Below are 142993 nucleotides of genomic sequence, written 5' to 3' on the forward strand. Positions count from 1 at the left end.
AGCTTTAAAATTTCCCTACTTTCATATCTCAGCAAAAATTTCACATATGTAAGTTATAGCAAAAAGAATTTCAGATCACAATACAGCGGTTACAACTTGAATGATATCACAAATATCATGTACATCCATAAGTGAAAGTTGGATCATGTCAGGATTAGATCAGAGTAAGTGAAATTTTTAGTAATAAACCCCCTGAAACGCATGCTGAAGAATTTATTCTCTAATCATCTTCTCCATATTAGTAACATAACAAGAAATCTCATCCTAAGCCTAAGATAGTCACAAACGATTATAAAGAATCGCATTGGGTTAATAGCCCAAAAAACCATGACCGTTACACTTTTTTCTGATTCTAGCACGACCTTTCGGAAATTGCCAAAAAAAACATGACCTTTCATTTTAGCCTCAAATCTAGCACGACCTTAAATTTTCTGTCAATTTTAACGGTAGTGCCACGTGTCGTCACGTTATTGGATGAGTGGGTCCCACTTATTTTTATTTAATAAAAAAATTTCTGAAAATTAAAAAACAAAGGGAGGGGTTGGCAAAGGCCCAAAGGAGGGGGCCCATCGGTGACGACCCCTGCTATCATAGCCGACACTCATCCAATAGCGTGACGACATGTGGCACTACCATTTAAAATTGATGGAAAATTTAAAACCATGCTAGATTTGAGACTAAAATGAAAGGTCGTGCTATTCTGGACAATTATTGAAAGGTCGTGCTAGAATCAGAAAAAAAACTGTAAAGGTCGTGTTTTTTTTTAGCTATTAAACTAATCGCATTCGATCAACTCTACATCATCAGGTAGACTTATTCACCTACATCTTCAAGAAACTAAACATATTACCACATGGCAATCCTATGAAAGGAGGAAAGCAACAAGGTCTCCAATATTAGCCGAAGCCACTCAGCACAATCCATTGTACCTCTTTAAGGGTGGGATATCTTCCATATACAGGAGACATCATCAACAAAGATCTCCTATATACTGTGTATATGAAAAGAGTGTCTACCAAAAGCAAACACTCATACACATGGATGTTTATATGAACTTGAAAATAGGTTGAAAATAATTCACCTTATAATTGTACCAGCTTCTAATTTCCCAATTAGAAGTTAGAACAAGTTTTCAAAATTTCCAAAAAATAGAAAAGTCATACACCAGTCCTCCATGTTTCTTATTATCTTAAATAATAAGCTCCCCAGATCAGCAGACCAAGGAAAAGTTAGTTTACCTTGAAAATGTACATTGACTGAATGATCACTGGCTTCTTGTAGCCTAGTGACAGGAGCAAGCCACAAAATTTCTCCGAGCATGAGAATGTTTTGAACACAGGGTCATGTTCATGTAGAGCTGCAAGAGCATAACCCCAAATGTGAGTAACTAAATCTTAAACAACATAAAGGTGCAGTTAAGTTTACATTAAATTTCCCACTTGTGTGCTTTTTAATGAAGAGGAGTGTAGGGACCACCTCTTTTTCAGTTGCAGGTACTCAAGGCAGATTTAGCAGAGTATTTTGCAGCTAATGGGGACCAGTAGGCAGGTAGACTGGTTTTTTGAGTTAAACTGGGCAGTTAGGAAGTTTCGTGGCAAAGCTATTATAGTGAAGATTGCTAAGATAGCATGGAATGCCCACATCTATTATATTTGGAAAGCTCGGAATGATAAGATCTTCTCTAATATCATGCCATTCCAAGAAAAAACTTTTGTTTCTCATTAAGAATGCTGCCAAAAGCAGACTGCTGGGAATGCCGAATTTGCAGCATTGAGGATTGTTTGATGTTTGGGGAGCTTCACAAGTTCTTTGAGGCCTGCGTGGTCTCTTTTTTTTGGCCTGTGTGTCATAGCGGGGTGGGTTAATATGTCGGCTTGTGTGCGTTTCTTTCTTCAGTCTTCTGAGCTGTTGGACTTATTGTTTTGCTGAGGCTTGTGTGGTTTAGTAGTGTTGGGTAGACTAGGCCCAGTCCAGTTATGTCTTTGAAGTATTTCGGTCAATAAAGAGCAAAGCTTTCGGATCGAAAAAAATTTAACATATGTACTGGAAATACAAATTTTGGAGCAAATGCTATCAAAGCATACCATGGCCAACTTTGTTAATGGACAGCTGCTTCGGTTGCTTCAAATTACCATCCTCCCCAAATGCTTTCTCTGCCAAAATTGAAACATTACTCGTCTACGCACTCGGTGATTACATTGAGACCAAAAAATACAACACATCAGGAGAAACATTGCCTGAGATTCACAAAGTACTTAGGAAATTATCAGAAAAGCCATGGACTATTGAATGCTTTCGGATAAGAAAAGAGCCTTGAAGTATCCATTCACAATTATCCATTCCGACATTAGTCGACCAGCTTAACTAGATTCATAATTTCCCGGACAAGATCTGCTCTATCTCAACAAAAGAAATGGCAATCATAATAACAGGGACAAGAAGCATATTAAGACAGCCACCAGAAACATGTTTGACTCAACAAACACTTGAATAATTCAGTAACATAAATTGACACAAACAGCAGAGAACCAAAGGAAAGTCGAGTCAACTACTCAGTAGGTACCCTCAAAGAAGAATGAAATGTTCTCGGCGCTATCGTAGAAATAGTTATCAGTGTGCTGCTTCTGCAAACAAAAATGATATCTTTTAACGACATAAGAAAAGTGTATGTTTCAAGAACGATGAAATAGAGTTCACCGTTCCAGATCAGACGGGAGTTGTCACGGGCGTAGGGACAAACAACCTGGTTCTTGGTGGAGAAAATTGAGGCGGTGGAGCAGTCGAAGCCATCGAGCAACTGATCCATCCTCCTCATCATCGCGTCAATCTCTTCGCGACCCGCGAATGATTCGATTACGAGGTAACCTGCGAGGGCGGAAGCCGGTTTGACTTTCAGTTCAACCGAAAGATTTAAGTGGCGAAGAGACAACTCTGTTTCATCGTTTCTCTCTTCTGTCTTTTGGAGAAGAGGAGTTACCCTGAGAGTTGAAGAAGTTGAGCTGGTCGGAGTTGAGGTTTTCGACGACGCCCATGGCTTAGCCGAATCGAAGGTTTCGAGAGAGAGATTAGTCTCCGATAGCAATGCCAATTCGACCAGCGGCTCCCCCTTCTTCTGCCTCTCGTGCCGAATCCATATCTATATATATATATATATATATATAGAAGGAAAAAGACAAAAATCCCTTGTGGGTTAGACATAGAGTTACGGCATTAATTTTTTTTATTTTCAGTCATCAATCTTTAACTTTTTGATCATTTTGATCCTCAATCTTTTTATTTTATCATTCATATCTTCAAATTTTCACTTTATTTCATTTTAATTCTATAACGAAAAATCAAAAGGATGGACGTTCGGGGCCGCCATCGAGGGCGCCGGCACCCACAAAAGACGTCGGCGACCTCGGTGGATAGGTTGGGATCACCAGTTCGAATCGACTGGGGACCCCGAGTCTAAGTCCCCAATCGATTCGAGGTTGGGGCCGCCAATCAGCGACCCCGACCCCTCCACCGAGGGTGCCGACGTCCTCTATGGATGTCAGCGCCCTCGGTGGAGGGGTCAGGGTCGTCGATTGGCTGCCCCAACCCCCTCCCCCTTCGATTTTTCGTTATAGAATTAAAATGAAACAAAATGGAAAGTTGAGGATATGAATGATAAAAAAAAGATTTAGGATCAAAATGATTAAAAAGTTAAAAATTGAGGACTGAAAATGAAAAACAAATTAATATCGTAACCCCCTATGTCTAACGAAGCAAATCACAGGGGGCTAATTGTCCCAAACAAAATAACATTGTGCGATTTGTCCAGACCTCAAATCACAAGGAGAGTTTTTGTCTTTTTCCAATATATATATAAATGTTATATTATATACTATATGTTATTATATGTTTTTTTTTCTTTTTATGTCTGAAAGTTGAGCTATTTCTATTGATGGCGGGGGAGTACGATTCGAATCTCGTAATCCCGCGATTGTGATTATTTCCGTTTATTTTATTATATTTTAATAAATTTATTTTATTTATTATATATTCTATTCGACTTTCGATGAATAAAAATACGAAAGCATTAAGTGCGATGTCGGGGAGAGTATGTGATTCATTTTTGTTTATTTTTATCATATTTTTATAAATTTTCTATTATATTTTAATAAATTTATTTTATTCATAATATATTTTATTCGAATTTTGATAAATAAAATGGCAAATTACACACAAAAAACCTAAATTTTGTAAAACCTCTCGGTTTTGTCCTAAATTTTGTTTGTAACAAAACAAATCATAAGTTTTTTAAATGGTCTAAAAAATGATATCCATTATAAATTTCGTCAATTTTGCATCCGTAGATTGTTAACTTCAGACATAAATTAATAAACAAATAAGATTAGTTAAATAAAAAAATTCAAATTTTCAAAAAAGTCTCAATTTCATCATAAATTTGATATATAATGAAAATAACCGTATGGTTTATCAGATGATGTGTAAATTTTGTGGGTCCCATAAAGTCTACGTAGGCAAATAGACGGCAAACTTAACAAAATGGTAACGGGAGGTCAAATCTGAGACGATTATCAAAACATGTGGTTTTTTTGTTATAAAACAAAATTTATGACAAAATTGAAATGTTTTACAAAATTTAGGTTTTTTGTGTAATTTACCCTAAATAAAAAAGGAAAAAATTAAGTGTATTCACATTGCTATTTTTGCAAATTAAATATTTCATTTTAATATATAAAATTATAAATTTTCTTCTAAAATTTGTTTTATAAAGTAATGCAATAATATATATGTTAATAATATAATAAAATATAATATAGTAAGTAAATTTTTATTATATTATAATAAATTTATTTTACTTATACTATATTCTATTCGACTTTCGATGAATAAAAATACGAAATGAATGAGTGCGTCCACATTATTACTTCGTTCTATTGTGCTAATTAAGTATTTTATTTTTAGCACATAAAATTATAAATTTTCTTCTAAAATTTTTATATGAAATAATGGAATAATATATACATTACTTAATGATGAAGTAAATAATAATATATGAGTAAATAATATTAATATATAGGCTCACTTTTTCTCTAAATTTTACCTACAAAATAATAAACTTTAGTTAACTTTGTCACATTTACTTATTTCATAGTTAGGTAATGTATGGATTTAAAAAAAATTATTTGTTTTTTAAAATTGCTTATCATTTTTTTGAAAAAAGAATTTTTTAAATTTAATTCATCACTTGGATTTTTTTTTCTTCTTTGAACTTTATAAGAATTCTTCTGAGTAAATTGAATCATCTTCTCCCTTTATTTTCTTAATAATTTCTATTGTTAACTTCCTTAAATCCGAACTATTATGGGTTTATTAAATTTCAAAAATTATTATTAATCAACATATAAAATTAAATATTTTTAACAATAATGAAAAATAAGATGATGGTGCCGGTGCGTAGCACCGAGTACATACTAGTATATACATGATAGTTCAACTATTTCATGCGATGTCGGAGAGAGTACAATTCGAAATTCGTATTCTCGCAATTATGATTCATTTTCATAAATTTATTAATATATTTTAATAAATTTATTTCAATTGTTATATATTATATTCGACTTATGATTAATGAAAAATGAAAACATAAGTGCGCTTACATTTCAATTTCTTTTTATTATATTTTTATTTTTAGTTATAAAATTATAAATTTTCTTGAAATTTTTAGATAAAATAATGCAATAATACATGCATTACTTAATAATGAAATAAATAATAAAATTATAAAATAATATAATAATAAATTTATTTTACTTATAATATATTTTATTTGATTTTCGATGAATAAAGAACGAAAGAAATAAGTGCATTCACATTGCAAATTTTTTTATTGGTCAAATTATTATTTTTTTAGTATATAAAAAATTATACCTTCTTCTTCTAAATTTTTTTATATAAAATAATGTAATAATATATGCACTACTTAATGACGAAGTAAATAATAATATTACAATATAATATAATATATACATTTACTTAACTATGAAGTATATAATATTAGTATGTCCGTTTTTCTCTAAATTTTACCATATAAAATAATAAACTATAGTTAATTCGTCACATTTACTTAGTTTATAATTAAGTTATGTGTGGATTTTAAATTATTTAGTCTGCTTTTTAAAATTATTGATCATTTTTTGAAAAGAATTTTCAGAATTTAATTCGTTACTTCTTGAATTTTGTCGTCTTTGAATTTTTTAAGAATTTTTCTAACTGAATTATCTTCTTTGTTTATTGTCATAATAATTTTTATCGTTAAGTCCCTTAAATTCTTTACCAACAGTCTGGGGTGATGAAATGTCCATACTGGTGGACATCCGAGCGATTGTCTTAGCCGATATCAACGAAAAAAGAATGTGAGTGGATGCACAATAATAGGACACTACTGCAGCAAAAGCAAAAACGATGGAGTATGATTCAAGCTCAGGCATGAGGTGGAACTGCAAGGAAGCAGGAGGTGGATTAAGCATATCTCATCATTTTCTTGAAAGTTATGTTGTATCTATTTGCATAATTTACCGACTTATTCGAGCTTCCTCTATATAGGTGAATATAGAAAGAGAATTCAATTCGTTCGATTATCTTCTTTCATGTGTTTGCTGATATGATCCAGCTAGAGGACCCTTCACACGGGCATGTGGAAGCATTCCAGGATGACGGGGTATGGCATGAAGTCGAGTATTGGGACATGCACGTACTAGCTGGACTAAGAAAAAGAGCACGAGCCAAGCGAATCGAACTAGCCATGCAAAGGATGTTATTGCATGTCCAAGGAGGAGTAGTCAAGCTCCTGGGTGGGCTGCATGTGGAATTAGAAGCCACGACCGTTCATATCCTAGAAATCTATTTAGAAGATGATCCAAGTTTAAAGGGCTGAATTCAATTGCTTTTCAATTACTTCGGCCTATTTCATTTTGGGCTCATTACACTTTGGATTTATTTTTGTTAAGCCCATTAGCCCATTTAGGTTATCAGCTAGTATCTCTCTATATATAGGCATGTGGCCTCCCTAGAAAAGATAGATCAGTTTTCATTCAATTTTGGTGAGAGAGGTTTTCTCTGAACTGTTCTGCAGCAACTTCGACGATATTGCAAGTGTGATAACTTGTGATTCCCGACATTTATAATATTGGTTTCTAGCTCCTTATAGCTAGCGGGTCAATATTCCATATTATAATATTGGTTTCTGGCTCTCAATATTCTCTATCCTTGAAACCTTCATTGGACGATCCCGGGTTTGATCTCATTCTATTGTTGTTGGGTCTCGCGGCAGGTTCGTCGAGGTTCGCATCATTTTGCACTCTGTCAATTTTGCGGGGTACAAAGAAGTTATTGATCCCAACTCGAAGATAAAGGATGATGCATTCAACTTGGTGGTAGAAAAAGATAGACCCGATCGTGTATAGAGGAAGGCACATCCTTCTTGAAGCATGGGCATAATATAATTGCCTTCAGCCATCTCTTCCGCGAAATATAACTTAGGGATGAAGTTCTAAATTCTGCATTCGAAGATGGAGAGTATTCTCTCAAGTGTGATCATGCATCAATAACGTTGAATGAGAACGAATCAAAGGCATTCTTTTCCTTTTTTAGGTATGACTAAAATTTCTAATAATATCGCGCCTTTTGTTTTCTCTAAGCACCTCTTCTTTCTTAATTTCCCATGTCCAATAAATTTCTAATTTTGTGAACTTAAGATGAAGATGTTATTCTCGTTATTATCTATAAAATTTCGTTTTGAAACTACTATGAGTTTATTAAATTTCAAAAATTGTTATTAGTCAGCTTATAAGATTATAGTGCCTGCATTGCCCATGGGTATTGTCCTATTATTGTGCATATAATTATGTTAAATTTAGCATTAATATGTAATTTTAGCACCAGAACCTTCAAACCAGCAAAGTTATGTGATTTGCTTGAAACTACTGGTCGGTTGAGAGGGACTGGAGAAATGGACGTTTAGGAAATGGTTGCATCTTTTCTACAAGACATTTCTACTAAATGCCTTCCGTTCCCGTCAAACTCAGTCGATATAGCTCATTGCTCTAGATGCCTTACTTTGATTAACACCCTAAGCTTTCTGGCATTTCCTGTATGATTCATGAAAATGACCCATATAATGTTGTCAATGGATCATTCTACAGCTTAGGATTTCATTCTCAGTTTCGGCATTTTTAAACTCTAGAAAATTTCTTCAGAATGACTTACTGATGTGAACATTTCCATGATGGTAACGATCAAGAAGTATTAAGCTTCCTTTACGGCTTTCTTTTTTGGAAACACGAAGTGAGATTTTGTTCATAGAATCTAAGCTGAGACTCTATTCTCAGTTTCTGCAACGCGGGAAAACTATCTTAGTGTACCACTTATCCGATAAGAAAACTATCTTATTGTCGTGAAGAAGGCCCTTGAATTTTTTTTACCGTCTATGCTACAAATTTATAATGAGGAAAGACGAATCTATATCTTTGATATATGTTTCTTCCCGGTGGAATATACCTTATAGAGTTAATCCGTGTTCTTCGTCCTGGGGGATTCTGGGTGCTCTCTGCCGCCTGTGAACTATCAACGTTGATGGCGGGGGTGGAACACGACCATTGAGGAGCAGAAATCCGACTATGAGAACTTCCAAAAACTCCTCACTTTGATGTGCTTCAAACTCTACAACAAAAAGGGCGATATTGCTGTATGGCAGAAATTGTTGCCTGCGCTCGGGACGGATAAGGTACAGAACGTGATGGCATGAATACGGTCTACGGAGGGTTTGCAGCGGCTGTGATCGACGATCCAATTTGGGTCATGAATGTCATCTCTTCATATGATGCAATGCAGAGTCTCTGGTCTATGACCGTGGACTGATCGTGACTTACCATGACTGGTGATTATTTTTATTATACTGATGTGCTTACATGCATGAGCAAAAAGATTTTTCGTTCGATCAATTTGTAATTAATCTGAAGTTTCCTTACAAAATTTTGGTAGGTGAGAGGCTTTCTCGACGTATCCTCGGACATACGACCTTCTTCCCCTTGATGCTCTCTGTTCACGGCCGAGAGCCACAGGTACGACATTCCACTTTGCTTTCTCAATTTTTTTATGTTGAATTACTGGAGATATTTGCCTGGACCTATTTTGTATAAAACAAACAGAAAAAATGAGTCGTGGCTATTGATCATGGTTGGTCAAGCACAATTAATTATCATGGGATGTGATTGAACGGGTCTAAAGATAACTTTTAAGGTAAATCACGTCATACATCATGGTTTCTAAAATAGTTTCACCACACGTCATATTTTTCAAAAAATTTTACGACAATCACAATTTTTTTTAAAATTTTCACCGCACATCATATCGTTAATTTCCCATCCAAAATGAATTGAATGATAATGTTACGATATTTTCATGGACAATTTTGTACGGAAGAAAACATGAGAGACTAAAACAGAATAAAATGAAATGAAAAAAAAAAAAAAACAGAGAGAGGAAGGGGATGATTGGGTTTTGGGGGTGGGTGGGTGGGGCGGGGCGGGCTGGAGCCGATCACGTAACCTGGGGTTGCCAGCTGATTTAGAGCCCGAGGGATCCCCCAGATGCGACCTTTCTTCCCGATCGGCCCCTTCCTTTTGATCCTAAGACTCGATTAATGGGTTAATTATCCTTAATATTCGTGACACGTATCAATATAAATGATTATCCATTTTTAATCGATTTACACTCAAAAGTACAATTATTAATCCAATTAAGTCAAATGATTGGCTTTAATCACGTTTAAAAAACCTCGGATCCTAATGACCCACCCTCAAGGTCACAAAGACACTCTTATTGTATCTAAATACCCTTCGCCCGTGTAATTAAGTAAAATATACATAATTATTACAAGTTAACATGTCAATTTCACGGTCTGACCGATTTGATTCGATTAATCACATAAAAATTCAGTCATACACTCAATTGTGACCACTTTTACTTAATCAAGCCTAAGGACACTCAATTAGACTCATCGGACTCCAATGCCGGAACACAATTAAGTCAATTTCACCTAAATTGGTCTAATTACTCATAATTAGACTCTAATTAAGCGAAATCGAACTCAATTGGACCCTAATCTACTCGGGCCCCTACACATCCTTCATACATTCATGAGCTGCATACATCAATTGAAGCACCAATTAAAAGTAATTGGCCACAATTAGGCCTTATTACATAAGGGGAATTAATAATCAACAGAACTAACACCTAATTAAGCCTAATCGCCCCCTAAATCAATCAATCGGATCTCGGATCAATTCTAGAAAAAAATTCCATCATGCTTAAGAGGTCAATTTTGAGCTAATTAAGGTCAATTAAACCTAATTAAGCAAGATTCCAAACAATAGGGAGCTAATTACACCTAAATAGGCCTAATCAAGCAACAAATCATCAAAATGGCTCATCTAAGCCTATTTTACAGAAAATTACAGAATGTTACAAAGCCCGATTTCATGCTAATTTTGCCTAATTAAGCTAATTCAAACCTAATTACTCATAGCCAAATTCGTGGTTAAACCAATTAGACACGATTTAAGCCTAATTAGATTCAATTGACCCCAAATTAGCCCAAATCACCACACGACCAGAAATGCTATCATGAGTAAGTAAGCACGATTTAACCTGATTAGAACCTAATTAGCACATGCACAAGCTAATTACAACTAATTACATCTAATTACACACAAATCAACTCAATTAACACCAAATCAAGTCCAATTAACATGTAATTAGTCTTTTCCCGAGTATAATCAAGAATAATTGGCCAAGTTTGATCCTAATTAAGCATGATACTACCCAATTAATCATAATTAGGTTCTGAGTCACACAAATTAGCAACCTATTAGTCTAATCTACATGTAACTATCCTAATTCAGCACAAAATGATCAAGATGGGAGCTAAAGAGCTCCCTCCCGGTTCTGGACAAAGGCAAAAGTCATCTATCTCACCTTAGTTCGACACGATTCGGACTCACGAGCTCAGAATCGATGGAAATCACTATCAAGCTCACCAAATCCTACTATATATGTAAGAACTTAGGTGTATTTAGTGATTTATAGGGTTATTTTGGCAGAACCTCAGCACATGAAGTTGGTCAAAAGTCCATAATTCTAAAAATAACCCTCTATTTATAAGGAAAGGGGAGTCAGATGTCGTTTTGCAAATATCACGGTTCTGGGATGAAAATGCAATTTGATTTCGAATTTTTGAGAGCTCTAAACTGATCCAGCTGTCCAAAACTATCCGTTTGGACAATTGACCCACCAGCGGGGTTAGTACCCAAGCTTTCGTATAGGGATGCCGGAGCAAACCACGCCCCTATCCTAAATTTCCATCTTGATGGGAGCTCACTCGAAACATTTGAACTGAGCTAGTTTGGTCAAACAAAAATAAAGTTTCTACCCTCAAACTTACCAAAACATTTTCATTCTTTTCGGGCTTTTAAATCACGTTTGAGTGGAGAAAAATTACCATAAAAAATCATCGGGTTTAGAAGACACTTCTTAACTAGGAACCACCCCGACATGAATATTTTCGCTGCGTGAGAATATCGATTTCTCCGTCTCGAATCCTTGTCCTCTTAGATAAAATATATAAATCAAAGGGTTTTAATCGGAGAAAATTTATTATGCCTTTTTACGTGAAAATACGAGCAATTCAGTTTTAAAAGAAAGTCTCCAGAGAGTTAAGCATCGTGTTTCAAAATTTGTTTCACACGCGTGTCCCTGGAGACAGAAATATTGCCGATTAATTCGTACAATTTTGAAAACATGCACGGATGATTAAAATTAAGCATTTAGCACTCGAGGACTGATCTATTTATTCTTGATAGTTCGTCTTCTTACGGACTAATCCTCAAGTGTTGTGTCGGTTCTCTGATTTGATGTGCTCCTAGAACGATAATCTTAACTCGAGTCGAAATGAGGTGCTTACAACTTGACCCTATACGAGAGCCCATAATGTTTCATCGCTAATTTCCTCTGTCGAATTAAATATCCACAAAAGGACAACATTTCAATTTTTTTTTTTGCTAACTCGAGGTGTCCAGGCTTCGCCCGACTAATTCCCGGGGCTCTATGAACCCCTGGCGGCACACGGAGCGGGTAATCACGCCAAAGGCGCTCCGGAGGCCCCAAGGGGATTCGAACTCGGGATCGGGTGCAAACTTAGGCACACCTTAACCGCTAGGCCAAACCCCTTAGGGTTACAACATTTCAATTCTTACGATTGCATAGGCTTGGAAATATACATCAATCTGATTTGAGTTTGATGTAATGACCGTGTACTTGCCACTTGCTCGAACTACTTGATGGAATTATCCTTAATATTCTGCCATTCTTGATGTTGAGGAATGTTCAAACTAGCGGTGAATGTACTACATTTTCAAATAGGGTCAAATTGGTTATATTAAAACCATACGTCATAAGGTTTTGTCCATATGTATATATATTTGTTAAGGGTCCTTACTCAAGGTATGACTTAACCTCTTGATAATTGAGTAACACCATCAAGTGTGTGACTTGAAACTTCACATCATTCAAGTATCTCTTATCACTAGTTCTCGAATGACGTCACGGTCAATTAAAAACCCCATACATTGGAGGTGAAGTACTGGATGCACAACCATCATCATTACGAGGAAATGCATGACCCCCCTTTATCACCGCCACCCAGCTTTCAATGTTATGGGTTTGTGACAGTAGCACCAAGATATGTTGTCCTTAGAGTATGAATGTCAGCTGGGAAATAATATAAGCGGAAATTAACTGTCTCCATGCTTAAATATGTCACGCATATTGGCCCATCAACACAAGCTTTTTGCTTAATGGTCCACTTCAATTTGCCAAGATACCTCTTGAATGGATACATCCACCTGAATTGAACTAGTCATCTGTTTCGTGCCCCATCTAATCAATGTACTGGCAAATGCTTCATACAATTGAAAAATGCCGGAGGAAAGATTCTTTCCAACTTGCATAATATTATGGGAATGTTCCGCACCATCACGTCCAAGGTTTCGTGCCTTAAGGTCGTAGAACACAAATCTTTGAAAAACTTGATGATCTCCGACAGGGGTTTCCATGTATGATCGTGCAGGTCCCTAAATGAGGTAGGCAATAACTATTCCATGAAGACGTAACAATCATGACTCTTTCACCCGAGAAAGTACATTGATCGAGATCAATAGATCTTGCTATATTGGATGAATATCCATCCGGCGTTTCGAGGTTGCTCGCCCAATCAACAAATCTTGCGTTTCTGATCATATGAGAACATATACTTCCTTCAACTAGACGTAGTTCGGGACGGTTACATGTGATCTGCAAGTCCATTCGGCATTGATGGTGTCTTTGGTATTACCCTTGACGTCCATGACGATATTGAAAATGTTATCGAAGACGTTCTTCTCAAAATACATGACATCTAAGTTATGGCAAATTAAGTGATCCTTCCAGTATGGTAACGCCCCAAAGATGCTCTGCTTAATAAAATTGTGATTCTTTCGATAATCATCCTCCTTAACATACATTTCTTCTTATGTCACTTTCTTCACGTTATAGGTAACCATGTCAAATATTCATTGACCATCTACTACCGGTGGCAAGTTTTCTTGCTCAATCCTCCCTACCTTGAAATTCCTTTTATCCTTCATGTATTAATGGTCTTGTGGCAAGAACATTTTGTGTCAATCGAATAAACTATTCTTACGACCATATTTAAGTATGAATAATTTGTTATAGCTCATACAACGCGGACATGCCAATTTCCCTATAGTCATCCAACCCGACTACATACCATAAGCGGGGAAATCGATTATAGTACACATCAAAGTAGCCCTCATGTTGAAATTCCGCCTCATCGAAGCATCATAAGTTGTAATCTAGATATGCCACAGCTCTTTCAGCTCATCAATAAGTGGCTGCAAGTACACATCTATCATTATCTTTGAATTTTTGGGCCCAGGTATGATACATGTCATAAACAAATGCTCTGACATCATGCATAATTCCATAGGCAAGTTGTACGAAACAATAACAACAAGTCATCACGAGTAAGCCTTCTTCCCTCTTTCATAAGGCTCGAGCCCATCTGAACATAATTCGAGCCAAACATTACGAGAGTTAGATTTGAAATCTGAATGCACCTCGTCAAAGTGCTTCCAAGATCTCCATAGGATAGATGACACATTACATTTTTAGGGCGTCGATTCTCGTAGTGCCATCTCATATTACTTGCTAAGATCAGACAAGCATAAAGCCTTTTCAATCTCGGGATGAGAGGCAAGTAGTGAAAGTTCTTCATTGCCAAACCTTCATTTTGCCTTTAGCATCATAACGTTGTTTGTACCTCTCATCACCACAGAATTTACACCTAATAGAAGTAGAATATTCCTTATAGTACAACATGCAATCTTTTAGACAACAATCAAAAGTTACTGTGCTTTATCCAAGAGTTGATATTAACTTCTACGCCTCGTAAAAGTTCTTAGGAATGTCATCGTTTATCGGAAAATGATTGTGTATCATGGCCAAAAGCTCATTTATTGCACCTTGGGCCACATTGTAATCATATTTGACGCTCAGTAATCTAGAAGCAAAATTTAATGCGGAGTTATTTTCCTTCGGATTTTGCTTCTCAACAACCTGATGAAATGAAGGGAGCTTTCTCCACATTCTGTGAATCCCTCAGTAAACCCAACAAGAGAAAATCTTCTGCTGCAAATTGTTAAATTTGGAATGCTGCTGTTCTTCATTTCTAAGAGTGATATGATCTGTACAGATGTAGTTGAGATAGGGGAGACCAGTGTCCTGGGTTCGAATTTTGACTCTGCAACAATACCCGCGAAGCCCTATACCTTTGAGGCTAATTTGTGGGTGACAATGAAATTGTTCCAAGTGCTTGTTTTTTCCTTGCATAAAGTTCATGGACCCACCGCTTTCTTCTTCTGTAATGTGGTAATATATGAACCCATGATGTTCGTATTTGCCAATATGTCCTACCGAGAGTTGCATAATGGAACAGAGACTGATAAGAGGAGCAAAGGTATTTCAAGCCATAGAATTCTGATGAGGTTGAAATTTCACATCCAATGATGACATTGTTGTCGATGCCACTATAACAGCGACACTGTTATTCAACATTGAGAATTAAGAATTATCCTCGAACAAGAGGTTGAAGCTTAGATAGAATAACCCGAGTTACTGGTCTGCCAATTGCTTCATTACGAGACAGCATATCGCCCATCAATTGCCCCAACTCAAGGGAGACTGTAAAACTTGGACAAATACTCCAAAGCTTCAGAGTTATTGTCACAGACCTTCCACAGTGATTCAACTTCTCCTTCGAAGACAGTACCCCAACTCTTGCAATCAACGAGAAAGTCCAGCAGCTTTGAGTAGAAAGAGTCGTAGTTCATCAACAGGAACGGAACCGGAAGCTCAGAACCTATCCTCTCCAGCTGAATTAGAGCCATAATTTCAAACATCTCATCTAACGTTCCTATTCCACCAGGGAGAGCAACTACTGCAGTTCTGTCAGAGTTGCTCTTCCTAACTGCAGCGTCCACTAACCCGTGCTTCCGTGCAGAGAAAAACCTGCAAGTTCCATCAAGTTTAGAAGGCTTAATTCTTTCCAGAATTTTCTGAAAACATATTTTCTGTTTCTGATCCTCTGGCTCTTCAGAATCTGTGTAATTCTCTGTGAGAGAATAGGCTCCTCGTTATCCATCATCTTTCTATTAAATCTACAATGCAATGCACTTTCAGCGGAATTTTCTGACTTCCAGGTAAATGAAAATAGAAAGTTTACCTGCAAGTCAGATAAGATTCGGAAGCTAGGTAAGGGTGATGATTCGAGGTCGTCCATTCACTGGCTTCTTTACCTATCTTAAATCCACCAACTGGCTTTCCTGCCTCCAAAGCACCCTTTGTGGCAGCATCCATGAGTCCAGGACCAGCCCCCGACCATGAAGTACAATCCAAAAGTTTGGCAATCTGTTGAATTTCGATAAACAAAGGAAGAGCTCATAAGTATGGAAAACCATTGATCGCAATAAAAAGAATATCAGGTAACATCCTCGTCTATCATTTGGTTCTGGCCTGTAAGAGTGGAGGAAGAGGCTCAGTTAGGAGTTAAGGGGCAACTCCACCTTGGACTCAGCACACTTTACGCAATTTGATTGATCTAGGCATTGGATTCGAACCATGTGATAATATCTTCATGAGAATCAGTTACCAGAAAATCCCCAAAGGAAAAAAAAGAAAAAAATTTACTTGCTCCCACTGGAAACAAGGAGTGGAAGTCTGGAAGGTTGCACTTGCCTCTTGGGCCAACTCGAACACCCGTGAATAATGCAAGTGATCTGGTCCCATCCTGGAGGAACCTAAGTAAACAACTCCCCTTCCGAGATTATTGATGAGGTCATAACATTGCCGCATCTCCTTCCTGACCTTTCAACAAACAAAACTGTCTCTGAGCATCCAAGGAAATCTAAAATAAATTTGCGAAGTAAATGACAAGCAGGAATGATCTCATACGATTTTATATGTTAAGATAACCAACAGATGCATCTGGACTGTAATATACACCCAAAGAATTACTAGCATTGCAGTTCTGGCTTATTCTGAAGGAAATTTGGTTTTCAACCAACTCATATTATTAGAGAACAGCGGCCAAGACAAATGAATCCTCTTAGCAGGAACTGCATGAAGAACATGGAGAATGCCATTGTTATCATCCACAAGATGGCACACATCCATATTTCTTCAACGTACTAGATAGAGATGCTATTTATCAACTTTTTGGGACATACAATATATCTGAATGTTGATCTAGTCCACTTCATTTCCAGAAGTTTGGGACTGAAAATAATATGATGAGCAGTTGGACTCACATTGTCCTGATTCCATGACATTCAGTGCTTATTTCATCTGGCAAGTTCATATTGGGTGCATAGAGTTCAAATTCGAACATAGAGTTCATGTTCTACCGAAGGTATCGATATTGAACCACATGTAAGTACTCAAATCGAATTATATAAATAAGACCTTTGCATTTCTACAAAAATGGGGTTTGAACATATTTCAAAGTGGCCTTTTCCTCATGAGCATTAGAACACTCGACAGAAGCAGCAATAGAAGTAATCACCCGATAATCATCATTCTTCGAACAGAATACTCTCATTCCCATTACCTCATTTGGGCTCTTCCTCTCCTCAAAATCAGCAGGCTCACACCTGCAGACCACAGTCCTGCTCCGCGGGCAGGTCTCACTCTTCAAGAAGCTGAAACCCACATCACGCCTCTGTAAACTAGGTGACCTCTGAAGCTCGTAACCTCCATTGAGATTCCTCCCGAGCAACGCATGGGAGCCCAACGGGCAAATCAAAGAACCCATAGCTCGAGCGTTGTCAAAGGGCTGCAACAGAACTATGCTTCTCCAGCAAGGTCGGTTCAGCTGCTAAGCGAACAACAAAAAGGAGCAGACTTTGCCGTCAATGTCGGAAGCTTCGATTATTCCAGTGGACAAGTTGCGGACTTCCAGCGATAAAGGGCATTGGGTTCCGATTCCTTCGATGCCATCGCCGAGCTCCGGAACCCGGAGGACTCTTTTTTTCGGGAACCCGGAGGACTCGGACGTAAATATAAAGAGAAGGTGGGGACTTTTTGGTGATTTTACATCAGAAACTGGGCCTATCGCGGAGCCCAAGCCCCGTTGGTATATATGATATATATATTTACATGATAAAAAGATGGGATAATTACACTGGTGGTCCAAAAAGTTTCACTAATGTATCAAGTTGGTCCAAAAAGTTTTTTTTATTATTTGATGGTACAAAATGTTTCAAAATAGTAACATGATAGTACAAACCGTCATCTCGCCATTGACATGAGTGGACCTTTAAGTTAATTAATGAAATATTTTGTACCATTATATTACATCTGTAAAACATTTTGAACCATTAAGTGACAACTTCAAAAGAGTTTGAATTATCATGTAACGTTCCACCAACTCCTAAAAACATATCAGAGCCACGTTTCGGCCACGTCAGCTTCGTTTGACGGTGTCAATGGTGAAATAACGGTTTGTACTATCATGTTACACTTTTGAAACATTTTGTACCATCAAGTAGCAAAAAAAACGTTTTGGACCAACTTGATACATTGGTGAAACTTTTTGGACCACCAGTGTAATTATCCTTAAAAAGATATACGATTAAAACTGTCGCCTCCGTACCAAAAGATAGTACAGCGTAATGGCGCACGTTCTCCTCTGTTGACTTATAGATTGTAAGTTCGATATGATTGCAGTGTCAGGTTTTGCAATGGGGGTAGTGTTCCGGCTGATATCTGCTTCGATGGCTCCGCAGGTATCTCCCGTGATTCTACGCACAAGAGGCGGGCCACTGGAGGCAAGAAGAAAGCCTGGAGGAAGAAGTGACAGCAAGAACCCTAATTTCTTCTCTGTAGTATGTCTGCCCACATTCTGTTCTGCTCAGTTGCTGTGATTGGGACTTGGTGGGAATTAATAGAAATCGGCTTTTGTTGTAATATTTTCATATTTCAATGGAATTTCTCTTCTCTCCCTAATAATCACATAATTCAACACATTAGTTTCTAAAGGGAAGCAATTTTCGTTCATAAAATTGGTGGAGAATCCATTCTAATGTCTAAAATTATTTTCAACTTAAGTATCCTACAAATTTGTTGAAGAGTTCACAAAATAGATTTTAGAAATAATCCCGTGCAATGCATTCGGAAGCTCATATGGTACTATGAGGAACTTAAGATAATGATGTCCGAAAGGATTAATATAAGTAAATAATAATGATAATGATCACTGTAAAGCTTCAAAATATCTATAGGTCGCGTGGTAATCTTTTGTCAATTTATATTTCCACTTATTGATAAATATTTGTATCTCTCATTTTATACAAATGAGAGCTTGAGCTGCCCCCTATGGTCTATCTTTTGCGCATTTATGAAACCATGAGGTGTTTCTTTTTTCATCTATTTCCTTTCATATAACCATGAGGTGTTCTTTTTTAATCTGCTTCGTATTTAATATCTATCTCCATGAAACTTGCAGTTTGAAGGTGGCCAAATTCTAACCCCATCATTTTGCTTAAGTCTTTACAAAAAAATTACTGCAATTTTCCTTAGTCCAGAAGACAGTTCTGCAGTTTACAATCGACTCTTTCCCCTATATATATATATATATATATATAGAGACACGGATCACATTTCAGTTCTATGGTTCTTTGTTCGTCACCTCATACTTGCACTGCTCGGCAAGATTCTCTAAACAATTTTCATCAGTTTGTCCTTATTTCTTTACTGTCTTACAGGTGATGTTCTTACACCATGTTATTAACTGACTGTCTCGAAGTTTAATATGTTCTTTACTAAAGTTCTAATTTGCAGGTTCAACTGTTTGGGTTTCTGCCATCACGTTAACATGGAAGTTTCTTAAAACAGTAAGTTCTATTCCACGTTAACAAATGTGTGTTTTTCATATCCATCTTACGTTGTAGAGTGTTGTAGATTGTTTTTACTTCTACTCTTTAACGACAATATGATTAATTCAATTCTTAAATTTATTATCATTTTCGACTCATTTTGGTCAGAAAATTGATCGAAGCGGACGCAATGCAAATTTTTAAAGGTCGAAGTCGAACCATTAATGTTACCAAGTAGAATTAGATGTAGGAATATGGAAGACATGATGCTTGGACCAACCAAACTCATCTATTTCTGATGTCATTTTTTTCCTACTCAGAAGAATCTTCCATGGCGGCAAATCTGCTTCGAATAGCAACCGACGAAGCAGAGAACCAACTGGAGCTCTCTCTCCGACAAGCCTTCACCCTTCTGGAACACAACCTCCAGCCGCCCGCCCTTCCCCCTCACGATCCCCACTCCAGATGAATACCAGGCCCTCAATCGCGCAATCCTTTATGGGATTTTGACGGAACCCCATCACGCCAAACCTCACATTAAGCACTTACACGCCGTCGTCTCCGACGGGTACGCCTTCTTCGTAAACCTCCTCGTTCGGGTAGCCAATGAATTGCTCGAGAAGCTCGTCGATTCGGCCAGGAATCAACTCCTGCGGGTCACCGGGGAGATGGTCTTCCGCCTTCGGGTTTGACAGGCTTCTGGTGGATTTACCGAGGCAAATCGTGGGGACTTCAGTGATGGTAATTTATGGCTGTTTTTCGATCTGGTGACTATTTCTGAGCAAATGGGACTGTTTGCTGGAGGAAGAGCCCATGGTCTTGACCGGTGGGTTGTATGTGTTCTTGCGGTTGTTAGCTGATCACTATCGGGTCACGAGTCGTAACGCCAAGTTAGAAGCTTTAGCGAGGTTAGAGACCGAGTTTTGCGTAAAGATGTTGAGGGAGCAGTTTCATTTGTGCTTGAAGGTTGGGAGGGATGTTGTTAGACTGCTGTAGGATTTGATTCATCTGCCCGAGTTCCGAGCCGTGTGGAAAGATTTGGTCTTGAATCCCAGTGTGTTTGAAACCTCAGGATTCTCGAGCATTGCACAGTTGTAATTCCACTTGGACTTTGAGCTGATACTTTCTGCTTCAGATTCCTCCCTTGATGGAGACTCACCTGCGATTCTTGCTCACCCTGGTGAAGCTCAGGGTTCAGAAGAGGCACCAGGCATGGTTTGCTAGCAAGTACTTGTTTAGCCCCAACAGGGAGACTCTTATATGCGATAGTGTACGCTTCATATGTTGTGGGCACTACCCGACTAAGGAAATCATTCAGTCGGACGTCATACCGAGGTGGGCTGTTATAGGCTGGCTCCTTAAGTCTTGCCGGAAAAATTATGTTGAAGCCAATGCGAAGCTGGCGTTGTTCTATGATTGGCTCTTCTTCAATGAAAGAGCTGATGAAGTCATGAATATTGAGCCTGCCATGTTACTGATGGTACATTCCGTGCCCAAGTACGTTGAAATCACGAATTCCCTGCTCGAGTTTCTGTTTCTTCTTGTTGACAGCTGTGATATGGAACATAAAGAAATGATCACGAGAGGGGTTTTATCATCTTTCAGCAACCTTGTAAGAAAAGGGGTGGTGATTCATAGCCTTGATGTTTTGACATGCTCTGGAGTAATATTTCCTCCCCTGAGGGAGAGGCTTGACAGGTATATAAGCTCGGATTCCTAGAGTTACGGCCAAGTCGCATTTCAAATCAATGCTTGCCTGCTCTGAAATTTCTTGATTCATCCTGCATTGGAACCCCCGCTCCATCACTTAATCAGCAGCCCACGGGCGTCCAACCATCTCAAATTTGAAGTATTGATTCTGTTGCACATCCTAGAACTCGTATTGATGATATAGGGAGACTTATTCAGAATCTCGGCGAGGCAATCAAGAAATCAAATGAAGTGGTCAGTGGAATAGTTAATAAAGAATAAGAGTGTTTATCAAAATGAGTGATCATTGTTAATAGAAAAGGTACGGGACCCCCATAGTGGCGCTTTTATTAAATTTTTCAGATGTAGTCTCACTTCCCTCTTCTAATAATATTTTTTTCTTTTATTGATTAAGAGTTATTGGATTTATTTCTTTTCTGATTTTTGGTAAGATTGTTGCCAACTTGATTGTCATTGGCAGTGGTATTCTGGCTAGATCATTTGTCCAAGCTTATCGATAGGCGCTGGCCAGTAAGTCTTGTATGGAGTTATCTCCATGCAAAGGCATTAAATAACTGTTAGTCATTTGTGCCAACATTTTATTTCACTGACAAAAACAAAATTTGGTTTGGACCTTCTTTTTGTTAGGATTCGTATTTTCTTATCCATGTCAATTGCAAGTTACTAGTTTATTATTGTGAACACAGAGTAGAATCACGAGAGGTTCAATAGAATTCAATTCAGAATGATCATGGGCAGCTTACCGGTCTTGTACAGTCTTCCATAGCTAATATAGTGTCTAGTGATTAGGACTAGCCGGCGCGATAATTTTGTCTTATGGGCTTTTCTGAGTATCAGGTTGGATTTATCACAACATTATCTGTGCTCCGTGAGAGTTGTGCTGCAGCATCTATTAGTCTCGTGGATAATTAGCATAATGTAATCATTTCCTTGGAGGCAACATTTTCATGATCTCAATTGCAAACATGGTAAGACCCAAGTTTGATTGTGCTGCGTTTCTGTTAATTCTTGCGTATTAGATTTTTTTGTTCACAAGCTACCTCTGAAATCTTTAATGAGGACTAGCTCTGTTTTTTTTTCTTTGTGCAAGCGTACTAGCTTTGATTATTATGCGTGTTTCAACATGCCGCTTCACCTGATGCCCATGACTTCACTTTTAATGGATGCTTCCTATGGGCTGGGCGTAGTTTTTTATATGCGCTTAAAGTCAAGAGTATCTTAAACAAGCTGTCTTGTTTCACCAACCATATGATGTGTCTTGTTTTACAGAAATATGACTGGACGTATCCTTGTTTTAGCTGCACATATGACTCAGTGACTTAGGTTAGTGTTTACAATCTGAAGTGGTCATTTATTTTGGTTCTAGATGCCTCAAAATCTGGCACTGCACAGGAAGCAATGCAGAACACTATCTGTAGAGCAAACGAGGCCATGACAGAGCAAGAGGCTAGGCAGATTCTTTTGTGTTTCAGAGGAGACTGCTTGCGGAGAGATACTGGTATGGCAACCGTGCCTCTTTTCCTTCTCCAAGTTGCTATTTTGATGAGCTGCCTCTTTATGTTCTGCTAGGTACTACTGTCACCCGTCTTACCCTCCCTTTCCCGTCTACATGTTTCTATCACCCTAGTTTAGATTCGGGCACTCAGGGAATTGGATTAGAGGCACGAGCGGGGACGGCTTGCGAAATATTGTTTGGTCCCTCAGGGGACATGAGCAAAGACCCTGGTTCTCCTGTGGTGTTTCATACCCCCACTTCCCTAAGTCTATGCTTAAGAATGGGTTAAAACACGAAAAATAGATTAACTTCCAACCTGGTATAATCCGAACATGGGAAAACAGGCGGGACAGAAAATGAGGTCTTAGGTTTATGATAAAAACACTTCCGTCATAATCTGTTAAGTTCTCAATGTCGCAATACAGAATAACTTAAAGTAAACTCACACATTCGGGGCTTGACAACAGACATCATGTCTGTCAAGTCCTTTGTAAACAAAATCACATGCTAAGTACCTTCCCTAGGACAGGCTATGGCCGATTTTCATCACACACATCGTTTTTGTTTATGTCTGTTTAGGACAAAGACATGTCTGCTGAGTAAGCCCGACTTATAATCTGATAATCACGTAAACATGGCAATCAATTCATACCACTTATATGTTTTTATCTGTTTTTAACAGTTTTTGTCTATTTTGTGACGGTTCAAGCTCGAACCTATAATATATGGTTTACACGGGTCTAATGCTCAAACCATCGATCACGGGATCCAACGCTCGCACACCGACTGCGTGCAACTGGAGTGCTATATGAGGTCTAGTCTCGAGTCACCATTTCGACCCTAGTAGAATCCAAGCGGGAGATGACTCGAGTCGGAGTGGGCGAAACGAGGCTAGACAATCCCGGGAGCTCTAATGATCCCGCAGATAACTTGAGGATTGTTCGGTCTCCTTGGACCCGCTTGTCCGGTCGGACCTGACCCCTAGCTCACATGAGTTTGTGTCATATTAATTTCGATTTCGGTCTTTCCAAGCATTATGGTGAGCATGAGCGAAATATTGGCCAAACGCAAAACGACTGTGATCTTGTTGATGTAATTTGTATTTATTATTAGAGAGTACATTTTGAGGCATTTACTTGTATATTCATTTATGTAACGATCCCAATCAAAAAGCGTGAGGTCTGAAAGTCGAAATCGATCGAGCCGGTTTATGAGTCCTTGAGACAAGCGGGACCGCACGAGTCACGGGCCCAGTTCACGAGGTAAACTAGCCATCATGGTCTAGTTAGTTAAGACCCGAGGACTGTTGATCAATCCCCTGACCCCGAGGATCCGCTCCTCTTTCGATTTCTTAGTTCGCATCGATCACTTCCACGAATTTACGATGTCAAATCGGATGAGACAAGCGCAACCTAATAAAGCGGTAAATTAATTAAAAATGGTAAATTTTAGACAAATTACTAATAGGGTGTACGGGATATAGATCCACACGTAATAGAACCATCGAATCTAGAGCTCCTGATTCCGCAGATCATATGCCTTTGCAAACTAGGTGTATTTATTATCCCTAAACTCGAGTAACTTATCGGTCCTCGATCTTCAAGTCGTAAATAGGTAGTGGTCATTCCTCACGCGTGCCCGTCAGGCATCCTTAGAAAGGTGGACACTTCCAAGTCGTGCGTTCAACACGTACGCATGCGGGCTCTGACGAGACGAAATTCGGATCCACACAGCGTCGGTGGACCAAATCGGGGTGTTGATAGCGACTACAAGTGTATTTACCTGTGATGGGATGGCAATGACATGGATATGTGATATTGGAATCAGGATTTGGTATATTTCTCCACTGGTCGACTTGGATTTTGATCCATATGACATTTTTTCTCTTTGTATTTTAGTGATGATTTATTTTTAATTGAAAAATCATGTGAATCAATTTCTCTGAGTATATCTTACGTTAGGAACTGCTCGCAAGTATCCTTTTTTTTTTTGTTTTTCCGGTTACAAATTGCAATGATATACTTAATAGAAAACTGGCTTGTTTGAGTTTGCTTCACGCGAGTCGCAGCGTCGAGACTTGTTTCACCCAATGCAGAGGAGGCTCTGTTATGTCAAATTTGCTGTTCGTCTGCCATGGATGATGCTGAGGAAACCTCGAGGCTAGAACTCCGTTCGACCTTGGTGGGTGCTTCCTTTGCCTCAATCAAATTCGCCGAGGCCATTGTTGAAAGGGCAGTAGCAGAGTATCCACGGATGCGGCAGCGATGGCAGAATAGAAAGCAAATGCTACTAATACTACCCGTATTTTCCCAGGACTAACTTATTTTTCGATTCATTAAGTATATTCTGCCTAATATTTGCTGTATTTTTCGGATTGTACATAACATTCTATTTGCTGCGATGGGCTAAGTGCAGGGAGTCACCAGTCTTTTCGATATATTCTATAGTAAAATTAGCGATCACTTTCTGATTTTTTTTTTATAATTACTGTCCAACGGTAAAAAAAAAAATGATAGTAGAGAGAACTTATTCCTCCATAATACAACCAGAAATACTGGGATTAATGGAAGCAAAAGCAAGAAACTCTTGGTCTCCTTCCAAGGCCCTCATCTCCTCTTCATCCAAAATCAACCACACTTCCGCTCCTCCCTTCGAAGCGCTTTCTACGAAGTAGGCTCCATTTATAATCGTTCCGAGGTCCATGCAACCGGGGCTCACCCAGCCCGGCTTTCCCCAGCCAAAGTCCACCTCATACGAGCTCAGCTTGCACCAATCGCTAAATGCATAATAACTCGGCGCACATTTTCCGTATAATCGCCCAGCCTCTTCCAACCACTTTGAAATTACTGAAACTCCTTCATCCCCTTGCATTCTCTCCAGGTAACGACTATCGATCTTCGAGAGAGACTTCCTTAACAATTCAACCAGTTTCGCCTCTGATGCAGCATCAGCAGCTTGATCATCAACATGCGCGTATGCCTTCCAGAAGATGTTCCCGATCGAGTGCTCTGGCAACACTGGATCCATTCGGCTCCTGAGGTTCACGGCGTGGGAAATCAACGATGACGGCTTCGACGTGGCCCCTGACTTCACCTTTCCTGCTTGCACGAGATGTTTCCACATGAAGGCAGAGAGGGCCTCGATAGCAGTCGGGTTCGGGACGCTCGAGCTAGAGGCTCGGGCTTTTAGTTTCGACATGGAACTGGGATCGAACACATAGCGTCCGGCACGGCCTTTTGAACCGTTCACGAAGAGCAACCAATTGGATGCGTGATTAGGAAGCATTGATCTTGGTGGGAAGAGCAAGGAAGCTTCTCTATAGTAATGTGATGGAGGTTGTTTGGTATAACATCCGTTACATATGGAAGCCCATCGTTTCGCAAAGGCTCCTATCAGAGTGCCATCTGCTAGCTTGTGAAGTAGAGACACACAGATGGCAATTCCCCCACATGAAAATACATTGACCTGATTATACAGCCAGAACCAGATTTAGCCCGTGGACAGATCGTAATCGAACAATAAGGTTAATGGCAGAAATATCAATAATTTTTTTTTATCTTACTATATCAATTATATCCACATCACCTGAACAGCAACTTGAACGGCTTCCTCTACAGGTACAGTGCTAATGGTAGGGACAGGGCGGAATTTGCCCAAGGCTTCCAAATCGGGTATACTTAGGAACTCTGCAAGATGGCAGTCGACTCGAGCCTCGGAATATAATGCCCCTTCATCGTTACATTCTACGTGAAGATTGCCTCGGATTCTCCCGGCGAGCGGATAGAAGTGACTCAGCGTTTGCGAAAGTGATTGCCTCATCTTGGAAGAGATTGTTGGGGTATATCGATTGCCAGGAGAATTACTCAAGTCGTAATAGAAGATGATCGACGAGTAATATACTGGAGGCATGAGTTGGTCTATGAGTGAGAGGTCAAATTTTTTTAGATGGGCAGGCGTAGGTGAAGATGGTTTAACAATTTCTCTCGAAGTAAGTTCTACTTCAACCATCGTCACCAAACCTTCCGACCAAAAGAAATTTACCAGTATGGCGCTCTTGAACGCAAAGGCGCTCACTTGCTTTAGCTAGAGAGACAAAGAGAAGCTAAATGTTCTTGAGAACAAGAACAAAAGGCTTGGCCTTCGACTCCGGAGAGATTCAGCGTTTTGCAAACTCGACCTGCAGTTCGTAGTATATCAACCGCAGACTCGTCATTGAAGAAATCCTCGTCTTGATATATTTTTTTTTTTATGAAGAATCAAGCACTGCCATAACCTGGAAATGGATGAAATATATGAAACTCAATCGAAATCATCAGCTCGTAAAGTAAATTTATACTCAATACCTAGCCTGTTGGAAGAGTCCTGTGCTGTATCACCATTAATGCTGTAACCAGGAAGCTCCGGGTTGAAACTTCTTTCCCCATGTAGGCTTTAAATATCGAACTCAGCAAGGAATCTCAGCATGTATTGCTTGAAATGATGCTTTGGCAGTCGACGACAAATGTACTTTGACTGTTGAAAACGCGATCAAGGTGATTATATATATATATATATATATGTATACACGTTGGATTAATTTTAGGGGATCCAATCGCGGATGATGAATTTGTCATGTTGACAAAAATTATCCGAGTAGGAAGACTATATATGTATATAGCTGCAAATATTAAATTGCAATTTGAATGAAACCCGACGAAGGTGTTAGCTCCGAGAAGGTATAGCGTGTAAATGATATATTATGTGGCATTGTATCATAGACACTAAAAAATCTTATTGTCAATAATAGATTTTTTTTTGATATTTTTATAAATGAAGAGGAATTGATGAACCTTTATTATGACATTGCCACGTGGAGATTCTGTTCAAGATGTGGCCTAAGCGCCTCTTGCGAGGTGATTATATTGATCATATAAAAGTTGGCCAAGGCCCTCATATTTTTATCCATATATATATAAGATTTGGCACGCCACCAAAATCGATCCTGCATATATACATAAGATGATAATTTGGCTCGAGGTGTAGTTGGCGGTGTTAGATTTCCAATACGCCTATAACTAGTGGGTTCTGTCTAATTTTAATTTCAAGCAAGGAAACATAAAATCTCAATCTACAACATTAATTTTTAAATGAAAAGACACACGCCCTTTTCAAATACGAGTTTTTTGTAAAGAGATTATGGGATGCAAATAGTCGCATGAATCCAATCGCAACCGCTTTTTTGTATTTGACTAATGCGTCTACTACGATCATGGTCGTGCTTGTGGTCCCTGGAAGCCGGCTTCTCATTCGGTCCTCCGAGAGCCTTCTCAATGGAGATATTGCAACAAAGTAGCAGCTTGTGTGAAGAAACTAAAGGATAAACCGAAATTTTGAGGAGTGGAACTTAGAAGTTGCAGAAGATGGAGATAGTCGATACGAGGCATAATGAGCTGCGACATTACGAAAGAAAACCACACATACGTCAATCTCATTCTCTTCTAGAGCTGAATTATAGGCAAAACGGACTTATCAGATAAGTTTTGATCTTAGTTGATGAATTAATAGAATGAGCTCACGAGAAAATACATACATGTGTATATGTATCATATATGATTTTCTACAACTAAAGTATTACAAAAAATTAGACTTAATCTAATTAATCATCCGCTCCTCAAGCTGTGCCGACTCGTACGCATAATGTCACTAATACTTGACTCGGTAGTAGTCAGTTCAATACCCGAGACCAAATCCGTCAAGCTACGTGGTAAACTGTCAAAATAGCCCCTGAAAAATCAAAATACCACCGGTTTCGTCCCTCCAAAAATTTTGCCACCATTTCGACTTTATATTTTGCCATTCCGTCATACAAACTGGTCCCCCCATCAGCTCCTTACACGCAATCGGTTATGGCCGTCCTACGTGAAGCTGATATGGCTCACGGCGCTCGTGTCTAACCCGAAATTAGAAAATGACACCATTCACTCCATGCAATCCAACGCCGTTGGCTTCACACGGAGTCAAGTGCACGCGAATTGGGAAAAGCCCCAATTGTTGCAACTATCAAATCCCTAAATCACAAGATCAGAGCTCATAATACTGAAGATTGAGGTTCTCTCTGAACCCTAACGTCTATTCCCCCTCTTCTCTTTGATTTCCCCTTCTTCTCAAATTCCCCATGCTCTTTGTAAAGCTACCCTCTTAAGAACAGGAATTGATACTTTGTCAATATCCATCCCCTCCCATATATCAATTTATCCACCCACATGATGAAAAACTAGTTGATCACTTATTTATCAGATAAGAATGCAAGTCCTTTAAAATAATATCCTAAAAAACCGGCCTCACAGTTCAAAAACCAACAATAAACAAAACAAAAGTTCTACCAAAAAAAAAACAAAAGTGAGCATTAAACTAATCAATCAAACGAATTGTGCGGTTTAAACAAACGCAAGTAGGGAACCACAACCAAGGACCCCTAAGCCATAAGCTAATGGGTGCAAACTACGATTTATTTATTTTTATTAAATATATATCTAGATAATCTACAACTTCATGAAAATATTAGTCATTGCAAATAAGTAGGTATATTAAAAGCACATCACACAACTGAATATATTAAAATAACTTACAATTGCCATATTCGAGATAAAGATCTCTCTTTCTCTATATATATATATTTATATTGGGATGGCCCCAATTTTTACTTGTCTTATTAGAGAGGGTGAAAAACGAAAATAGGTTCAATTTAAATTTTATGCCACAGTATTTTTTAAACACCAATTGAACTAAAGTGAAAAAGTATTTCAATATATAGTACCTTCATAGAATGACAAATGTTAGGTCAAAATGGCGGCAAAATTTTTGGAGGAATTAAAGCTGTTAATTTTTCAGGGATTATATTGATAGTTTACTATTGCAAACTACAATTCTTCTATTTATGCAACCCAACCACCATCCGTGAATTAAACGAGGTAGAAGGTGCGGGGTGCCTACATGGGCAACCTCATCTTTAAAATGGTGGCTAGGGTCCAGATGCAAAGCTCAATGTAAGATATGGGGGTTTTGGAAATTAACAAAAAATGCAAGAACCCTTTGGTATTTTGTAAGTTTTGTTGAAGCAAAAAGGGTGGAGATGATCTCCACAGCAAATAAGAGGGAAAAAAAAAAGAACCAAAAATAATTTTATCCAAAGATCGATGGGTTATTGCTCTCTCTCCTCCCTTATCCCCTTTTCCTCTTTGCCATTTTTCGTTACATTTCGGCTTGATTTGAGAGTGTTGCGGATAATATAAAATGCTGAAATATAATTACTAAAAAATAATTATTAATTTCAGAATATGTTAAAAGTGTTTGGAAAGTAATAATTTGAAACTGTTAAAATTATAATCAATATTTATAACAAAAAATAAGTGAAAACAATTTTCATGAATACTTATTAACATGCTAGAAAACATCATATTTTCAACCACTAAAAATTTGGTTTGAAAATAAAATCAAAAGCCCATAACTCCAAAAAATTTCGAGTCGAATTGGGTAGAAAACATTGGCCACTCAAAAACCCGATTAGAAATATGGTTGGATATGTCATTTGATTTATGGTCTTCGGTTGCGTATTGGGGCCTATAAACACAACTCTCCAAGATCCAACTCGAACTTAAATTTCATATATTTAATAAATTAAAAACAAATAAAATTAAATTTAAAACTCATATCCAGAAAACTCTCCTATCGCTATGCCCAAATTTCACAATTCGACGCCTCTGCTTTGTTCTCTGCTCACTCTCTGCTCTCTCACGATTTTGAATTAATATACTAAGCACTGCTTCTGTCTAAAAATCAGTAAAAGAAAAAAAATATTATTCAACTACCGCCGCATACATCCTTTTGTTTTCTGAAATTTGTTTTCTCCAAATAAATGGAGTGTAATGCAGTGACACATGCATCATCTATTAAACTAGAGATTTCCGATTCAATTCTCATTAACCCATATCTTTTCATTAGATTTTCAATTTCCTTATGTCAAATCCATGCACACACACCCCCACAAAAAAAGAAGTTATCATTTCCTGTTTGGTGTTCTTAGATTGTTTGATTTTCCGAATTTGGGCAGAATTTTAACTCCCCCATCCCCTTTAGAGCTAACTTTTCCGATTAAAGAAGTCCCAAATTCTCGTTTCCTTGTCCTTGTTAATTCCATGAAATTGAAATGCACCAAAGTCGTGTGCCAAAATTATTTCATTTTTATAATATTTTTCGTTATTATTCCTCAAATTGTTAGGGCATGTTTGGTTCGCGAGAATCGATCAGGAACGGATTAACTATTCCGCACGGAATAGGTAATCCGACGTTTGGTTCACGTGAGTGTGGAATAGCTATTCCGGATCGGGAGATCTATCTGGCTTATATACGGAATTCGCGTGCCTCCCAAGGATGTCCGGATTGGGCATTCAACATCCGGAATTAGCGTGAAAAACCAAAAATGCCCTCAACTTTCTTGAGTTATTACAACGAAATGCATCGAGCTTTTCTTCCTCAGAAACCCTCGACGAACTGCCGCCCGTCCTCAACGAACCTCCGCACGAGCCACCACACGAACCCATGGCTCGCAGCCCCAGCCCTTCAAACCCTTCCATTGCTGAGATCGGGACCCGAGTTTCCAGAGCCAACTCCCCGTAGCGATCTTCAATGGATCCGCAAAAATGGGCAAGACATAACCGCCTGAAAAGAGCTCATCTGCATGAACGAGCGTAAGAGGAGCCTGTGATGTTGGGAAATCGAACTTGAAATCATGGGAGCTTGATCTCTGGTAGAATCTTTTGGATGGAGGTAACCTCGGGTCCATCTCGATGAAGGAAGCTTCATCGGCCGATTCAAACGAGGCTCCGAGGGAGCTGTCGAGGCCTTCCTGAGATGGCTTGAGGTTCACTAACCAGTTGTACGAGAAGCTCTTCGCGAGCCCTAGATGGCTTGGGAGCCAGAGCCAACTCCCCGTAGCGATCGAGACCGATGGGCACTATTCATCTTCTTCAACGAAGAAGATGAACAGTGATCGGTTTTATAGTTGGGGGTATATATGTCTTTTAATTTTATTTATGATCTATTCCCGATTTTCACTATTTTTCTATTTCGTCCAACCAAACAAAGTGAATTTCATCAGAATTTATATTCTATTCCCCGTCTTTTCTATTCCTTATCTATTTTATTTCCTGTCTATTCTATTCTAGCGAACCAAACGTGGCCTTAGTGTTTTCACATAATGAGATAAAGCTAAGGTATGTGATACAATCATTTTAAAATGATTCTACCAGATGTTTTAGTAAATTTCGTCAAATTACAATAAAATATCTCGATATGAAATAAACTATCGACATTTTTTCTCGATTATGGGACATTAAAAAAAAAAAGAATTCCCGAGCTTTTGTTTCGTTTCACGGTTTGAGGACATTTTTTCTTTGTTTCTCTGTTCTTTAATTTCCGTGAAATTCCCAGGCATTTATTTCGTTTAAAACAGGTACGGCATATCCACTTGGTTGATCCTATATCATTGCGAAGGTTTTCATGCTCGTCCGGACAATTGTTGCGCTTGGCTGTTTCTAGCATGTGATGGTGACTAGTATTGTATTTGTCTGTGATACAATGGCAATGACATGGATGTGTGATTGCTATATAGGATTCAGGATTTGTTTGGTATATTCTTCCACTGGCTGACTTGGATTTTGATCCATATGGCATCTTGTCTCTGTCTTTTTATTTTACTGATGACGATTTTTATTCTTTTTATTTTACTGAGGCAATTTCTCGGAGTATATATTACGTTGGAACTGCTCGCGAGTACTTACTTTTTCTTTTTCTTTTTTTTCGGGGCTGCAACTCGCGATGATATACATAGAAATTTGACTTGCTTGAGTTTGCTTTCACGCAAGCGGTACCATCAAGACTCCGGTTTCACCTAATCCAAAGGAGGCTCTGTTAGGAGAGATTTGTTGTTCAACTGCCATCAATGAGGATAAGAATGTTAGTGATATGCCCTAGAGTCAGTTTATGTATTTGGATAATTCTTTTTATGGCAATGGAGTTTATTTTATTATTCCTATGTTGTCTATGTTTATTAGAATAAAGTCCTTAAAATATTTTGAATATTTCATTCACAAAGAGTTAAGAGTATGAGTAATGGAGTAATTCGCTAATAATATTTTTAAACTATTCGCAATCGGGGGAGACTTAAGTAGGCAATTATCTCTCCGAATAGATTGTCATCTCTCTTTGTATCCATGATTGGTATGAAGATGGAGTAGTGAGTCTCATGCTATCTGACAACTGTTGTCATGACAAATATGTAATTGCTCATACGATAAGTAGTCAAACGTGACGTTCAGATAATATTCATATGGTAATTTACTAATGTCAATGATCATTATCTAGACCGTATTAGTGTATATAGTCCTTAGACCTGAGATGGAATGCTATCTCATGTATGGGTAATTAGGACTTTATACTACTGATATACTTGTGCTTAGTATGAGTATTCGATAGATGGTGGTCCTATTAGTTAAACTTACAGGTATGTGTCTGATCAAGACGGAATTCACTAACTTGATTAAATAGGGAAAATGTCCTATGGATGTGAGTTTTATTCTGGATTGAGAAATTCTCAGCCGAGGTAGATAGACTTAAATAGAAAAGAGTTTCTGTTTAAGGTCTACAGATCTAAGAATGAAACCAAAAAATTCATATGGTCAGTTAAAGGGTCTGACATTTATCGTAGCTCTGACTAGATTGGGATCTTATAGTGAAGAGACTTAGTGCATGGTGTATACGGTCACAAGTTCATTAGAATGTTTTAATTATATATTCGTCGCCATTTGTATTGTCATTAGGCGTCACTCATGAACTTTAGGAGTTGAGGGCATTTTGGAAATTGTGCTTTTAAGAGTTTCTGATAATGTCAAATGAGTTGACATTATAATCTTATTGCCATTTGGTGATGAACCTAGTTAGTCACACACATTGAGCGTGTTTAAGCCGATAAAATAATTGCTTATAATTAAGGAAGTTAATTGAGAATTAATTATTGAATGAGGCTTGCAATGTGATTGCAAGGATGTTAGCACATCTTGAAGCCGAATTCAATATCACAGTTAAATCTAATTAAGGAAATACGAGAGTTTCTTTATTTGGAGAGTTTTTACAAATAAATTGTCTATTAATGAAAATTTGTGTCAATGACAAGATTGGATCTTTCTTTCTTACTTGAAGGGCAAGTCAGCAGATGACAAAGGACTAATTTGTGATTAATTAATATAGATCAATTAATAATTGTAATTAGATCCCTATAGTGAATCTAAGAATCTATATGTAGATACGGTGTCTTACGATTAATCCTAAGTGTGTCCTTTGTTCTCAAGACCCGAAAAAGTGAGAGAAAGAGAGAAGAGATGTTCGGCCGAGTGTGGTTGAGCCGCACCACTGCCCTATCCTATCGGAGGCCATATCTCTAGCGGTGAATCAACAATTCGAAATACTTTGCGTATTCTTGCAAAACCAGAGTTTATATATACATCAAGGGAATCCGTTTGGGAAGTAAGAAGCCCCTTTGACATCTCTCATCTGCCCCGGCCTTGGTTCAGTGAATCGGAGTTGTCTAAGACATCCTTGTAGCGGTTTCTCTTTCGTGACGATTCCGTTTGAGTTTGGTGGCCCAATTTGGAGTGGACAGATCGAGAGGAGGCTATACTTAGCGGTAACACGTTCTTGTGGACGAGGTGAGACTAGACAATAGGACGGTTCCATTAATCGATTGAAACAAACCGAATCAAACAACAGTAAGTACAAAAGTAGTAACTTTATTTGTGGATTCATTATATATCGTTGTTTATTGTTAGAAGGTGGTTTTACATGTCAAGATTTGATCATGAGTTTTGTTTAAAATGAGCATGTGATAAAAATTTGATTTTTACCGATTTTAAAGTTTCTGCTGCGCACGTGCTCAGTTTTCTAACAGAGAAGACCTCGCTTCTCAAGACAAGAACTCCAGTGGGGGCTCCGTGGATGCTTCCTTTGCCTCGGCAAAGATCATGGGAGGCCATCGTCCGGGGTGGGGGGGGGGGGGGGGGCGCAGTGGCTGTATATTAGTGGAAGGGCGACGATGGTAGGATAGAAAGCCATAGGTGAGGACTAAGGAGTACTAGTGAAAGGCGATAGTAGGAGAGAGAGAAAATGTTAATAACATTAGGATTTTTTCTCGTATGATTTTGGGTAAATTACACCAAATTAGGATTTTTTTCTCGTATGATTTTGGGTAAATTACACCAAAAAATATAAATTTTCAATTTTATCTCAATTTTATTACGAGTTTTCACTTTTGACATAAAAAATCTCAACTTTTTAATTCGGTCTCAAATCTTGCACGTCGTCTATCGACTGTTACGGATTCTGTCTAATTACTTATGTGGAGTATAACGGCGTCATGTAGACCCCATTCCCGCCAATGAAAACGAGACACCTGTAGTATTATCTTTCTAAAATTGAAAAAATAAACCCTATATTTTTTTATTTTTTCAAATTTGCCATATTCCTCATCTCCCTTCTCAGCCCATTATCTCTTATGCAACTATTTCTCTCTCTCTCCTCCTCCTTCCTTCTCCCATGTCAACTCCTCTCCACCGGCACAACTCCACCACCGCCGTCTCTCCATTGCCATCAATGTTGGGTCTTCGATTTTGCCGTAGATGGCGTTGCCCAGTCCCATGTCTTCGCTTTTGCTGTCGATGGCTTTCTCCATCACCGTCAAGAAGTGTTGCATTGCTACATAAGAGGCCATACATAAAGTGAATGAGGGGATTTCAGGGGAAACCACTCGGCCGTAGCTTAGTTTACTGAATTTGTTATTATTTTCCTTAAACCTCCCTCCAGGAAGTGCAAGGACCCCCAATACCTCATTGGTTTTGTCCCCATCTTGGCACTGCTCCTGAATTGTGTTTGTAGTTGTTTACTTATTGCTAGTTGTGATGGTTTTTAATGAGGATGATAGCTGCAAATGTCGTGTTGTTAAATTTCTCATTGGACATGCTTCATGATTCGAATTCCGACATTGACGATGATGGAGAGACCGTGGTGAAGGAGTCGTGCCGGTGGAGGGAGGCTGACAGGGGAGAAGGAAGAGGGAGGAGAGAAGAGATACTTGGCAGAGGAGGGAACAAAGTAGGGCAAATTTGTAAAAACAAAAAATATAGGGTTTGTATTTTATTTTAGAAAGATAATTAGTACATGTGTCTCATTTTCAGTGGCGGGAATTGACGCAGTTATGCCCCATGTAAGTAATTAGACGGAAACCGTAACAACCGATAGACAGCGTGCCAGTTTTGAGACTAAATAAAAAAATTAGGATTTTTTATATTAAAAGTGAAAGCTTGTGTTAAATTTGAGACAAAAGTAAAAATTTGTATTTTTTTGTGTGATTTATCCTATGATTTTTTCTTCTTTTTTTTTCGAATTGATTTCATATTTTTTCTATAATGCAATTATCTTATATTGATATACTTTCTAAGCCATCGAATGCTTATTCATTTTTCTTCCGATACTTACAATATGACGATTCGAAAAATGATGGTGTAATAGATGTAAGATAATATTGTACTTTTTCCCCACTAACTTTAGGTTTTTCTATTTTAGTCCACCTTTTCTTTTGCTCGTTTTCTTTGAGTAGCTTTTCTTACTAATATATGTTTTAGTTTTTTTTTTCATTTCCTTTCTATGTCTTTAGCCACTTTTCTGTTTTTATTATGGATAAATTGCATTGATGGTTCAAAAATTTTTATAAATGTTTCAATATGGTACAAAAAGTTTTTTTTGCTACTTGATAGTACAAAATGTTTCGAAATTGTTTCAGTATAGTACAAACTGTCATATTGCTATTGACGTTGTCAAGCCGTCTTTTGCAAGATCTATAAATTTTGCACCATCATGTAACTTACGTAAAATATTTTGTACTATTAAGTTACAAATTCAAAACATTTTGCACCATCATATAACGTCCCACAAAAATCGGTTTACACCATCAGCGTCGGTTTGATGGCGTCAATGGCGAGAGGACGGTTTGTACTATACTGAAACAACTTTGAAACATTTTGTACTATCAAGTAGCAAAAAAAACTTTGTATACCATATTGAAACATTTGTAAAACTTTTTGGACCACTAGTACAATTTATCCTTTTAATCTTATACTCAAATTTTGGTCTTCAACTGTAATTGCTGTTTCAATTTTTTTTAATTCTCTCTCTCTCTCTCTCTCTCTCTCTTTCCTATCCCTACGGGCTCCTGAAGGGTCGGATTCTAGTGGGAAAGCCTCCAAGGGGGTCTCCTTTCAGATTCAAGTCTCCTCCCGATCACGATCCTACAAGAGAAATATTAGAAAATCAAGTATGTAGTGTTTATAGGGGGAATGTAGGTGATTTTCAACTCTTTCTCAACTCATGAGGAGGAGTCAAAAGTCCTTTATGCTGAAAATTCACCATCTATTTATAGGAAAAGAGGGGTAATGGTCATTTTTACAATTTTTTGAAACTATTAGGGGATAAAAGGTTATTTTTTGTACTGGAAATACGTGCAGATGCTGGCTAGCTAGGTGACTTGCGTGGTTAGTAACCATGCAGCGCTGATGGTACTCACACGCTCCTTTCTTAGCTTTTTTCGAAAAACACAATTGAGTTTGATTGAGTCCAGTTTGAATTAGTTCTAAATGACCATTTTCCATGTATTTCCTATTGTAAATCGATTTAAAAGCGTTTTTAAGTTCGGGGAAATATTTTTCTCTTGAAAATTTGTTTGAAAATATTTTTAAAATATGAAAAATTAAATTTTGTCATATCCCTTTTGCCCCCTTGTCCTAGAAAATGGAATAAAAATTGTATGATTTTACTTTCTTCAAAAATTTTGAATGGTGACTCATTGCTTGTGTTCTCGACTGATTTCTTGGCCGAGCTAGGCTAAAGCGTGTTGCTGACAGCTATCCCTCTTCAAGTGGACGTCCGTAGGGTGGTGGTTCGAAGACAAGAAATGCCCGTTTTGAAATGCGTCTTAGTCCTCTCGCTTTCTGTCCATGTTGTCAGCTAATTTCTTTTCTCCTCGCTCCTTTGCTTTTTTTTTTCTTCTTGTTCTTCTCCTTTTCTTTTTTACAAGAGAATGAAATGTAATTGTCTTTTGTCAACTCCTTAGCCTCTATGCTGGGGTGTTGCGGTTTTGCCAATCTTGTGCCTCTATGCTCGGAAATTTCGACTTCTTCTTACAAACATCATGATGAATCTCTATCAACCTACTAGCCCTTATGCTTGGTAACTTTATATCTTCATTGATCGACGTATGTGCTTTGTGAAGATAAATTCATGGCTGCCCATTAGCCTTCTATGCATGATAACTATAGGTCTTCATTGGTACCACTAGTACGGTGGTCTAATGATTAAATCCCAAGCGTTTCACTTGAATATCACGAGTTCGAACCTCACTGATGACGTAAAGCTCGCCATTATGTGGGTGTATTATTGGATGGCGGTGACTGACCCATAATGCTTGATCCAGTGAGCCTTGGATTTAAATCACTAGTGTGTTGGTGTGGCTGCGATGACCAAGTTGGGCTAAGTCTCAACGAACTATAATGAAAGTGAACATTCCGTGGCGGTCAAGTTCCCTTAGTTGGGGCAGCCACAACGAGCTAATAACTCGACCTAGCCTTTTTATTCAGCAAAAAAAAAATACAGGTCTTCATTAGTCAATTTCCGTGCCCCCACGCTCGGATGTTGAAAAACATTGTGATGAATTTCTGATAGCCCATTAGCCCCAATGCCTAGTAATTGCAGACCTTTGCATGGTGATAAATTTCTGCCAGCCCACAAGCCTTTATGCCTAGTAACTAGAGATCCTCATCGGTAAATTTTCGTGCCCCTATGCTCAGAAGTTGAGATTTTTTCAGTAATGAATTTCTGACAGCCCACTAGCCCCTATACTTAGTAACTACAGATCTTTATATGGTGATGAATTTTCGCCAGCCCATGAGCCTCAACGCTTAGTAACTAGAAATCTTCGCCGATCAACTTTCGCGACCCTATGCTAAGAAGTTGAGGTTTTTTCAAGTGACGAATTTTTGACAGCCCACTAGCCCCTATAACTGGTAACTGCAGATCTTCACATGGTGATGAATTCCCACAGGCCCACTGGCCCCTCCTTGGGGCATTTCGAAAAATTTTGCCTGTCTAGGGATTTTTCCCTTCTTGGGGGATTTTGAAAAAATTTTGCCCCACTTGGGGAACTTTTGGAAAATTTTGGTCTGTGGGGGGACTGTGTGTCTGGAAAGTTGAAAGATGCCGGCTTTGGCTAGCGGAACTCCCATGCCTAGGGGTGATCGGCTCCGAGTACCCTGTATTTTTCACGATACCCGGACCCTACCCTGTAAGGGATATGTTCCAAGATTTTGGAACCGAACCCTACCATGTTGAATCTTGGAACCGAAACCTACCCGGAACCTGTATTATACCACAGGTTCCGTGTACCCTATTAGAACCTGTAAATTTTTTTCTCTGTCTAAATAAAATCGAAAATGTTAAATATATAATCAGTAATCACGCCAAATAGAATATCAACAAAAATTTAGATTAATCCACAAAAAAAAATATGTCTCATCAATCCATCGACAAAATTAAACATTCATAATACGATCTCACACAACAAAGTGCCTATGTTTTGATTCATTAGAAAAGACAGTAACTTTACTCTTTCATCTTTTTTTTTTTAATAAATAATCGGTTCCGGGTACCCTGTAGGTAGGAACCGGAACATGAATCGATTTTCACCGGATCCCGATTTTAATATCCGGAACCTACCATATTTTCAATACGAACTATTCGGACCCTACCATAATGCGTAAGTTCCGACCGGTTTCGAGTATATCCAGTACCCCGTGTACATCCCTACCCATGCCTGGTCGTTTTATTGCGGCTTGGGAAACCAGTAGAGAAAGAATACATTAGCTGGAAATGTATAAACTGCTAATTGTGACAGTATCTAAGGGAACATGGAGTTCGAAAAATTGTCCTATATGGATTTACAGGTGGTACTGGACGCCGGGATGACTCTCGGTAGGCCTCGTTTCAAATTGTTTTCTCAAAAGAGGTGTGTTTTCTTATGTCACTTAAAAAGGCACTCGAAAGTTTCATTGACAAAACTGGGAACCTCAAAATCATACCCCAGATGGACTTTCCTTCGATTTTATTGTTGTTTTGGATTATATTTCAACTATTTCTATCAAATTTAATAAATTAATTTTCATAAATTTAATTTACAAAGAACTAACTAAAAATAGAATCTTTGGACGCCAGTGCCGGTGTCTAGAATGATGGAGGACAATGTAAAGAGATCGAGACAATGTGAACCACCTCTTGCTAGCCTTTTTGAGTACGATATATACAGTCATATTCATATTCATATTCATATAAACACTAATATTTAGTCTATGAAATATTTGTTGTTAACTAAAAGTAAATGACCTACAAGTACAAGCACCCGTTAGAAGTGTCCTGCGACCTAAAACTAGTCAGAGGTCCGATCACGGAAAATTTGTACTGTGAACGGCAACGTAGGCGACGGCGGCGGCGGCGGCAGCAGCAGCAGCGCCACTGACGAGCGCGGCCAGTCTCCGTCCTCGTCCACTTCTCCTCCGGCGTGTCCTCCCACTCTGCTCGAATTGAGCCTTCTCTTCTCTCTGAGGGAGGACGACGACAGAGCCTTCGAATTCAAATTCTCTCAGTCTCCGTCTGCAAGCAATTCAAAGTACATCCACACAAATTCTCTCGCGGTCTTTCTTCCATTTCATTGCTTCCATTTTGATGTTCGACCCCGTCTAATTGATGAATGCGAGGCCTCTGCTCACGTTTGTACACTGTTGATGCAGCGGATGATGTCCGACTCAAGAGCGCTGGTGGTTCTGGATGACAACCAAGTCCCCAAGGATGAAGCGCCTAACGGGGGCCAGTCCGCCGAAGAGTTGATACTCTACGGCTCTAAGGTCCGCATTTCTTTCCCTCTCGGACTAGGGTTTCCTTTTATTGTTGATATTCGTGAACAGAAGCACCGCGGCATACATAAAAATCGGGTTGAATTCGTGCATGTGTGTATATCTCTGTAGAAACTTCAAGATGATCTAGAGTCGCTGGGCCTGAGAATCAAGCAGCACGAGGAGAACATAAGGTCCCTCAAGGCTCAGAAATCCAAACTAGATGATGCTATTCTCGATAAGCAAGGTACATTTGGCTTAATCTCCCATGCCGGGTGCTTTGTGTGAAATTGCTTCTCTCTCTTTCTCGAGTAGCAAAAGATTGAGGATTTGACTGAGTTTTTATCTCAGTTCTATTGGGCAACTATCATTCTCGAGCCGAATCTAAGATTTCAGATGGTGGCGTTTTCCAACCTCCGAGTGAGGACGGCACAGTTGACCAGGTTCTTCGCCATGAAAAACCGGCTGCTGGCCTTATATGCCAGCTGGAGGCCGAGGAAGTAGGCGAACCTTGTCATCGAGTGATGGTCAAGGATGTGCTCGGGGTTGTTGCTGCTCTAGGCAAAGTTGTGGATGCTACCCTTGGCAGGTACTTTCAGTTCTTAATAAGAAAATTTGACCTATACATTCAGTTACTTAAGCAGATCACTTCTGATTCTAAAAAGTTCACATCATTGTTAATGCCTGTCCCTTCTCGTAGTGGAAGCACATTTTATCATTCTTTTTCCCTTGATGGTCAGCTGATTTGGTCCTAAAGTGGCTAAGCCACATATTGGAACATTGTTATTCTTTTTATTACTGTGTGAAAGATGAGATGTAAGTTTATGTACGACACCTCTCAAAAGAAGGTAACCTTCTTCGGTTTCTTAGCATTATAGTTTCTGTTGATATACATTAGGAATGCAAAGCAATGTTTCAATTTCACCTTCTTATTTTTTGTAGCTTTCTTGCGGAGTATTTGGGGGCAGATACCATGCTGGCAGTCGTTTGCAAGACTTATGAAGGTGTCAAGGCTCTGGAAACTTATGATAGTGAAGGATGTATAGATAAAAGTTCTGGTCTTCATGGGCTTGGAGCTTCTGTTGGAAGGCCCATAAATGGAAGATTTATGGTGATCTGCTTGGAGAACTTAAGGCAAGGTTCCGTTGGGTGGAACATTGCCCTGTAGTTGAATTTCAGAGTTCTTATTTTCAGCATTTCCTAATTGCGTTCTGTGTCTTTTTTCAGACCATACACTGGAGACTTTGTATATGATGACCCGCAAAGAAAACTTAATCTTTTGAAGCCGCGGCTACCTGATGGGCAGTGCCCGGCTGGTTTCCTTGGTTTTGCTGTAAATATGATCGAAATGGAAGCAACCCATTTGCAATACTTGACAGAATATGGCCATGGCCTTCGGGAGACTTTGTTCTATCATCTTTTCCGCCGGACTCAAGTTTATAAAACAAGGGCAGAGATGATGAACGCTCTCCCTTTTATAAATGATGGAGCTATTTCCTTAGATGGTGGGGTGATTAGGGGTCCTGGTGTGTATCCCCTCGGTGCCCAGTAAGTTAATATTGCTGCCTATGAATATAGTACACTTCAATTTATGATATATTGATGACAGAGATGATGGGCAACTTATATTACTGAGAATGGATGGCCCTTCAGTTGATGATATATCGAGGGCAAGATGAGCAACTTATATTGCTGTAAATGGGATAAGTTAATAATTATTATTATAATAATAAAAAAGAAGCAAGTTGTCTTAGAAAATTATTTTTGGGAGAACATTTGCAATCATGATTATATTTATGTTTCGATTCGTTTAGGCATGATATTTAGGTGGAAAAACTAGGTGTTTTATTGTATATCAGATACATGAGTACTGATGACAGGCTGTTATTGGGAAAAACAAGTTTCTCCTTGTAGCAAGAGCCATGAGCCGTAAGAAATGACATTTCTTGTACAAATTTCTGGATATTTATGCTTTTCAGTCTTTCAGATTGTGCACAACTTTTAGTATCAGATTGTTGCATCTGTTCTTTGGGTTCTTTCATATCATTGGAGTTGGTGTGCCTTTTCTCTCAGGCATATGCAGGACTCCTCGTGCCTTGATTTTCTAATAGGTTGATGTTTAAATTACAATTTTAAAATTCTGTGTTTAACATGTATATAATCTGTTGTTTTATCTATGCCTAGGGAAGATGTGCCTGTGCGGTTTTCAATTGCCTCCGGCTCTAAATATCCTGTCCACTACTACGAAACGGAGAAAGAGATGAAGGACTTGAAATGGAAAAGAGAGAAACTCCTAGAAGATGTACAAAGAGAAAGGCAACTTTTAGATCATGCAAAGCTGCATTTTGAGCGGAAGAAACAAGAATTTGTCAAGTTCCTGGCCCACAGCTCTACTTATGCTGCTGCTCAGGTATGACGGATCCATCGCCAACATTATTAGACAGGAAAAATATGTAAAATCTGTTTCTTCATTGATGAAGTGGTAACGAATTGAGAAAATTTCTTTGTGATCCGTGTTTGTTGTTGAAGTCTTTATTATTACTTGCTAGTCCATGACTCTTCATGGTTTGTTATTGAGTTTGTTCTATGGTAAGAGCGAAAAAGGAGGTTTTTCACTGTTTTCTTCAGAAGGATGTTATTCACCATTGAGCATAAAATAGTAGCAGAATCGTTGATTCGACTCTTTGGAGGTTATTAGAACGTTCTTTAGTTGTTTGTTATTGATGTCATATGGTACAAAACAGGCAAAGAGTTTCCTATTATGAAAAAAAAGGTGTCAATACTCTTTTTTTTTTTTTTTTTTTTTAGGGTTGGTCGCAATACAGGATGTTCCATTTTATTGGGCTGGGGAGCAAAAATTGCTCAATTGCACCAACCCTGATCTTGCATAACATTCCCATTTTATGTTTCTAGTCTAGACTCTTATGAGCAAATAAAGGTCAATCCTGAAAGGTCAATTGCTGCTCTATTTTTATTGGCGAGCGTAATAAAGACTTGGTGAATCTGAGTTAAATTGAAAGTAGTTGGGAAGTTGTTGAAAATGAGAATCACTTTTGACTCATGAGTTAATGCTTGGGCGAAGTTTATATGTCAAATTTGGCTACTTTCAATTTGAAGAGGAAGTTCTTTTTCCTATGGTAAAGTAGAATTTCTAGAGTCATATTTTACTAACCATGTTAAAGGCTTATCCAATTTAAGGGGGAAGAAAGACTTTTAAAAAAGTTTGGTTTTGAGGTTTGTCAAAGGAGCTTCCATGTGAAGCCATGTCACAACTTTACGATTATGTCATCTGAACTTTCAATATGGTCGTTCTGAAGATTTTGCGAAAGACTCCTCAAGTTCTAGCTTATAGATATGGTTGTATATATATGTGGATCCTTCTCTTTAAAGAAGATAAATACGAGTGTAGAGTTGAACTTTCTTATATATTAATCAATTTACTGCATTTGCCATGAGAAAGTACAACTCGGATGTTTTGAGTCAAATACCTCATGTAAGAACTGGTATGGATCTAGACTGAGTATTGCACGGAGTTTAACTCCTCTATGAGAATGTTAGGCCCAATTGGATGAGATTTTCTGGCTCTAATCACCAGAATTTGAATTGTTCTCTCTTAAGAGACAACATGATCTGCAGATTTATAGAAGAGGATGCTGATCATACTATTCTGTGAAGGTTTAAAATGTCTTCCCTATCTTTATATTGCCTGTTTCACGTATGTAAACCGCCATTGGTTACAAATTAGATTATTATGCATTCATACTTCATCTGGGAACGTATCTGAAAACTTTCTTGCTATAATATGTATCTTCTTGCCCTGACAAGGACTTGAGGGAAGAGATGTCAGGTTTTCTGCATGAACCACTGTGTGCAAAAACTATTCTGACGTGTTCATTGTTTTTACTTATCGAGCAAATTTGATATGTTATTTTCTTCTTGCAGCAACAAGTTCAGATGGGAAGAGATCCGTTAACCCCAAGGTGTTCTCCTGCTCCAAATAATGGTACTTAAAACCAACCAGAGGCCAAGACTGCAATCAGTTTCTCAGTTTGGTAAGTCGACCTAGGGTTTCAGCAGCAATGTTTTTTGGGCCCGCTGATAGATAACTTTATAACTAGTGATATCCGATGCTCCGCTAAATGTGTATTCTGGGGACTTTCCTGTTGGTTGGCTTATCAGTGGGGGGGCATTGTACGCGGATAGCTACAAATAGTTTGGAGCCAGTCTCTGTTGGACCAAAAACACATCACCCTGTTTATTCTCTTGTTCCCTTTTCGGCACGTCGTGGGGAGATAAATGCACCTTAATATCGATGTAAAACCTTCAATAGAATTAGCGGTTTAATTTTTCACTTAATTTTTTTGGGAGTAACTTCTCTTTTCCTGCATCAGTTAGATCAAACATAGCTTTCATGTTGACAAGTATAAGCCCTCAATTGGTTTTCTCACCAAGGACAACGAATTGTTCTTGTGGGTGGATTTTCACTTCTCCGGTCATTAACTCTGCAGAGGTACGAATGGGCCAAAGCAATGTTTCCGCACTGTCAAGTAAGGATAAATGGTGGTGGTATCATTTGAAGGTGCCTGAGAAGTTGATATGGCAATTGTGAACTGATTATCTATTTGGGTGGACCTTATTCATTACCATGTTTGAAAGGACTTGGTGCTTTTGGTTTTCGCCAGTGAAATCATTGATTTTATTTGGAGCATCGTTTCTTTATAAATTATTATCATATTCTCTGCATCCTTTGTTGTCTAGGAAGTTTATGGATAAATTGTCCAATGGTTGATTGATCGATCAACTAATAAGAAATGCGAAAATATGCAAGCTTGCTTGCAATGCCATTATGAGAGACATCTGAACTTTAATGAATCGGAGTAAGTTGGTAGTGGTGAACCATGTTTATTGGAGAGGAAATAAGGGTACAGATTGGCTAGCGAATTATTCGTTATCTTTTCTTGTATTTAGAGACTTAGCAATGCCCATTTGAGCTCAATCTTGTTCTTTTACGGGATATTTTACGGGTCTCTATGCCTTGTCATTGTATTGGACAAGCACTTCGTGCAAGAAAACCGTTTCCGAGAAACAAGTGAAGGATGATGCTATCACCGTTGTCTAAAAAAACAACCGTCATGATTGTGTTCATTTTAGTCATTAGATTTTACTTGGTAACATTACATGTGTCCATATTTATGTAACATAAAGATTCCCTACCAATACTTTTCCTTTTATAGTTTTGACCACGAATCTATTGGACAACGCTCGGCCTCGCCCAAAACAAGTTAAACCCGGCTCAAAATTAAATCGGAGAGAACCAATTAGTTCAATAAATAAAGTAATATTTCATACTTTTCGAATTAAAAAAGAAAAAGAAAAGAAAAACATATAAATGATTGAGTCGAGCGATGTGATCAAACCAAGACGCTTGGAGAAAACGGTAGAACATAAAAATCAAACAAACTCAGTTCATAAGAACCATTTCAATTGCCAATTAAAACATCTCTCTGACTCTTTAACAAAGAACAGGACAATTAAACAGTGAAAGGACGAAAAGAATATCATCATAGAAAGAATTGAAAGAATATCCCAACAAAGGCGGACCGATATTTGTATGACAAATGAAATCCTACTCTCTACATACAAAAATAAAAGAATTACAACAATTAATCATGGGGGGAGCGGGCAGGTGGAAAGCTCTGGTAGGAGCATCAGAGCCTGCGGGAGAAAAAAGGAGCCGGAGGTGGGAGGCCTGGGCGTGGAGCAGCCGTCCGAGGAGCTGTCGTAGGAGGCACAGATGGGAAGGGCAGGCATCCAAGGGGGCGGAGAGGAGTTGAGTCGGAGTCAAAACTGGTCACACCGGTCAGAGGTGGGACGCAGGCGGGGGGGCAGCAAACAGGTTGATCGATCAATTCGAGGATTAGGCTATTGACTACGTTTGATTCGCTGAAATGGAATTGATATATAATAAAATAAACATGAATTAAAATAAACATGAAATAGAATAGAAATTCTGATTAAATTCATTTTGTTTAGTTGGACAGAATAAAAAAAATGATGAAAATCGAGAATATATCATAAACAAAATAAAAGAGACATATATACCCTCAAATATTAAAAAAATATATTGAATTAAAAAAAAGAAATTCACTGTTCATCTTCTTCGTTGAACAGTGCCCACACATCCTATGGCTACGGGGAGCTAGCTCTGGCTTTAGAGCCACGCTCCCAAGCCATCTAGGGCTCGTGAGCCTCACGGTGGGTTTGCGTTGGGCTTGCGAACCTAGCCCGGGGGTCGCGAGCCCACGATCTCGACGAATCCAAGCTTGGGAGCTTGGGTTCGCAGAGAGAGAAACTCTTTCTGAATCAGCAATGGAAGCTAGGGTTTGAAGGGCTGGGGCGCTGCCTCTCCACCTCGGGTGTTGAAAGCATCGGTGACAAGGGGTTGCTGGATCTGCAGGAGGTGGAGAAGGTGCTAAGCGATGTCAAGGCAGATGACGTGGGGGTTGCAAGCCATGGGTTCGTGCGGTGGTTCGTGCTTTGGTTCGTTGAGACCCCTGGCTTGCAAGCCATGGGTTCGTGCGGTGGCTCGTGCGGACGTTCGTCGAGGACGGGCGACGGTGCGACTACGATGGAGCGGCGACGGAAATCGAGAGTTTCTGCTGGAAGAAAAGCTCGATGGCATTACGTTGTAATAACTCAAGAAAGTTGAGGGAGTTTTTGATTTTTCACACTAATTCCGGATGTTGAATGTCCATTCCGGACATTCATGGGAGGCATGCGAATTTTGTATGCAAGCCAGATAGATCCCCCAACCCGGATTAGCTATTTCGCATTCTCATGAACTAAATGTCGGAATGAGCATTCCGTACGAAAAATGTATTTTATTTCTTGCTATTTCCTGCGAACCAAACATGCCCTTAGGATTATGTTTTTAATTTTTATATTTATTTTTGGGTGAATTTTTAATTTTTAATGTTGACTGTGATGATTTGCCCCGATTGTGTTGCATTGAGTTTTTTTTAGCCATTACTTTTTTATTTTTTATTGGCCAAGTTTTAGTCTTTATTTAATCGATTAATTGTTGCTATTTTTTTTTCAATTTTCAAAACCATAATTGTTTTTCGTAAAATTTTTGTGCACTAAGTCAGTCGGTTTTGTCTGAAAATGTTATGACTCGAAGATTGATTAATTATCGTGTTCCCCATTATCGTCAAAAAGATGTGTGATAAAAAATATAAAAAATAAAAATATGAGCCGGTGAATCTTCATGTTATAAATATATGAACATGTGTCCGATTCAGATTTTATCTATTAAAATCTAACGATTGAAATAAAAAACAATCGTAGTAGTTGTTTTTGTTAATCAACCGTTATAGAATCTCCAATAAAATATTATGGTATATTACACTAATAGCTCCTAGGATAAGCTGACATACTTTTGAATGATTTATAAAAGAAACTTATTAGAAACTTCCTCAGTATTTATAAATATAAAAATTTCCAACGGAATCTTGTGAATATAGAAGTTTTCTCCTTTTTTTTTGGTAAATATAGAAGTTTTCTTTTCTTTTCTTTTTCCCCAGTGTCCCTGGAAAGTTTTCTTTAATATATATTATATACCACCGAAAAATTTCCTATAATATATATCTGTATGCGTATGCTATAGTCAATTGTTATCAAGGGATCTTCAGAAAACTAGCCGTTACTTAGAAACTCTCCCCTCGACGCTCCTCTCTCTCTCTCTCTCCCCCTTTCTTTCTTTCTCTCCCCTTTCTTTCTTCTTCTTCTTCTTCTTCGGCGTCACTCAGCTCTGTCTCTCTCTCTCTCTCTCTCTCTCTCTCTGTCAGTTGCAAATCATCTGAATCCGAAGAGATGTTCACGGATGGCTTGGACGAGACTGCAATCAACTGGGTCAAGCAGGTACAATTCACTGATGCACTCTTTTACTTTGGCAACTCCTCGATGAAGATCAAGAACTGATCAGGAGCTGAGAGTTTCATGTGACGGTGCTTCCGCTCCCCATTGGCTCACCAAGCTCCTACTTTTTTTTCTCTCATTGAACATCTTGCAGGGATCGGGAGCACAGGAACCCCGAGTTCGATCCCCTCTTGCGGAGAAATTGACCGATGACCCACACCAGTTCCCAAGATCCCCTCTCGGATACAGCCCCAGCAGCTTCATGTCCGCTCGCGTTTTGCCTCCGTTGAGATTCCGCTCGGGCCTGCTCACGCCTCACAGCCTAGTCGATGAGGATGAGTACGGGAATGACTCTGAGAGCGTGGCCTCGGTACCCGATGACACGGACATGGACTGCAGCTACAGTGAAGGAGAAGAAGAGGAAGATTCTCTCCAGAAGCCGACCGGATACAACATGCTCGGTGATATGCCTGGGAGGACCTCAAAGTCTGCTGCTGGGACTCTGAACAGAGGACTGGGCATGGAGAATCTCAGGGTCGAGGTGCCAAAGGAAATGCGAAGATTCACAACAGGGGGCGATTTCGCGCTCAAGAAATGTCAATCGAATAAGCTACCTTCCGGGCCCGTAAGCGTCCACACGGTCTGGGATCGAGTCCTTCCACGCAATATGGGAGTAAGGATATATATGATTTTATTTCGTCAAACGGGGATCCAAAGATACAAATTTTCCTCCTCTTGGGTCTTCAAATTGCAGCAATCAAGGCACATATGTTATGTCTAGCTGTACTTTAAGGTGTTCTTCTGATTGGGTTCCAATGTTTTTGAATGGCGCGTTGGTTTTACCCCATGAAGATGGAAACCTGAACTTGTTCCCTGATAACTAGCATAGCAAGTGATTCTCGATTATGATGGCTTCGTCAGGTTACCGGGAGAGATGAATTGGACCTAGGGACTCCCAGTGCGCCACCTATCATGGATGTTAGGAATGACGAGGATAGCCTTGGAACTGAAATCGAGCAGGAGAAACAATGCAGGAGTTCTGAAAGAACCAGCTACGAGCCTTCTGCGTCGAGAAAGTCAGTGAGTTTTGAAGATGGGGTCAAGTGTTCAACAATTGAATCACTGGGAGATGCCGAGACTGGAGAAAGGTATCATGTCTACATAAAATCTGAAAACTCAGGATTTATGTAGCCTTTCTGCTCTTTTCTGCATGTGGACATGCTAACTAAACTCACTCTCTATAACGAGATGCAGGATAAGCAAAATAGATAATGCTGAAAAGGAAGTAGAGGTCCCTCACTGCCAAACCAACTCCCTGGATCATTCTCCTTATTATACTACCAGGTGAGAGTTTCCTCGAGGTCTGTTGATATTGTGTGGTGATCAAACAAACCAAGTCTGTCATGAGATTTTCAGTTTTCTTGAGTAAAATTTGATTATTTTCCTTACTTCTCCCAACCGCTCAGTTTTAACTCTGTCTTGGTTCTGCCCCTACTGCACTTTTCTCCCTTTTACAAGATCACGGTCACTTCCTTTGTTCAATCCAATTCAAATGTGATTGTTTTCTGAAATATTCTTTTTGCCCAGTTAAGATTGAGCATGCCAGTCCGTGTTGCTTATTTTGTGATGGCCTTTCCTTTTGTTTTCCTGCAGCAGTCAATATGCTTGGCAAACGCTCATAGCCTATGATGCATGTATTCGCTTATGCCTACATGCATGGGCAAGGGGCTGCACAGAAGCACCCGAGTTTCTTCGTGATGAATGCCTGATCCTCCGCAATGCCTTTGGGTAGGTAACTCTTTTGGATTTATGCTGGCTAAACCTCAATCTAATAAGTTATTTCTGTTGTGTCTCAAATTGCATTGCAACTTCTTCAATATTGGAAGTGTTTCCTTTTTTCATCTTTAAATAAATTTATGTAGGCTGCAGAAGTTTTTGTTGCATCCACGGAATGTAAAGCCAAGAGAAGGGAAAGCCACTAAGAGTACGGAATCTTGCCCTCTAAAAACAAAGAAGGTCGTTGGAAAGATAAGAGTGGAAGGTATGAATTTCATTTTTCAGCTGCCGCAACACTTACGAAATGTTTGTCGTGAATATATGAGGTTCAGCTAATGTCAGATAGACAAATAAAAGGTTCTCACTTCAAGGTGTGATGGAGTCTAAATTTTGTTTGCTACAGATCTTCAAATTTAAAACTATGTTATGTAGGTATAATTATGTATGTAGATTAACATGTAATTTTTGCAAGTACAGTCAGGAGACTTCGAGTAGTTCCAAGGAGGAAGCTGAAAAACACATTTTCCCAGCGAAGTGCAATGTATATGCAACTTGGAGCAGAGTACATTAGACATGTGTCTTCAGCCATGAAAACTGGCTTAAGTTCCTTGAAAGTAGCCACACCCATTGTGACACCTCAAGGTTTGTTTCACATATAAAATAAATCTTTTTTTCTCCCTTTCTTCCTGGTTGTATATGTGAAAATAAGATTGTTCCAGTGCTTGTATTGACTTTATATTGTATGTGCTCAAAGGAGTACATGGACAACCAATGGATTAAGTGAATTGTCAGTGTAGATGATTGGGTTTTCATATGTGACACTTGTATAATTGTGCAGTATTCGTGAAAAAGATGTGATGCAAGCTGTTTGATCAAGCAATTCCTACATTTTCGCCATTATTGAGTGTCTAAATTATTTTTTCTCCTCCTCTTTTTAGAGCCACTTTTATGTCTATTTCAACTAAAGAGTACTGCAGAAGATCCTCAAGTCGAGACTAGTTCTGCAATCTGCTTGCACCCTGGATGTGGTGATTATCATGTATTGTAAGTTGCTGTTTCTTCTTTGAACTATATAAGATCTTTTATATATGAAATTAAATTGTTATGCTGAATCAATATTAACCTTCCATCTTTACTTCATGGGCTCTATGGTTTGTGGATTTTAGTTTCCCAGAGAGTCAGGGGGATGCACTTCTGGTGGAAGTCCAAGATAAAAATAAATCAATTCAGGGTCGAGCTACAATTGCAATTTCTTCATTGACTGACAATCCTGTATGTATCTATATGCATATTCAATGAAGATGTTACATGTATTTTTTTCCATTCAATTGTTAACATAAAATTGATCAATGATGCCTGCAGAATGACAAAATACGGTGGTGGCCAATATATCATGATGATAATGAATGTGTAGGGAAGATTCAACTTTGTATCACTACTGCAATTACATCAGATGAAAACCATAACATAAAGGTTCGTATTTCTTGGAGTTCTCTTAACAAATATTGCAACTCAGTTGTTGACTGTATGTTCGTCTTTTATCTTTTTTCCCATAGACAGTCTTTTATCTTTTTATTCAGTCATTGCAGTTCACTATTATGGGTGAAATAACTGGGTCAAGTCAAAGGGTCCAATTTACTGCTGCCAATATGATGGCAATTTAAGTTATGGCATTGTATCTCTAAATTTTCAGGTTTGGATTTACTTGTTACGAGTCTGAGGTAATTGTTAGCATAGCTTCTGGAGCTGTTAAGCTTTGTGATCATATGTACAATAGGGGATCAACGGGCCCAACTTAATTTGAATTTATACAAAACACATAATGTTGTAAATTTACTGAAAAAGCATCTGGACTCATTCCGTATTTGGTTTTTTTAACATCCAGACCAAGAAGGTTCCAGTTTCCTGTTGGCCATTCTAGCCTGATTGAAGCTTCTGCTAGTAGTTCTATTATTTACTAGTGTTGTGGCAGTTGAATGTGGCAGAAAGTGATTGCAGTGTCATGTGTAATGTCATTCACCGACTACAATGCCAAGATTAGAGTAAGAGACACAGGACTTATGTAGAACCTACTGATGTAGAACCTGCTTTTGATGAGAAGAGGGATATTTGAAGAAGTATAAGCTGTATACTTGCTGTAGAATAATTTGAAAGAATTACGTGCATTAAGAATGATCACCTACCATTTTGCTAAGATAAGATAGATAACGCAACGACAAGGAATTATCTTAGATAGGAAGAACTGGGAAAAATTGAAGTGACAGTGATGTGAGGAACTTCAAACACATTGCTGGAGCATCTTGAAGAAGATGATAATTCCTTTTCTCCTCTTGACATATGTTCTCTATACTAGGAAGTTAAGCTGAGGTACATGAGAAAAATACCCAGGATGTTGCTTTCTTAGAATTGAATATGCATAGTTGCCCTTTTAATTACAACAGAGTCAGAAAGTTGCTGCAGGAAATTTCTATTTATTGCAGTATGTTGTACTTACAGGAATTTCACTTAAATTTAAATTCTTAATGTGCTACAGAGTGGACCGGTTGTCGAAACTTTGGCTTATGATTTACTGCTGGATGCTGCCTTGCGGGCACAGCATTTTCATTCTCGAAACTTGCGGTTGCATGGACACTGGAAGTGGTTGTTGGCAGAATTCGCAAATTACTATGAAGTTTCAGATTCGTATACTAAGCTAAGGTGACAATTCACTTTAGAAAGATTATATTATGCTCTCTTATTTTAGATTGTAGCTATTATAGGAATTATTCTTGTACAAGAGAGAACAATAGCAAAAACAAATGTAAGAGTCTTCTTTGCTAAGTTTCTGCCTTTCTTCCTGTAGATATCTTTCGCAAGTGATGAATGTGGCAATTCCAACAAAGGACTGCTTGGAGCTTGTGAACGAGTTACTTATACCAATTTTAAAGGCTAAAAGTGAGAAAAGTCTAACAAGACAGGAGGTATGCATTTTCAAAGTATGCTATATATTCAAGCATCAGAAAACACGTCATAAATGATTTGAAGCTCATAAATTTTATATTCTTGCCTTATTGCAGAAATGCATCCTCTTAGATTGTGAAACCCAAATAGAGAGCCTCTTAGCTAGTGTTTTTGAGAACTACAAATCACTTGATGAAAGCTCAGCAACAGGGCTGTCATCATTGTTAGGACCAATTCAAGACTATGCAGCACCAGCTCTAGCTCCTGCTGTTCAAGTGTTTACCATTCTTCACGACATACTTGCTCCAGATGCACAAACTATGTTGCGAAACTACTTGCAGGTTAGATCAGTTGATTTCTTTCCATATTGCAGATGATTGCAATAAAGCTTATTCAGAAGAGAAATGATCCCGAGAGCTGAAACTAGTTAGAGAAGTCACGTTGTAAATGCATGTTAAGCACATGGTAGCATTCCTTTTTGAGTGAAAACCTGCTTTTACATGTGCAGACTAAATAGAAAAACTAGCAGAAATAGAAAAAGTTTAGGGAAAAGCTACAAACTATTTATTTTTGAGTACTTGAGCGACTTGTTTTTGTTTAAGCATCCATTTACCTGGAGATTAAGTTGGTATAATCTTTGTTATGTATAAATCCAAACAGGCATCAGTTGCCTACCTGTATCTTTCAAAGTCCCACTAGATTGTCAGTCTTTCTCTTCACCTATGAACAGAGAGCAGCGAAGAAAAGGTGCAGGAAGCATATGTTGGAGACAGATGAATTCTTATCGAGCAACTCAGAAAGTTTTCATGGGGATCAGATAACCATGTCCACTGCATATCTAAAGATGAGGAATCTTTGCATCAATCTAAGCAATGAAATTCAAGCAGACATCGAGATTCACAATCAAGACATACTTCCAAGGTACCGCTATTTTTCTTCAACTGATGAATATTTAAATGCTTTCCAAGCCATTAAGAGCTTCATCTGTGAGAAAAAGTTGCTTTCATGTCCTCTGAAATACTTTCCTTTGGCTGCTTGTGGTTATAATACAAAAACAATGTTTGTAACAGGAGCGTCAACTAGGACGTGCTTTCTTTGACTTGGGCTCTAGATTTCATACTTTGAATATACTCCTTGATTCATCTTTTCATCAATCACCTAATTCAACGAAGCGCAATATATACCTTTTTCTGTAAAGTTTCTAACGTTTCTGCTCATGTCCAGTTCAATTGACCTATCAAACATCACAGCTACTGTATACAGCACTGAGCTGTGTGGCAGGCTTCGAGCTTTTCTTGCGGCATGGCCACCTTCCAGCCCGCTTCCACATGTAAACGAACTCTTAAAGGCAACTGCAGATTTTGAGAGAGATCTTGCCTCCTGGAATATCAGGTTTGCCAAAATAAACCTTTACTTTTTTTTTTTTATCAGTTTCTTCTTTTCTTTACTTTCCAAAAATCTAGTTTCTGTACATTGTTTTTCACTCTAGAAAACGGAAATTAAGTGGGAAAAGATTAGTTGGGATCATTCTTTACTCGATGTGTTAGTTTCATAAAATGTATTGAAAATCTTGCACCCTTTTCTTGATTGATTTAATCTTTCAAAATTGAATCCTCTTTTTCAAGATAATATTTCGTTTTCTTTTTCAGGTTTGTATCTTATCTTTACTTTGTTTAGCATTTTTATGTCATTATCCCTTAGCATAATGAACACTTAAGGAATTACTTATTGCACAAACTGAATAATTCTAATATGGACTTCTTTTACAATATTATCTAGACTGAAACCACATTACAAGCTATAGAATATAAAATCTTTCATATTTTGATCTCCTCTTTCATTGTATCAGGTTGGCATAGTACACGCTATCTATCTAACAATTGTGGAAAATATTGTGTCAATTTCAACACTATAGTGGCACATTTGATACAAGGAAATGGAAACAGTTCTATATGGAATCATATGAGAATCTTACTAAATCCTACTTGGCATCATTTTATATGAAAATCCATACTCTTTACCAGCTCCAGACTAAGTTTTGAATTTACCTTTCATAAAGCTAGTTTGAGCACCTGTTATATTTCTCCTAACCTGTTCCTTCTGCCGAACTTCAGCCAAGTGGAGGATGGGGTTGACTCAAGGAATCTGTTTGATTGCTATATATTGGTGTGGGTACAGGATATGCAACTTAATTTGCTGGATCTCTGCAAATCAGAAAAGGTAATCCTTCTCACTGATTCGGAATACTATGATCCTTCCATCAATCAGTTTGCTTCAATTCAATACTACTCTCTATGCAGGTGCCTTATTCTGGAATGGTGGCAAATCATCTGACCTCACCATTTGCTGAGGAGTTATATGAGAAATTGAAGAGTTCTCTTATGGAGTATGAAGTGGTCATAAATCATTGGCCCCAGTACACGCTTATTTTGGAAAATGTAAGTTCCAGTTTTGAATTTCTTGTCGAAAAGAATTGTTGAAATTCTTTTTTCGTCCAAGTATTTTAGGCGAAGATCCAAACTGGAACTCGCAGAGGCGTACTTTATCTTATTTCATAACGTCTGAAGTTCTTCGTTTGGACATAGGCTGTGGCAGATGTGGAACGTGCAATTATAAAATCACTGGAGAAGCAATACAATGATATTTTGGATCCATTGAAAGACAGCATTCCTAAGAGGCTCAATATGCAAGTCCAAAAGCTGACGAGAAGACAATCAGCAGCTGTGTACTCAGTTCCTGGTCAAGTAAGTCCAGCTTATCAAGCCTCCTCATAGCTCCAGTTGAAGATTCTGCTAATAAAAATTCGACCCAATTAATCCATCAATGTTTGATTTTCCTGCTGACAGTTGGGTACCTTCCTATGCACTATCAAGAGAATACTTGATGTCCTTCACTGTAAATTGGAGGACATTTTGAAGTGTTGGGCATCCTACTTACCTGTAACCGGAGATAAGAAATCTCTTTTTGGGGAACAAATGAATGGAATCAATGTTCTTCTTCGAACGAAGTACAAAACGTACTTGCAAGCCACTGTAGCAAAGCTTGTCGGCAATGTAAGTTCCATCCAGAATTGCTTTTCTAATATGCTGCCACGAAAGATTCCTTTGGGAAGACTAAACATAGCACTCGCAATCCTTTGACAGTTGGTGTGCCTTTTGCAATTGGCAAGTATGACTGCCTCAGTAAAAGGAATTTTACATAAACCATGTTTAGCAACGAGAAGAACAGTTTAAATCTACTAAAGAAAAAGAATAATCTGAGTTGACTAATTCTCACTGTTGTGCACATTTTTCGCCGGATGAAAATTATGAAACTAATAGGCAATGTCTTGCAGCTGCAAGCTAATCGGCTCACGCGACTTAAGAAGATACTGGAGGAAACAAAAGAAGAGGATGGGGAGGCTGAGGTACGTGAAAGGATGCAACACCTGACATTGCAGCTGGTTGACTCCATCTCGAACTTGCATGAGGTCTTTTCAAGCCAAATATTTGTGGCTATTTGCCGTGGATTGTGGGACCGGATGGGTCAGGTCAGTTGAGTGAAACATTTTAATTTAGAGAAAACACTTTTGCCTGACTCTCATATACTGAAATCTGTGATGATCTTTGTTAGATTGTTCTCAAGTTCCTTGAAGGTAGAAAAGAAAACCGAGTACGGTATAATGGATCTTACTATGCTCTCGGGGTAAGTAACTTCTGCTGACATCTTTTTTATACCACGGTCTGTGCCTTCCCATATTTGTTGTTGTCTCCAACATCACTGAAATTTTGGCTGCGGTCCATTTACGAGAGTTTCTGTCATGACAAGCAAATTTAACTGGCAAGAAATAATCTACTAAGGAGCCTTTTGAACACTCTCTGCTAACTCTGTCCTCTAAATCTATTCCTTTCCTTTCTATTCCACAGATATTGGATGATACATTTGCCTCTCAAATGCAACGGCTACAAGGAAATGCACTGCAAGAGAAGGACCTTGAGCCGCCTAGGTCGGTGATCGAAGCTCGATCAATTCTCAGCAGAGACACAGCGAATGCTAATGACCCGTCAACCTTCTTCTATGTTTAGTCTGCCCTTATTCCATCTTCTGGGGGGCCATATTCTTTGTTCATACACATACACACACACACACGCAATTATATTATGTATGATCATGTTATAATCATATATTCGTTTCATCATTGCCCATGTATAATTTAGCAGAGGCATACAGTGTAAAAGGGTCATCTATCATTTGTTCCAGTTCTTGTGAAGCAGCAGCACTATTATTGTATATCATTGGTGCCGTGTAATAAGCTTGTTCAGTTTTTCCCCACCTTTCTTGGATCATGCATGTTTCAATGTTAGATGATTCAATGTCGCTCATTCAAGAGCAAGTGGGAAGATCTGAAACAAGGATGGGCACCCTTAAGCGGAAACTTCAGTTTCTACAGCTTATCAATACCAGATGGAACTATTTTTTGTATATTTCATCTATATGCCAGTGCTCCGAAAAAGTGCCTGTTGTGTACTAATCTAAAGGTTCTCGATTCGATTGTAATGGTTTTGAATATAAAGGTTCCTGATTCGATTGTAATGGTTTTGAATATAGTAAGTTGTTCATATTTTATTTATGTCCTATGCTAAAACGAGTGCCCATCGTGTACTTACTAATCGAGATGTTCTTGCTTTGATTCCATTTCGAATGTATTAAGGGTGCGTTTGGTTGAACTAAATAACTGACAATGCGGATGCCCATGAGAATCCACACTGCCACTCATCTGGCAATTCAAATTCCCACCCAACTGGGAATCTCAATTTTTTTTTTTAAAACAAAATTGCCATGTTACCCTAGCTCTACATTTACCTCACGTATCACCAGCTCCTTGGCGTGGGCGACTCCTCCCTCCTGGGGCTGAATTATGGGGTAGCTTGTGTTAAAAGTTGATATCTGTAGTGGGGAAGAGGAAGTGAAAGCATGGAGTAGTCGATTTAGATATGTAATCGAGCTTATGAATTAATCGATATGCCGTATGCAGGGCCAATTTTCTTCCTTATAGGAGATTTCTTGGTTGTGAGAGCTTATAAAGGTCCCTTGATAATATGAAGCTTCCTCCTCTCGGTGTTCTGTTTTGGACAATATCGAGATGATGCAATCTACAATCAGTTGTCTGGCAGCAATTACAAGAGATGCCGTTGATAGAGACAGTTGAATTGGAGTAGTCTTTTTCTCCTCGACTGCATCCTTGGATCTCATGATTTGGTCATTCTCTGATGTAAACCAATCTCCCTCAAATCTGACCTTCCAGGTTTATCAACGAACTTGGGCATTAATATGCTATTAATCTGACCTCGTATGCTCTTGGGGATTAATATGCTATTATGGTATTATGTTTTTGACTAATCTGTGTCATCGGAGCATATAATAATAGCTTTTAGCTGACATGGAATTTGACAAACTGTGTCATTGGAGCATATAATAATAGTTTTAGCTGACGTGAAATTTGATAATGAAGTCCATGTTATAAGATGGACGAGCAGGCAGACAACAAATTAACCAAAAAAAAAAAAGACTTGGTGGCAAAATGAACAAAGACGACAAAGGTTTGGACGAGCTTGAAGGTTAGAAGAGGTGTTTTGGTGAATATACACTAATTTTCCGATAATCTTCTTTTTTGTACCAAACAAAACTAATGTGGATTACTGCAAGATTTCCAACCTATACCAAACATGACAATGCAGCGTTTCCAGTAATTTAAAAAATAAGAATCTATCTTTTTGGGAAGCTGGATTTCCAATAATCTTAAATGGTAATATACGAAACGCACACTAAGCATGTATTCGATAACACAAAATAAGTGCTGAATTTAATTATTTAATACTTAATGAAATTAAGCTTGTTTGATAGACGCTAAAAAAATGACTTGACTTAGTAGACTTAAATGAAAATGATATGGTCATTCTCTCTTTTTTTTTTTTTCACTGATTCGCTCAGTGGGGTCTTTTTCACATTTATCACACCGATGACCTCAGACTTTTTCTTTGTTTTCAAACCAATCCACCCCTCGAAACCCAAACCCCGATAGAGAGAGAAAGGGGAGAGGCGACTAGTGACCCCCCACCGACACACCTTGCCGCCATCGATTCCGAGCGGTGGTGGTTCACCAATTGTCGGCCACCACTCGAGCAAGGTGACCTGGGTCCTGTGACCTCGATGGAAGGGTGGTGGCCATCTATTGGGCCACCACCATCGGGATTTTTCCATATCTCCTCCCTCTCTCTCTCTCCGGAGAGAGGGACGAGCTCGCCGGCGACCTCATCTATGGCAGTGGTGGCCAGCGAATGAGCCACCACCGCCTCCTACTCTCAGATCAAATCAACAATCTGATCTTCTTTTATAATTTTAAAAAATAGAAGGGGGTAAAGGTACAAATAAACAAAATATTGAATTCCTAAATAATATACTATCAAAAGGAACTTTAATTTTTGGCTACTTATTTTACCAAATAATCTTGATTCAACCACATTAAGTGTTTGAAATTTCTATACTTAATTTTAAATGCTGAAATTTTAAGTTCAAACAAAGATATGTTAAGGCGGTGTTTGATAAATTAAGTGTTAAAAAATTAAGCATTTAAGTAGTTAAGGGAAGAAATGAGGAATGAATAAGAATGAAAAAAGTTTTGTGAGAAATAAATAACACCAATAAATGAAGAATAACTTATTTCATTAAATCAATTTTTTTTACTTATTTCCTTAAGTGATTTTTTGCTTATTTAATGATTAAGTAATTTAGATCCTTATCTTTCATATTTCCCTCTTTCTTACGTTCATTTTCTCATATAATTGGGACTAACTTTTAAAAACCGTTGAAACACACCCACCCGAATTCTTTCTTATTCTTTCAGGTCGAGCTTCTTTCTAAATTTACCGCTCAAATTCATAAACTGATTCCGTACATGAGTTACTAGCCGTGCCACCTCATTGAATTAGTTTCACGTTTAGAGTAGAGAAATAGCTTTGGGCTGGGATTGAGCAGACGTACCTACCAGTAAATAATCCTTCGTTCATTTCCATCTTCAATCCGACTCTCACGTAGATGAGTAGATTTGGGGATGCATAGACTTCAGCAATTGGCAGAACCGAAAATGATGGACAACACCAAATCACTTCTAAACTCGGACCAATATCATCAAAAGGCAGGGCAGCACAAATTACCGACACATTCTAATTTCAGGGCTCCATTGAAATAATATGAACGACTAAAGAATGATGAAAAAGTGCTTACGTACACATATTGCAATCAACGAGGAAGCTATCCGATGTAAGATCCTATAACACAAAGCTAAAGAAAGAAGAGACCAATTCTCTTAGAATTAACATTCCTTATCAAGTAAAGCTACGGCCATTTCGATTCACAGAAGAATGACGATTAAAACTCGTCATTTGGCTTCTCAAACTGTTTTGCACTTATCGAGTAGGCAGCCTGCTAAGTTCCTTTTCCTTGTTGGATCTGCTGAAGCAGGGAAGCTGCTAGCTGAAGCGTTGCCTGAAGCCGTTTCTGAGGATCGTTGTCTCCTTCTTGGACTCCTGAGCTCGGGACCTGTTGGTTTCCCTGAGGGGCCCCTGTCTGAAGCTCTGCTGGAACAGCAGCAGCAGCAACAGGAGGAGCAACAGCAGAGAAATTTGACTGCTGCTGAGGATGATATGGTTGGACTTCGGAACTCGCCTTAATATTCAAGAAATTATAACCCTCAGGGGCACTGAACGGCTTCTCGGGCTGACTTTGATTCCCCATCAGAGCGTTTTGAGCATTTGGGGATTGCCTCTGCTGCCCAATGAGAGATGATGCCAATTGCACGAGAAGCTCCGGATTAGGGATCGATGAAATACCCGAGGCTTTCATCTCCTGAAGAGCATTGATGCCGTTACTCGATGAAGGAAAATCAAATGGTGCATTATTTCTTGGTGCAGCAATCGAGCTTGGGAGATAGTGCGAAGACAAGCTTTGTCCAACAACAGGTTTTAAAGATGCCCCCACATCGCCTGCCGGATAAGGTAGGCTCTCTCGGCTTGATCTCAGTAGCTCAGGATGGTCATGTCGCTCTCTAACTTCATCGGGCCAGTTAAGAGACCCAACTTTTGAGGCGAGAGGATTCTCTAGCCTTAAAACAACACCAGAGATGCTCAGATTACCTGGTGATGAAGAATCGATAAGAAATTTTCCAAAGACATTTCACAGGTAACCTCATGAATCAGAAATTGTAATTTCGATCAAATTTTACAGTACAGTTTTATCTACCCTAATTTTGGTTCCTTCATTGTGCTCGAATAAAGAATAACAATAATTGGACAGGATAGAAGACCAATCTTCGTGCAAAAATCTGTTCTACCTTCCAGCAGTGTGGTTTATATGCATCAGCTAGTTGTCACATTACCTGGTACTTTCAGGACCTTCTGAGAGAAGTCCGAGGGCGGTACAAGGAACATGGTAGTCCGATCGTCTAATTTAGCAACAGCAGCCCGCTGCTTCTCCTCAAGGTAGTGCATGAACTCATTGTAGAACCCAATGTCAGCATCAGATCCTGGGACGAAGAAAATGACCCAGGCACCTGCCGCCTGGTAATAGTGCTTCGATAGCATATCGAGACTCGTTCGAGCTGTGCAATCCAAGAACTCGGGCCTGTATCACAATATATAAAAACCATGCAACTTAAGGTGATTGCAAGATTGCTCTAGTGAACAGTTAGGCAACCCAAAAGAGTAAATGAATTTCACGCCATTAGCATGCACAGCATCTGAACCAGACTGGTCATGAACCAGTCGACGCATGAATATATCGATACCACAAAAGCTCTGGTAAATGAGAACCAACAGTCCAATCAAGTCTGAAGGGTAAACCAGCGAGTCATTTCCTACCAGTTCTTATGCATTATGATCCATGCTTAAGAGCTGGATGGGTATTATGGCTGGTTGAAGGTCAAACTGGCATTTCTCATCTGATTCTAGTAGCTAATAATAAAAGGAAAAAAACAGTCAACTTAAAATGAGATGGTAAAGTCAAAACTTCATATATAAACGGTAGGAAGATAGTGCTTTTTATCAGAATAAAACTTCAGTTGACCAGGCTCTCAGCCAACACCCTGATCCAGTAACGAGAAATGCTTTAGAAAACATAATGGCCTAACCAAAAATTGATTATTGCAACAGATTCCTTTCCTCAAAGATATTCGAAAACTTACAGCACCATGTCTAGCGATTTGCCCACAGGAAAGCAGCGAGCGCGACAGATTGGATTTCCTCCCTTTGCTATGGTCCCTTCCCATTTCCACTCTTTCTGTGATGTTGCATTCGATTCTGTTGTCACTCTTTTCCTCTCTATCGAAATGGATTGCTCTTGACCTGAGCCAACATGGACATGATCATAATACGCTCTCAGATGATCGCTCCTTTCTCCATGAGACGCAACCAAGTTCGACCGCCTATCAGGCATCTCCTGGTACCTTAGATGATGACTGGGTTTATTAGTGTTTCGATCGAATCGCTCAGGTTGGACAAAGTCGGAAGTTACTTGAGGGAGAGCTTGTCTCTCATGTTTCAGGTCAGCATAGTCATACTCTAATAGGTCATTGTCAGGATGGAAAGCACTTGTCCTCTGTCTCTTTGCACCAGGGAAAAGGTCAGTTTCTTCGGGCAGATCCCATGGGTCGAAATCAGGACCCTTCTGATAAGAATGAGGGAAGTTGCCCCTTTTCTCTCTCACTGGAGTACCATGATATTCATACACATTTGGTGAGAATCCAACCTCGGACATTTCTTCAGTAAACCTCCTCTGATCATATCCAAACAAACGATCAGCACTGCTTCTCGAAACACCCCTCCGATTTGTTGTATAGATATCAGGGTCTTCTGCTTCCAATTTTGAAATGAAACGAGGAGATCTCATGCCACCAAAGTCATGAATACCTGACTTGAATCGGGGAGATAGAGAAGCAGCCACAGAGCTCTTCCCACCACTGGATCCTCCTCCTCCCGATTCGCTCCTAGCGAAACAAATGTGCACTCGGGGATTCCCAAACAGTTTTCCCTGCAGAGTTTCCTTTGCCCTGCACGCTGAAATCAAGTCCCTGAAGCGAACAAAGGCATAAGTTCGACCAGGAAATGCAGTGATCTTATCAATCTCGCCATATGGAGAGAAGGCTTTCCGAAGAATTGTCTCATCCACCTTCAGCTGAGCTGGAAAGCCTATCCATAGTACCTCACTTGGTTCGGATTCTGAGGATTTATCAGCAATCTTGGATTTCTCGGGATGATATCGGTCAGCACCACCGTGGCGAAATTTGGATGAGTCCTTCTGAGAGAAGGATAATGCCCTTTCAGAGCTTCGTTGTGGGTCACGGTGCTCTAGATGTTCCTCATCACGTGATGCGGCCGGTGACTTGTCCTGCAGCCATGATACCAAGAAGTAGCAAAAGCAATTAAGTTGGAACAGTATACTTATCAGAAGATGAAAAAATGGAGGATAAAGAACAATCTGAAGAAAATTTGCAGGATACAGGAAAGTAATCATTCAGTCTCTATCTTTTTCCCAGGGAATAATCAAATCCTAATAAAAAGAAATTCCAACCACAGAAAGTTGGGTATATGGATCTTAGTCGGTGCCTAATCAACAAATCATACATAATCAATGAAGCAAAACATTTAAATAAGAAGAAACAAAGCCATAAAATCAAAGCAGAGATTTCTATGACTTTTAAGCATAAAAAATAAAAGCCAACGCACAGTACTGCCACAAAATTGGTGCAGCACCTTAACATCATCTACTAAAGCTATACAGAAATTCAGTTGATCACGCATATCAGTAAAATCATTTAATTCACCAAGTAGGTCTAAATTTACTTGCATCTTGTTTTGATCAATAAAAGTTATGGAGGGGTGGGGGGTCATGGAGAGGTTATTGACTCCCCATAACTTTTGTTTGGATAAGCTCAATCAAAGGGTGAGGTTAGGGTGTAAGAATGTTGGAAAAGATCGTGACCCTTGATTTTATTTTATTTTTAATATTATTTTAATAGTTGATCTTAATAACCCTCCATAACACCCCTATTTGGTGGAACTGTGGAATTAAAGGTTACGAAGGGTTATGGTGGAATTTGTTATCCTTAAACCTCCCCCTCTTAAAATTTTCAAAAGCCTAACATGGATTATTAATAACCCTCCATATCCAACCCCTTCATAACCCTCCATAACCTTTAATCCAAACAAGCTTCTGTTTGGATTGAGGAATTGTGAGGGATAGGGAGGTGGAGAAGGGGCAGGGAGGGATGGTGAGGGGTGGAATAATTTAACCCAACATGGGCGGGTTAACTTATCCCACCCCTCTCCATCCAATTCTTATTCTTCCTATCCAAACATGGGATATTTTATCCCTCTCTTCCCTTCCTCCCCCTTCCCCTCCCCTCCCCTCCTTATCCAAACAACCCGGTGATAAAGTGATTCACCGCTTGATTGAAGTTTTCGTATTTCCACACACCATCTTCATAGATGAGGTGCCAAGCAGACCTATATCCACGTACAGATTATTAAAAAGGAAAAAGGAGAACAACAAAAAGTGGGGTCTCCACAGTGCAGTATATAAAACATATGTAAGACTCTCTCCAACCCCTCGATGAAATCCATAAATGCCCTAAACAATCCACCTCAAATAGATGTTCAGCAGCCTCTCACTTCCGACATGATCCCAATCCTTCGGCGTTGTCAATATTTAACTGTTCGTTAGTGATGCCTTAATAATCTGCTTTTCAATTAAAAAGGAACGCCTAAAACCATAATTCAAGCATTTTAATTCTAATTATGCTTTCCCACCCTTCACTGGAATCTGCAGTCCCAATGGGTTCCTTGATTCACTTCTTCTGTAGGCCCTCCTTTGGATATTAGACTAACTCGAATAGCCTCTTCATGATGCACATCCAAAGAACTTCCTGACCGTATAAATCACTTTCCTAGCTTGTAAAGCACCCATTCAGACATCCTCTCTTCTGTTAAATTTTCTGAGTCATGTAATTACTGAAAAAGAACAAGATAAACTAAAAATTGAGCCGTGATAGATGTCATTTGGGATGATCCTGAAAGGCAGATAGTGCCAAGGTGCTAATGGCATATATCAGTTCCTATCTACGAAAATCCCAAGCAACCGATCAAGAATTTGTAGAACATCAAAATCAAACCAGTCATGTTTAGAACTAGATATTTTACGGAGTTAGGAAAGAAAACTTCAAGATTTAACTTTAAGTAAATGAAAGGCTTTTCCCAGTTGAATGATCCTAATAGGTCTGGGAAAAGGCAGCATTGTACAAGACAACATTTTGTAAGGAAAGACAATTTTCCTCTTAAATATGCGCTCTAGTAATAACAGAAGATGCACAATTTCTATATGATCCTCAAAATTCAACATTTCTTATTTTAGAATAAAATGTGCATGCACTATGTAATACAAATTAGTGTGATGAAAGGTTTTCAGGGATGGATACACCCCAACCTTCGGAATGCACATTTCTGGCTTCAAGTGAAAACAACTCAATCCTACATTTCTTATCCAAACTCAACCCTACATTTCTGGCTTCAACTGAAAACGACCGACCCTATTTCAACCATTGGAATGCCAGTGAAAGAAAAACTCTCAATCATTAGACCATCCCTTCCCAGTCATGAATAAAGAAAATTTTCACTTTCTTCCAAAGATTGGCACTCTCAAAATCCTCCATCATCATCATCATGCCATGCTATCCCACAGCACCAGAGCCTTAGTCCATTCTTCTTTGTGCACTAAAACTTCTGATGTGTAATTTTATTTAAATGATGATCCAAATATGTTTGGACATCTACTCAATATTTGAGAATGTGCATGTACTATGTATACATATTAGTGTGATGAAAGTGTTTCAGGGACGGATACAGCTCAAGAAGAGACTTGTGCACTCCTATAATAAAAGTGAGCTTTTCTACATAAGCCATTCTACAGTAAGCTTCATAGTTCATGCCTCATTCATCAAAACTAATCATATGAATGCCAATAATTCACTCATCTGCAGATCTATCATTGAGAAAATCTTGTCACAGAGTGCCACAAATGAAGTCAGCCTACAGCAGCTGCAAGTGGATGCAAAATTTTACTCCCATCTTGCATATAAAGAGCAACTCTATCATATAATCCACAAGTAGAGGTCATCACAAATCTGAAATTTCAATTCACTCACTCTTACAATCGTTCACAAAATAAAATCTATAGACACTCAGCAATGTTTATGGAGAATAATTGCATCTCCATGAAGTGTATCCTGAATAAGCAAAAAGCACATCAACGAAACCAGGTAATTTATCCCACACCTGGGTTGCCTTTTCCTCTGCAGAATAGATGTTGCATAAATCCCACCAAAGATTGAATACTCAATCACACCTTTTGGTCATTGAATTCAGCGTAACAACCAGCGTCAGAACCCTCTCATTTGCAAACAGTACTCACAAGCTGTCCTACGTGTTTAAAACTAAAGAGGCATCACATTTCAGCAAGATTTCACAAGAAGCAGCAGAATGAGCAGCCAGGTAATGACTGCTAGGCCTAGGACATCTATCTTTTAGCAAAACAAAAGCAACACTCTAGCGGTCATGTGACTTGTCAACGAGATTACTTCTTCTAATTGTACTTATCACAACGGTGAAACAGAAGGCAACAGCATGGAGGTTGTGCCTGACAAACTATTATGCAAAAAAGAAATGTCAGTATAACAGGCCTCAAATAAGCAACGCTGGTATTGTTGTTGCTTAATTAATACTCAGTAATTTGACTGTTGGAACTAGTAAAATATAAATTTTACAAGAATTAACAGCAGAGATTGGACTCCCTATGACATCAGTTTGCACTACCACCACCTCTGGTTTATTCTTTCATAATAATTAATGAGGATGGAGTGTGGCATTGACTCTTTCCCAGAGGTCTTAACAACTCAAATGGTGAAATTCTGGCCAAAAGATCTGAACAGAGCATTATCTTCTGTTGAAAAGAGACAACGGAGTTACACGGTGGCACTTACTACCAGCATGTTGTTCCAATGAATTACCAGCGAGTGCCCTCAACCTTCATTTGTTATAGGTGTCATGGCTAAGGAGAAGAGGTTAAAGCTTTTGAAATTGTTGGGCACTTGATTTGCTGCTTTGAGGAGAAACAAGAACATGTGAAAAATGCCTGTGTCATGAACTTCAGGTCCTTAATCGACTACATTCCAGTTATGGTGAATTTTAGTCTGTAACTTTTGAGATCTAGGAGGAAGCTTTCCACGCAAGCAACAGTTTCTTTATAAAGATTGGGAGTTTCACAAATTATCTTTTGTTACTGCCTCAAAGAACAAATTTCACTTTAATGTCACGTGAACATGTGATTCTGCACTGAAGAATCACGTGTTTGACATATTGATATGATGCCAGCAAAGACTTGTTTGTGGATAAATGAGACTTATTTCATTGACAGTTTGAGAAATTCGTCATCTCTAACTTTAACTTGCATCTCACAAGTTCACTTTGATGGACATTCCCATTTCTTATGATGTAAGGTGTTCAAAGAACTATCACTTCTCAGTTCTCATCAAATTTCTATTACTATCTCAACTTTCTTTTTGAACTGAACTAGTTGAATAAAAGAGTGAGCAGATACAATGAGAGTTTGCAACATCAGGTCCCCACCATCATCATTTGCATTACAATATTCGGCAAACATTTAGTCTCATTAATTAATAATAGTCCATGATATGCTTATGTTATGTACGAGTGGCTTTGATCAGCCATTTCACTTTGTAATCATGCCTAAGTCTATTTGTTTAATGATATCCTTTATTTGAAAGCAGCATTCCCTTAACATCTTCGAATTGGAAAGTGGGGAATCATCTAAGCAATGCTGGTCTCATGTTTCCGGTTGCACTTCATTGAAATCTGCTTTCATTACATTTGCTATCATTTTTATTGATAACTACCATGAAACCTCATCTTTTCGGAAAGATGCACAGTTGAATATTTCTGGCCCAAGAGGAAAAATATGCTTACAATTTAGGAAAGAGCAAGAAATCAGAAGAAATCCCTTCTATTAGAAATGCCAGTATTTAACCCGTCTAAGAATTTGGAGAAGAGGACTGCAAAGACGAGCAAAGATATTGCTTGTAGGTTGGGGTACACCTAGTCAATCTTGTCTGTTTTTCATTTTGTCTTCCAGGTTACTGAGGTTTAATGCTTTGGAGAATGGCCTGTAAGCTCTGGGTTGCTTTTTGCTTCATTATTCCGGATGTTGTTTCACCGGTTTAATTAATATAAGAGTGCAACCCTTGTTAATCTGAAATACTGACAGTCAAATACTATATTTTTCTGATGGAAATAAATTCAGTTTTCTCCCATCAATTCCAGTTAATTTGAGCTGATATATCAGTGTTTCACTTTCCTTCTCTTCAGGCTGCTTCATGAAATGCATCGGTATGCTCTAGATGCGAGCAATGATTTGCCTTTTGCTTCCAAATGGTAAAATGCATCATGTTGAATTGCTGATGGAGTTCTGCAGCTATTGAAAGTTCAATCTGATTCAACTTTTTTCCTCACTATTAAAATTATAAATGTGAAATTTTCTCGTGGCCAGAATGCTGCAAGACTGGGTCTTAAAGATATGTCCTTTCAAAATGACCATGAGATTATATTGCAATAAATGATGTGTTTAATCTGCAGCAAGTTTCCATTATTTAACAACTTGCAGCAGCTTTTTGTTTGTTTATGATCAAAGCAGGTAGTGTAGACACCCATACAAGTACGTCACTTCTGAAATAGGCCCTTCATAATGAATGCAACCTTTGCAAGTGTCTGTTGCAGCTGTAATCATAAGTATATTCAACTTATTAAGGAAGTATATCACAGGAACTTGGGAGTTTGTCTGTAGTTTTGTTATCATAAGGTAACATTTGGTGAAATTGCTTGACTGAATGGTATAAATTTGTAAGTTATACGTGCTTAGAGCCCCGAATATATGCACAATGAATGGAAGCTGCAAGATTTTCTCGACTGTATGCGGTCAAGAATTTCCCAATGTATAGAAACCTCAAAGGGCGAATTAAGATGCTAATTACATTTGCAGTTTGAAATCAATGATTCACTCAAACATTACGAAAGAGACTTAAACCTTCAAATATTGTTTTCATAAATCAATTGGGTGGAAGAAGAAGAACGAACATATAACACATAGTTATATAAACATATTATATCTGCATAAGAATGGGAGCAAAAGAGCAGCTGAAGGAGTAACAAAGGGTCGGGGATAAGACTGACCACCTTTGTAAACTCAACCCTAAGCGGGTTGCCGGCAACAGCAAAACCATCGAGCGCTTCCATGGCAGAGACAGCTTCATCAGTGCTTCCCAGGTCAATAAACGCATAGCTTCGACCCGGCAGGAAAGCAATCCTTTTGATATCCCCAAAGCGTGAGAAAAGACGAGTGAGGTCTACGTCGGTAATGCCGTGGGGCAAATTCCCGACCCAGAGATGCCTTGACGCGGGCGGCATCAAATCGCTTTACAGTAGTAATAATCCTGTGAGATTTTAACCTTCAATTGTTGGCAATCCCTCCCCTGTCCCCCTCCTCTTCAACCAATTATCTACAAAGCAAAGCAGTCCCAAACAGGTCAAAACGGAAACATGGTTCCAAAATTCAACCATTCCTTTCCAGAACACGAGAACCTTTAATGAAGAGCCAAATGAACAATTCAAGAGATACCACTATCTATCACGGCTATGGCGATCAAACATCGCTTCGAACTGTAAGGAAGCAAACGAATAGCTAAATAGAGAGATAGACAGTGAGAACTAACCATGCGCTCACGAGGGAAGCAGCTTCGCCGAATTGCAGCGCAGAGAGAGAGAGAGAGAGAGAGAGACGGGTATGGAGACGAATGGAAGACACTGTGTAGTATGGGAACTGAAGAATCAGCCACTCCCATGGATGGCCACACCTTTCTAGGGTTTGCATCACGGGAAGATTCAGAGATTTTATTTTGCTGATCTCTTTCTGCTTTGGATTTGGCATGACGATGACGTGCCCTTTTTTATTTTAATTTTCAAAAAAAGAACCTCTTTTTCTCCTTTTTCAAATTCTAGCTCAATGTTTCAACGATTACACGATAAAGCACGACCCATAAATTTAGTTGCATTTTAGCACGTTATCATTTCTCTCATCTACTTTAATAGTAATAATGGCTGATATGAACTTAATAGCGTCACCTAGCACAATATAATTGGAGGAGTGAATCTCACAGTATTTTATTTAATAAAAAGTTATTTTTGAAAATTAAAAATAAAATAAAAAGGGAGAGTTAGAAAATATTCAATTGATTGGAGGGGCGTGGCCACCACCACCGGCCCCTCCCACCTTTTCCACCAATCAATTGAATGTTTTCTTCCGTACTTTTTATTTTTCACTTTTTTAACTTTCATAATAATTTGTTTACCTTTAAATTCATGTCAAAATAATAGACGGAAGAAATAAATGTGCTGGAAGCGCAACTAAATCGATTGGTTGTACTTTTATGCGTAATTTTTGAAACATCGTCCTAAAATTACAAAAAGAAGCAAAGGTCGTGTTTTTTTGTAATTTTTTTTTTTACTTTCTTTATTATAAATCGAGTAAGAGTAAGAAAGTTGGACGTCAGATTAGAGAAAATTCTATAATAGTCCTAAAAAAGGTAAATCATGCATGAGAACCAATGATTTTAAATTGTTTTCAAATATATCCCAATTTTTTTATTTTTGTGACTCCAAAAAAATGAAAGATTTCATTTCGGTTCAGATCTATTCCATCGTCTCTAATTCGTTACTTTTCCTGACTTATGATGATACGATGTATAAAATGTTATTTACAAAATTTTCAAATACTAAATTTTAGAAAAACAAAAGATAAGATAAAGAGAAAAGGTGAAGGGAGAACAACAAAGGGAGTCGGGGCACTGCCAGCCAATCCTCACTGACTAGGATAGCTAAAGGCCTCAGAAGCTGACGGCGACCTCAGCCGATTGGGTGGTTGCCGATGTCAGTGTTCCCACCCCCTCTATCGTTCTCCCACTTTGTAGTCTGCAGTTCTGCATATAGTTTCTTTGATGGGGCACAAACATAGACCACCCTTAGCTAAGGTCATTGAGGGCCTTAGAGGTTGTCTGTGACCTCAACCTGTAGAGAATAGGGCAGCGACAAGTGAACACCTCCTCATCAAACTTTGTCTTATCACTTTCTCTCTATTGTTTAAGGTTATCGGCAGGGAATTGGTCACCGCCTACCACCCGATTGGTTTGAGATTGCCCAAGGTCTCAAAAGCCACCGACGACCACAATAGTAAGGTTGTGATAGGTGGTTGGCAGGTGCCCCACCCTAGATCGATTTTTCTTTCTAAGGAAATTACAAAAGAAACAAAGGAAAGAGGACGACGTGGTGGCACCTACTGTAGCCCATCTCCTAATCTGAAGAGGCCACTGACAGCTTTGAGACCTCCAATGACATCATTTACGAGTCAGGTCGAGGCGGCAAAGGCGCATTCACTCCCTTACCTTTCTCAACTTTATAATAGGAAGAATATTATGATAAAGGAGGTGTACATCAATCACAAATACCGTCGCCTAGAAACCAAGATGTTACAGGTTGAGTTCTTGCCAATAAAACTAGTTATGCCTCTTTATTTATATTTATAATTAAATTATTTTACTAAACACATGAACCTCCTTTGTAATTAAAAAAAAAAGAAAAAGAAAGAGATATATCATATCTAGTCCCAGCTCGGTATGAGGTCCAAGACAACATCTAAGGACGGACAAAGCTGCAAACAAGGGCTAGCCCACTTCCACGAAAACATAGACTTGTTCATCATTAAGGGTTGTTTGAATCAATCAATTACTGAGCAGAACCAAGTTGAGTATAGTCAAGCTCAAGCTTCGATCACATTAAAAAAAGTCCAGTCCCGAGTTCACTCATGGGTTTAGTCGAGTACTAAATTCAACGCATATTGTTGAGAGCCAATAAAGAAGCAATCTAGAACCAGGCAATTAAGAGAAAATCCTTGGTTTATATATCCGCTGTGTACCCATCTAATAGATTAAGTTTTTAGATTGGAGATATGTTCAACCTGTATAGATTCATTAAAAGTTCATTACATATGTTCAGCTTGCGATTTCACTCATATCGTATTAAAAAAAACTAGGATTAGGAAATTTAAAATATCAAAGTACCAAGATTTATGAGATTAAATTGACAAAGAAAATAATTAAGGAAGAGAAGGAGAATATGTAATATTATTAATTTGGGAAAAAGACAAAAATCTCCATTGTGGTTTGGGGTCGGGACAAATTGCACAATATTCTTTTGTTTGGAACAATTAGCCCCCATGTGGTTTGCTCCGTTAGATATAAGGGGTTACGACGTTAATTTTTTTTTCATTTTCAGTTCTCAATCTTTAGCTTTTTAATCATTTTGGTCCTAAATCTTTTTCTTTTATCATTCCTATTCTCAACTTTTTATTTTGTTTCATTTTAGTCCTATAAAGAAAAATTGAAGGGGGAAAGGGGGAGGGGCCACTAATCGACGACCTTGACCCCTTTTCCGAGGGCGTCGGCACCCACAGAGGATGCCAGCGACCTCGGTGGAGGGGTCGGGGACCCCGAGTTGAAGTCCTCGGTCGAGTAGGGGTCGGGGCCGCCAATCGGCGACCCCAACCCCTCCACCGAGGTCGCTGACGTCCTCTATGGGTGTGGGCGCCCTCGATGGACGGGTCGAGAACGCCGATTGGCAGCCCCGACCCCCTCCCCCTTCGATTTTTCTTTATATGACTAAAATTAAACAAAATGAAAAGTTGATGATATGAATGATAAAAGAAAAGGATTTAGGACCAAAATGATTAAAAAGTCAAAGATTGAGGACTGAAAATGGAAAAAATTTAACGCCGTAACCCCTTATGTCTAGCGGAACAAACCACATGAGGGCTAATTGTCCCAATCAAGTGAATATGTTGCAATTTGTCCCGACTCCAAATCACAATGAGAGTTTGATATTTTCCCTATTAATTTCCTTGACTGAGCAAGTGTCACAATTCTCGCCCCATTGAGTATAACAATTGTTGCGTTGATCAAGTGTCAGCACTCCATTTTGGGTCACAAATTCCAAAAAAAATCACAGTATCAGCAATGATTCAGGTCACGACTTGAGCATCGTCACAGAAAACGGCTCAACAGAGCAAGAAATCACTATTCATCCTCAAGTTGGCAAAATCAAGCAGATGACATGTACACACGACAGAAGGACTCCAGGGGTCATCAAAAGGCAGCAGAGTGACTAGAGAGCTCAACAACATCCAAAATCAGCATTTTCAGTAGACCATATGGACAATCATATTTTTCGATAGTTCGCTCGTCCATCAGAAGATAGCCAATATTGGACTTCAAAAATCCACATCAATCCCAAACAGATGAAAAGTGTCTTCAAACGCATTTCGCAAATCATCTACTTTATACAGAACAACTTTCTGTATACAGACAATTTTTCAGTGAAAGTCCAAAAATGCCGGTTTCTTAGAGAAAAATTAATTCCAAATATCATATGCGGCCATCCCCCACAAGCATACAGAGCATGAACAGAGCTTCAGATTATCTTTTGGAAGCCATACAGACACCCCGAATGACTTCCGAGTGACAAAACGAGCATACCCTTCTTCGGAAGAGCATAACCAGAGACTGGTCTGATGGAATAACGGCAAACGAAGTTGACCCCGTATTGCCCTGAAAACTTCAGCGAACATATGCAATTGGGCAAAACAGACAGCAAAAACCTTTTCAGTTTGTCGAGTAACCTCCGAGAAGCATAAAAAGCCATTTCCAGTGGAAATCCATATTTGGAGGTCCTTTTTAGGAAACTTGGCGCCGGATGCCTACCTTACACAATGATAGCCTTCCCAAGACTCGATGTGGAATCGTCGAAATGAATCACACAACTCATCTAGACTCCCGAACAGTGCTTTTAGGGTCTCATATGCACTTTTCATGTCTTTAGAGGTCCAATCTCAACAAACAGAGATCACAGTGATCTCCGGATCGCCCAAGCAACTAAGAAAGCAATCTGAGAAAATCCAGTTTGGGCCTCCTAGGACATCTCCGACTCCACATTTGCATTACCGGCTTAATGGTCAGCTGTTCACGTTATTTGACAATTTATGTCAAAATGACCGACGTGAGATGCAGATACAAGATATGCTGTTAGAAGTGGTTAACTTCGCTCTGAATGCTTAAAATAAGCAAAATCGTTGCTCGGAAGATCATTCCAACCCAAAACAAGCAAGCAAGCTCTCGGGTTTGCCTTGAAAAGAGGTACTCGAGACTTAGCTTGCATCCTTCGGGTTAAAAATAGTCCTCTTGGTCAGATTCAAGTTGGTTCCTGAGTTTATTTCACTTTTCCCACGTGCATGAAGTCGGTATTGTGCGATTTCACAAATAACATGTTTGTGCGTGTTTGCATGTTTAAACATGTTATTAAATAATTGCAATACCGCCTTTTGTCAAATATGTGATATTTAACATGTTTGATGTTTGAGCATGCGAGAAACGATTCAAAACAACACGGGAAAACCTCGTGGAACCTAATACCGGCCATGAGTCCTCTCTTTCTCCAAAGAGAAGTGGCCGAGAGTCTCATGGTGTTATTCGGGTTCCATGAGGCTTCATCTTCCCTTTTTAAGTCCGTTCTCGGATTTCGTACAATTTGCAAGTTCCTTTACATCGAAAACCTCACATGAAATGCCTTTAAAAAGAATATGCATGGATTCGAATATTGATGACTTATTTGGGTTCATTCAGTTATGAGGGTATTTTGGTTATTTGACCAAATTATCCTCGTTTTTTGTGAAACCATCTCGATCGTCGAATCACGAACGGGTTAATCGAGATGCTCACACGGTTAATTCATTCAATTTTAAACAACTTTGCATGAATTGGACATTAATCTGTAACTCGCGTCGACGAATTATAAAACGGTGTTAATACCCTTTTCAAAATATGCATACTTCCAAACCCAAGACATGTAATATGATGTAACATGGACGTCTAGAAGAAACTTGTGTGCTTCGACTTGAGTTCACCTGATTTCAGGTAATTCAGGTCGGAATACAAAAGTTCATTTTAAATCACTTCCGGATAGATTGACCAAATCTTTGGCTTTCACGGGGTTCTCATATAACCCTCAAAAGATCCAAGGAATTGGTCGACGTCGGTTACAGGTCAAGGCGGCCCGTATTACATTGTTTCCCTTTTTTGAAAACAAATTTTCAAGTTAAGGGCAAGAACGTCATTTTGTGATTTGGCGACATTCTAGGGTTAGTATGACAGAAACACGACGGTATCGGAATCGGAACGAGATACCTGTTCAGATGCAGGTTCATCTGCATAGCCCCTTCTTATTCCCACTGATGAGTTTCTATCATCCTAGCATAGTTTAGAGTGCTAGTCGGGTATTCTGTATCAAAACATAATTGCCTAACTAATTTTTTCACTCGATCCAACCAAACACTAGAAATGGTTAGGTGGAACTCTAGGTTCCAAATCTAGAGTCAAAACACAAGTTTGGATGAGTTCAGTGTAACTTAAGTGTCACAACACCAAATCACTGTAATAACAATCCACACACACGAGACTTGACTACGGACATCCGATATGTCAGGTTCACAAATCAAAGCCGGATGCTAAAATTTTAGTGCACATTTGTTTATTTAGAGTAGGGTTTACATGCCAAAATTCCCCAGATTAACAACTTGTTAAACACATACATTCGGTGAATACAAACACATTGTCTGTTATTCACATGCTGCGTGTTACCTTTCTACACTTGTTTGTCATGCAGGTCGAGCCCGACGCCTAGGACGAATAGCAATGGGGTTTAATGCCCTAATCATCGCTCACAGGATCCAACGCCCTATTCAGTGAGAGCGTATTCGAATTTCAGTTTTCGGTTCTTCCTTAAACTCACTGTGAGTTAGAGCAGAATAATAACCGAATGCGAGTCGACTGAGATTCAACGACTTGTAATTTATAATTTCTTTTATTATTTTGAGAGCACATTGTAAGGATTTTATATTATACATTCATTATGTAAGAGTCTCAGTTGGCGAGCAAACGGTCCGAGAGTCGAATAATTCGAATCGGTTTCGTGCTTGCCCAAAGGAAAGTAAATCCAAGATCTCGCGGTTCCGATCCACGCAAGAATTCAAACATCATAGTTTGATGAACTGTAACGCATGATTGTGGATCTATTCCCCGATATACGGGTTTACTTCTCTCTCGGCTTCACAATCGATATCGTTTAATTCACCGAATTTCCGGTGTCAAAACGTGAGAACCTTACATAACTTAATTCATGCAGTAAATAATTAAAACATGCAAGCTTAGCAAACTAGAGTACCGAAAGGGCGTGCGGGATATAGGCTCGCACGTAACGTGAACCCCCGAACTCGGACTTTCCGGTTTCGCACGGATCAATACCTAGCAAAACTAGGAGTTCCATACCCTTAAACCTGGGTAACTTATCCGCTCTCGACCCTTGGATCGTAAAATGATAAGTGGCGACTCCTTCTCACGCGTGTCTGTCACGCATCCCCGAGAAGGTGGACAATCCCAAGCCGCGAGATCCAAAAGCGCGCAATGCGAGCCCCGACGAGAGTCTACATTCGGGTCCGTACAACTTGGCGACTCCACTGGGAACATCACTTAGTGGGTTCAAGCTCGATCCCGTTCGTTTGCTTGCATGTTTATTTATCGCTTTTCGCACATTTATTTTACGCACATTTACTTTTTACACTTGCATTGCATCACCCTAACGGGTCTAAGTACCAAACGCCTGAAATCCCACGGGCGCCGTATTAGGAAGCTAGGTTAGTCAGAGGTTCCGAGTAAGGGAACAGATTGAGTCGGCTCAGCCACCAAACCGACCTCCAAAGATCCTCGCTCGATTTCAATGATTTCACACCCTTGAATCGGAGCCCCCGTCCCTAGTTAGTGGTTCTCCCAGTAGAACATTGAAACCATGCATAAACATGGACCGACATGTTGGACCAAAACAACCTTCATGCCGTCAACCGACCCAAAAGTTGAGTCTTTGAGTCAGCCTGTAGTTTTCTGTTAGGTGGGCCTTTTGTTGTTTTCACCAAAAAAGTGTTGTACAATGTAAAGAACCCGTGTTATAGTTTACTTTCCTGCACCTGTATGCATGTTTTTCAAACAAACTAGGACATTACATCAGTTCGTTTATAAACATTAAACCGTCATCTTTTCCATTTAGGTAAGAATGGACCGCTTGCATCCCTGTCTTAGGCTCGATGTCATCATCACACCAGCCGCAGACATTACTCGTCTTTGGAACACATTCCGCCTGGTTGACCATTTATTCCTCCGGCTCATCATAGGAGACTTGCCACTACTTACCGATTCTCCCATCGACTGGACCCTGCTCAGAACTGCTATCAGTTTTTGGGACACTAAGCGGGTCGTATTTAGCTTTCAGGGGACAAAGTTAGCTCCTACAGTAGAGGAATACGCGGCACTCATTCAGTGCCCATGTTGACTCGCGATATCGTGGTGCCCAACTAGTTTGCCACGATACAGAGTAGACTTGCCATCCTTTTAGGTTTTCGCGACGAAGAAATTCGTCGTGAGCTTCAACATGGATGGGAGCATAGCGTTAGGACTGCATGGCTCATAGACTTCATACATGTCCGTTCTCTCAATGCTACGGGAGAATCATATCAACGTGACGCCTGTCACGGGTTCCTCTTGCTTATCTTCGGGACCATCATGTTCCCGTACACGTCGAACCTTATAGACGGGGCACTTGCCCAAGTCATCCTATACGGACCCGAATGTGGACTCTTGTCGGAGCCCGCATTGCGCGCTTTTGGATCGCGCGGCTTGGGAGTGTCCACCTTCCCCTGGGGACGCGTGACGGACACGCGTGAGAGAAGGAGTTGCCACTTATCATTTTACGACCCGAATGTCGAGGGCGGATAAGTTACCCGGGTCTAGGGGTATGAAACACCTAGTTTGTCGTTAAGGCATTGGTCTGTGCGGAACCGGAAAATCCGTGTTCGGGGGTTCATGTTACGTGCGGGCCTATATCCCGCACGCCCTTTCGGTACTCTGGTTTGCTAGGCTTGCATGTTTTATGATTTACCGCATGAATTAAGCTGCACTCGGCTCGCACGTTTTGACACCGAAAATTCGGTGAACTAAACGATGTCGGTTGAGAAGCCGAGAGAGAATTAAACCCTTATGTCGGGGAGTTGGTTCACAATCTTGCGTTACAGTTCATCTAACCATGGAGGTTGAATCCCTGTGTGAACCAAAAACGCGAGTTCTTGGGCTTACTTTCCTTTGGGCAAGCATTAAACCGATTCGATTAATTCGATTCTCGGACCGTTCGCTCACCGACTGGAATTCTTACAGAACAAAATGTACAAAATAAAAGTCCTTACAATGCTCTCGAAAACAATAAATACAAATTACAAATGGCCGAATTCCAATCGACTCGCGTTCGGTTATTATTCCACTCTAACTCACCGTGAGTTTAGGGAAAAGACCGAAGAACTGAAATTCAATGGACGCGCTCACTGAATAGGGCGTTGGACCCTGTGACTGTTGATTGGGGCGTTGGACCCTGTGATCGATAATTAGGGTGTTGAACCCTAATATTATTCGGTCTAGGGATCAGGCTCGACCCGTATGGCAAACAGGTGCGGAAAGATAACACGCAACATGTTAATAACAGACAAGGTGTTTGTTATTATCGAGTGTACGTGTTTTAACAAGTTGTTAATCCGGGGTATTTTGGCATGCAAATCCTACCCTAGACAAACAAGCACGTGCCAATGTTTTAGTATTCGGCTTTGTTTTGAGAACTTGACAAAGAGAGTCAAATCTCATGTGTGTGGATTGCTTTTACAGTTGTTCTGTATTGTGACACTGAATTTCCACTGAATTAGCCAAACTCGTGTTTTGACTCTAGATTTGGAATCTAGAATTCCTCCTAACCATTATCTAGTGTTTGGTTAGGTCGAGTGAAAGGTTAATCAGCATTTTGCATGTTTTCTAACAGAGATAACCGTTCTAGTTACCCGAGTCTATGTTAGGATGACAGAAACTCATCAGTTAGATAAGAAAAGGCTATGCAGATGAACCTGCACCTGAATAGGTAGCCCGTTCTTATCCCGTACTGTAGTGTTTCTGTCATGCTAACCTTAAGGGTGTCGCTGAATTGTGAAAAGACGATTTTGCCCTTTATTTGAAAATTGTTTTCAGAAAAGGGGAAACATCGCAGTGCGGGTCACCTCGGCCTGTAGCTGGTGTCAACCAATTCCCTGGATCGTCCAGGGTTGTGCAAGAACCCCGAAAAAGCCAAAGAACAGGTCGATCTGCCCGGAAGTGATCTAAAAGGATCTTCTGTATCCTGACCTAAGTTACCTGGAATCAGGTAAACTCAAGTTAAGACACATAAGGCATTTTCAGACGTCCATGCTACATCGGACCGCGCTTTTCGGGTTTTGAAATTGATAAGTTTGAAAAGGGCACCAACGTCATTTGACAACTCATCGACGCGAGTTATCAGTTAATGGCCAATTCGTGTAAACCTTATCAGTGTGAAGTGGGTTTAGTCATGTGAGCGTCCCGATTAACCTGTTTGTGGAATTAATGCTTAAGGGTTGTGCCGAATGCATTAATTGTGAAAACGATCGCGACTCGAAGATCAAGATGATTCCATAAGGATCGAGGATAATTTGGTCCAATGACCGAAACTACCCTTGTAACCGAATGGACCCGAATGAGTCATCGATACCCGAATCCATGCATGCTTTGTTTTGAAAAGACATTTTCATGCGATATTACGATGATAATGTAAATTGCAAATTACACGAAAGCCGAGAACGGACTCAAAACGGGAAGAGGAAGCCTCATGCAACCCGTAGGAGTCTAAGAGACTCTCGGTTATTTCTCCTTGGAGATAGCCAAGAGGTCCCATGGCCCGAATGGGGTTCCACAAGATTTCCCCGTCTTGTTTCGAATCATTTCTCGCATGCTTAAACGACAAACATTATAAATGACACGATTAAACGAAAGTCGGTATTGCCATGATTTGAATAACGCATTCGAACATGGAAACATGCACAAACAAGTTATTTAAGGAATCGATAAAACAATACCGACTTCATGCATGTGAGAAAACACGAGAAAACTCGGGAATCAAGCTTGGATCGGGCTAAGAAGGCCGATCTTAACCCGAGGAAAGCAAGCCAAGCCTCGGTCACCTCTTCTTGAGGCAAACTCGAGAGCTCTTTTGCTTATTTCGGGTCGGGAAGGTCTTCCGAGGGTCGATTCAAACGTTTCCCGATATGCTAACATGTTATATGATGATGAACATGCATAATATAACAAGAAAGTGTATAAAACTTAAGTATTGCAAGTTAAACATGCATAAAACGCCATATTACTCCATAGCCATGCAAATAATGTAAAGAGCCCTAACTCCTCTAAGTCAAGAGTGATTTACCTAGCCTCGGGATACGAGGAAAGAGTCGGGGAAGTGTTCGAGAGTCGGGTGACTCGGTTGAACGCTTGGAAGAGTGCTCGGGTGCAAGGGCATGCACGTTCGGGGAGCTAGGTGCAAAGGGGGATGCGGCTGGAGTGCACGGGAGGCGCGCAGGCGCGCAGCTGGCGTGTGCGGGCGCACGGGGCGCGCGGCTGGAAGCGCGGGCGTGCGGGTGTGCGCGAGGGTGCGCTGCTGTGCGCGCGTGTGCGCGGCTGGACGCGTGAGCGTGCCGCTACGGGTGCACTGTTCACCCGAGAGCACAATCTTCGCCCGAAATGAGGAAATCAACCTGAAATGATGAGCAAATGACTTCAAACCAAAAATCTAAGTTCATGAATGAACTCCTTGGGTCCAAAACATGTGGTCCATGGAGTTTGAGAAGTTTTGAACTTAAGTCGGGATGATGAACATCGGCTTCCGACTTAAGAAACTCAAAGCTTTCTTCGGGTTTGCTTCGGTTTTTCTCTCTTGGTTTTGAAGTGTTGAAGCTTGCTGGTTCTTGAGTGTTCTTGGCTATGGAGTTTGAGAGGATTTCTTGAAGGAGAAAGGTTGGAGAGAGTGTGTAAGAGGAGAAGTCCTTATCTTAATCACTTCTGGGCCATTTATAGGCAAAGCTAATGACACAATTAGCAAAAGCAAGTGCTCTTAACCCCCATGCTTAGCAAATTTCGGTTTGATTAAGAAAATATCAAGCCTCATCCTCTTCCATTGCATTAATGAAGAAGAGATAAGCATTGATGAGCATTGATGAAGATGGAGTGTTGTCTTCAAATTGTAGGCTTGATATTTTCCTAAGAGGATGCAAGTTGCATGGAGAAAATAACAAGGAGATGAGGATGAATGTGGACCATGCAATCTTGATGAAGAAGAGCCAAGAAGCTTTGATGAGCATCGAGTGTTGTCTTCAACCTCTCCCAAGATATTTTGGCTAAGAGAGGGCAAGTTGGCTTCTTGCATTGAAGAGGAAGAAGAAGCTTCTAGAGCATAGGGTGACTCATCTTGGGTAGCCCGTGGGTCCCACGACCGAAGAGGAGAAATCGGGAAAAAGCTCGGGTCTCGATTGATCGCGCATTCGAGGCTCGTGGTTCGAACCGAATGTTGAATTATCGATATACGCGAGGAAACGGGTTTAAAGAGTCCGAGATTGGCATTTTCCGTGAGAAATTGCCAAATGTCTGTATGAGGCTCGGAAGCCGATTTTGCTCCTTTTATGCATTCAGAGCGAGGTTGCCCACTTCTGACAGCATATTTTGTATCTGCATTCCACGTCGGTCATTTTGACATAAATTGTCAAATTACGTGGGCACTTGACCCTTAAGCCGGTAATGCAAAATATGGAGCCGGAGATGTCCTAGGAGGCCAAAACTGGATTTCTCAGATTGCTTTCTGAGTTTCTTGGGCGATCCGGAGATCACTGTGATCTCTGTTTGCCGAGATTGGGCCTATAAGGATATGAAAAGTGCATCTGAGACCCTTAAAGCACTGCTCGGGGGTCTAGACGAGTTGTGTGATTCATTCCGACGACTCCACATTGAGCCTTGAGAAGGCTAGCATTGTGTAACGTAAGCATTCGGCATCAAGTTTCCCCAAAGAGGACCTCCGGATATGGATCTTCACTGAAAATGGCCTTTTGTGCTCCTCGGAGGTTACTCGGGAAACCGTGAAGGGTTTTGCTGTCTGTTTTGCCCAATTGCGAATGTCCGCTGGAGTTTTCAGGGCAATGTAGTGTGAACTTCGTTTGCCGTAATTCTATCAGACCAGTCTCCGATTACGCTCTTCCGAAGAAGGGTATGCCCGTTTTGTCGCTCCGAAGTCATTTAGGGTGTTTGTATGGCTTCCAAAAGACAATCTGAAGCTCTGCACGTGCTCTATATGATTGTGGGGCGTGGCCGCATCTGATATTTGGAATTAACTTTTCTCCGAGAAACCGGCATTTTTGGACTTCCACTGAAAAGTTGTCTGTATACAGAAAGTTGTTCTGTATAGAGCAGATGATCTGCAAAATGCCTTTGGGGACACTTTTCATCTGTTTGGCATTGGAGTGGATTTTTGGAGTCCAATATTGGCTATCTTCCGATGATCGAGCGAACTATCGAAAATAGAACTGTCCGTGTGATATACTGAAAATGCCGGTTTTGGATATTGCTGAGCTTTCTAGTCACTCTGTTGCTCCTTGATGACCCCTGGAGTCCTTCTGTCATATGCATGTGTCATCTGCTTGATTTTGCTGACTTGAGAATGGATAGTGATTTTCTGCTCTGTTAAGTCGTTTTTCTGTATTCTGCTCAAGTTGCGGCTTGGATCACTGCTGATGATGTAATTTGAATTGGTGAGCCAAAATGGGGTGCTGACACATCCCCTAAGTGGTAGGAGGCCATAGTTATGTGGAAGCCGTCTTGGCTGAGACCATTCGGTCTCTTGACTATGTACGAGAGGTTCGACGTGGTAGAATGGGAGGAGCTCCGCATCTTCTACAGATTTGGCTTCTCGCGCACATTAGGCCGTTCTGCTCATCTCACCCTTTTTTCCTACATCACCGACAAGCGTTCACTCGTCACTCGTCTACTTCAAGTATTTCAGCCTTCCGACCGTGATTACACCGATTGGAAGCAGTTCATGGAAGGTCTCACCCCGACACAGTTTCTGTGGGCTGCTTGTTGGAATCCCGGCGGCTCCTTGACCATTGGATGTCCTTCGGTCATAGGGCTCCCTTTGATTAGTCATTTAGGGAGCACACTTGTCTTTTCAGCCCGAGTCATCAGACAACTCGATGGCCTACAGGATATTCCTATAGAGGTGGATCACACTCCATACTGCTTCATGTAGGCAAACACGACAGCTTCACTTCCGGACAAGTTTCTACGAGTTAGAGAAGTTCGAAGCTTGTAGGGCACACACATTGTGCAGGAGCTTTACTTCCCAAAGCACCCCACTGACGACGAGCGAGCTTTCTCAGCTACCGCATCATACGTGGCACAGTTCCATCCGCAGGGACTCACACATGTTCGTCGACTTCGTACGTTACGGAGCTGACCAAAGAGAGCTTTACAGGGAGTTAGCTCAGACTCATGCACGCATAGCGAACCAAGACGGGGAGATAGCGCGTTTGAGCACTATGCTGGACCGAGCGCGAGCGAAAGCACACAAGGTCTCCCATCATTAGGTTTAGTTTGTTAGAGCTTTGCCCCGCACAGGACCCGCATAGCACTCACTCGGCTATGGGATGTAATAGTGTCGGGTTACTGTTTATGTTCCTTATTTCTAAAACAGACAATCTTTGTAAATTATGGAAATGTAAATCGAATTGATGTAATGACATTAGTGCTTTCAAAGCCATGCATTTCATTCATTCCACTTAATCATTTACATTTTGAAAATTTGTCAACATACAGCAATTGTGCTCACACACTTGTAAATACAGGTACTAACAACTGGCGTCACATCGATATCCAACTCGTGCACGCGTAAGGATGGCAGAAGATCAATAACCCACCACCATTCACGAGCAGGATACTCCGCCAATGCCGACACATTCTCAAACACCATTGACGCAAGCTATATCATCTCCAATACCCGCGGACATATCCACGGCGCATTCAGGCGTCCCTATCGGACATCCTCCTGCAGTGACACAGATGGCGTCCAACTTTGTGGATCCCGCACGTTTTACCACGCTCGAGGGGATGGTGAACTAGTTGGCGACCAATATGGCCACCAACATGACAGAGCTCATGGCTATGCTCAGAGATCAAAACCGGGCTTCGTCGAGCCACACTTCGCTTCCGGAGCACAGGCCAATTATCGATCTGAACCTAGCAGTCCCTCCAACCTTTGCTTCGGAGGTTGAAGACGCATCATTCTCGGCAATGGCATATGTGTCGGCAATCCATCTGGTCAGTGATCTTCTACCACCACCACCTGCTCCTACAGCAGTTCCATTACCACCAACAGCTTTCTTATCCGCGGATTCAACTATGCATGCATTACCACCGCTAGCTATGCCAGCCCATCCTCCGATTTACACTGTCCCGCCACCAACAGTCCCTCTAGTGATAAGCGCTCAGGCTCCTGTTTCCACCATGGACCACTTTCCTTTCCAAGCTCCACAACCCCAAATAAGATTCTCTTACCCAGCTCCACCACCTCTAAACATTCCTCCTACTGAACCGGGCATGCCTACTCAGGCAGCCCCTCCAGCTCCACTGATAAACTTTCTCCCAGAAAACAGAGACGGAACAGGAGAGGAGAATGAAGAAAATGGAGGAGACCATCAGAGCTCTCCAAGCGGGCAGTACCTGTTTTGATTACAGTGACAATGACTGGAATCTCTTCTCGGGCATGCGGCTGCCCCCTAAAATCAAGATTCCAGACTTCAAGAGGTACGACGGGACCAGAGACCCTCGACATCATCTTCGCCACTATCAAAGCAAAATGCTCCCATACTGGGAATACGAGGAATTCGCCATTTAGCCTTTCCAAGACAGCCTTACGAGATCAGCACTAGATTGGTTTATGACCCTGAAAGCCGGCGATGTCTCTACATGGACAGATCTTTCCCAGAAGTACCTCGACCAATATCGATTCTGTGCAGAGACACCCCCTACTCTTCTCGATCTCAGTATGACGAAGATGAGAGAAGATCATAATTTTCAAGCATATGCAACAGAGTGGAGAGGAAAAGCGGCGAAATACATTCTTCCAATCACTGAGCGACAGCAAGTTCAGCTGTTTCACTCCACGCTCAGGGGCGCATACTACTCACATCTTCTGGTTCATACCTCCTCTTTCTCGGACCTGATCGAGGCAGGAAAGAAGCTTGACATGGGGGTTAAGCTAGGGAGAATTGAAGGCCCATCGAGGAAGAACGACGGAGAAACATCGAAGAAGCAGATTGCCGGAACCTCCAAGAAAGGCAAGGATGCAACTGTTGGCGCCGTCAATTTCGAACACCAAGCTTCGCAGCCGATTTCGGTGGACTACACCTCTGCATTGCAGACTCATCCCGTGCATTATGTGCAGCCCTACCAAGTGCCGTAGGCTTTTCCAACCCCGCCAACTGTTATCCAGTCGCAACCTCCGCAACAGTATGCTCCTGCTCAAGTTCAGCAAGGTAGAGCCCCGGCTTCGAGATCTCCTCAGCCAACTCAATGAGCTCTTGCTCCTAAAGCACAACAGGGTGGCGCCGCTCAACCTCGTCAGTGCAAGTAGTATACGCCTCTACTAGCCCCTCCCTCTCACATATTCCGGCAACTCCTTGTTGGGAATAAGATCAAGACAGAGGCGCCTAGTCCGAACTTTGACCCAACGGTGCAGAATTAAAATCTGCGCTGTGAATTTCATCAGGGTGCTCCTGGTCACACTGAACATTACTGGAGGCTTTGGGACAAAATACAGGAGATGATAAACACGAAGCAGATCTCCTTCAACGAGGTGAAACCGCTGAACATGCATGCGAATCCTCTTCCCGATCACGGATCAGGTTCGGGGCCTTCTGTCAACATGATTAGCATAGTTGCTATTAGAGATGATGATGATCTGCAAGAGATTCCAATTCCATTCATCATCGACTATCCTCCAGCGGAGGTTGCATTTACATCTGCCCCGTTTGTCATCAAGGTTCCTGCAAAGGAGCCATATCAGGACCGCCGAGTTCCCTGGGATTACGGGGGTAAAGTTGCTAACATGGAGCAAGAAATGAGCGCGATGGGCATCATGGCACTTAGGACGGTTTTATCAAGGCCCAGAGCTTGCGAACAAAGGGAAGGCCCCTGCTGCTGCATTCTCAACCATTCCAGAAACCCCGCTATTTCCTTTGAAGAAGGTCACCAAGCAAGAAGCTGAAACTTTCATGAAGGTGATCAAAGCAAGCGAGTACAAGGTCGTTCAGTAAATGGGCAAGTGACCAACCCATATCTTGCTACTTGCCTTCCTTTTGAGCTCAGGGCCGCATCTTGACGCTCAACTGAAAGTTCTCACTGCTACATAAGTCCCGAAAGATACTGCACCAGATAGGATCGAGAAGACTGTTAATTCCATCTTCTTGAATCAGATCTCCTTTGCGGACGACGAGTTGCCATCTGAAGGACAGGGACACTTACGAGCATTGCACATAGTCTGCAAGTGCAATAATCACGTCGTTGGTCGAGTCATGATCGACAACGGCTTTGCTCTCAATGTTTGCCCCGTCTCCACGTTGAAACAGATGAACGTGGATATGAGCCGCATTCGTGCAAGCAAGACCACTGTTCGAGCCTTTGACGGCTCTAGGAGAGAAGTGAATGGAGAAATCGATCTCCTAATCAACGTGGGTCCTTGCTCATTCTCTGTCACCTTCCAAATCCTTAAGATACCCAATGCTTTCAGCCTCCTGCTCGGGAGACCATGGATTCACGCCGCTAGCGCTGTTCCTTCATCACTGCATCAGAAGCTAAAGTTCTTTGTCGAAGGCAAGCTCATCACTATCAACGACGAGGAAGATTATGCAGTTTACAAGGAGACAGCTGTCCCCTACATCAGCATTGGAGAATATCAGAATCTTCCCTTTCACTCCTTCGACACAATCTTCATGATCCGAGATTACGAAGAAGTCGGTCCTTCCCAAGTCCATCTCATGATTGGAAAAGTTCTATTGAATAATGATTACGTCCCCGGAACTGGACTCGGGGCACGGGCACAAGGAATCCTTCGACCTATTGAGGTAGAGGAGTATCGCAATAAGAGGGGACTCGGTTTTCACCCCTCCTGTCAGGAGATCGTGCAGGCCCGTCGTGGAAAACATCTCCACCGTCTTGCTGCACATTACGGAAAGCTCTCCAAGGGCATTCCGGTTCCATCGCTATCGCACTTTTTCCCTACACCACCACTGATCATGGGTGGCACTTCTGACAGCCCATCCACTGAATCGTATGACTCCTCTTCGGATGCAATTGAAGCGTTTTTGGCTTTGCCAGCCATATATGCCGTCACTGAGGAGACATCTTTCGAGGTTCATATCCGCCATGCACGGGAGGATGAGGAGCTTACTAACTGGACCGCAGTCCCACTCTACTTGGCCATGGTCGCCAATGTGCAAGACAGTCTTTGTATATAATGCTACCTGCATGTCGGCAACGCCATAAGCCACATGACAGAAGAAGGGTTTTTGTTATTGTGCGCACCCGAATTTTATCTCGTCGGGGCACGCATGCGCGAAGCCTATGCAACGCGACTTGGGGGTGTCCACCTTCTCGGGGACGCGCGACGGACACGCGTGAGAAGGAGTCGCCACTTACTGTTTACGACCCATAGGTCGAGGGCCGTTGAGTCGCCCGGGTCTAGGGGTACGGGGTACACCTAAATGCTAAAGCAATGGTCATGCAGAATCGAAAATTCCGAATTCGGGGGTTCTATTACGTGCGGGCCTATATCATGCACGTCCTTTCGGTACTCTAGTTTGCTAGGCTTGCCGTTTCGTTTATTTACCGCGTGATTTAGGGTTGCGCTTGACTCGCCCGTTTTGACACCGTAAAGTCGATGAATTGATCAAGTTGGGCCAAGAATCCGAAGGATGAGTAGGCTTGTGCGTCAAGGAATCAGTTCACTATCTTATCGTTACAGTTCATTGAACCGTGATGGTCGATTCCCCGCGTGAACCGAGACCACGATTATTCGAGCTTACTCATCCCTTGGTGACGATAGACCGACTTAACCGACTCGACACTCGGACCTCTCGCTCGCCGATCGGGGATCCTTACAAGTGAATGAGTGAATATACAAATAAAATTCTCATAATGTTCTCACGAATGATTACAAAGTATAACTGAATAAGTAAATGGATCCCGATCGGTTTGCATTGGGTCAATATTCCGCTCCGGCTCACCGTGTGTTTTGAATAACCGATAAATAAATTAAGGCAACGCGGGCTCAAGGAGCCGGGGGTCGGGTCCAATCGAACCGACGGTTTGCAGAAGAACTGATTAGTTCCCACTGTAACCATTGGACCGATCGAGCTCCCGGGTGATATCTAAACACGTTTCACTCATCCAATCCAAATTGCCTTCCACATAGGCCATGTTTGGAGTATGATGGTGAATCGAGGCTAAATCTCATTCCGCACTCGGGTTGAGCGCGCTCAGTGAGTTAGGAGGCGTTGGACCTCGTGTTCGGTGGTTTGAGGCGTTGGACCCCGTGTATTACGTAACCTATAGGTTCGGACCCGAATCGCAACAAATTAGTAAAAGACAATGGAAAACAGAAGAAAACTGATAAAACTGATGAAAGACAGGTAATAACTGACATGCACTGATGACTACAGACAAATGTTGTATTAGGTCGAGTATACGTGATTTAATCGGTTATTAGCCGGGGTTGATTGGCAAACAGTGTGTCTAGCCTAGGCAAACATAAATGGTGAACTAGAATATGGTTCTAAGCCAATTACATGGGTGGGTTTGTTTTACAGCTTTTATTCGGTTAAGCGTTACTGCAGTTTCACCGAATTAACCAAAGCTCGTGTTTTGACTCTAGATTGGAATCTAATATTCCACCTATCAATTATCTAATGTTTGCTTAGGTCGAGTGCACGATTAATCCGGTTCTTCGTGTTTTGTAACTGAAATGAAATGTCCACCACCGAATCTACGATAGGAAGATACAAACACCGAAAGTGAACGGAATGGGCCGTGCAAATGAGACTTGTACCCGAACGGGTTGCCCTTTTCGTTCATAGATCGAGGTGTTTCCAACTCCCTAACGCCTAGGATATCGGTGAATCTCGGAATGACGATTATGCCCTTGGATAATAAAACGTGTGAAGTTCGTGTGCAAATTGAAGATCGTGCGACACGAAGAAGTCTAGGGAGGACTCGCGTGTCCCGACTCGAGCCGCCTCAAATCGGGCCCGGACTAGAGTCGTAGCACGCGAGTACTCGCTAGACGTCGATTCTATTCGTGTTACACGTCTTGGTGTTTCGAAATTGTGGGCTTTTTAAGGAAAAGGGCATTCCCGCCATTACGTGAACCATCGATCCGTTTATGAATTAATAATCATTTTGCCCAATTGTTTAGTCCGAGTGATTTAATTAACCGAATGTTACGTCCCGTTTCCCCGTTTGTGAGACTTTTCGATAATTATCGTTCCGCATCATGGTTACGACTCCGAGGGGTAATTATCCGGATCTAACATGCCTAATACATAATTTGAATTCATTCATCAACTAAAAGGGAATATAACCACGAACAATTCCAAAAGCCGGTTTCAAAGTGGTAATAGAAACCTACCATCACTCGAAGGGAGTCTCAAAGCTTTCGGCCAACCCCTAAGGATAGTCGACCGAATGCTCTTTGACCCACTACGAGTGTCGATGAGTTTCCGTATCAATTTTAACCGACCCTTGCGTACAACATGTAACATGCACGTGAAAATAGCATGCGTTTCATTAAATCAACACTAATGCGGTCCCGATCTACACAAATAAGCATGTGAGACGCTCAAAATAGCACGTTCAAGGGATCAACGAAGACGGCATTGAATCATTTAACGGTAAACTCAGAAATAAACCACGGGAAACGCACGGCATCACGAAGCAAAGAGCTCCAAAGCTTCGGATGGATCAAGGGACCTCTCGGCCCCCTTGCAAGGAGGACGGCCGTGGGTCTCCCTTGACACATCCGACCCCTTTGGGTCTCTCACGCCAAGATCCCGAGCTTTTCCGTCATGTATACATGTCATAGTCACGGTAAGAGACAATAGGATGCAGGGAGCAATGAGTTTGGGGCGAAAGAGCTCCCCGTGCGTCCGTGAGGGGCAAAGGGACTCTCGGCCATCCCTTCGGGAGGCATGGCCGTGAGTTCCGTGACCCTTACGGACCACAAGGGGCTCTCCAACCTCGAAATGGGTCGTTCCCACTATGGCATGCACATTCATACAACGTTCGGACGTAGCCAAGAAAGTAAAGACACATAACGATGCATGAGATTGCATGGGAAGCCCGGATCCGAAAGAAAAATGGCAACTTTCATGCATTCCGACTCCTAAGATTGTATAAACATTTCACACAAGTAAAAATCGAAGATCTTAGCTTCTCTAAGCCATAATGGGATGTTACCTAGCCTCGTTGTAAGAGGAAAAGAGTCGAGGAAGCGGCCTTGAGAATCGTAAGACTCGGTTTAGAGCTACGGGTGGAGTGACCCGAGAGAGGTGCAGTCGCGGCAGCTCGAGGAAAATGGGTTGACACGCTTGCTTCGGTCACGGCACGGTGCGAGGTCGGGCTCCTCGGACTCCTAAGGGGTAGACCTAGATGACTGTGGACAGACCCGAACGTGCTAAGCCCTAGATGAACCCGAAACAGTGAGAGAAAGTTCGGTATGAACACAAGGAACCCGGTAAGAGAACAACGATGAAACGGTGGTTGTGCACGGTGGATCGGCCCTCGGATTGTGACCACCTCTTCACGAGGGATGGTGAGGGTTGTGAGGAACCCTTGGAATGTGATGGCACGACTCGGCAAAGTCGTGGAGTGAAATGGCACGTCGTTAGGGCATGGTCGCGCGCGGGTGACCCACGGGACCCGATTCTGTTCACGGCTAGAATGTGACGTTGGAGGCTTCAAATCGAAAATCTAAGCCCGGAAATAGACTTAGGGGGTAGGAAATATGTAGGCTAGGGAGTTTGATAATTTTTGGCTTAAGTCGGGTCGGGTGGTTACCGGAATACCGGGTGGTTTTCGGGTGATTTTGGCCGGTTTTGGCCTTGGCACGGGCTGGACGAGAGTGTGGGGATGGGCTGGAGTTTGAGAGGATTTTGGAGAGGGATTGGCTTGAGAGAGAATGAGAATGGAGAAGTCATTAAGTCTAATGATAAATGGGAACTTATAGGCTTGGCTAATGGCTTGCTTTGAGGATGTTAATTGCGGTTTTGGGGTCTAATGGGGGCTGCCGAATTGGCTTAGGGTGGCTGCCTAAAATTGGAGGGGGATTAGTGAGGGGAAAATGTCATGTTGAGTGAGGGGAAAGCAAAGGAAAGTTGATGGGAGGTGATGGGTGTAAGAGCAATTTGAAATTTGTGGTGGAGGGGGCTTCTTGGGGCTTGGAGCCGCCGGCCTTGGAGGGATCTAGCCGAGCTTGGGTGGCCAAGCTGTGGCTTGGGATCTAGCCGAGATCTTGGGTTTGAGCCGCGGCTTGGTGGCTTGGCTTGGCTGAGCTGTGGGTCCCATTCGATTAAGAGAAAAGCCGGAAAGTGCTTCAGACTTGATTGAATGCGCGACCGATCTCCGATGCCCAATTAATTAATAGATTTGGAATGATTGAACGAAGGGGGTTTGAATGAGCCTAATATCGCCATACGTCGTATGAACGAACGTTCGGGCGACTCGGCGCCTCGAGAGTCGGTTTTGCCCTGTTCGAACATTCGGAGTGGAATTGAATGCCCCCGGTCCCCGATTGCTCTTTGTGCATCTTAACATTCGCTCCGGTGACCCCTTTTGCCTCGTGGGAGATCGTTGGCTCGTCGTCCCCGACCGAAGACCGTTGGCCCGGGAAGACCTAGGGACTTGTGACCGGGGCTTTCTCGGTGTTCCCTGAATGTCTCGAGGTGTTCGGGGATCATTGTGATCTCTGTTTTCCGTGAATGTGCCCCGAAGATTCACCGGGGGGCGCTCGCTCCCATCGGAACGTCCCTCGGGGGGGCCCTGTAGAGTTCCGAAAGGTCATCTGAAGCTTGTTCCACGACCTCGGCGGTCCCCGGGTGCTTGTAGGCCCGTTTTGGGATGCCGTTCACTTGTCAGTGGAGCGGGCCCCGGGAGCCCTGTCAGAAAAGGCGTCCGTGAGAGATCGGGGGTGTCCCGGCTTAAGCCGGACACCTCCGAAATGCGTTCGGATGCGTCATTGGTCATTTTGGCACTGAGAGGGATTTTTAGAGTCCCACATTGGGCACCTTTCGGTGCTTCGGTGATTCTGCGATGAATAGTGCCGTAGTGCCAGCTCCCGTTGCTCTGAGATTTGTCGTGTGTTTGCCTTTTTGATTGCTCTTCCCTGTCTTCTCATTGGACCCTGTTTCTCTCCCGTATTTCATGAATCCATGTCCGCATGTTCGCCTCTGATCGTCGGGTCATGAATAGTAACCCGAACTTCGGTCGGAGGTTCTCATGTACGAAGCCGGTGGGCCAAAATGGGGTGCTGACAGCTTGCCCCTCTTTGGTTGCATGCTCGGTTAGAGGATGTAGCCAAAGATTATAAGAAGCACCCCCTTTTTGGGCCCGGCGACTGCTCTGATGCCGCTCCCCCGTGGATGATCGTGCCTTGCTTGGATATATTGGGACATTGTGCGGGAAATTAGAACCGGGATGGACCCGAATGCCTATGAACCAGGATAGACCTGAATGTGACCGGGATAGATCCGAATGCATGAACCAGGATAGACCCGAATGACCGGGATGGACCCGAATGCATGGACCATGATAGACCTGAATGACCGGGATGGACCCGAATGCATGAACCAGGATGGACCTGAATGACCGGGATATGGACCCGAATGCATGAACCAGGATGGACCTGAATGTGACCGGGATAGACCCGAATGCATGAACCAGGATGGACCTGAATGTGACCGAGATAGACCCGAATGATCGGAATTTAGACCGGATGGACCCGAATGACCGGAATTTAGACCGGGTGGACCCGAATGACCGGAATTTTGACCGAATGGACCTTGAGTGATCGGGATTTAGACCGGAAGGATCCGAATGACCGGAATTTAGATCGAACGGACCCGAATGACCGGAATTTAGACCGGGCGGACCCGAACGAATGAAAATTGGGCCGAATGAGCTCGAACGATCGAGAGGACCTGAGTGACCGGAATTTAGACCGGAAGGACCTGAATGATCAGAAGGAGCTGAGTGAGACTAGGATGGACCTGAATGACCGGGATGGACCCGAATGTGACCAGGATGGACCTGAATGACCGAGATGGACCCGAATGTGACCAGGATAGACCTGAATGACCGAGATGGACCCGAATGTGACCAGGATGGACCTGAATGACCGGAATCTAGTTCGGAAAGCGCTATGTGATATGGCTCGCTTGGGGTTTGGGTTCGGACCGCCTCATGCACGGTGACTGATGATGATCTCCTATCGTTTGTTCTTCTTTGAACATCGTCGGCTTAAATGGCGTGGGGCATTCCTTGACGACTTCCGGCGCCTTGAGAGTACAATCTGCCGCGTGAGACAACCATGGGTCCGTCGGCGAGGAGCATCCCTCGAGGTTCCCGATCGCACCTGCGCGTAGGAAAGAGAGGCCTGGAAAGGATGTTAGCCACGTGATATCGTTGAGACTACAATGTGTAAAAGGAATCTATGTAAAGATGTGACAGGGACATGATATCGGTGGCCATTTGGAAGGCAGCCGTGTCCTTGTCGGGGAATGGCTTTTCTGAGACGGGTAACCCGTAGAATTATGTGCATAAAGGTAATGGGAGGGATCTTATGGGATCCTCCAAATCAAGGATACGTCGATTCGACCCCGTTCTGGGGCGAATCTCGAGCCTGGAGAGTCGAAGAGAGTTTGCTTGCGTCGGAGAATGCCGAACCACTACTCGATGTAGCTCCACGGAGAAGTGTCGCTCTCCTTTCGTGGTCGAGCTGGCATTGTCCCCTAACTTTTGCCTAGGCCGCGAGATGCGTGATAACCTAGCGGGGTGTTTTATTTAGTTTTTCTCACATGAATGCTCACCTTTTGCTACGATCCCCCCCATGTTTGGGCGGAATCGCACCCCTCGGCTTCTCTAACTTTTGCCTAGGCCGCCCGTTGCAGGTTTTCGACCTAGCGAGGAAGTGGTTTATGCTCTCCTTTTGCCGCGACTCCTCTTTGCGGGATTTTAAGTCGTGCTACTCGTTCCCTAGCTTTTGCCTAGGCCGCCTCGATGAGGTTTTCGACCTAGCGGGAGATTCATTTTTTTCTCTCAAAAAAGTTTTGTATTGGACAAATGGCGGGAGTTGGTATTCGTGCATGTGAACGGAAATGTTTTACAAATGAAGCGGGCGCAAAGCCCAGCGAATGGAAAGCGAGTACAAGTGCTCAGGGATAGTACTTCTTGATGGCGTCAGCATTGACGGGAAGCGCATTTTCAGTGCCATCCATATCGCTTAAAATAACGGCTCCTCCGGAGAAAATCTCTTTGACGACGAAGGGACCGTCGTATTTGTACGAGAACTTCCCTCGAGAATCGGGCACGACATGTAGGACCTTTCTCAAGACGAGGTCACCGAGACTGAACTCTCGGTGACGAACTTTGGCGTTGAAGGCTCGAGCCATCCTCTGTTGGTAGCACTGTCCGTGGCATAGTGCCTTCAGCCTCTTCTCGTCAATGAGGTTTAACTGTTCGTGTCGCTGTTTCGCCCACTCTGCTTCTGCAAGTTCGGCCTCGGCAAGGATCCTCATGGAAGGGATCTCTACTTCGATTGGGAGGACTGCCTCCATGCCATAGACCAAGGAGTATGGGGTTGCCCCGGTTGAAGTCCGTATGGATGTTCGGTACGCCAAGAGTGCATAAGGGAGCATCTCGTGCCAATCCTTGTAGTTCACCGTCATTTTTTCGATGATCTTCTTGATGTTCTTATTTGCCGCCTCCACCGCGCCGTTTGGGGACGGTACGGGGTGGAGTTGCGATGTCGGATTTTGAATTGTGCACAGAGCTCGTCGATGACCTTGTTGTTCAGGTTCTTGGCGTTGTCCGTGATTATTGTCGCAGGGACCCCGTACCGGGCGATGACGTCGCGTCTGAGAAAACGGGCCACTGCTTTTGCAGTGACCGACGCGAGAGTGATAGCCTCGATCCACTTGGTGAAGTAGTCGATCGCCACCAGGATGAACATGTGTCTGTTAGACGCTTTGGGGTTGATCGGGCCAATCACGTCCATCCCCCACATTGAGAAAGGCCACGGGGCTGTCATAGGGCATAGCTCGTTGGGCGGTGCCTTAATCTGATTTGCGTAAACTTGGCATCGGTGGCAATGCCTAACATGCTTTACACAATCAGTTTCCATGGTGGACTAATAATAGCCTAAGCGCATGATCTTTTTGGCGAGCATGAGGCCATTCATATGAGGTCCACAATTTCCCCCGTGCACTTCCTCCATAAGACATCGCGATTCGTGTTCGTCGATGTACCGGAGGAGCGTGGAATCAAAGGAGCGGCGGTATAGTATCTCGCAGCTTAGAAAGTAGTGCATCGCAAGGCGTCTGAGCGTCTTTCGGTCGCGGCGATCGGCGAATGGGGGATATTGGCTCGTTTGCAAGAAGTTCCTAATGTCTTCGTACCACGGCTTCGCTTCGGACGCTCCAATTGCGTTGCAGTGGGCCGGGCTTTTGGCCACTTCGATTTCGAGAGGTTCGATGATGTTCCCCTCTAAGATACTCGCCATAGATGCGAGTGTTGCGAGTGCGTCCGCGAACTGATTCTTTGCGCATGGAGTGTAGGTGAATGAAATCTTCTCGAAATTCTTCGCCAATTCCTCAAGATACTCATGGTACGGGACTAACTTCGCGTCTTTCATCTTCCATTGCCCCCAGCGTTTGGAAGATTGTGAGCATGGAGTCACTGAATGCCTCTAACTCCTTCACCTTGAAATCGACCGCCGCTTGCAAACCGATGATGCACGCTTCGTACTCGGCCACATTATTGGTACAGGAGAAGTCCACTTTCGCAGCGACCGGGTAATGGCGCCCGTCCGGGGATATCAAAACCGCCCCAACTCCTGATCCCACGGAATTGACAGCCCCGTCAAAGTACATCTTCCATGTTGGCTCCTCTTTCTCTTCGTCCACCTGGAGGATTCCTTCATCCGGGAAGTCCGTGTTAATCGGCGTGTAGTCGTCGATCGGGAATTCTGCTAGGTGGTCGGCAATCGCTTGCCCCTTGACAGACGTGCGGGGCACGTACTCTATGTCGTACTCTGTCAGTTGACAGCGCCATTTTGCGATGTTCCTCATGGAGGAGGGGCTGTCGAGTAAATACCGCAGGGGGTCCGCTTTTGACAGCAAGCGGATCGTGTGATAGAGCGTGTACTGTCGGAGCCTCTACATGACCCATACCAACGCGCAGCACATCTTCACGATTTCCGGATAATTGGACTCTCCCTCAGTGAACTTCTTGCTCAAGTAGTATATCGCCCTTTCCGTGCGCTTTGACTCGTCTTCTTGCCCTAGCATGCACCCTAAGGACTGTCGGCGTACCGTGAGGTATAAAATGAGGGGTCGATTCGGCACGGGTGGTGCCAATATCGGCGGCCGAATTAGGTAGGCCTTGATGGTGTCGAAGGCCTTCTGACACTCGTGGTCCCACTCCATCGCTGCATTCTTGCGGAGCAAGCGAAAGAGTGGCTGACACTTATCCGTCAGATTTGCAATGAAGCGCGCAATGTAGTTCAACCGCCCCAAGAAGCCGCGTACCTCCCGAACCGTCGATGGCGGGGGAAGTTCTTTGATTGCCTTGACTTTGTCCGGATCCACTTCGATGCCTTGCTCACTGACCACGAACCCTAACAGCTTTCCGGATCAGGCACCAAATGTGCATTTTGCCGGATTGAGCCAGAGCTTGTATTCTCTCAAGCGATCGAAAAGGCGCTTCAGGTTGACAAGGTGGTCTTCTCCCTCTTTGGACTTGGCGATCATGTCATCGACGTATACCTCGACTTCTCTGTGCATCATGTCGTGGAATAGTGTGACCATAGCCCTCTGATAAGTTGCCCCTGCGTTCTTGAGGCCGAAAGGCATAACGCGATATCAAAAGGTTCCCCACATCGTGGTGAACATCGTCTTGAGTTTGTCTTTTTCGACCATCCGGATTTGATTGTATCCGGAGAAGCCGTCCATGAAAGAGAACTGGGCGTGGCGTGCCGTATTGTAGACTAGGACGTCGATGTGCGGCAGGGGGAAATTGTCCTTAGGGCTAGCTTTGTTGAGGTCTCGGTAGTCGACGCAAACTCGGACCCTTCCATCCTTCTTTTCTACCGGTACAATATTCGCCACCCACTCAGAATAGTTGCAGACTTCGAGGAACCCCGCATTGATCTGTTTGACGACTTCCTCCTTGATGCGGAAGAGAAGGCTAGCTCGCTGTCGTCGTAACTGTTGCCGCTTGGGCGGGAATTTCTCAGTGTCGAGTGGAAGGAAGTACTCGACTATTGAGGGGTCTAAGCCGGGCATGTCGGCATAAGACCAGGCGAAGACCTCTTGGTATTCCTTCAAGAAGTTGATCATCCGGGTTCGCTGCGTAGGGTTGAGGGCTGTCTCGATCTTCAAGGTGCGGGGCTCTTCTTCGGTGCCCACGTTGATCTCCTCTGTTGGCTCGACCGAGGTGATTTGATGGTCCTCGAGGCGACGCAAACTCTTTTCTATCTCGGGCATTTGACTGTCTTCGGGGAGCCCTTCCCCAAAGTATACGGGTTGGGGTTCACCGAGGTGCTCTTGGAATGGGTTCGAATCGAAGTGTCGAGGATTTGGATTCAAGTGGAGCCTGGAAATTCGAGAGAATTGTCTTAAAAAAATTCATAACGTTGCGAAATAGAGAATAAAAGGAGGAGATGAAACGCATGGGAATTCAAAAAAATGCGCGAGAGATTTCATTGATAAGGTGAATATGAAGTCATAATAGAAACCCCTCTCCCGTCGTGTGGCGCATGGCTTACGCCGACACGCGGGGCACATCTTATACATGGATAAGCCTTACACATCGACAATCACAGCCGAGTAGCGCGGGACTGAGGTCCAGTTGTCAAGCTCCTCATTTTCCTGCGCTAAGCGGATGTGAACCCCTGAAGGAAGCTCCTTGATGACGGCGTACACGGTTGACGAAGCGGCAGGGGTGTCGTCGGAGTCCGAGGAAGGGCCGTCAAGGGTGCCCCCGATGGTGTGTGAAGGCCCGGGGAAGAAGAGTGCCCCTGTTGAGCCTCCCGTAGTGTACGGCAAGGCGATGAAGGTGGTTGCCCCTGCGGGCCTCGATGATTTCATGACAGGAAGGGCGAAAGCCGAGTCCCCTCCTGTGTTTGTACTCTTCGACTTCGATAGGGCGGCTGATCCCTTGTCTGCGCGCCCCAAGGCCGGTGCCGGGAATGCAATTGTTGCGCAGGAGAACCTTTCCTATCATGGGGTCGACGCGGGACGGTCCACTCTCTCCGTAGTCCCGGATGACGGAGATGGTTTCGAATGAGTGGAATTGGAGGTTTTCATCGTCCCCGACGCTAATGTAGGGCACCGCCGTCTCCTTGTAGATGGCGTAGTCCTCCTCTCCTTTCACCGTAATGAGCTTCTCCTCGACGATGAACTTCAGCCTTTGGTGCAGAGAAGAGGGGACAGCGCCGGCCGAGTGGATCCATGGCCTCCCGAGCAACAGGCTGAACGCATTCGGGATGTCGAGCACCTGGAACGTGATGCTGAACGAGCATGGGCCAACATCTATGAGGAGGTCGATCTCCCCGTTCACCTCCCTGCGTGAGCCGTCGAAGGCTCGGACCGCTGTTTTGCTTGGGCGGACTCGGTTGAGGTCCACGTTCATCTGTTTCAGGGTGGTCACCGGGCAAACGTTGAGGGCGAACCCATTGTCAATCATGACCCGGCCAATGATGTAGTTGTTGCACTTGCAGACAATGTGCAAGGCCCGTGAATGTGAGCAGCCTTCGGACGGGAGCTCGTCGTCCGAGAACAAGATGGTGTTGGAGAAGATAGAACCGACAGTCTCCTCTATCCTGTCAGGAGGCGTTTCCTTCGGGACTTGTGCCGTAGTTAGTACCCGGAGGAGGGCCTCTCGGTGCGGTTCCGGGCAGAGGAGGACGGCGAGCAATGAGATATGGGCCGGGGACTTGGCCATTTGCTCGACCACTTTGTATTCGCTCGCCTTCACGATCTTCATGAATGCCTCGGCTTCCTCCTCGGTCACCTTCTTGGACGGAAAAGGCGAGCTTTCAGGCGCTGTCCCACTTTCAGTTGCAGGCGCCTTCACTTCGTCTCTGATCGCCGGGTTCTCGTACACTCGGCCCGAACGCGTCACCCCCATGACACTAAGTTGCTGCTCAACATTCCCGATACTTCCTTCATAGGTCCAGGGGACCTTGCTGTCGGTATACGGTTCTCGCGCGGGGATATCCACGACGAACAGGGCCGATGAAGCCACATACTCCGCGAATCCGACCGTGGGTTCCTCGGGAGTATAGTGGATCACGAAAGGAAAGGGGTCGTCTCGCGTGTCTTCGTCCCTCCCTGAGGCGCAAGCGGAGATCATGTTGATGGAGGGTCCCAGATTCGGCCTATGGTCCGAGAGGGGGTTGTCCTGCACATTCAGGGGCCTGACGGCGTTGAAGGTGAGCCTGTTGCTGTCGATCCTCCTTTGGATCTCGTCTCGCAACCTCCAACAGTTGTCGAGAGTATGCCCTGGCGCGCCCTGATGATATTCGCAGCGTTTAGACTGGTCTTGAATGGATGGGTCAAAATTCGGACCTGGGGATATCGGTCGAATCTGATCGCCCGCCAGGAGCTGTCGATATATATGTGAGAGGGGAGCAGGTAGAGGTGTGTATTGCTTGCGGGGTCGGTGTTGCGAGGTGCCGACTTGTGGACCCTGCAAAATGGGGTTTTGTTGCGACGGTGGAGGGGCTCTCGACACCGGGGGCCTAGGCTGAGGGGGCTGAGCTGACGCGGGCGCGTAGTGGTCGTACGATTGCGAGGTCATTGTTGGCAGGGCCGGCGGAGTTGAGTAATAAATCGACTGAGGTTGATGCTGTGGAGGCGGAGATAAGTATGTAGGAGCGGCAGTCGGTGTGGTCTTGAGATCCACCGAATATTGTTTGGGACGCCTGATGTGCCGTATTGACGGCGTTAACCGAGACTTCCTATCCTCTCCTCCCGCTGGAAGACGGGGACATCGCGGGGGCCTTCTTTGATGGCTCCTCCCCTTTGTTGGCGGGGCCCTCCATTCTTCCGAGCTTGATCCCCAAATCAAGCTTTTTCCCTGCCTCGATGAGGTCGGAGAATGAGGAAGTGTGGGCCAATAGGTGCGAAAAATATATTCCTCTCAGCGTGGAGTGGAACAGCTGAACCTGTTGTGCTTCGTTGATTGGAGGGATGTGTTTCGCCGCTTGGGCAGGCCACTTAGTAGCGTACTCTTCGAACCTTTGGCCCCGCGCCATCTCTTTTGTGCTCAAATCCAAGAGGGTGGGAGGCGCTTCTACGCAATATCGGTATTGGTCGATAAACTTCCGGGAGAGGTCCTCCCACGTCGGAATGTCCTCGGCCTTCAATGACATGAACCAATCGAGAGCGGATCCCGATAAGCTGTCTTGGAAGGAGTGTATGACGAACTCCTCGTACTCCCAATACTACAGCATCTTTCCCCGATAATGGCGGAGGTGGTGGCGTGGATCGGTCGTTCCCCCATAGGTCTTGAACTCCGAGATCTTGAACTTCGGGGGCAGCTGCATGCCCGGGAATAAGCTGCAGTCACCGTAGCGCGCATCGGGTCGAGCATCATTTGCTTGTAGGGCTCGTATCGTATCTTCCATTCGCTTCAGTCTGCGCACTTGCTCGGCGTCAGCCTCAGGGAAGAAGTGTGTTGGAGAGGCGAACTGAGCCGCATGAGTCGGTGTGCTTGGTTCGCGGAAGGTAGTGTTTATGGGGGATGGCGCCGGGTAAGAGAGGCCAGCATAGGGTTGTAGCGATGAGTGGGGAGGAAACTCCGTGGTTTGGAAGTGAATCGGAGCAGGTGCACTTGAGGCCGGGAAAACCATCGGCGGAGGGACTGTATAAGCTGCAGCCGGGGCCAGCATAGAAACAGGCGGTGGCGCGGATAAGACTTGATCTGAAGTGAGGAATGCCGCCGGTGGAAGAGGGACGGCCGTGGGGGCCGGTGGTGGTGGATAGGGCTGGTGAAAGGTTGAGCCATGGAAGTATGCAGCGTTGGTGGTGCAGGTGCATCCATGTTCTCCGGGGCTTGGGTCGATGGAATCCCGGGTGCTGGGTCGACCGTCGGCCCTTGTCCCGGTGGAGGTGTGGAGCTCGAGGATGCACGGTTCAGCCCTCTAAGTAGGGCGAGCAATTCTGCCATGTTGGCGGCCATTTGGTTGACCGTGCCCTCAAGTGCCGTGATGCGGGCTTGGTCGTCGGAGGTGGATGACGTTAGCGGAGCTTGTGGAAGGGGCGCCCCTAAAGACGTCGGGGGCGGGAGATGTGTCGGAGGGGCGCCCGAATACACCTGGAGTATGCCTGCGGGAGTCGGAGGCGGCGGCGCGTGTGTCAGGGGTGGTTGAGAATGAACCGGGACCGGCGGATTAACTTCCTCGGAGATATCGGCTTGATCCCCTTCCGCCATCCTGAGACGTTGGCGAGTCGGATAACGGTGCGACGCCAGTTGCGGTCACCTAGATTCCAAGAATGTGTAAGGACAAACATCGACATTTTTAGACGATAAGTGCGGAATAAATAAAGTGATAAGATGTATGAGATGCATGAGTTTTCAAAACACTAATGTCATTACATTGATTAGATTCAAGTTCCATAGTTTTACAAAATAGAATGTACGAAAGAAAAGGAACATAAACGTAAAGCCGACATCCCTTTACGCTCGGTGGCCAGTTGAGAGCGACGTAGGTCCGAGCGAGGGCAAAAAATGGGCGCGTCCACTAATCCTAGGGTGGGCAATCTCGTGCGCCCTTGCTTGCACTCGGTCCAAACTCGCGCTCAAGCGGGCCATCTCCCTGTCTAGATGCGCGACTCGAGCGCATGCTCGAGCCAACTCCGTCTGAAGCTCCCTGTAGTCCGCGACCTCTGCGCGGGAATCAACTAGCTTGCAATGGAGCCTATCTCGTTCCTCCCTGATGGCCCGTAGCTCCGCGCGCATGGCCGCTTGAATGGAGTTTTCGACTTCGGGAGCGGGGGTAGATGTAGCTCGAGGAGTCGGGGCGGCCTGGGACCGTTGTGGTGGTGTCGACCCCTGCGGGTAGAACCGGGCCACGTATGCTGACGTGGCGGAGAATGCTCGCTCCTCGTCGGTGGGGTGCTCGGGGAAGTATAGAAGCTGTATGGTGCTAGCGTCCCGTTGGCGGCGAATCTCCCGAATCTATAGGAATCTTGCGGGGGCCGTGGCCCATTGGATGCGGAAAGGTAGGCGGTCCGCCTCGGCGGGAATGTCCTGTAGGCCGCCGAGTTGTCTGATTACCAGGCCAGGGAATATGAGCGTGCTCCCCAAGTGGCTAAGAAGGGGGACTCCCACAATCCCGGGACATCCTGTGATCATGGGGCCGCCGGGATTCCATCGGGCGACCCATAGGAACCGTGTGGGCGTCAGCTCTAGCCAAAAGTGCCTTCATTCCGAGAAGCTGTGCTCGGGAGGCGGGATAACTGGTACCAGGCGCTCGATCAGCGAGTGCTCGTCGGCGATGTAGGAGTACGGATGTGATGAGCAAAAGGGGCGGATATGGGCGAGAAGCCAAATCTGCAGTAGGTGCGGGGATCCCCTTATCCTGCCGCGCCGAATCTCTCTAACATAGTCTAGAGACCGAACGGTCTCGGCTAGTAAAGCCTCTACGTAACTATGGCCTCCCACCGCTTGGAGGACGACTTGGGCCATAGCCCCGTCAATGAGGTTCGGCGAGTACGGGTACAGAAGAGTGCCAAAGACTAAGAGCAGGAATCCATGACATGCGTCGCGCTGATAGGATGCCGTCGAGGATGTCAATGCGCGGAGGAGCGTCCAATCGGAGAGCCACGCGATCCTGATGCCATGATCCCATCCTTGGTGCAACTCTTCGTGGATGTCTTGGGTGGGTATGCCGAGGAGGCTGGAGAGCTGGCTCCGGATGGTCGCGAACGGGTTGGGCACGAATATGCCTTGGGTCGTGGGCGTGGGCCTTTGGATGAGCGTTGTGTATTCTTCGATTGTGGGTGCCAACTCCGTCCCATGAAAGTTGAATACTGCATGTTCGGGGTCCCAAAATTCGATGGCGGTCCTCAAGAAGATCCAATCCACCGAGGTCTCGGTGAACATAACCATATCTCCGATAATGCCCCGGATGAAGGCATGATCCACCGGTCGGAGAGTCCTCCAAATGCGCATGATGTCTTGCCTTGGTGGTGTGATCGCTTCGAGTCTGAGACCGGGAGCCGGGCGGTCCATCCTTACCTAGATGGAGGAGATGTTGGCTTAACGCCTTAAGAATCAAATCAGTGTAATGCCCTAAGTTTTTTCCGAAAATAATGCATGCAGTGCGGAAAGATAAGCTATAGTCACGTTCCTTACAATATACATCACTCGTTCTTATAGAAAAACACAAAATGCCCGTTCTAAAAGAAACTACGGACCGACTCAACGACTCGACTTTTAGGTCGGTTGACGGCATGGAGGCGAAGATTGGTCCAGCATGACGGTCCCTGTGTATGCATGGTTTTCGGTGCTACTGGGAGAACCGCTAACTAGGGATGGGGGCTCCCGATACAAGGGTGTGAATTCCTTGAAATCGAGCGAGGATCTTTGGGGGCCGGTTCGGTGGCATAGCCGACTCGATCCATTCCCTTACTCGGAACCTCTGACTAACCTAGTTTCCTATCTTGGTGCCCGTGGGATTTCGGACAAGGTACCTAAGAACTCGCTAGAATGATGCGATGCAAATGCAAGAAATAAATGTGCTTGAAAATAGATGTACGGAAAGCGGAAAAGAAACATGCTAGCAAGCAAGCGGAATCAAGCCCGAACCCTCTAAGCGTCCCCAGTGGAGTCGCCAAGCTGTGTGCACCCGAATTTTATCTCGTCGGGGCACGCATGCGCGAAGCCTATGCAACGCGGCTTGGGGGTGTCCACCTTCCCGGGGACGCGCGACGGACACGCGTGAGAAGGAGTCGCCACTTACCGTTTACGACCCGTAGGTCGAGGGCCGTTGAGTAGCCCGGGTCTAGGGGTACGGGGTACACCTAAATGCTAAAGCAATGGTCATGCGGAACCGAAAATTCCGAATTCGGGGGTTCTATTACGTGCGGGCCTATATCCCGCACGCCCTTTCGGTACTCTAGTTTGCTAGGCTTGCCGTTTCGTTTATTTACCGCATGATTTAGGGTTGCGCTTGACTCGCCCGTTTTGACACCGTAAAGTCGATGAATTGATCAAGTTGGGCCAAGAATCCGAAGGATGAGTAGGCCTGTGCGTCGAGGAATCGGTTCACTATCTTATCGTTACAGTTCATTGAACCGTGATGGTCGATTCCCTGCGTGAACCGAGACCACGATTATTCGAGCTTACTCATCCCTTGGTGACGATAGACCGACTTAACCGACTCGACACTCGGACCTCTCGCTCGCCGATTGGGGATCCTTACAAGTGAATGAGTGAATATACAAATAAAATTCTCATAATGTTCTCTCGAATGATTACAAAGTATAACTGAATAAGTAAATGGATCCCGATCGGTTTGCATTGGGCCAATATTCCGCTCCGGCTCACCGTGTGTTTTGAATAACCGATAAATAAATTAAGGCAACGCGGGCTCAAGGAGCCGGGGGTCGGGTCCAATCGAACCGACGGTTTGCAGAAGAACCGATTAGTTGTCACTATAACCATTGGACCGATTGAGCTCTTGGGTGATATCTAAATACGTTTCACACATCCAATCCAAATTGCCTTCCACATAGGCCATGTTTGGAGTATGATGGTGAATCGAGGCTAGATCCCATTCCGCACTCGGGTTGCGCGCGCTCAGTGAGTTAGGAGGCGTTGGACCTCGTGTTCGATGGTTTGAGGCGTTGGACCCCGTGTATTACGTAACCTATGGGTTCGGACCCGAATCGCAACAAATCAGTAAAAGACAATGGAAAACAGAAGAAAACTGATAAAACTGATTAAAGACAGGTAATAATTGACATGCACTGATGACTACAGACAAATGTTCTATTAGGTCGAGTATACGTGATTTAATCGGTTATTAGCCGGGGTTGATTAGCAAACAGTGTGTCTAGCCTAGGCAAACATAAATGGTGGACTAGAATATGGTTCTAAGCCGATTACATGGGTGGGTTTGTTTTAGAGCTTTTATTCGGTTAAGCGTCACTGCAGTTTCACCGAATTAACCAAAACTCATGTTTTGACTCTAGATTGGAATCTAATATTCCACCTATCCATTATCTAATGTTTGCTTAGGTCGAGTGCACGATTAATCCGGTTCTTCGTGTTTTGTAACTGAAATGAAATGTCCACCACCGAATCTACGATAGGAAGATAGAAACACCGAAAGTGAACGGAATGGGCCGCGCAAATGAGACTTGTACCCGAACGGGTTGCCCTTTTCGTTCATAGATCGAGGTGTTTCTAACTTCCTAACGCCTAGGATATCGGTGAATCTCGGAATGACGATTATGCCCTTGGATAATAAAACGTGTGAAGTTCGTGTGCAAATTGAAGATCGTGCGACATGAAGAAGTCTAGGGAGGACTCGCGCGTCCCGACTCGAGCCGCCTCAAATCGAGCCCGGACTCGAGTCGTAGCACGCGAGTACTCGCTAGACGTCGATTCTATTCGTGTTACACGTCTTGGTGTTTTGAAATTGTGGGCTTTTTAAGGAAAAGGGCATTCCCGCCATTCCGTGAACCATCGATGCGTTTATGAATTAATAATCATTTTGCCCAATTGTTTAGTCCGAGTGATTTAATTAACCGAATGTTACGTCCCGTTTCCCCGTTTGTGAGACTTTTCGATAATTATCGTTCCGCATCATGGTTACGACTCCGAGGGGTAATTATCCGGATCTAACATGCCTAATACATAATTTGAATTCATTCATCAACTAAAAGGGAATATAACCACGAACAATTCCAAAAGCCGGTTTCAAAGTGGTAATAGAAACCTATCCTCACTCGAAGGGAGTCTCAAAGTTTCAGCCATCCCTTAAGGATAGTCGACCGAATGCTCTTTGACCCACTACGAGTGTCGATGAGTTTCCGTATCAATTTTAACCGACCCTTGCATACAACATGTAACATGCACGTGAAAATAGCATGCGTTTCATTAAATCAACACCAATGCGGTCTTGATCTACACAAATAAGCATGTGAGACGCTCAAAATAGCACGTTCAAGGGATCAACGAAGACGGCATTGAATCATTTAACGGTAAACTCAGAAATAAACCACGGGAAACGCACGGCATCACGAAGCAAAGAGCTCTAAACCTTCGGATGGATCAAGGGACCTCTCAGCCCCCTTGCAAGGAGGACGGCCATGGGTCTCCCTTGACACATCCGACCCCTTTGGGTCTCTCACACCAAGATCCCGAGCCTTTCCGTCATGTATACATGTCATAGTCACGGTAAGAGACAATAGGATGTAGGGAGCAACGAGTTTCGGGGCGAAAGAGCTCCCCGTGCGTCCGTGAGGGGCAAAGGGACTCTCGGCCATCCCTTCGGGAGGCATGGCCGTGAGTTTCGTGACCCTTACGGACCACAAGGGGCTCTCCAACCTCGAAATGGGTCGTTCCCACTATGGCATGCACATTCATACAACGTCCGGACGTAGCCAAGAAAGTAAAGACACATAACGATGCATGAGATTGCATGGGAAGCCCGGAACCGAAAGAAAAATGGCAACTTTCATGCATTCCGACTCCTAAGATCGTATAAACATTTCACACAAGTAAAAATCGAAGATCTTAGCTTCTCAAAGCCATAATGGGATGTTACCTAACCTCGTTGCAAGAGGAAAAGAGTCGGGGAAGCGGCCTTGAGAGTTGCAAGGCTCGGTTTAGAGCTACGGGTGGAGTGACCCAAGAGAGGTGCAGTCGCGGCAGCTCGAGGAAAATGGGTCGGCACGCTTGCTCCGGTCACAGCACGGTGCGAGGTCGGGCTCCTCGGACTCCTAAGGGGCAGACCTAGATGACTGTGGACAGACCCGAACGTGCCAAGCCCTAGATGAACCCGAAACAGTGAGAGAAAGTTCGGTATGAACACAAGGAACCCGGTAAGAGAAAAATGATGAAACGGTGGTTGTGCACGGTGGATCGGCCCTCGGATCGTGACCACCTCTTCACGAGGGATGGTGAGGGTTGTGAGGAACCCTTGGAATGTGATGGCACGACTCGGCAAAGTCGTGGAGCGAAATGGCACATCGTTAGGGCACGGTCGCGCGCGGGTGACCCACGGGACCCGATTCTGTTCACGGCTGGAATGTGACGTTGGAGGCTTCAAATCGAAAATCTAAGCCCGGAAATGGACTTAGGGGATAGGAAATATGTAGGCTAGGGAGTTTGATAATTTTTGGCTTAAGTCAGGTCGGGTGGTTACCGGAATACCGGGTGGTTTTCCGGTGATTTTGGCTGGTTTTGGCCTTGGCACGGGCTGGACGAGAGTGTGGGGATGGGCTGGAGTTTAAGAGGATTTTGGAGAGAGATTGGCTTGAGAGAGAATGAGAATGGAGAAGTCATTAAGTCTAATGATAAATGGGAACTTATAGGCTTGGCTAATGGCTTGCTTTGAGGATGTTAATTGCGGTTTTGGGGTCTAATGGGGGCTGCCGAATTGGCTTAGGGTGGCTGCCGAAAATTGGAGGGGGATTAGTGAGGGGAAAATGTCATGTTGAGTGAGGGGAAAGCAAAGGAAAGTTGATGGGAGGTGATGGAGAGGTGATGGGTGTAAGAGCAATTTGAAATTTGTGGTGGAGGGGGCTTCTTGGGGCTTGGAGCCGCCGGCCTTGGAGGGATCTAGCCGAGCTTGGGTGGCCAAGCTATGGCTTGGGATCTAGCCAAGATCTTGGGTTTGAGCTGCGGCTTGGTGGCTTGGCTTGGCTGAGCTGTGGGTCCCATTCGATTAAGAGAAAAGCCGGAAAGTGCTTGAGACTTGATTGAACGCGCGACCGATCTCCGATGCCCAATTAATTAATAGATTTGGAATGATTGAAGGAAGGGGGTTTGAATGAGCCTACTATCGCCATACGTCGCGTGAACGAACGTTCGGGCGACTCGGCGCCTCGAGAGTCGGTTTTGCCCTGTTTGGACTTTCGAAGTGGAATTGAATGCCCCCGGTCCCCGATTGCTCTTTGTGCATCTTAACATTCGCTCTGGTGACCCCTTTTGCCTCGTGGGAGATCGTTGGCTCGTCGTCCCCGGCCGAAAACCGTTGGCCCGGGAAGACCTAGGGACTTGTGACCGGGGCTTTCTCGGTGTTTCCTGAATGTCTCGAGGTGTTCGGGGATCGTTGTGATCTTTGTTTTCCGTGAATGTGCCCCGAAGATTCACCGGGGGGCGCTCGCTGCCACTGGAACGTCCCTCGGGGGGGCCCTATAGAGTTCCGAAAGGTCGTCTGAAGCTTGTTCCACGACCCCGGCGGTCCCCGAGTGCCTGTAGGCCCGTTTTGGGATGCCATTCACTTTTCAGTGGAGCGGGCCCCGGGAGCCCTGTCAGAAAAGGCGTCCGTGAGAGATCGAGGGTGTCCCGGCTTAAGCCGGACACCTCCGAAATGCGTCCGGATGCGTCATTGGTCATTTTGGCACTGAGAGGGATTTTTAGAGTCCCACATTGGGCACCTTTCGGTGATTCGGTGATTCGACGATGAATAGTGCCGCAGTGCCAGCTCCCGTTGCTCTGAGATTTGTCGTGTGTTTGCCTTTCTGATTGCTCTTCCCTATCTTCTCATTGGACCCTGTTTCTCTCCCGTATTTCATGATTCCATGTCCTCATGTTCGCCTTTGATCGTCGGGTGATGAATAGTAACCCGGACTTCGGTCGGAGGTTCTCATGTAGGAAGCCGGTAGGCCAAAATGGGGTGCTGACAGTTATGCCTTGTTAATAAGATCCCTGCATGCCTTTTTGAATTTCAGCGTCTAAATTCTCTCTCCTTCGCACTTACTACTAGCACCTTTAATTTCTAAAACAATTTGCTTTCATTTCTAGGCTCCAATCGAATCCAAATCATCGATGCAACGATTCAAATTCATCCGAAACACGCCTCGAAAAGTCCCTACCCATATACTTCGGGGAAGGACTTGACGAGGACGGTCACGTGCCCGAGATAGAAGAGAGTTTGTATCGTCTTAAAAACCACCAACTCACCTCAGTCGAGCCAACTGAAGAGATCAACATAGGCACTACAGAAAAACCTCGCACCCTCAAGATTGGGACTAGTCTTGAACCTGCACAAAGAGCCCGGATGATCGATTTCTTGACAGGGTATCAAGAGGTCTTCGCTTGGTCTTACGCCGACATGTTAGGCTTAGACCCTTCAATCGTAAAGCATTTTCTCCAGCTCAACACTGAAAGATTTCCGCCCAAACGCCAACACTTACGGCGCTAATGAGCTGATCTTCTTCTCCGCATTAAATAGGAGGTCATCAAGCAGGTGGAAGCGGGATTCTTGGGGGTATGTAATTACTCTAAATGGGTAGCAAACATTATGCCAGTGGAAAAGAAAAATGGCAGAGTCAGAGTCTGTATCGACTACCGAGACCTTAACAAGGTCGGTCCTAAGGATAACTTCCCGCTGCCCCATATCGACGTCTTGGTGGATAACACAACACCTCACACGCAATTCTTTTTCATGGACAGATTTTTTGGATACACCAGATTCAAATGGCCGAGGAGGATAAGATCAAAATGACATTCATCACGATGTGGGGTACATTCTGTTACAAAGTCATGCCTTTCGGTCTCAAAAACGCTGGGGCAACTTATTAGCGGGCAATGGTCACACTCTTTCATGACATTATGCATAAAGAGATAGAGGTCTACGTCGACGACATGATTGCCAAGTCCAAGGAAGGAGAAGATCATTTGGTCAACCTCAAGCGGCTATTCGGTCATCTCGAGAAGTACAAGATCCGACTCAACCCGGCGAAGTGCACCTTTAGCGTCAAGTCAGGGAAATTATTGGGGTTTGTAGTCAGTGAAAAGGGCATTGAGGTCGACCCCGACAAGGTCAAAGCAATCATGGAACTGCCCCCTCCATCGACAGTGCGCGAAGTAAGGAACTTCATAGGAAGACTGAATTACATCACGCGTTTCATTGCAAATTTTAACAGACAAGTGCCAACCACTCTTCCGTCTGCTTCACAAAAATGCAGCGGTCAAATGGGATGACAAGTGTCAAAAAGCTTTTGATACAGTCAAGGCATATCTGGTTCAGCCGCCAGTGTTGGTTCCACCTTCACCGGATCGTCCTCTCATTCTGTACCTGACAGTATGCCGACAATCCATCGGATGCATGTTAGGGAAAAAGGATGATTCTACACATGCAGAGCGAGCAATTTATTACTTAAGTAAGAAGTTCACTGAAGGGGAGTCCAACTATCTTGAGATAGAGAAAATTTACTGCGCACTCGTGTGGGTCATGCAAAGGCTCCGGCAATACACTCTCTACCATACTGTTCGCCTGCTGTCAAAGACAGACCTTTTGAAGTATCTACTTGGCAGTCCATCCTCCATGAGGAACATAGCAAATGGCGTTGTCAACTGACGGAGTACGACATCGAGTACGTATCACGTACATCAGTGAAGGGCCAAGCAATTGCAAACCATCTAGCAAAGTTTCCGGTCGATGATGATCCACCGATCAATTCTGACTTTCCAGATGAAGAGATCCTCCAAGTGAATGATGAGGAGAAGACTCTAGGGTGGAAGATGTACTTTGATGGCGCTGTCAATTCCATCGGGTCTGGTATCGGCGCAGTGCTAATATCCCCCGAAGGGCGCCATTTCCCTATTGCAGCAAAGATCAATTTCCCCTGCACCAACAACGTAGCTAAATACGAAGCATGTATCCTTGGCTTGCAGGCGGCAATCGACCTCAAAGTCAAGGAGCTAAAAGTGTTTGGCGATTCTATGCTCGCAATCTTTCAGACGCTCAAACAGTGGAAGACGAAGGATCTGAAGCTGGTACCATATCATGAGTACCTCGAAGAGTTGACAGAGAACTTCGAGGATAACTCATTTACGTATACATCGTGCATGAAGAATCAATTTACGTATACGCTTGCTTCCATGGTGAGCATCACGAAAGAGAATCTCATCGAGCCACTCGAATTTGAGATTGCTCAGGGCCCTATCCATTGCGATGCAATCGATGCTGTTGATGGCAAACCGTGGTATGCAGACATCAAGCACTTGCTGCAAACCGGCCAATTCCCTGCCTTTACTGATCGCCATGACCGAAGAACTCTCCGACGTATTGCAGCGCACTTTTTCCTTAGTGGCGAGACTCTCTACTACCGTTCATTTGATGCCATACTACTACAGTGTGTCGACGAGAATGAGGCACAACGCCTCATGGAAGAAGTGCAAGAGGGAAATTGCGGACCACACATGAATGGGTTTATGCTAGCAAAGAAGCTCATACGACTCGGATATTTCTGGTCCACGATAGAAACTGACTGCGTGAAGCATGTTAGACACTGTCACCTAAGCCAAGTCTACGCGAATCAAATCAGAGCACCGCCAAACGAGCTGCATCCGATGGCAGCTCCATGGCCTTTCTCAATGTGGGGGATGGACGTAATTGGCCATATTAACCCCAAAGCATCCAACGGACATCTCTTCATTCTGGTAGCTATTGATTACTTCACTAAGTGGATCAAAGCTATCACCCTTGCATCAGTCACTGCAAAGGTCGTGGCAAGCTTCCTCAAACGCGATATCATTGCGCGGTACGGGGTCCCTGCGACTCTTGTCATAGACAACGCCAAGAATCTGAACAACAAACTCATCAACGAGCTCTATGCACAGTTCAGAATCCAACATCGCAATTCCTCTCTGTATCGTCCACAAATGAATGGTGCGGTGGAGGTGGTGAACAAGAACATAAAGAAAATCATCGAAAAAATGACGGTGAATTACAAGGACTGGCATGAGCTGCTCTCGTTCGCGCTCTTGGTGTATCGGACTTCTATCTGCTCGTCTACAGGGGCAACCCCGTACTCTTTGGTCTAGGGCATGGAAGTAGCTCTTCCAGTTGAAGTGAAAATTCCCTCCATGAGGGTCCTTGCCGAGTCTAAGCTTAAGGAAGCAGAATGGGCAAAGCAGCGCTACGAACAGCTTAATCTCATCGACGAGAAGCGACTAACAGCACTATGCCACAGTCAATGCTATCAGCAGAGAATGGCTCGAGCATTTAATAAGAAAGTCCGTCCCCGCGAGTTCAGCCCCAATGACCTCGTTTTGCGAAAAGTCTTGCACGTCGCCCCAGATTCCAAAGGCAAATTTACTTACAAGTACGACGGTCCCTTCATCGTCAAAGAAGTCTTTGATGGAGGGGCAATCATTCTCAATGACATGGACGGAAACGAGAACGCTCTTCCGGTCAATGCTGACGCTCTTAAGAAATACTATCCTTAATAGTGTTTCTGTTACCCACTGCTGGTGTTTCCTCAATGCATGTTACATTTTATCTTTCTTCGCATACACAATCCCCAATACTTTTAATTTGGCTCACTCATATATTCCCTTCTTCGGCTCTTTCCCTTTCTCTGAACTCTTTCCTTTTGAGAGATAAAGAATGAATCTCTCGCTAGGTTGAAAACCTCTTTGAGGCGACCTAGGCAAAAATTAAGGAATCAGGGGCATGGTCTAAAAACCCGCAAAGGGGGATCGTGGCAAAAGGAGAGCATGAAGCAAAATCCTCGCTAGGCTGAAAACTCGCAAAGGGCAGTCTAAGCAAAAGTTAGAGGAACCGAGAAGTACGATCAGACCAATCAGGGCGATCGTAGCAAAAGGTGAGTTCTAAATGAGAGAAATGTCAAATGAAAGACCCCGCTAGGTCGTCACGCGTCTTGTGACCTAGGCAAAAGTTAGGGGACCTTTGGCAGCTCGACCATGAAAGAACAACTACACTCAATGTGAAGCGGCAATGAGTAGTGGTTTTGCAGTCTTTGACGCAAGCAAACTCTCTTTGACTCTTCGAGCATGAGACACGTTTCGACATGCAGTCAAATCATTATATCCTTGATCTGGAGGATCCCAAAGATCCCTCCTTTTACCTTAATGCAAATTCCAAGGGTCATGCCCATTCTGCTAAAAGTTTTTTCTTTCAATTCATAGTCTTGCGGGACACGACCACCCCTTCAAATGGTCATCAAGTTCAGATCCCTGAAGCATTATTACTTAGACTTTTTCGCACATCCTCATTATGGCTGTATGATTGGACTGACAACTATTGTTAGCTCCCATAGTCCTATATGTAGGTATGAGGATGTAAACCCCAAAGGGTCTCTTCCGCTGACGAATGCATGTCTGCCTTGTGCCAAGAATTACAATTTCAACATGAGAAGAGTCCTCACAACAATACTCCATGCACTCAGTTACATCACAAACAGATGACAAACAACGAAGCATGATGTCACAGCATTGTTTGCAATACAGATGGATTCAGCGATGGAAGAAACAATGATTCCTTCCACACCTTGCACAATTCTCCAACATTTGCATTTACTTTCTGCAAGCATTTACTTTCAGCATGCACCTTTTTATTAAGCAAGCATTTTCTTTAAGCAAGCACCTTTTCTTTAAGCATGCACCTTTTCATTATGCAATGCGTCATGCAGCTTATCGGGCAAGCCCCATGCATATTGCAAAACTTGTCGAGTAAGCGCTCGTGCACCTTGCAGGTCCATTGGGTAAGCGCCTGTGAACTATGCATGTTCATAGGGTATGCGCCTCGTGCATCTTGCAACCCGTCGGGCAAGCGCTCATGCACCTCGCAATCCACAGGGCAATGTGTCCGTGCATATTGCAAACCCCCGGGTAAGCGTCCGTGCATCAGGCAACTTTCTGAGCAAGCGCCCATGCCTTTTGCAGAAGCACCTTTCATTAAGCAAATGCACTTTTCTTTATGCAAGCACCTTTCATTAAGCCAACGCACTTTCTTTAAACACGCATTTTCATTAAGCAAGCGCATTCATTAAACACGCACCTTTCATTAAGCCAACACACTTTCTTTAAACGCGCATTTCCATTAAGCAAGCACTTTTCATTAAACATGCACCTTTCTTTAAGCAAGCACACCTTTTCATTAAGCAAACACACTTTACTTTAAGCAATGCATTTCTCTTAAGCACGACACTTTTCACCAAACTTTGCACATCACGTTTTCAATTAAGCAAGACATTTTTCATCAGCTGAACAATTTCCTTTACACATGCATTCTAATTGTTTACTGCCAAACTTATTCACATCTCATCTCGCTTCTTTTATCTTTATGTTAGGCACAATATTCCACTATCCAAAGCAAGAAGGAGAATACTGTCATCGAAAATTCCATATTGATCATTGTTATCAAATTGAGGTGCTTCTGAAAGTCTTTGGCTGCATCATCTACTCAAGCACGCAGTTAAAGAGGGGCAAGCTGTTAAGACCCCATTTTGGCTCACTAATTCCTAAAAAAACAACAGTATGAGCAATGATCCAGGTCACGACTTGAGCATCGTCACAGAAAACGGCTCGACAGAGTAAGAAATCACTATTCATCCTCAAGTCAACAAAATCAAGCAGATGACATGTACACACGACAAAAGGACTCTAGGGGTCACCAAAAGGCAACAGAGTGATTAGAGAGCTCAACAACATCTAAAACCGGCATTTTCAGTATACCACATGGATAGTCCTATTTTTCGATGGTTCGCTCATCCATTGGAAGATAGCCAATATTGGACTTCAAAAATCCACATCAATCCCAAACAGATGAAAAGTATCTTCAAACGCATTTCGCAAATCATCTGCTCTATACAAAACAACTTTTTGTGTACAGACAACTTTTTAGTGGAAGTCCAAAAATGCCGGTTTCTTAAAGAAAAATTAATTCCAAATATCAGATGCGGCAATCCCCAACAAACATACAAAGCATGAACAGAGCTTCAAATTGTCATTTGGAAACCATACAGACACCTCGACTGACTTTCGAGTGACAAAACGGCATACCCCTCTTCGGAAGAGTATAACCGGAGACTAGTCTGATGAAATAACGGCAAACGAAGTTGACCTTGTATTGCCCTGAAAACTCCAGCGGACAAACGCAATTGGGCAAAACAGACAACAAAAACCTTTTCAGTTTCCCGAGTAACCTCCGAGGAGCATAAAAGGCCATTTCCGGTGGAAATCCATATCCGGAGGTCCTTTTTAGGGAAACCTGACGCCGGATGCCTACCTTACACAGTGATAGCCTTCCTAAGGCTCGATGTGTAATCGTCGGAATGAATCACACAACTCATCTAGACCTCCCAAGCAGTGCTTTTAGGGTCTCAGATACATTTTTCATGTCATTAGAGGTCTAATCTCAAAAAACAGAGATCACAGTGATCTCCGGATCGCCCAAGCAACTCAGAAAGCAATCTGAGAAATCCAATTTCAGCCTCCTAGGACATATCCGACTCCACATTTGCATTACCGGCTTAAGGGTCAATCGTTCACGTTGTTTGACAATTTATATTAAAATGACCTACGTGAGATACAGATACAAGATATGCTGTTAAAAGCGGTTAACTTCGCTCTGAATGCTTAAAATAAGCAAAACTGGCTTCCGAGCCTCATACGGACCTGAGGCATTTTTCCACGAAAAGTGTCAATCTTGGGCTCATTAAATCCGTTTTCTCGCGTATATCGACAATTCGACGTTCAATTCAAACCACGAGTTTCGAATACGCGACCAATCGACACCCAAGATTTCTCCCGGTTTTCCTCTTCGACCGTGGGACCCACGGATTGCCCAAGGGCAACCTCCCCCTTGCCAAACCGTCCACCCCAAGCACTCTTGCTTCAACTTGCACCAAAATATCCTTAGTCATTCACTTCAACACTCAAGCTTCATTTCCATGCCATTAATGCTCTTGAATCTTCTTCATCAAGAACACTTGGCTCATATTCATCCTCATCTTCATTAGGGTGGCCGACTTTTGCTAATCAAGGGGGTAATTGTGCTTTGTTTTGCTTAATTTTCATTAGCTTCACCTATATATTGCATGTTTGTCATTAAACTAATCACTTCTCCTCTTGCATGCTCTCTCTAGCTTTCTCACTCTAGGAATGCTCTCAATTCCTCCATAGTTCCAGCAGCAAAACCGCAACTCAACCCAAGCAAGAAAACCAAGTCAAATCCCTTAGAGTTTAAGTCGGAATCCATGGCGGTTACTATTCCTACTTAGATTCAAAAATTCTCAAACTCCATGGACCATATGCTTTGTATCCAAGGAGTTCATTTTTTAACTTAGATTTTTTGTTTGAAGTTATTTGCTCATCATTTCAAGTCAATTCCATCATTTCAGGTGAAGATCGGGCTCTCGGGTGAACAGTAAACCTGTCACCCGCCATTGCGCTTAGACGCTCGGCGTCACCGTGCGCTCCCGCGCGCGCGCGCTCTCGTTCATCCCGTGCGCGCTCCTGCGCTTGTCACTGTTCGCCCGTGCACCTGCCCGTGTGACCCGGACGTCCTCCCGCGTGCATGCATGCACGTATGCGCCCGTGCACGTCCGTTCGCCTGCCAGCGTCCATCACCCGTGCCCGCACACGCCTATCACCGTGTCTGCCTGCGCGCCCGTGCGCCTAAGCACCCTGCCATGCCCGTGCATGCCTACGCACGTCCTCCCTGCACACCTAGCTCACCCGAACATGCACCCCTTGCACCCGAATGTCCAACCAAGCGTTCAACCGAGTCATCCGACTCTCAAACCCTTTCCCAACTCTTTCCTCGTATCCCGAGGCTAGGTATAACATTCTCGACTTAGAGAAGTTAGGTCTTTTTACATTTCTTGCGTGTTTATGGAGTTATAAAGTACATTAAGCATGTTTCATGTGCAAGTCTTAATTTTTATACATTTCTATGTTATATTATGCATGCTTATCATCATATAATATACAAGAATGTCGAGAAACGCTTGGATTGTTGCTCGGAAGACCATTCCGACCAGAAACAAGCAAGCAAGCTCTCGGGTTTGCCTGGAAAAAGGGTACCCGAGACTTAGCTTGCTTCCTTCGGGTAAAAAATAGTCTTCTTGGTCCAATTCAAGTTGGTTCCCGAGTTTATTTTACTTTTCCCACGTGCATGAAGTCGGTATTGTTTTATGGATTCTATAAATAACATTTTGGGCGTGTTTGCATGTTTAAACGTGTTATTAAATCATTGCAATACCGGCTTTTGTCAAATATGTGATATTTAACATGTTTGATGTTTGAACAGGCGAGAAACGATTTAAAACAAGACAGAAAAACCTCGTGGAACCTAATACGGGCCATGAGACCTCTCGGCTTTCTCCAAGGAGAAGTGGCCGAGAGTCTCATGGAGTTATTCGGGTTCCATGAGACTTCCTCTTCCCGTTTTAAGTCCGTTCTCGGATTTCGTACAATTTGCAAATTCCTTTACATCTAAAACCTCGCATGAAATGCCTTTAAAAAGAATATGCACGGATTTGAATATGGATGGCTTATTTGGGTTCATTTGGTTATGAGGGTATTTTGGTTATTTGACCAAATTATCCTCGATCCTTCTGAAACCATCTCGGTCGCCGAATAACGAATCGTTTTCACAATTAATGCATTCGGCAATAACCTTAAGCATAAATTCCACGAACGAGTTAATCGGGACGCTCACACTGTTAATTCATTCAATTTTAAATAACTTTGCATGAATTGGACATTAATCTGTAACTCTTGTCGACGAATTACAAAACGATGTTAATGCCCTTTTCAAAATATGCATACTTCCAAACCCGAGACATGCAATACGATGTAACATGGACGTCTAGGAGAAACTTGTGTGCTTCGACTTGAGTTCACCTGATTTCAGGTAATTCAGGTTGGAATACAAAAGTTCCTTTTAGATCACTTCCGGATAGATTGACAAAATCTTTGGCTTTTACGGGGTTCTTATATAACCCTAAAAAGATCCAAGGAATTGGTCGACGCCGGTTACAGGTCAAGGCGGTCCGTATTGCATTGTTTCCCTTTTCGGAAAACAAATTTTCAAGTCAAGGGCAAGAATGTCATTTTGTGATTTGGCGACATCCTAGGGTTAGTATGACAGAAACACGACGATATCGGAATCGAAACGGGCTACCTGTTCAGGTGCAGGTTCATCTGCATAGCCCCTTCTTATTCCCACTGATGAGTTTCTGTCATCCTAGCATAGTTTAGGGTGCTAGTCAGATATTCTGTATCAAAACATAATTACCTGACTAATCTTTTCACTCGATCCAACCAAATGCTAGAAATGATTAGGTGGAACTCTAAGTTCCAAATCTAGAGTCAAAACACAAGTTTGGATGAGTTCAGTGTAACTTTAGTGTCACAACACCGAATTACTGTAAAAACAATCTACACACACGAGACTTGATTACGGATATCCGATATGTTAGGTTCACAAATCAAAGCCGGATGCTAAAATTTTAGCACACATTTGTTTGTCTAGGGTAGGATTTGCATGCCAAAATACCCGGATTAACAACTTGTTAAACACGTACATTCCGTGAATACAAACACATTATCTGTTATTCACATGTTGCGTGTTACCTTTCTGCACTTGTTTGTGATGCGAGTCGAGCTCGACTCCTCGGACGAATAGCAATGGGGTTCAGCGCCCTAATCATCGCTCACAAGATCCAACGCCCTATTCAGTGAGAGCGTATTCGAATTTCAGTTTTCGGTTCTTCCTTAAACTCACGGTGAGTTAGAGCGGAATAATAACCGAATGCGAATCGACTGAGATTCAACCACTTGTAATTTATAATTTGTTGTATTATTTTGAGAGCACATTGTTAGGATTTTATATTGTACATTCATTATGTAAGAATCTCAGTTGGCGAGCAAACGGTCCGAGAGTCGAATCATTCGAATCGGTTTCGTGCTTTCCCAAAGGAAAGTAAATCCAAGATCTCGCGGTTCCGATCCACGCAAGATTTCAAACATCATAATTTGATCAACTATAACGCATGATTGTGGATCGATTCCCCGACATATGGGTTTACTTCTCTCTCGGCTTCACAACCGATATCGTTTAATTCACCGAATTTTCGATATCAAAACGTGAGAGCCTTGCATAACTTAATTCACGCGAAAAATAACTAAAACATGCAAGCTTAGCAAACTAGAGTACCGAAAGGGCGTGCGGGATATAGGCCTACACGTAACGTGAACCCCGAACTCGGACTTTCCAGTTCCGCACAGATCAATGCCTTAGCAAAACTAAGTGTTCCATACCCATAAACCCGGGTAACTTATCCACCACTGACCCTCGGGTAGTAAAATGATAAGTGGCGACTCCTTCTCATTCGTGTCCGTCACGCATCCCCGGGAAGGTGGACACTCCCAAGCCGTGCGATCCAAAAGCACCCAATGCGGGCCCCGACGAGAGTCCACATTCGGGTCCGTACACCAAGCAACTAGTTGAGCGGGTGCAGCAAGCCTCACCCAATCCAAATCAAACTTACTTTAGATATGCAAGGACGTTAACCCTCGCGGAGCCGAGCAATAAACCAAATAACCATTGCACCAATGAAGGGATAAGGCTCGAAATTGTAGAAGCGACCGGAGGCAATGATTAAAGCCTATTCCCCATGCAGGTGAGATAGGTAGGGAAGATAAAGCGACTGCTGATGTCATTGGACAGACGCCATTCTATGCCAGCATCTAGCGGACAAGGGACAAGACCCATGTGCCTCCCGTGGGGTCTATTGATGAGCTACAAAAAGACAGTTTGCCATACCCCTCTTCAATTCACATGCTTGTTTAGCTACTATTCGATGAAGGATGCATGTCGACTAGTGTTTGCTTCTTGAACAATTTAGGAACCAAACAAGGGGCAAATGATGGACTCCGATCTAGTAAACAAGTCCACTGGGCTAAGGCCTGCGATTAAAGCTGGGTCGATCGTTGAGTATCAGGTCTTCCATGAAATCAAATTTATTTCCTATATAATACCCAGTGAGTCCAATAAATATTCACAAAATTTATCATATATCCTGAATATATCAAGATATATCACCTCAAACCCCCTCCTATATAAACCCTACAAGGTACGTTATTTAACTCCAAGCAATATTACTCTCACAAGGACACAGTGTTAACTTAAGAATCAGAGGTGAAAATCAAGGAAAACCCTCGATCTCCCTTGTTTGCAAGTTCCGAGTGGCATTGATGGAAGACTTGGGAATGTGAAGGCCACATAGGGTTTGAGGTATGAAATCAGACTCCATCAGGCATGAACTAGTTTCAACCACTTCGAACTGATCTGGTTTGGTCTGAATTAATAGTATATTTGCCCTCAAACTTGTCAAAAAATTTCATTTTCACCCTTTTCGGATTTAAAAGCACATTTGAGTGGAGAAAAATTATTGAAAAATATTCTTAGGTCCATAGAATGATTTTTTATTGGAAAATATCTGACATGAATATTTCTCACTTGAGCCCTTTTCCTACAGAATAAATTATATGAATCAAAGAGTAAAATTATAGAAAATTATTGTGCTATTTTTTTTGTTAAAGATACGAGCAATTGGGATTTAAAATAAGATCTCTAGAGAGTACGCATCACATTTCAAAATTTTTTTTACACGCACTTTCCGGAGAATGAAATTTTACCAATCATCCCATATTATTTTGAAAATAGGCACTGAAGACGGAAATGAAGTACTTAGCATTTGAGAACTTATATGTTTAATCTCGAAGATTCTCTCCTGATGTGGGATCCCCATGTACTTTTATATGCCCTCTAATTCTAATGTGCTCCTCGGACTAGCGACCTAGCCAGGGCTAGAACGAGATGCTTAAAGCTTCAATTCAGCATTAAGAGTTTATTTCTCCTTAATCAGTGATTTCATCATTTCCCTTATATGCTTGGATTCAACAGGATCAACACATTGAAAAAAGTTGCAATCATCATTCTGGATTATAAACAGTATCGTCACACTAACCTAAAATACCAATAAAACAATGTAAATAAGCATCAGATTTTGCATCATATTATTACTTTCCAATATCTGCAACGTAAAAATCGTCCTCCTGGTTTTTTATCACTCCAAGATGTTAACAAAGCAGCTTGAACCCTATGATGGCATTCCTTGTAAGCTCCTGTCACTGTGGAGGATGTCCTAGACACTTCTCCCCTTTCAAATGAATCACTCTCTGCCAGTTCAACTCTGGTTTCGCTATTTCACTGAAATTTTCCCGCATTCACTTCCTAATAAGAGAAGCAACCAAAATAATTCATTCACTATAATTAGAACAAACCTTTACTGCTTAAGATTGTGCCAAATGAACCGAAAAGGATTCAAGTAATTTTCCTTTGAATCCCTAATATTTTTGCGCGAAGAAGAGCACAATAGTGGAAAGAACAAGTCCAAGCTAGCCGTACATGTGAAATCTAGCAAAATTGATTCTGATAGATATCATAAAATCCTAATTCCTTGCTAGAATCAGATGACAGAAGCAGAGACAAGTGAATCAGATCATACAGGCGAAGGAGGAAGGAAAGTGGAAGGGAACGACAGGGGCTAGGGGGAAGGCACCGTGGACAAGGGGTCTCACGGATTACTCCAGGTAGGCGTCATTACCCATTAGATGGAGCCACGTCAGCGTCTCCGTTAAGTTCTCATGAAAAATGTCACGGTGGGATACATATAGCACACATTGCGAAACGTCAGGTAATTTCAGAAAATTTTTAAATGATAAGATAGATTTGGTAAATCTCCAAAGGATTGAATGTAGAGAGCAATTTGTCATTTAAAAAGTAAACATTCATATCTTTCAACGATCAAATGATTATATATATGTATTTTGGTTTCAAATGTTTATCATTTGTACTTGAAAATTATTAACAATTTTAAATATTTAGTATTTTAATTCAAATGAATTTGAAAAATTTCAAAATACCTACCTCATGCAGATATTCGTGGGTTAGCTTGGACTGATGGTCTTTTACTATGGTTCACAGGGGTAGTCAATCTCTGAGGCACTCCTGTCCAATATTAGCACATGGAATGACCCCTCCCGGATAGGGTAATGCTCTTCGAACTCTTTCCAGCCTTTTCCGAACCAAACTTTGCCTTCAACCTTCTTCCACTAGCACCTCAAGACTCACCACTCGAGTCCTTGAGCAGCACCAGCTCTGAAAGAGCATCCCCGGTATTTCCCAATAAACTTTCGAGGATGGAATCATCTAATTAAATAAAAATAAAAAATTACTTATGTGAGTTGGTTCAAGCGATTCGACGCTTGCTCCCCTTTAAGTAAGTTTTCGGGTTCAAATTTTGTGGATGGAGAGAATTTATGCTGTGAGAGATCTACCCTTTATTGGGTGATTTGACTTGACCGGATTAGTTGCGGCCTATTGGACTTCTGGAATACCAGAGTTTTTAAATTCACCGAAAAAAAGAAATAAAAAATCCACTCATTACACAGCAAACGAGCAAGCTACTACAGAGCAATTTAAAGAGTGAATATTAACACACATTCATCTCCTTGCAAATCATGGTTGTCAGAATCGTGATTCGAATAGTAGAATCGTACGATTCTACGATTCGAGGGGTTTTACGATTCTGATTCAGGTGAGTGAGTCGGAAAATGCAAAATCGTAGGTGAATCGTGGGCTGAATCGCGAAATCACGAAATTGGGCCTATTCTGCGATTCCGGATTCAGCCTAGACTCGGGCAAAGCCCAGCCCTGATTTGGGCCCGCAGGCGAAGGCAATAGAGTCGGGCCGAAGCCTAGCCCATTGGTCCTGAGCCCGACACTTTATTTTTTTTTCTTTCTTCTTTTCCCATTCTTCTTCTTCACCGGCATTCCCTCTTTCTCCCTGAGTCCCCAACTATGTCCTAATCGGCTAATCCTCCGAGTCTCTGACGGTCCCAAGCTTCTAGATTCCGCAATTTCTTCTTGTTCGGCACTTCTTCTTGAAGTTCTTGTTCTGCCAGTGCCAATTTCTTCTTGTTCCGAGGAGATCCCTTTTGCGTATCATCTCCCTTCTTTCCCGGTTTTGAAAGATTGGAGGCAGAGTTCAAGCTTCCTGCAGAGCGGGTGACTGCGTCTAGACTTCAGAGACTCTAGCATCCAGAAACTCCAGATCAGGTGATTGCCTCTGCCTCTACCCGAGCTTCGTCTAGACTCTAGCGTCCAGAGAGATTGGAATTTGATTTGTTATGTAACGGTAGTTTCTTCCCTTTTTTTTAGCCCCACCGGGAGAAGCGTCTTTTGAGCTAAACAACATAATATGTAGATAATCGCCGCTAATATCTCAGTGTAGGTTCACGATAGTCCTTCGTTTCGTAGTCCTGGGATCGTTCATAATTAAGAATTCTCAGTGTACTAGCGAGTGCATCAAAGATGTATATTGTTAGCTCAAATTGTTGCTTTGAATCAATTTGATTCAAATTGTTGCAAACTATTGTGAATCAATTTGATGCAAATTGCTGTGCTGAATCTGCCGATAGTGTCTGAACCTTAGGTTTTGATGTGTCTGTTCTGATCCGAGTTTGATGATTCTGTTTCGATTTGAAAATTGTGTTGCAATTTCCTATTATGCTTGTTTGTTGATTTTGTTGATGAGTCCTTTGGTTTGTTGATTTGTGGTCCTTTTTATGAATATAGGGATTGATTTTTTTTCTCAGGAAATTACGATTAACGATATAATTCTACGATTCACGATTCTACGAGTCTCGATCAATTCTAGGTAAAATTTCGATAATGACAACTTTGTTGCAAATGCAAATAAAGATTTCTACAGAGCGTGGAGATACTCTGTTTCTGTGCAACGATTAAATGAAAAGTGTTATACGACGGAATAGTTGCTGAAGAATTTGCTTTTTTTTTTATTTGCCCCCAATAGAGTACATGAAATGGCAAATTAGTCCAAAATGTGCCCCTTGGGAAAATAATCGACGAAATATTGCATAACATATTGGGACTAGTTGCGGTATCACGACGTGTTTGAAAAAAAAAGCACTTTACCTCCTAATCTTTATTTACCATTTGAAAATGTTTGCTCCTCGACGTTTAAAAATTTACACAGTGCCCCCCAACCTTATAAAAAATAAGCAGTTTGCCTCCTCCGGTCATTTTTCGGGGCAAAACCGAGTCATGTGTCTGACACATGACTTTGTAAGGGCAAATAAGACATTTCACATATAAAAATCGTAAAAAAATATTACAAAAATTTCAAAAAATGACCAATGGGGGCCCCGACCTCCCACCCCAAATCGAGGTTGCCAGCAAGGTCTAAGCTCGCCGGGGGGTGGGTGACTGCTGGCTACCTCCGCACCTCACAATCTGTGGATGTCAGAGAAGGGTGCAGGCACCCCCTTCTTCGATTTTTTTTTTGGGGTTAAATTTTCTTTTTTTTTTAATGATTTTTTATATGTGAAATGTCTTATTTGCCCTTTAAAGAAGTCGCGTGTCACGTACATGACTCGACCCAGAGAAAGGATTGGAGGGGGCAAATTGCTTATTTTTTTCAGAAGCTTAGAAGGCACTGTGCAACTTCTTAAAAGTTTCGGGTTAACTTTTTCTAAGGCTATAGGTCGGGAGACAAAAGTGTTTTTTCCTTATATAAAAAAAGAAAAAAGGAGAAAGGGTGTCCTCTACTCCACTGTGAACTTGACTCTTTGAACTTGACTGGTATCGCATGTGTATGACCTCTCCCAAATCATGTGAATCGACGAATGGTTCAATTTAGATTCCGAGTATATTTGCAAATAGCATTAATTCACTGCGAATAACATAATTAACGTAAACAAAACGCCATCTTATTTAGTTTGATGAGGCCGGCAAAATTGTGATAACTTGCCAAAGCTTTTGGGAACAGTTAGAATTTACCTCAAATTCACAGGAAAGAAAACTTCATACTTCTAATCTATTAAAACAAAAGCACAGTTAAGGGAGTGTTTCTCCAACACTCTGACATTCATCAGTACTACAAAAAGCTCGAACATTTTTTTGCCTTAAACGATCAACACTTGAATACCATGACATCGAACACGAGGCCCTTCCTCGCTATTAGTTCAAAAACACAAACATCTCCTTCACAAAGACTAGCCTCCTTTGTGAATTTTGCCCAACCATCAGAAAACCAGCCTCTGCGCTCCCCCCGCTTATCATGATAGTATAGATTCGCTGACCACGATTTCTCCAAAATCCTCAGCTTCACAGGCCGCATACCCTCTACTGCATTGATCCTCTTCAAGAATTTCTCTGGTACAGTCTGTGCAAACCATTTTTTTCAATCATTTTTTCTCCAAGGAAAACAGTTCTTATTCGACATCAGTAACAATAACATCTTCCTGATCTAGGTGTTAAGAGAAGTATAGGAAACCCACCACATGGCCTCGATTCAAGTGAGATGGATATATCTGAAGCCGAAAGAAAGGGTGCGTCGCTCGAAATTCTTCGGCGGCTTTGAGAGCCTCACTAGAAGATTTTCCAACAGGACTTGCCTTCCCTGCAATTGTTTAGTTAAAGAAACAGATGAACTCCACTTCAGTAAAGCATCTTATTAATATTTTGAGCAATGAACATCTTATATTTTGAATAACTAGGAAAACAATTTGCCCGAACTCTAAGTAGCATACCTGCAGGTTCCCGAGACAAACAGCCCAAATTTAGTCTCTTCGACCTCCGAAGCAGCTTCCCCTGAGATTCGGTATATCCCAAACTCAGTTTAGAACGAGTCCGTGATGATACGCTTGAGTCACTATTAACCTTTGCAGGCGGATCGAATTTCACCACTTTAGAAGGCCCAGAAGAACATTGCAACTCTTGCTTATAATTACTCCTTTTCCCTTGAGGCTTTGGATCGCCGATGATTTCAACCGAGACATCATTCCCACCAGCTTCCACAATCCTAATGACGGTCGACCCTCCCGTAGGGTTCGACTTTCGGATAGCACGGTCGTCATATTTCAAGAGATATTCTACTTCCGACGCACTCTTGTCGAATATTACCACCTGGAAAATGGATTTCCCAACGTACCTAAAGACTACAAAGTGGCCGTGTTCGATTGAATAATGCTCTGCAAAACTTTGCCATCCATTGCATAAGAAGGCCTTTCCATTACACCTCTCCAGTTCCACCGGCCATGATTCGCCACTCGGGACCTTAAGAAGTATTGAGTTCGATAAAGCATCTCCATATTTCCTCATAAACCTCAACGGAACAGCCTGCCATGATTATTATATAAGCTAAAAAATTGCACCTTTAACAATCACAGCCATAGCCAAGCACAGTAAGCAACGTATATGATTCTAGAGATTGTAAACTGAAAGCTAGCAAAGGCGCAAAACCAGCAGAGAAGCAACGATGTAGACACGGAGCAGAGCACCATAGAAGTGGAAGAAGAGATAGGGAATAGGCTCACTAGCTTTCCTTCTTCAAGTGTTTTGGAGAGTATGACCTTGAAGAAATGAGGAGCCTCTGGTTCATGGTAGCAATGGGGGTAGAGCCATTCTTCCTCTCTTCTTTTCCTTCTTCGAGAAGCCATGGATGGTTTTGCCGGAGATGTTAATGGCAGAACCCCACGATGGATGGAGAATATCTATAATATATATACATGTATATGTATATCTGTGTGTGTATGTACACTTGCGTCCGTTTATAGCACAATTTTTTTATTACAAGGAGGTCATAAAATTAGTACATTAAAATAAAAATTTTAAATATTTAATAAAATAATATGAATAGTCTCATTTGATATTAAATTTAAAATTTTTTAATTACTAGACGAGGTGTACCGTTATATTATATCATTCCTTGATTTTATAATACAATTTTAGGGTATATGACTTTACGTAAGAATTTATTTTTCCTTTTTTATAAATGAATCTTTTTTTATCTGTCACTGCTTTTTCATTCTTATCTCCATTTCACCAGAGAGATAATTTTAGAGGAAAAAATTTCAAAAAGAAAAAAGGAGAAAACAATCGATCTTACTAATTTCGAGGTTTTGGGGCTTCGTGAATAACCTATCCGTAAATGGGTACTTTTAATAGTATTTTTAGGATTGTAAACATCACTAATCAGGCATGTATGTTTAGATGATTGATAATAATATTTGAAAATGAATTAATTAAGTTTTAAGGGGTGAAATTCAGAGTGATGGAAATTCAAGTTATTTTGGATTAATTACTTAAAAAAACTCGAACTTTTTATATTTTATCAATTTTAACACGAACTTTTTTTTTAACCTAATAATACACTATCAATTTGATATCAATATTAGCACAACGTTGACTTTCTTGGTCGGTGTGGCTTCGATAGCGGTCACAGCCTCCTAATTGGGAACATCGAAGGCTACCTCGATTGGGTGGTAGTGGCAACCGATGAGGCTCCACAGCTGACCCCTTCTTCTTTCATTTCTCGAATTTTTTTTTTTCAAAAACTCGCACAATGAGGGTCTCATTGGAGGCCATCACCACTCCTATAGTATCGCAAATGACCACTGAGGTCGCTAGTTACCCCGATTAAGGAGTGGCAACTAGCAATTTCAGTTTAAATTAACGGAAAAATTGACATGTACTAACATTGATATCAAATTGATAGTTTATATATTTTTAAGTCAAGAAAAAAATTTGTACTAAAATTGATAACTTACTAAAATTTTGAATTTTTTAGGTAATTAACTTAGTTATTTTTCATGTTAGGGTGACTAGGCTAAAGGGCGTCAATATCAGAATTTTTATTTATTTGACTAAATTTCTACTTGTTTTTGTCATAATTTAAATATTTGAAAATTAAAAGAATGTAGTGTAGCAGCGCTCGATTTAACTTGTAACCAATAAGTTCAAATTTGATATTTGTTGTGAAACTACTGATACCCATTTATTATTTAGTATAATTTATTTTGTTGTCTTATATCCACGAACTTTCCTTATAATTGAAAAAATTGAAAATCGTGTCCAATGTTTGTTGAATTTATCTATAAATAGGTATTTAAAGTAAACTTTCAAACCACATGCGACAAGATGTCTCCGCTCCTTAAATGGGAGCCCTCCATATAGGATTTTCAAGCATTTTCCGAACTCCTCATTAATTGTTCTTTTGAATTCCCTACATCAATGAATAGTCAATGATCATTTTTCGACAAAAAACCCATATTTATTTCAGCCGAGTGTTCTTACATTTCCTAATTTCAATCCTTCCATCTATCTCTTCTTCTCATATGTTCTTCTTGCTCTTTGCCGTTTAGATTCTCTCACTCAATCCATGACTATCAGTCCAAGCTCAGGCGGTGCTCTCCAACATCTACCTCTGAAATATATATATATATATATATATATATTTATTTATTTATTTATTTATTTATTATGCATTACTTCGAAATATTATGAAATTTCTTAATATGTCATATACTCTATCATTATGCACAATTATTATTAATAGAGTTCCTAAATTTAATTTACAAAGTACCAACAAAAAGGATTTTACGGCTAGTTATTTATGAATTAACAATAAAAAAAAGGGAGCATTTCCCCCGCATTGTCATTTCATAACCCCATTAAAGCCATTTCACCCTCCATTGTTCACACATTAATTGTGGAAGACGATTCTCTGTACTATCCACGCATCAATTGTTTTACCACGCGTTGCCCCATTAATTGTGGCCGGGAGTCAGCAGGCAGGGCAATTACTCCATCTTCCAATATTTATTCTAACAGGCTACAGCTATTCGCTTTTAGGTGTCCTTGTGGCGCCAAAACGTAATAGTATATAATCGAGGAAGAGAAATAGAAATGGATAGATATATTGCTCCGTTTGTTTTCAAAGTCGTGATTTAAGATTTTAATTTTAACTTTAACTTAAAACACTATACAACAAAACACACATTTCAAAAGTCAAATTGATGGGCCCCATATATTATTAAAATACAATCCCATTATAATTAATTATCTATACCTTCCATTCATTTCATATTTCAAAAGTCAAATTGGTGGGCCCCATATATTTTTGTCTTCTTCTACAATCACAATCACAATCACAAATTCGTGACTTTAACTCCGAAAACAAACGCATTGATAACTTTTCCTTAATTAAGCCAAGGACGGCAATGTTTCCAAGATCATTGGATAACGATGATCGGGAATAATCCCGACTTCGAGGCGATACCAAATGTTCACTTGGCATAAAAGCATCAGCGCTGGATGAAGTCTCGTGCATGTGCGTTTACATGCAGGGGACATTTTTTTGATAGGTTGCATGTAGGGGACATGAGTTGTACAATCACTCCAAACAAGGCAATACAGCATAGTCAAAATGCATCTATTGTTAAAAAAAATCTAGACCGTTCCGAGCGAAAATAGAAAACTACGGTCTTTTAAAATTTTAGTTTTATCTCATCAAATACAACTGTAATATACATCGATCTAGATCATGCTTTCATCGAATAGATAACAAGAAAATGATTCAAAACAGTTTACCTTTGTCTTACCCAATAAACCGTTCAAGCGCCCGACCTCTAGGTTGGCCACATGAACGGATCACTTACCAAGTAGATCCTCCCCACGATTCAGGAACTTCGGTCAAGGAGCACCAGCACGATCGGAACTCCACATATGCGAGGAAGGATATGGCGATCAAGGACACCACATTGCCGAGGGAGGGCCAAGCTTGGTTGCGGCTAGCCTCGGGTTGGCTAAGGTTGACGGCGGCTCTAAAGTTAGGAATAAGGCCGTCGGCTCTCTCTCTCTCTCACTTGACGCTTGCTTGAGTGATTCTCGATTACTCGTTATGCAAGATGACTACATCTATATATAGACCATTGAGATAACCCTAAGGACTAAATAATATTTATTAATTAATCGACATTTATTAACTAATCACTATTAGGTCCTTGCATTTAAGTTATCTAATAACTTGCCAAACAAGCTATACAAATAAAAGACTATACTATATTGCCCTTGAATATAGTTTTCACTTTTAAACAATATATTTTAGGAAACTTTCAAAATAAGGAAACTATCAATTTTCTTATGAGGGCACACCCACGTTTCGGGATCGACTTTGGGATGTACTAGTACCCATGCAACCACATTGCAATTCGTATTCGATAAAATTTCGAACTCCATAACATAATTTTCAACGGATATACTTCCCTGACGAATACTCTACAATTTGAGGAACAAGTCTTTCTTATAGTACTCAAGCACGAATTCTTCTATGCATGAGGCGCTTCATCTCCTGCCAACTACGAATCTCATCTTTTTCATCTCTCCTTCAGTTTTCCCACCACAGATTCGCATAATCGGTGAACTCGATTGCAGCAAGCTGACACTTCTAAGCTTTAGAGTACTCATAGTATTCGAACACTTATCGACACGCTAGACCCACTCAAGGTACTCTTCGGAGGAACTCGTGCCTTCGAATTGCGGGATCTTCAGCTTGAGGTTGTTACCAACACTCCTTTGCTACCGTTGCGGAATCGACTGCTCTTCTTCTTCAGGAAGTTCATCCTCCTGGTCAGCTTCATCTTCCACTCGAACATTCCATCTAGGAACTCGATGTGCATGCTGTAGAGGAAGAGGCACCACGACCATCCGCTCAAGAGCTTGAGTCACTCGATCGAGCCATGCAAAGAGCTCCTCTTGCCTCCGCTAGAACCCAAGGAACTGGGCTTGCTCAAGAGTGAGTCTCCTTGAAACTTGATCGACATTTTCCTCATCCGTTGCGTTTCTCAAAATGATTCCTCCATAAACACTCATGTATACACTCGACTATTCAACCATAAACTTTCGTTATGATACCAGATGATGAGCTTGCGGATCAGAAGATGGAACCTCAAACCAGAAATGGATAAGGATAGACTGGTGAAAGGTAGAACCAACTAAACTCACTCGATAAAATAAATCGTCACGAGCAAGAAAAGTTATTTTGATTCACCAAGCTGAAGGATGAACGATAAAAATCACGGGGGTTTCGCCATCGAACAATAGAATTGCTCATGTAAGAAGATAGGAAATGCACAAAGGCAAATTTTCATTCAATAATCACTCAATACTTGTTTTTCAATATAAAAGGAGCTTATATAGTGCTCTTACAACCATAAGACTTAATGACTGCAATTCAAATAACCCAACTACTTTCAAAGCATAGGAATACAAACGACATTGAAATAAAGCAAAAATATTAATTACACAACTACTAGAAATTCGTTGAAATGCAGGCCTGAATGAGGACACTTACTCCAGCCCATCAGGTGTTTTACCACCTAACTCAATGCATTTAAGTAAGGTCATGGGCCAGGAGCGAGTTGCAACAAGCTTTTTGGACTTGGAACTCATGATATGACCAAACTAGATCCGATCTCGTCCTGGACTGCATTTTGGGGCATATCAGGTCATGAGTGACACATTGCATGATATCATGACAATACTAAGAGTGACGAATGTACTATTAATACACTCCGAAGAACTAATGACTATACATATTGTGCACACGTGTCCCTTTGCTACAGGATCCCGATTTAGCCAGAGCCATCGTGAATGTCAAACTCTATAGCTGACCATATGAAGTCTTTAATTTCCATTCTTAGATCGATATGACTTAAAACAAAAAATGAACTACCTTGGCCAATGACTACTTGATCCAGAATCGAACTCATGTCCATAGGATCGTTTACCTGCTTTCTCAGGTTAATAAATCCCATTTTGATCGGTTACCTATCTCCATGTACAATTAACTAGGACCACACCTGTCGGATACCCATGCAGAACACAATCTTGATCACCTATGTATGAAGCAACCGTGTCATCTCAAGTCTAAGGACTACATATAATAGTATAGTCAGATAATGTTCATTAACAATAGTGAAGATACTATGTCAACAATATCTATGCGTTACGTTCGACCCACTTATCACATAAGCGTCCACGTATCTGCTTGACAACCGTTGTCAGATAGCATGAGACTCGTTAATCCATCTTCATTAGCATCTGTATACTAATAATGGATACAAACAGATGTGACGATATATCCAGAGAGATAATGTCCAGTTAAGTCTCTTATGATCATGAATAGTTTAAAGATATTCATACTGAAATAATTTGTCACTCATATTCTTAACTCCTTAAGAATGAAGTATTCATAAAATATCTTATGAACTTATTCTAATAAACACAGACAATATATGAATAATAAAATAAATTTTATTGGCATAAATATGAATTAATTGAATACATGAACTTGCTCTAGGATATATCACTAACATCTATCACCTAACTTGTTCAGACCATCTCCAACAGAGGAGCAGCCGCATCACTCAACGCTAGCTGGCGTACGGAGAGACACGTGCGCATATGTCTCTCAAGGGAGCTATCTCCATGTGCGCCACCGCGTGAAGACCCATCTCTCTGCAGAAAGATGCGCTTCTTTGCAAAGAGATCACTTAGCGGCTATTGCATGGGTCTACAGCTGCACGAGGCAGCCGATTTTCCTTTTTTATATTTTATTTTTTAAAAATAGCCATTGGCCCAAAAATAGCTCTTTTTATTTATCTATTTTAATGTATATTATTTATATAATATTAGCTATAATCATTTAATTAATATAATACGTATGTTGGCTCTAATGAGAGACCCAAAAAGAGAGACAACCATTGAAGTTGGAAGTACCTCTTTTTCTTGAGCGTCTCTCAAGCCCACATCAAAGACTTGGTGGAGAGACTATTGTTGCATATGGTCTTATGCTAATTGACATATTGGCTCATTGTCTGGACGGTCTTATACTAATAGACATATTGGCTCATTGTCTCTATGAATCAACAGAATCACTATTTCTTGATACCCTCGCATGGTCCTTATTACTTTCAAATGGAACAAATTCGGAGGCGGTGCTCAACCTTTGAATCGGTGAACCCGTGGGGGACTTTCAATAGGAAATCCTGAGTCATGGTTCCTTTGACTGTCCAGATGCAAAGTCACCTATTACCCCCATTGGGCTATTGTCATCGTTTTCTTCGGTTTTCCGGAACAATCAATCCCATGAAAGAGAATTCCTAGAACTAAATCGAAGAGGAATGAAGCAGGCATTAGCAGATCAGCAAATTCGAGGTAAGAAACTACCCGGTTTCATATAGCAAGACAGAGCAGCCAGCGGTCAGCCGTGATAGTGCAAGTTCAAGGTGAGAAACTACCCGGTTTTATATGCTACAAAGGAAAATATTGATATCATTCTGTTAGCATGATTTCATATAATGGAGACACGACTTCTCTCGCGTTGGATGCTCGTGGGCCTCGCGGTGCATTAGGCATCCAATGGTGAGAGAGAACCCATGTCAGAGATAGACGGAGGCATGAATTTCCCTGTATCCATATTTTGGATGTCGAGAAAAAGCCTGAAAATTACCTCTTTCCAAGTCTCCTTTCTCAACAAGCTCAGGATTGACGTAATACTATAGCCTTAACTTCTCATTTTCCAAGTTGCAGACAAGAAGTTTTGGCCGGGCTGATTTTCACTGCCTCTGGACTCGGAGAACTTGTTTTAGGCTCAGGAAAATTTGCGGCGTGATTTTATGGTTCCTTTGAGCACCGACTCTGATTTGCAAAGTCCAAAATGATATCACATTGATTTTACTGACTACAACGGTAATATCGGAATATTTTTCACACACTCGGTCACCAAGATTGAGATTTGAGAATGACCAACAATTTCAATTTACTGCGGTCAGTTTTGAGAACCCAAATATCGACTTCTTCACATATCCCTGTTTCTCGTAATTTAGGTTGAATTTTCATGAAATCATAATTTTTTTTGTAGTTTTTAATTATTCATATGAGAAGTTTAGGCTTAATAATTCAGTTTTATTCAATTCAAATATTTATTCTTCAAATTTAATAATATAATAATTATTGTTTTTATCTTTTTCTTCCATTTAATAATACTTTCTCACTTATATTTTTTCCTAATTATTTTTAAACTTTCATTTAATAATACTTTCTCCCTCATACTTTTTTCTAATTATTTTTAAAATTAATTTTTTAATAATAAATTTCTGATATATTTTCACATCTATATATACATATACATATATATATATTCTCATATATTAATATATTTATTAACACTTACGATCATTGCATAAAATCAAATTGAGTTAGATTACTTTTCCTATCTTAAAAACGAAATTCAAGCTTAATAGTTAACGGAAAATTGAATTTTTGCTTACACAACGTCCAAAATAAGTTTATAATAAGAAAACAAATATATAATAAAGACAAAAATCGAAAAAAAAATTAAAAAGGACAAAAAAGGGAAAATGACACGATCGGTCCTGTCGCCGGCCGCAATCTATCTCTGTCTTTCATTCACGTCACTCTCCTGCCTCCTGTTCCATCTTTCACTTCCCCCGCTACATGACACCTCCATCACCACACCTCACGCCACCTTCCCCCTTTGACCACCCCTGCCCTTTACAGCTTTCCCTCCAAACCCTCGTACGCTTTGCAATTCAGTCCCTCGCTGATCTTTCTGCTACTCACATTCGCTCCTGCTCGACCGAATTGAAGATAGAGAGACGGATCGAAGGAAGATATTCGCTTTTTAAGTGTGATTCTTGGACCCCCATTCTTCCTGGGCCCGGTTTTCTCCCAATTTTAGGTGGGCTCCAACTCTGTCATGTGCTTTTCGTGATGTAAAAATTGCTTCTTTGTGCGTTATGTCTTGATCTGACTTCTGAGTGTATTCTAGCTAGGTCAGTTATTTAGCTAAGTCGCGGTGGGAAGTGCCGATGTATTGAGCGAAATCTTTGCAGGGGTTCGGGTAGTGTAGACAAGCGGTAAAGCCGAGAAATCTCATATGTACGTTTATGTGCGCGTGCTCGAGTGTTGGTAACATGAACATCGACCCCTCTTCTTCCTAATAAATTTCCTCTAGACCTCAGTGCTCAGACGGTTAGAACGGCAGTGGAAAAGCTTTCAAATTTTTCGAAATTTCAGTTATTGGATCGGATTTGTATTTATCTAATATTTTGAATTTGTATCGAAAATCATGTAGTGGCAAAAATTGTATTTATCTAATATCTCAAATTTGTATCGAAAATCATGTCTTGACAAAAATTATATTCAAGAATTTTGTTGCATTTATTGAATTTTATTAAAAAGGTTCAAGATGTTATAATTGGGATCAAAATCACCACCACAGCCACCACAATACAAATGAGTTATTATTATATGTCTTTATAGGTCATTTATTTGCCTCTATAACTTTTAGAGACAAATAAATTAATTGACCATATTGGTGTTGTTTCTATAGATCTTTAAAGACAAATTTGAAACAAATTGTTTATTTGTTTCTATTTAGTTCAATTAGAAACAAATGATTCGCCTCTAAAAATAAGAAAAATTATCACATAAAATTGTCTCTATGTACTTTTTTGAAACAAATATAGTTGCCTCAATATGTTTTTTATTCATATATATAAAGCTCTACAAAAAAAAAAGTAACCATCGACCTTCATTTTAGTATAACATTGTTTTATCTAATGCATCAATGCTCCTTACTTGTCTAAATTTGCTACTTTTATTATTTATTATACTTTAATGATAATATTTATATTCTAAATAAATCATTAATATTTTGTATTTATAAGTTTTAATTTTAAGTAACCTACAAAATAATAATATTTATTCCAATAAAATATTTTGTGAGACTTTATCTTTTTAAAGAAAAAATTTTCATAGATTTCTACTTGAAATTATATCGGATAATTTCACATAATTTTTGCAAATAATTTGTTGGTTGAGCAGAAAGGCTCGACATTCTTGCGGTCGCCGAATTTTTCTTGGATAAGTGTTCGTTGAATTTAAGTAGAGAATGTGAAGAGAGATATGATGAGGAACAAAAAGAACCGAGAAGAAAATGTAAAGTATGACAAGAGAAAATACTTGCATTGAAGAAAAGACCGAATGAAGAATATATATATATACACACACGCACGAGAAATAGTTATTAGAGAAAAAGCTTGTGGGGAAAGAGAAGAACCCGCGATTGAAAGGAAAGGGAAGAGAAAGGAGTGAAAAACCAATAGAAAGAAGACCTTCTCGGTAGACAGGAATCCTACATCTGGGTCTTATTCCATATCAAACTCGGATTAGGAAGATAGCCCTTGAACTAGAGATCAATCATACTCGCTTCTCCAACTTCTTCCTTCTCGCAAAAGATATGAATTTTTTCTTGGCAAAAGCTTTTTTGTTTACTTTTTGGTTGTTTAGTAAGTTCGTGGGTATCAACATGGTTTTTACCAGCTTAGCAAAAGGGTGCTCCTAAGTAAAAGGAAGAAAGAGCTTCTCTTGAAGCGTTAGAGTTTTCCAAGTACTTGTATGAGTTTCCCACCTGGACCTGGGGATGGAAGTATCAAGGTGCGTCTAGTGGTATCGTATAATTGAGAACGGTGGTATTTAGGAGTGATATATCCCTCTTCAACAAGCCAGTGTGATCTTACTTTCGAAAGAGAGTATTGATGTGGCGGTGTAGATGTAGCTCCATAGTTGAGCTAGCCTCTGGCTATGGGGCGCCGGACCGATGACTCGCTGGTTCAGTGCTGCTAATTATTATAGTATAGGAGGCTGTTGTCCCCTCGGGACTACTAGTAGCTTTGGTTGTTGAATCTCGTGCAAGTTAGGTTGTGGTTGTATTGGCTGCAAGCGCAACGAGGAATTGGTACGAAAAACCATATGTATAAAGTTCGAAATAGTGAATTGGGGTAGAGTAGACCAATGATCCTGTAGTCATTTGACCGGCTATTGAAAGAATTAGCTTGCATCTCCTCCAACTAAACTATAGCCAGTCCCATCTCACTCCAGATCTAACGTGGTAGTTTACCATCATAGGGTTTTCTATCTATAGATTAAACCATTACCAAGGAGCTAATTCGTTCAAAACTCAAAGCATCCCCCAGCAGGGAGGAAAGAGAGGCGAGGCCAAGACTTGAATTCTGGCTTGTTTGGGATTAAAGTTGAGTTGAGTTACTGTAACTTTATATATATATATATATATAATTAGGTTGTAATGATTGTATTGTTGAATTATGATAAAAAGTATGAAAAAAATAATGAATAGTTGAGAGAAAGTAATGATTATATTGTTGAGTTGTGAAAAGAGTAATGAATAATTAAGATAATTTAGTATTAAAAATTGAATTGAATAGTTAAAAAATTGAAGAAAAATGAAAAAGTAATAATTGTGTTGTTGAATTGAACATAAGTGAAGTTGAGTGAAGTAGAGTTAAAAAATAATTCTAAAACCAAATATGGCATAAATGATCTCTGCAACTATCTACCCGAAGAAGTTGTCGATAGTTATTGCTGCCTAATCTCCCAAAATGCTCAAGAACCGAGAGCCGTCCAGCCCCTAGACGGTCGGATGGAGCTTGCAACTAGAAAGAAGATAGGCCGGTCAAACAAAAACAACGCACAAATGCGCTTCATATTCGCATGGAGTCTGCTCCTAGAAATATAGCCAGACCTACCCCTTCAGGTCAATCCCACGAGCCTCTTATCCATTCTCATTCCAACTCTTATTAGCCTAAGGATATAGTTCGAAATAACTAACTCAAATTCAAATAGGAATGTTCTAAGGGAATGAATATACCGGTACTCTAATTTCTACAACTCTCAAGGTGACAACAACGTCTTTTCACTTAATGAGTCATGCCTTTTACAAAGCATTACTTTTCCTGATTGAAATGAATAAAGTGAAATTAATGAATTGCATGGTTCTTTATTCATAAGTTGTAAAAAAATTTTACCTTCGAAAAATAAAAAGATTCAAACTCAATTTAGTAACTCTATATTAGTATCTAAACGTTGATACACTTTAAAAGCATATATATTAGTCTCTACTGCTCATACCTAAGTCAATAATTTTTTTAATTAATTGTATTAGAGACAAATAATATATCATATAGAGACACAATTTTATTTGTCCTTGAAATTAAGATTTAGAGACAAATAATACCATATGCACAGACATATATCTTATTTGTTTTTGAAATTATAGATTTAGAAACAAAACAATAATGTCTCTAATTTTTATTTCTATAGATAATTTGTATTGTAGTGCACTCCCCATGGAGAATTAAACGATGATGGGGCAATCCTTAATGAGGATGTTGATTCCCTAATTGAGGGTGCATGTAACATCTTAGGCAAATCTCACATCGATAAAATACGGGAGAGATGATGGATATATATATATATATATAATCCTGAATTTTCATAGACATTGGTTTATATATATGTATTTATGCATGAAGTGTATGCATGCACGTACAATTTCTCACAAATTTTCTCAAAATTAATATATAAAGAAGAAATTAGGAAGGGGGCAAGAGGGGTTGAAGGTGAGAGCCCCTGGCAGCCACCAATCCTCAATTGAGATTGTCAATTACCTAGATTATTGCCAGCAATCCCCATTGTGGGGGTGGTGCCTTCCCCCTTCCCCAAGCTGGTCGGGATTGAAATAATCTCAAAATTTGGGTTTTTCAATTTAGATCCAGTTATGATTGGTGGGGCCTCGCCTGTGGCCACCACCCCCCAATTGGGACTGCCATTATTCCTTTTTTTTTGGGTGGGGGGGGGGGTGAGTGTCATTGTGGTCGCTGCTGGTGAGGTCCCATCGGTCAAATTGGATCAAAATTGAAAAAAAACATAAATTTTAAGATCATTTCAATTCCAATTGGTGGGGCCTCACTTATCGCTGGCCACCCCCTTTTCCCCACTCTTTTGTTTTTATATTTTTTTATTTCTGCCAATGGAGCCTCGCTAAAGGCTACCATCATTTCTATTAGGTTGCTAGCGACTGTTGAGGCTGTCGGCCACCTCGACTGGGGGAGTGGTGGTCGCCGATGAGGCCTTATCGCCGGCCCCCATCTTCTTCTTCATAGTTAGGATTTTTGCTTTTTCTTTTTTTAACATTTTCATGATATATTTTTATTTGAAATTTTTTTTCATGAACCCATTCGACCAATCATTCCGAGCCATGTGTCATCGTCAAGTGATTGTGAGCAAAATCTGTTTGAATTAATGGAAAAACTAACATCCTGTTAAACGTGATACAAAAAATAAATTTAGTGCATTTTTATGAAAAATGTTAGTACAAAAATTATTAAAATGTAAAATTTTGGATTTTTTTTATTAACGCGTGTCCATCCCTTTTTAAGTAGTCTCTTTAATCTGTATTTGTGCCTGGCTTCCACAGGCGCCAGTTATCACCTTCATTTAATTATTTTCCACTAGAAAATCCCTCACACCCATATTCCTCCCTTCCCTTTCAAACCCCACTCCACCAAACGCCACAATCCAAACAAGGCCTAAGTGTTTTCCTATAATTGTTTTCACTGATCTTGGCCATATCATTCCCTTTTTTTTTTTGGTGAAAAGAGAGACGACAAGGAAGTCCATGTCCCAAAAGCCAATCACATCTGATCTAGCAACGCATTTTCCAATTCTATGAGCTAAGATAGCACTAGACCTTGGATAATAAAAACAGCTCGACTGATTTATTGATGCCAATAGATGAAGACAGTCTGAACTGATTCCAAAAAGCGTTGGCAGAGGTTTTCGATCCCCAATGAGAACCGAGTGAAGTATTAACGAATCAGTGTATAGGACATGAACAGGTGCTCACATTTGAGCGGCGAGTAGCAGCCTTGTGTAGCACGCCAATCCTTCCGCTTGAAGTGGTGATTCTCCTGGCATCAATGAGACTTCTATTCCCGTTACTTGGCCAAGATCAGTGAGGAGTACCGATGCACCAAAAAGAGTCGTCATGGCTAGCGATACGATTTCTGCAAAGAATGACGAGACCCGACAACTAAAGGAACCCAAGATCGTTCCACGATCAAAGTTGATTGACAAATCTTCGACCCGTTATTTACGACATAAACAAGAACCTTGGTATAATTGACATCAACCCGTTATTTCTTGCGAACAAGAACTTTGGTATAGGAAGACGCCACAAACAGTGGTGGAAAGCCGTTTGATAAGTCGATGATGAACGCCACATAAATTTTCAATAAGTTTTTCAAGAACTAAAGAGAATACTCTCACGATTTTATGAATGTTTTTTTTTCTTAAAAATTGACAAGATTAGTATATATAGACCAAAACTAATCCTAATCTGGCCATGTCTCATTGTAAAGTAAGAAAAATAGAATCTAAAGTATCTATAGAGATATAACTTAATCTATAAAGATATGAAATCTAAAAATTCCTAAAATATCTCCATCAGATTTAAACTTTAAACAAATATGATGATATCCCCTCTTGATCTTCAACAAATGCTCTAGAAACTTTTAGAAAATGGCATTATCATGGGTTAATCCTCTATATCATAGACTTGGCTGGAATCTTCTAGAACTTGAATAATGTTGATGCATCTTTGTTGATCACGTGGTTCATGTCCAATGGGCCTCCACAAATTTGCTTGAGCCCAAACCTCTTGAATTAGGCCGTTGAGTTCATTTTTAAACTTCTTTACTTGTGCTCACGTAATCGGTCCAATTGGAACTTGAACTGGATCCCTTGAAGTCGTGCTACGATTTGCATCATTCCCCTCTTCTGGAAAAGGATTTGCCCTCGAATCATTACATACATCAAAAGGAAGCAAATTAGCAACATTAAAAGTAGCACTTACATTGTACTCACCGGGTAAGTCTAGTTTGTAAGCGTTGTCATTAATGTGCTCTATGACTTGAAAAGGACCATCCCCTCTTGGTAGCATTTTGGAATGTCTTTGCACTGTAAATCTCTTTTTCCTCATATGAAACCAAACCCAATCTCCGGGTTCAAAAATCATCTTATGATGCCCCCTGTTGGCGTGTTTTGCAAATTGCTCCATTTTTCGTTTAATGTTAAGTCTTGCTTTCTCATGAATCTGCTTGACAAATTCAGTTTTTTTTTTTGCCATCTAAATTAACATGCTCAATCAAAGGTAAAAGAGATAAATCCAATGGAGTTAAATGATTAAATTGATGAACAATTTCAAATGGTAAAAATTTAGTAGCAAAATGAATAGATCTGTTATAAGTAAACTCAACATGTGGTAAACACTATTCCCATATTTTGATGTTCTTTTTAATGATTGCTCTCAACAAAGTAGACAAAGTCCTATTTACTACTTCTGTTTGTCCATCAGTTTGTGGGTGATAAGTAGTAGAAAACAATAATTTAGTACCTAACTTACATCACAAAGTCTTTCAAAAATAGCTCAAGAACTTAGCATTTCTATCCGAAACAATTTGTTGTAGGCATGCCATGTAACCTCACAATCTCCCTAAAGAACAAATCAACAACATGCGAAGTATCATCCGTTTTGTGACATGAAATAAAGTGTGTCATCTTACAAAATCTATCCACAACCACAAAAATTGAATTTCTTTCACATTTAGTCAAAGGTAATCCTAACATAAAGTCCATTGAAATATCAATCCAAGGCTCACTAGGAATAGGTAAAGGAGTATACAAACCGTTGGACTGCACTATGGATTTAGCTTGCCTACATGTAACACATCTACCATAATTCTCTCAACATCTATTTTCATATGTGACTAATAGAAGTGTTCTTGCAAAGTAGCTAAAGTCTTTGCAACTTCAAAATGTCTCATTAATCCCCCACCATGAGATTCCTGCACTAATAACTCCCTCAAGGAACAACTAGACACGCATAACTTATTCCTTCAAAACAGGAACTCATCATGCCTAAAGAACTTACCACAAGGGGTTTTCTCACAAGCCCGATATTCCTCACAAAATTCATGGTCATCAGCATATAAATTTTTAATGTGCTCAAAACCAAGCAATTTTGCATCAAGTGTAGAGAGTAATGCATAGTTGCGAGAAAGTGCATCGGCGACCACATTATCCTTACCTTACTTATACCGAATGACGTATGGAAACGTCTCAATGAACTCCACCCAACGAGCATGTCTTTTGTTTAGCTTGTGTTGGCCCTTCAAGTGTTTCAAGGACTCATGATCGGTGTGAATCACGAATTCCTTAGGTCATAGG

At 41.7% G+C, this 142993-nt stretch overlaps 9 protein-coding genes and 1 pseudogene across 16 annotated transcripts in view; 4 read left to right on the top strand and 6 right to left on the bottom strand.

Annotated features, from left to right (window-relative positions):
• The window catches only part of LOC116188200 (phytanoyl-CoA dioxygenase), a 5034-nt gene extending 1908 nt beyond the window's left edge, over nucleotides 1-3126 (bottom strand). Inside the window, exons 1-5 of the mRNA XM_031517401.1 lie at nucleotides 2978-3126; nucleotides 2744-2865; nucleotides 2564-2624; nucleotides 2085-2153; nucleotides 1239-1357 (exon numbers count right to left, since the gene is read on the bottom strand). Coding sequence (XP_031373261.1) covers nucleotides 1239-1357; nucleotides 2085-2153; nucleotides 2564-2624; nucleotides 2744-2865; nucleotides 2978-3032 — 426 coding nt within the window. The 5' untranslated portion in view covers nucleotides 3033-3126. The remainder of the gene's footprint in view (nucleotides 1-1238; nucleotides 1358-2084; nucleotides 2154-2563; nucleotides 2625-2743; nucleotides 2866-2977) is intronic.
• An 11989-nt stretch (nucleotides 3127-15115) lies between these two features.
• On the bottom strand, nucleotides 15116-17696 carry LOC116188201 (probable cytokinin riboside 5'-monophosphate phosphoribohydrolase LOGL10). Of its 2 annotated transcripts, none has more exons than XM_031517403.1 (4): nucleotides 17273-17696; nucleotides 16402-16525; nucleotides 15890-16074; nucleotides 15116-15675 (listed from the first exon to the last, which is right to left on the bottom strand). In XM_031517403.1, the coding sequence occupies exons 1-4, from the start codon at nucleotides 17275-17277 to the stop codon at nucleotides 15339-15341; spliced, it is 651 nt and encodes a 216-aa protein (XP_031373263.1). In that variant the 5' UTR covers nucleotides 17278-17696; the 3' UTR covers nucleotides 15116-15338. The 2 variants fall into 2 exon arrangements, with proteins under 2 accessions (XP_031373263.1, XP_031373262.1); XM_031517402.1 differs by having other exon boundaries at nucleotides 16402-16530.
• A 2058-nt stretch (nucleotides 17697-19754) lies between these two features.
• Nucleotides 19755-23874, top strand: LOC116189532 (annotated as a pseudogene).
• A 1306-nt stretch (nucleotides 23875-25180) lies between these two features.
• Nucleotides 25181-27184, bottom strand: LOC116187460 (vinorine synthase-like). 2 transcript variants are annotated; one of them, XM_031516155.1, is made up of 3 exons: nucleotides 27087-27184; nucleotides 26329-27016; nucleotides 25181-26208 (listed from the first exon to the last, which is right to left on the bottom strand). In XM_031516155.1, exons 2-3 carry the CDS (start codon nucleotides 26749-26751, stop codon nucleotides 25270-25272), a joined length of 1362 nt encoding a protein of 453 aa, XP_031372015.1. In that variant the 5' UTR covers nucleotides 26752-27016; nucleotides 27087-27184; the 3' UTR covers nucleotides 25181-25269. The 2 variants fall into 2 exon arrangements, with proteins under 2 accessions (XP_031372015.1, XP_031372016.1); XM_031516156.1 differs by having other exon boundaries at nucleotides 26329-26920; nucleotides 27087-27155.
• Nucleotides 27185-40230: 13046 nt separating this feature from the next.
• Nucleotides 40231-45471, top strand: LOC116188656 (protein DEFECTIVE IN MERISTEM SILENCING 3). 2 transcript variants are annotated; one of them, XM_031518142.1, is made up of 9 exons: nucleotides 40231-40540; nucleotides 40662-40775; nucleotides 40896-41010; nucleotides 41115-41352; nucleotides 41706-41897; nucleotides 41991-42311; nucleotides 42948-43173; nucleotides 44706-44815; nucleotides 45272-45471. In XM_031518142.1, the coding sequence occupies exons 2-8, from the start codon at nucleotides 40665-40667 to the stop codon at nucleotides 44772-44774; spliced, it is 1272 nt and encodes a 423-aa protein (XP_031374002.1). In that variant the 5' UTR covers nucleotides 40231-40540; nucleotides 40662-40664; the 3' UTR covers nucleotides 44775-44815; nucleotides 45272-45471. The 2 variants fall into 2 exon arrangements, with proteins under 2 accessions (XP_031374002.1, XP_031374001.1); XM_031518141.1 differs by lacking the exon at nucleotides 45272-45471 and having other exon boundaries at nucleotides 40232-40540; nucleotides 44706-45134.
• Nucleotides 45472-48438: 2967 nt separating this feature from the next.
• On the top strand, nucleotides 48439-57932 carry LOC116189497. 3 transcript variants are annotated; one of them, XM_031519182.1, is made up of 22 exons: nucleotides 48439-48683; nucleotides 48835-49353; nucleotides 49602-49828; nucleotides 49935-50024; nucleotides 50334-50468; nucleotides 50603-50721; nucleotides 50934-51098; nucleotides 51395-51500; nucleotides 51623-51728; nucleotides 51819-51929; nucleotides 52990-53153; nucleotides 53299-53416; nucleotides 53513-53737; nucleotides 54127-54317; nucleotides 54621-54788; nucleotides 55511-55616; nucleotides 55697-55834; nucleotides 55982-56140; nucleotides 56243-56449; nucleotides 56731-56925; nucleotides 57009-57080; nucleotides 57302-57932. In XM_031519182.1, the coding sequence occupies exons 1-22, from the start codon at nucleotides 48636-48638 to the stop codon at nucleotides 57458-57460; spliced, it is 3528 nt and encodes a 1175-aa protein (XP_031375042.1). In that variant the 5' UTR covers nucleotides 48439-48635; the 3' UTR covers nucleotides 57461-57932. The 3 variants fall into 3 exon arrangements, with proteins under 3 accessions (XP_031375042.1, XP_031375043.1, XP_031375044.1); XM_031519183.1 differs by having other exon boundaries at nucleotides 50337-50468; XM_031519184.1 differs by having other exon boundaries at nucleotides 48835-49305.
• Nucleotides 57933-60585: 2653 nt separating this feature from the next.
• On the bottom strand, nucleotides 60586-70477 carry LOC116187579 (flowering time control protein FPA). 2 transcript variants are annotated; one of them, XM_031516370.1, is made up of 5 exons: nucleotides 70264-70477; nucleotides 69728-70050; nucleotides 62614-63815; nucleotides 61810-62054; nucleotides 60586-61567 (listed from the first exon to the last, which is right to left on the bottom strand). In XM_031516370.1, the coding sequence occupies exons 2-5, from the start codon at nucleotides 69956-69958 to the stop codon at nucleotides 60861-60863; spliced, it is 2385 nt and encodes a 794-aa protein (XP_031372230.1). In that variant the 5' UTR covers nucleotides 69959-70050; nucleotides 70264-70477; the 3' UTR covers nucleotides 60586-60860. The 2 variants fall into 2 exon arrangements, with proteins under 2 accessions (XP_031372230.1, XP_031372229.1); XM_031516369.1 differs by having other exon boundaries at nucleotides 69725-70050.
• Nucleotides 70478-84753: 14276 nt separating this feature from the next.
• LOC116188788 (pollen-specific leucine-rich repeat extensin-like protein 3) lies at nucleotides 84754-85350 on the top strand. The gene has a single exon (XM_031518259.1). The coding sequence runs from the start codon at nucleotides 84754-84756 to the stop codon at nucleotides 85348-85350; it is 597 nt and encodes a 198-aa protein (XP_031374119.1).
• An 11198-nt stretch (nucleotides 85351-96548) lies between these two features.
• LOC116188789 lies at nucleotides 96549-97373 on the bottom strand. Its single transcript, XM_031518260.1, has 2 exons — nucleotides 97260-97373; nucleotides 96549-97103 (listed from the first exon to the last, which is right to left on the bottom strand). Exons 1-2 carry the CDS (start codon nucleotides 97371-97373, stop codon nucleotides 96549-96551), a joined length of 669 nt encoding a protein of 222 aa, XP_031374120.1.
• Nucleotides 97374-125726: 28353 nt separating this feature from the next.
• Nucleotides 125727-127529, bottom strand: LOC116187309 (B3 domain-containing transcription factor VRN1-like). 2 transcript variants are annotated; one of them, XM_031515962.1, is made up of 4 exons: nucleotides 127393-127529; nucleotides 126571-127159; nucleotides 126319-126440; nucleotides 125727-126203 (listed from the first exon to the last, which is right to left on the bottom strand). In XM_031515962.1, the coding sequence occupies exons 1-4, from the start codon at nucleotides 127477-127479 to the stop codon at nucleotides 125952-125954; spliced, it is 1050 nt and encodes a 349-aa protein (XP_031371822.1). In that variant the 5' UTR covers nucleotides 127480-127529; the 3' UTR covers nucleotides 125727-125951. The 2 variants fall into 2 exon arrangements, with proteins under 2 accessions (XP_031371822.1, XP_031371821.1); XM_031515961.1 differs by having other exon boundaries at nucleotides 127357-127527.
• Nucleotides 127530-142993: the final 15464 nt, after the last annotated feature.

Source organism: Punica granatum, chromosome 8 (assembly GCF_007655135.1).
Source record: "Punica granatum isolate Tunisia-2019 chromosome 8, ASM765513v2, whole genome shotgun sequence".
Lineage (NCBI taxonomy): Eukaryota > Viridiplantae > Streptophyta > Magnoliopsida > Myrtales > Lythraceae > Punica > Punica granatum.

Coding starts and splice junctions, on each gene's coding strand:
- LOC116187309 (XM_031515961.1), bottom strand. CDS start 127,479: ATGGCTTCTCGAAGAAGGAAAAGAAGAGAGGAAGAATGGCTCTACCCC. Junction 127,160..127,356: donor CACTTGAAGAAGGAAAGCTA/GTGAGCCTATTC, acceptor TAATCATGGCAG/GCTGTTCCGTTGAGGTTTAT. Junction 126,204..126,318: donor ACTTGAATCGAGGCCATGTG/GTGGGTTTCCTA, acceptor TGGTTTGCACAG/ACTGTACCAGAGAAATTCTT.
- LOC116188788 (XM_031518259.1), top strand. CDS start 84,754: ATGGCCACCAACATGACAGAGCTCATGGCTATGCTCAGAGATCAAAAC.
- LOC116187460 (XM_031516155.1), bottom strand. CDS start 26,751: ATGGTTGAAGTAGAACTTACTTCGAGAGAAATTGTTAAACCATCTTCA. Junction 26,209..26,328: donor CCGTTCAAGTTGCTGTTCAG/GTGATGTGGATA, acceptor CTGTATAATCAG/GTCAATGTATTTTCATGTGG.
- LOC116188789 (XM_031518260.1), bottom strand. CDS start 97,373: ATGGAGTGGGACCACGAGTGTCAGAAGGCCTTCGACACCATCAAGGCC. Junction 97,104..97,259: donor CCCTCATTTTATACCTCACG/GTACGCCGACAG, acceptor TGGGTCATGTAG/AGGCTCCGACAGTACACGCT.
- LOC116189497 (XM_031519182.1), top strand. CDS start 48,636: ATGTTCACGGATGGCTTGGACGAGACTGCAATCAACTGGGTCAAGCAG. Junction 55,617..55,696: donor ATCTCTGCAAATCAGAAAAG/GTAATCCTTCTC, acceptor CTCTCTATGCAG/GTGCCTTATTCTGGAATGGT. Junction 56,450..56,730: donor TAGCAAAGCTTGTCGGCAAT/GTAAGTTCCATC, acceptor AATGTCTTGCAG/CTGCAAGCTAATCGGCTCAC.
- LOC116188656 (XM_031518142.1), top strand. CDS start 40,665: ATGATGTCCGACTCAAGAGCGCTGGTGGTTCTGGATGACAACCAAGTC. Junction 42,312..42,947: donor GTGTATCCCCTCGGTGCCCA/GTAAGTTAATAT, acceptor ATCTATGCCTAG/GGAAGATGTGCCTGTGCGGT. Junction 43,174..44,705: donor CTACTTATGCTGCTGCTCAG/GTATGACGGATC, acceptor TTCTTCTTGCAG/CAACAAGTTCAGATGGGAAG.
- LOC116187579 (XM_031516369.1), bottom strand. CDS start 69,958: ATGCCGCCCGCGTCAAGGCATCTCTGGGTCGGGAATTTGCCCCACGGC. Junction 63,816..69,724: donor GGGTTGAGTTTACAAAGGTG/GTCAGTCTTATC, acceptor TCATGGCTGCAG/GACAAGTCACCGGCCGCATC. Junction 62,055..62,613: donor AAATCGCTAGACATGGTGCT/GTAAGTTTTCGA, acceptor ATTGTGATACAG/GCCCGAGTTCTTGGATTGCA.
- LOC116188201 (XM_031517402.1), bottom strand. CDS start 17,476: ATGGGTTCTTTGATTTGCCCGTTGGGCTCCCATGCGTTGCTCGGGAGG. Junction 16,531..17,272: donor AGAGGAAGAGCCCAAATGAG/GTAATGGGAATG, acceptor GTTTGTTGAAAG/GTCAGGAAGGAGATGCGGCA. Junction 15,676..15,889: donor GAATCTTATCTGACTTGCAG/GTAAACTTTCTA, acceptor TGGAACTTGCAG/GTTTTTCTCTGCACGGAAGC.